The following is a 137545-nucleotide window of genomic DNA, read 5'->3' as shown; positions in this document are numbered from 1 at the left end:
GTATGTAATTTGAACTCTGGATATATTGTTGTAAAACACTACTTTAAATTTGAAGTCTCCAAAAATTTGACGTGTTGTATAACATTCATCTTTAGTGATTCATAAGGTTTTCAGTATAACGAGTTATATATTGTTAATTCGTAAATGGTTGTTCATTCGATGATACAACGTTTGGAATTCGTCAATCATCGAGCAATAGTTTATGTGAAATTGTTGTATGCATGCATCTTTAATAAATTTTATACGTATACTATTAAATTTTGTTATCAAAATAAATAGTGTGTTGTTATTCGGATTATATTTTGCTATCAAAATCTGTAACGTTCAAATCTATGTTGAAAATTTTAGTAGGTCAATTGTATTAAATAGAACTATGCAGAGATTACTGTAAACATTCGGATCCTAAATAGTCAACTACGTTCGTTTTCGTGAGCGTAGAATTGTATTCGAATGAGAGATATTAAATGCATTGTCATCTTTTTCATTGTCAAAAAAAAAAAATTTCATTGTCAACATATATTTTACTAAACGAACCAATGGTGTCACCGATTCACCGGACGTGATAATCAAGTGATTGAGCGCATATGTTCTGCTGTATTTTTAATTCAAAATCCCTTAGAAAAATACTTTACAACGTGTCACTAGTATCAACTAACTTTGGCTCCAAACTAAGGAAAATATGAGAACCAGAAACTCAAACTCCTTTTAGTTATAAAAGAGAAAAACAAACCAACGGTTCAGAAATCATTTTCTATTTTACTTTCAAATTTATGTTATGGTCAATGTGGAGTGCATTCAAACAAAGATCAACCACCAAGTTAGAAATCCCGCAAAATATTAAAACAAGCATGTATAGTTCATCTCTCATGCATGCATGCATAGTTAAAAACGAATTCGAGGCTAATGGTTTTATTAATCAGCTGGTATATAAACCCGGTTCGACTGGTAGACCATCTACAACGTACACAAAAATTTACTCTATATTTTATATTAAAATAGATTAACTATATTATATAGTTGAATTTGCTCAAATGGTTCACTCTATAATATAGTTACTCTATAATAGAGTGAAATATATAGTAATGTTGTTTTTTCAACTCTTTAATAAAGTTATTTTATTTTAGTGTGAAATATAGAAAAAAATTTTGTGTCCCATTGGAGATGCTCTTATAGGCATAAACGGCTAAAGCATTTATATTTCTAACCTACTGATTGGTGAAAAATATGTACGTATCACGTCTCATCACGTATGCAAGTGATAATATCAATTATTACGTACGTACTTTTTTTTAAACACTTAAAAACACTACGTACCACTACAAGAAAACAGCGATATTCTGACGGACATTCCGACGGAAAATGAAATCCTCGGAATATACCGAGGAATTTCCGAGGAAATTCCGAGGAAACACAAAATTTAGTTTCCTCGGAATTTCCTCGGAATATACCGACGGAATTCCGAGGAAACTACAGTCCGTCGGAATATTCCGAGGAAATTCCGAGGAAAACTCTGTTCCTCGGAAAAAACCGATGAATTCCGAGGAAATATTATAGCCGTTGGAGAGCCGTTGGGGGATTTTACAAAATTCCGAGGAAATTCCGACGAACTTGTTTTGTCCGTCGGAATTCCGTCGGAATTTCCTCGGTATGTCGGCAGGATTTAAACTATAAATACAAGCACTCCTCTTCCTCTTCATTCACTTCATATCTTCATCCTCCCTCTTACTCTATTTACACACGAATTTGATTCATAAAAAATATGTCTTCTTCAAATTATTTTCGTTCTTGGATCGATCGACCTCATTTGGATCCGAACACGAGATTGCTTACGGAAGAATACCAACGAGGTATAACTGAATTCATGGGGTTAGTTCACCGACAACCGGAAGCAAAAACAGGTATGTTAAGATGTCCTTGCTCTAATTGTAAAAATAGAAAGGTTATTAAAAGTGGGATGTTTGGACTCATCTATATTTGAGTGGGTTTACACGAAGTTACAAAATTTGGTATCATCATGGGGAAACTGATTATGAACATGGTAGTACTAGTGAACCTCAGCCAGCGGTTAGATTAGAAGAACCAATTAGAACGGATGTAGATTATGGTGTAGGTACTGAGCAGATGGTAAATGATCATTTTAGAGGGGAAGATTTACCCAATGCAGAAGCTAGGAGATTTTATGATATGTTGGATGCTGGAAAGCAACCATTGTACGAAGGTTGCAGAGATGGTCATTCAGCTTTATCATCTGCTACAAGATTGATGGGCATTAAAACAGATTATAATTTGGCTGAAGACTGTGTGGATGCGATTGCTGATTTTGTAAAAGGTATTCTACCCGAGGATAATGTAGCTCCTGGTTCATACTACGAGGTTCAGAAACTCGTAGCTGGTCTTGGTTTATCGTATCAGGTAATAGATGTATGCAGCGACAACTGCATGATTTATTGGAGGGTGGATGAACAGCGGGTTACATGCAAATTTTGTGGAAAGCCTCGTTATAAAGATACAATTGGAAGAGTTCCAGTGCCATATAAAAGGATGTGGTATTTACCTTTGACGGAAAGGTTGCAGAGGTTGTATCTGTCTGAACGCACAGCGCAACCAATGAGATGGCATGCGGAGCACTCAACAGATGGTGAGATCAGACATCCTTCAGATGCAAAAGCGTGGAAGCATTTCCAATCAAAGTATCCCGACTTTGCGTATGAGAGAAGAAATGTCTACCTTGGATTATGTACTGATGGTTTCAGTCCGTTTGGCAAGAGTGGAAGACAGTATTCTCTATGGCCCGTCATTCTTACACCATACAACCTCCCCCCAAACTTGTGCTTGCGACGAGAGTTTTTGTTTCTCTCGATTCTCGTTCCCGGACCAGAGCATCCTAAGAGATCACTTGATGTGTTTCTTCAGCCACTAATATATGAGTTGCAACAACTATGGGCTCAAGGTGCTGAAACATACGATGTTTCGTGTAAAGAAAACTTTCAAATGCGGGCAGTACTAATGTGGACAATAAGTGATTTTCCAGCATATGGTATGTTGTCTGGATGGACAACGCATGGAAGGCTATCATGTCCATATTGTCAAGATAACACTGATGCTTTCCAACTAAAGCACGGAAGGAAAACGTGTTGGTTTGACTGTCACAGGAGATTCCTACCACCTGATCATCCATATCGTAGGAGTAGGAATTTGTTTACGAAGAACAAGAGGGTGTTTGACAGTCCACCTCCGGAAATTTGTGGGAAAGATTTGAAGATACAACTAAGAGATTTTGGTGCAGAAAGGACGCCAGAAGTCGGTGGACATGAGCGTTTTCCGGTAGATGCTGTTGGAGAACTACATAACTGGCACAAAAAAAGTATTTTCTGGGATCTGCCATACTGGGAGGATCATCTGCTAAGGCATAATTTAGATGTCATGCATATTGAGAAGAACTTTTTTGACAATCTCATGAACACGATCCTTAATGTTCAAGGTAAAACAAAGGATAATTTGAAGTCAAGACTGGATTTAGTCGATATATGTGCTCGTTCAGAACTTCATGTTGATGAGAATGGTAGGGCTCCTTTTCCCATATACCGACTTGATGCAGCGGGAAAAGATGCGTTCTTTGATTGGATTTCAAACGATGTGGAATTTCCAGACGGTTACGCATCAAATTTGCGTAACTGTATCGACAGAAAGGAAGGAAAGTTTACTGGCTTGAAAAGCCACGATTGCCATGTAATGATGCAGCGCCTCCTTCCGTTCGCCTTCAAGGAAATATTACCACGAAATGTTCATGAAGCAATTGCAGGGATAAGTGGTTTCTTCCGCGATTTATGCACGAGATCAGTGACTCTTGAAGGTATTGAAAATTTGAAGACTAACATAGCCGTGATTCAGTGCAACCTTGAGAAGATATTTCCTCCCTCATTTTTTGATGTTATGGAGCATCTTGTTATTCACCTGGCAAGAGAATTGGAACTTGGTGGTCCTGTGCAGTATAGATGGATGTATCTGTATGAGCGGTATATGTTCCATTTGAAGAAGATGGTGAAAAATTTAAGTAGGGTGGAAGGTTCTATAGTCGCACAGATGATCAATGAAGAAACTTCAAACTTTGCCGAGTACTACTTTCCAGCAGAAGTTCAGACCAAAAACAGAAGACCTGCTCGGCATGATGATAGAGGCGAACGGGCAACATATCATGTTACGGTTCCAGACATTTTCACAGACGTTGGACGACTTAGCGGAAAACCAAAGGACCGTCGACTTACTGAGCAGGAGCGCAGTCATTTGCAAACATATTTGCTCACCAACTGCGAAGACGTTCTTCAATATGAGAGGTAAATAAATGAGCTTACAAATTTTTATTTTAACAAGTTGAAATTTAAATCTTAATTAATTACATTATTGTCATCATATACAGGATTTTCATGGCAGAAAAGCGGTTCGAGTATAGATACGCCACAGAGGACGAACTAGAAGAAATGAAGCAGAGAGAATTTACTGGATGGATGTTTACTTATGTGAGTGCTTTAAACAAATTAAAATATATTTTATCACATATTTATACTAATTCACATTTATTGATATAATATATATATATGTGCTATTAATAGGTGTCTGCTGGTTTGGCCAGAGGTGAAACATTTGACGATTGGATACGTGAGATGGTCGTTGGACCAAACTTTGTTGTGAAGTCATATCCGAGATTTTGTACTCGAGGATATGCATTCACAACTCAGAAGAGGAGACGTTCGAGTACGACTTATGATGCTGGCGTTTGTTCTGCATCAGGAGATGATGTATACTACGGACACATACATGAGATTTTGGAAATCAAGTATTTGGGCATGGTTGGATTGCGCTGTACTGTTTTCTATTGTGATTGGCACGACAACACCCCAGATCGAGGTGTGAGAACAGATGCATTTGGTGTTATATCAGTAAATTCGAGGCGAAAGCTGCAATATTATGATCCTTTCATTCTTGCTTCCCAGGCCGATCAGGTAATTAAATGTTAATTATTCAGAATGATTCATCATCATGTGTATTAATTTATAATTTTTCTAAATGTTACAGGTTTGTTATATCAAGTACCCCCGGGTAAGGAACAGAGATGATCCATGGGTTACTGTTACAAGACTCAACCCGAGAGGCCGAGTTCAGGGAAGTTCTGAGCTGGAAGACCCACTACAACCAAGCACATCCGGCAACTGTAGTGCAGCAGAAGATTTAGCTGGAGTTGGCCTTGTAGTCGATTTAACCGACTTTGGAGAGGAAGCCGTCGTTCACGTAGAGGATGAACCAGTAATTGGAGAGTTTCACCAAGATCCAGATTCAGATTCATCTGGTGATGATGACTCGGAAACAGACTACCATTGAACTTATTTTTTTTTTTTTTTTAGAAATACCGAGGAAATTCCGAGGAACACTTGATATAACCTCTTTCCTCGGATAATAGTTATTTGGTTTATCTAGCAAGGCAAAGCTGAATACGAATTAAAAGCTACACAAAACACAACCAAATAAAACAAAGAAACCATGTAAAAGAAATACGAACTCATAATTAAGAAACCTAAAAAAAAACTCAGTTCAAAATTAACAGAAAATAAGACCATAAAACGTTAGAATAGAAAAGAAAATAAAATAGCCGGTGATAGCTCCTACTCCTCGTCTCCTGCTCCAGATGTTCCTGCATCGTTGGGTCTCTTGGACCTCTTTCTTACCATGTGTGTACCACTCGAACCCGAACCAGAGCTGGATGGAGAGTTGTCCCGATGAACTACATCATCCTTTTGGCAACGACACGGCCTGATACGTGAAATGGCAGCCCAGATCTTGTGTAGCATGTCGTTGTTTGTCTTTATGCTCTGATCTCTCCAATGTTGTTGCTGGCGCGAAGTGGCGTTCGGTGGAAGCTCTTGCAGCTTGTACTGGCTGGAGTCTGATGGGAGTAGCTGATGGGGTTGTGAATCATCTGGAATGGCTTGTGCAGCCTCATCTTGTCCTTCTTCATCAACCACGCCCTTGCCTTTGGTCTGATATTTTGGCGTGAAGAAGGATGGCTTGTCTACTAGTGCGGTAGCAGGGGGTAGAAACTCAACTGCAGCCTCTGAAAGTAGAGCAGTCAGGCCGATCTGAGGCAGGTGGCAGTAGAGTGTTTTCTTCGCTCGGTCCTGGAATACGTAGACGTAAGGACCATCCCGATCGATCCTCGAGTGGGGACCAGCTATGAACTCCTTACTTACTAGAGAAATGACATCCAGGTAGTTCCAAGCAATGTTGTTCGATCTGTCCAGTGCTACCTGGTGGTTCTCACAGTCTACACCCACATGTCTAAGGATCCGAGTAATCACTGCACCAAATCCACATGCATTGCTCTTGGATTTGGTTACTTTCCCCTTGTATCCTGCTAAGTTTGCGGCCAGCACCGCTCCCATGTTGAAGGCAGTAGCAGGTGGGAATGTAGAGTTTCCAAATGCCGGTAGCAAATGCCTCACACCTTGGTACAGGAGGCACAACTCCCATTGCGTGACTGATGCGGCTGTGGTTGTCCCGTATAGCAATGAGCCAATGAGGCGTGTCGCATATCTCAGTACTGGGCTCCGGATAAGTGACTCCTTTGCCTGAGAAGATCTATAAACCCCTGTGCCAATCGTTTCCCAGAAGTTCAACAGCTCTGAAGTCCAATAAAGACCATATGTCCTCTCCCCCGCACTCAATCCAAATAGTCCGCAGAGGTCTGTGAAAGATACCTCATAGTATACTTTCTGCACTACGAATGCCAGAAAACCTTCCTGATGGCTATCATCGGGACGGGTGACGTATGCGGATGCTATGAACTGGCGTACCAACTCCGGATAAGTGGGTTCCTTGAGGTTGCATAGTTGGCCTAGACCCATGTTCTGGAACAGTCCTTCAATGTCTGCTTTGATTCCCAATATTGTCATCGTCTCAGGACATGCTAGTTGTGTAGCCGGAACGGCTACCTTCTTCATGTTGTTGTAGTGGGTGGTATCAGACTTATCCCACTTCTTTGGCCTTTGCTTCTCCAGCTGTGACGAACCCGCTTCTTGTGTGTTTTTCTTTGCTGATGTTTTCGTGCGCTTCATTCTCTACAAAATAGAATCATTGCTCTCAACATGGTTATAATCAATTAAGAAGGCAAAGCTGAACATGAAAATGAAAAGCAAAATCGAGTTGTGATAAAAAAAAACGAAATTGAAAAAAATTCTCTATCCCTAAATCATCTCAAATCATGTTCCAAACTCGTTGATCACAGACAATTGTGTTCTATTCCATGTTTAAACATCTGTTTCATGCATATTTGATCAAGGAATCAACACGGAAATAAGAAATTCACAAAACCCAAAAAATTGCTCAAGAACACGATTTCAGAATGTGGAGATTCGCGGAGTATACCTGTCTTAGGGTGAAGACGAGTGTAGGAATCAGGTAGAGCTCGAAAAATCAAGTGGAATAGAGCCCAAAATTGTTCAAATCGGATGATTATAGAGAGAGAAAGGGGGGGGCGAATTATAGGGGAAATCGGAGGGGATGAGAGTTCTAAGGTTTAGATCCAAAAAAGGTCGGGTTTTGCCTTATAATTCTGTTTTCCGAACACGCATCGATCGATGCGTTTTGTTTCTATAACGCATCGATCGATCACATTCTTACGGCCCGGGCCATCTTGGTAATCGATCGATGCGTTTTTGTTCTATAACGCATCGATCGATGCGTTTTTAAAAAAACATACAAGATTTTCCGAGGAAATTCCGAGGAACAATTCAGATTGTCGATCGATCGATGGGATACTCTCATCGATCGATCACAATCTTACGGCCCGGTCCATCCTAGTAATCGATCGATGCGTTTGTGTTCTATAACGCATCGATCGATGCATTTTTAAAAAAACATACAAGATTTTCCGACGAAATTCCGAGGAACAATTCAGATTGTCGATAGATCGATGGGTTACTCTCATCGATCGATCACAATCTTACGGCCCCGTAAATCCTAGTAATCGATCGATGCGTTTTTGTTCTATAACGCATCGATCGATGCATTTTTAAAAAACATACAAGATTTTCCGATGAAATTCCGAGGAACAATTCAGATTGTCGATAGATCGATGGGTTAATCTCATCGATCGATCACAATCTTACGGCCCGGTCCATCCTAGTAATCGATCGATGCGTTTTTGTTCTATAACGCATCGATCGATGCATTTTTAAAAAAACATACAAGATTTTCCGAGGAAATTCCGAGGAACAATTCAGATTGTCGATAGATCGATGGGATACTCTCATCGATCGATCACAATCTTACGGCCCGGGCCATCTTAGTAATCGATCGATTTGTTTTTGTTCAAAAACGCATCGATCGATGCGTTTTTTTAAAAAAATTACGTTTTGAAACCCCAAACACTAGTTCGTCGGAATTTCCTCGGAATATTCCGAGGAAATTTCGAGGAAGAAGAGGGTTTCGTCGGAGTTCCCTCGGAATAATCCGAGGAAATTCCGAGGAAATAGGGTTTTTAAACCGAAAACAACGTTTTGCCGTTTGAATAACACCTATATAACCCTTATTAAGTGTCTTACGTTCATTATGAAGTCAAAAATTTGTTCCTTACCGTATAATTAACACTTTTCCGATTGTATGAACGAAATCTCGCAACATAAGAGAAACACTTATACCTTTTAACGAACGGTAAAGGGAATACTTTCAATTAGTTTTGAAATTTGTTATTTCATGGTTTATGCTCATGTATACAAAGAATCCTCAATGGTATGCATTACAATTGTATAAGAAATGAAATACGGCAAAAAAAATTGATGTTTTGAAACCCCAAACACTAGTTCCTCGGTATTTCCTCGGAATATTCCGAGGAAATTCCGACGGATATTTTACTATCTGTCGGAATTTCCTCGGAATATTTTCATTTTACCGGGCAAATATTTCGCGAAAATTGAAATTAGAATTCCGACGGAATTCCGACGGATAATGTCCGTCGGACCCTAGGTTTTATAACCACGAGCCCCTTCTTCTTCCCCATTTCTCTCTTCTTCCTCTGCGCCTCCTCTCCCTCCTCTCCGGCGATTTCCCCCTGAAATCCGACGATATCTCCGGCGATCTCCCTCTTCTCTTACACAAATCATGTAAGGACCCTATCCCACTCTCTTAGGTTCTATTTGTTAGGTTTTTGTGTAGTTTTGATAGATTTTTGTTAGGGTGATTGGTTAGGATTGTGATTTGGTTGTATAATAGGTTTAGAATTGTGATTTGGTTGAATAATTTGTTTTGTTGAATTGATTTAGAATTTTTTTATAATTTTTTTATTTTTTGTATTTATAAAATCAATTTTTGTATATAAAATCGATTTTTGTATTTTACAAAACGATTTTTCTATATAAATTCGATTTTTTGGATTTTACAAAAAAAAATTTCTATATAAATTCGATTTTTTGGATTTTACAAAACATTTTAATTATTAAACAATTTTTATTTATTAAAACTATTTTTGTTTATTAGAACTATTTTTATATATTTATTAAAAAAATTTAATATATATAAATCTTTTTCTGTGATTAAATTATTTGGGATTTTTTTTTAATAAAAAAAATTAATTTATATATTTCTGTATTTATTAAATATATTTTTTTAATTTACAGGTCTCATGATGATCAGACCCGGCCTCGACAGCGTCGTGGTCGTGGTGGTACGGGGAGCCAGTCTCGGGATTCCAGCCATTTTCAGGATTCCCCTTCGCCCCACAGCTCCAACCATACATCTCCCTCTGCTGCACCCGCTCATGCTCCTCTCGCTCCCGCTGCTGCATCCGCTCCTGTTCCTCCGGGTCCTCCGGGAGTGATGAGGGTTGCGGAGTTGGTTCAACAGCCCGGTCGTGACCATCTTCCGTATCTCACTCCGTATCCACATGGACGGGGTCAAACATGGTAATTAAACATTTTTTTTTCTTTAAATTTGGATTCATTATTAACCGTTTGTTCTTTTAATAAGGTTCAACCGATCCGGGAACGGGATCAGCGCATGGATCAACCGTATGATGTACTCGGCCCTCGACAGTGGACATCCGACTTTCACTCACTTCCCAACCGACAAGCAGGTTCTGTGGTTTCGTCAGTTTGCGGTAAGTATTCTAATTTTTTACTTATATTTTTAATCTTTAATATAAATTTTCTACTAATTGTGTTTTTTTTTCAGCAAGAGTTCAACTGGAATTCCGATGAGACGCTCTTTATCTATCACCACTTCGTCCATAAAGTAATGGACAACTATGGGAAGCAGATCCACGAGTGGAAGAAGAAGTGGGAAATCAATAAGGTTCGATTTAATTTATTAAACAATTTTTTAATTTATTAAACTATTTTTTAATTTATTAAACTTTTCTTTTTTTTTTAATTAAAAGGTCCCAAAGTCGATGAACGATACGGTCTGGAAGGAGTTGTGTGCGCATTGGGATAAGGAGGAGACGAAAGAAACTTCTTCCACCAACTCCACCAACCGCAGGAGCGACCGTAAAGGGAAGGGCATCTACAAGCATAACTTGGGTGCTCAATCTATTGCCACTCTCGGAGATCGCATGGTAAGTTCAACCGCTTTTTCTTCAATTATTTGAGTTTCAGAATTTAAATTTATTGTGCATTTCTTCTAATTTCTAATGTTTCTTTAATTTTATGTTTTTTTTCAAGGCGGAAGAAAATGATGGCGAGCCGGTCGATGATCTCGCCCTAATGAGGAGGGCGTATACCAACAAGAAGACCGGCCAGATTGATGACGGTCTTGTGAGGGACGTGGTCGACCTGGTCCAAACTCAGGTGGTAGACGAAGTGTCTCAGCTTCAAACCGAGGATGACGCTTCGACGGCTTCGACCAACTTGTCCCGGTTTCGAATCAACGAAATCGTTGAATCCGTAAGTTTTTTTTTTTTTAAGTTCAATTCATTTATTTCTTGGTTTAAATTTCTAAATTTGGCTTTTTTCTATTCAGTCGGTTCCAAAGAAGAAGGGACGTTTGTTCGGTTTGGGTCGTCGCACCCGGTCGGTTCCTCCTTCTTCTGCACCACCGCCCTTTGTTGATCCAGAAGTACTTACGGCTCAGTTGAAGGACAAAGATGATCGAATATCTTTGTTGGAGACCCAGATGGCGGCTCAACAGGCGGGCTATGAGGCACAGAGGAGGCTGAACCAGCAAATGATGGAGATGATGCAGAGGATGTACCCGAACGAGGTGTTCCCGGACGTGCCAGACCCGTAGTTTTTTTTTCCCCAATCTCGGAATGTTTTATTTTTATTTGTGAAACTTTGAATATTAATTAGTATGATTTCAATTTTACTTTTAATTTCATATTTTCGAATTTAAATTTCAGAAATTTTATTTTTTCAAAAAAATTAATATTTTTTACATTTCGAGGAAATTAATTATATTTTTCACTACATCGATCGATGCGTTTTTGAACAAAAACGCATCGATCGATCCGTTTTTTTTTAAAAACATAGCGAGGGACATTTCCCTCGGAATTTTCCGAGGGACAACTCCCTCGGAAAATTCCGAGGAACGGATCCCTCGGAATATACCGAGGGAACAGTTCCTCGGAATAAACCGAGGAAAAAGTCCGTCGGTATACTCCTATCGATCGATGTATATATGTCCAAACACGCATCGATCGATGAACTTCCGAGGAATTATCCCGACGAAGTTCTACCTCGGTATATTCCGAGGACTTTTCCGACAAACAAGGGATCCTCGGAATTTCCTCGGAAATTTATTTCCTCGGAATTCCGTCGGAAAATTCCGAGGGATTTCAGAGGAAAAAAGAAATTCCGAGGAATTATTTCCGACGACGTATTTCGTCGGAATTGCGTCGGAATAACGATATTCCGACGAAATTCCGACGATTTTTTCCCTCAGAATCCTTGATGTTTTCTTGTAGTGTACGTACTATTATACTACGATGTTTACCATTACCGATCATTTTATTTCCAAATTGCAATCGCATTATTTCAACCATAATGATCACAGTAACGCACCAATTACGTTTGAACCGCAGTGATTACACGAATGGAATCAAAATAATTAAACTGGTTAAAACTGGGATCTGTAAAAGTGTACGGCGCCGATAACACGCTAATACAGCCGTGTACTGCAGAGCACGGGGCACATGCTCCAGTGCTAATAAGGGAAGTTTCTTGCGAGCTTCATACTTTTGTCACGCGATCATAATAATTTAACTTGTGATTGAAGTATATTCCAAAGTATGCTTCAGAAAAGAAAAACGGAGATGGGATTCGGTCAGAATTCAATTGTTTATTTAGCGAACGCAAATTGTCTATTAGCCTATTAAGAAAAAGAGTAATTGAGTGAACCAAGGGAGACAGAGTAGGTATTAGAATAGAGATTAGTTCAGTGAACCAAGGGAGACCAGATGGACAGAACGATGTGATTAAAGAGATACGGTAAGAGATATTTGTTTTTAAGTACATCGTACCTACTACCTAAATTATTCTCTAATCTGTAGTACAATCAGTTTTGCTACTGTTAAACTCTACCAATCAGTTCCTTGAAAAATAAGTCAACTTATCTTGGCTATTCTTATTTTGTTGTTGGAGCATTCTTGCATTATAGCCATGGCTGAGGTTAAGACAAAATCTTTTCTTTTTTTTTTATCTGACAAAAGTTTTTTAAATCCAGGAAAAGGATATTAGATTATCTTACAATTTTATTTAGTAAATTTGTAATTTTTTTGTTCATTTTATTCCGATATTTTCGTGATTCGGCTAGTTCATTATTATGCTATTCAGCTGATGTACTGGTTAAATTCATAGTCTTTAATACATGCGAGTCATATATTCTATTTACTGCCTTATAATGGAGGTTCCAAAAATAGCTTAAAATCTTATTTAGCTATAACATTATTCCAGGTTCAGTGTATGTTTTGAGACCATTCATACGAATGTGTTCATCCATGCATTATTGGGTCCATTTTATCAGAAAATTTAGTGATCCAAAATTAAGGATTTGTTGAAACGATATTGTCTGGAATATCTCGTAATTATGACCTAACCAACACGGCAACACCGATTCACGAGTTCCTTAAAGAAATGGAATATATCAGGTGACCACTTTACACTAAGATTCCTGTAATTTAAAGATTCAAGGGAGAAAAATCGAATAATATCCACCGATTTATTCCGCAAATTTTGTCATTGAACGAGAGAACATTTTACATATGTATATATAAGACTTCAAGAACAAGGCTACAACAACACACACACTCAATGTATAATGCATTTTATAGTGTATATACAATGTTAAATAACACACATACGCAATGTAAAGAGATAATAATATTTACTCGTACAATACATTCACAAAACACCAACTAATATTTAAAAATCCAACAGATACTAATACTTCTTGTTTGTTGGTATACGTCGATAGAGGAAGTTATTGTAATGAATTGCCATTAAACATTTACAGTAATTTGAGTAAGCTATATAACAAGTTTCAAAAAAAAAAAGGAGTAAGCTATATAAAATCATTTTTAAAAGAGGAAAATCATTTTATTGACAAAAAATAAATTAGAAAAAAAAAGGGAATACTTTTTCAGTCATCGACGGAAGACAGTTATCAGTATTCCTCCGTTGAATCATTGTTTGCTTCGTAGCATATTATATTCCAAAACACATTAAAACAAACTTATCATCAACTTTCAACCGCAGAACGCACGTATGAGAAACGATATATCACGTGACGGTGGCGACGCGGCTTAAGCAGACACACGTGCGACTTTGCTACCCACCGCTCCGACAAGTCAACCGAAGAGATAATTAAAATATGGACGTAAAAATTCAGCCGGACGAATTTGACCATACGAAAGTCGTATACCTTGGCCGTTTGGCGTGGTACGGAAGGGTGTAAATGTAATATTCAGCAATGAAATTTCGGAACTGTGAACTAAAAGAGATCTTCTCCTTTGATACGGTGGTTGGGTTAATTGATACGACACACGTGAAAAAGTTAATGCCCCACCCACATTTTCATTTTTATTCTCTATTACTCCGATCCCTATATGATCCAAACTTATGAATTTTGCAGGATAATACAAAATTAAACTACATTTGTGGGTTTGTGATGAATCATGGGAACTAAAAACGAAAATTATAATGAAAATTAGAAACGCGTACGTTTACTTGTAAATTACATTTGCAAATACTGCTGTCATTATTATATTTAATAGTCGTTTAACACATTTATATGCGTAAGATGAACTTTTACGTTGACTACTATATGGTCGACCAAAGTGTGGAAGCAAACGTTCACAATAGTATAAAGCAAAAAGTCAACAAGTATGTTGTGACTGTTTGGTCATCAAAACGTTGATGCTAATGCGCGAAAAATATGTGATGTAAAGTAAAGAAATACGACTATATATTATTGTGTTGTGTCTTAATAACTTAGACCATTAACCCCAATTTCTTAACTAGAGTTTTTAGCTTCGGGTAAGAAACGGTTCTTAACTTTTTTTAAATTTTAACTAAGAAAAGTTAAGAATTGTATCTTTAATAAGAAATATAAGAACCGACTCTTAGCTGAAAAATGTTAAAAAAAATAAAAAACAAAAAAATGTTAAATCATAAGTTAAGAACTCCGGCTAAGAGACCGGGGTTAATCATCCCCTTACAAGAGAGTTTTATATATACACAAGACTTAGATATAACTATGAATAGAATTTATCTAAACCATATGATATATATCTAAAAGAAGCTAACCTTTATCTCAATAGAATTTAATATAATATTCTTCAGTTTGGTTCGGGTTTCATATACTTCACAATTAAATTTCGGGTTAGCAAGATACATATCTTGCTCTCCAACATGTGACTTCTAGTTTAGGTGAGGTCAAAAGTTTATAATACATTTCGTTATATATGAGTGTAAACATTAGATCCATTGTATTGTTGTAGAAAATTGACACGTAAGTAGTCTTGAAATAACTAAAAGCTAACGATATAAGCCTCCATTCTTTATTTTTATTTGGTCAAATAAAATAGAGAAATCATCCTCGCCAGTCACCATCGGCCACTATTGTTCCCCCCCCCCCCCCCCCCCCCCCAAGGTCAGATCAGAGTGTTTGTTTTGAATTATTGATCCGTTGGCGAAAAGGCACGTGAAACACATGCCAACATGGCAACATATATTCCATCATCCTTTGACACATGTCAAACCTGTGGCTAAAGATAATATTGTTCACGAGTCCTCGTGATTGAGTCATGGCAAGAAGGGAGATTCGCCGCAGAAACCAACCAACCATTTTTTTTTAAAGTAATGGGCTTACATAACCCACAAGTAAAAATTTAGGCTTTGAACTTTTGGTCCATGAAAAGATTACGATGATTCACTGGGGAGAAAATACAAATGTATCTGAAGTTGTTGTTCCGGCGAGTTAAGTAGCTTTGATGCAACGCAGAGAGCTTCATGTCCTCTCTCGCTGACTTCTTTAGTCTTCTTCAACCTTCCTCCTCTTCCTTATCAGCTGCACAAAGATTAGTTCAGTCTCACGAACACAAGTCAGTGATGCCGTTCGTTTTCACTTGCACGCAAAGCCAGGAGCCAAGCTAGACTTATCTTTTACTGGGTGCACACAGGGCAGGCTCAACACTGTTAAGGACCCTAGGGCGAATTTTTTTTTTTTACCGTCTAAAATTTATATGTAGATAATGTTTAAAATGTTTTTAAAATTTAATCAGTAGTATTTTGTAATACATATCAAATCATTTGGACTCTTTTCAATTTTATTTATAATATTTATAATTTTTTATATATAAAAATATAGATTTATAAAAAAATTGGACCCCTTAATTAGTATTATACGAGAGGACACGGGTTTGGGTTCGGGGCGGTCGCACCGCTTGTCCCCCTAATAAGCAGGCCCTGGGTGCACAATAATTAATATTAATGATAAAAAATAGAAAAGTGGAGCATTGATCCAACGTCCTTTGAGAGATGTGGGTGCACCATAGCCAAATGAACCAATTCCAACTCAAATGTCCATTGTAATCTAAATAATTAGGGGTGCATGTGCACCCATACACATCAACTTAGCTTTGCCCATGCACAAAGCATAAACATGACAGCTCTGCCCCATCAAAGTGTCTACCGGATACACATAAAAATACACCGTCTAATTTTACTGGGCCAGAGCTGTTTATCGAGTCATGATTACAGTAGAAACCAAGACCCATGATAGGCCCATTAACATTCTTGGTTTGTTCAATGATGGTTAATAAAAACCTATAATCACTAAATAATACATGCAAATATTTTCAGTTCATGCAAGTATGGATGGATACTTCCATGTAAGAAAATCGACTTGGTATGCGGTATCCACAGTTAGTTTTCAGATATTTGTGATTAATCGAACATGATCTTTGGCTATATAGTTAAGTTTTTTTAGAAACGAGACCAAAGCTAGCTCAAACTTTTTAAAACTCGAGTGATGATCAAATCTGTTCTTGCAATATCCCAAACTCTTTTTTTACATCAATATCCCAAATTACAAATAAGTTAATGTTATTTTTATCATATGTTTAATAAGGGACATAAATATAAACTTGTTTGAAAATTCAAGCTGGAGATGGTATTGAGTTTTATATTTATATAGAGGTACAATGTAGGTGTATAATAAGTCAAATCATTTAGTTTCAATAATGCAGTTGTCGCATGTAAAAGTTAAGCAGTGAAACGCCGAATAACAAGATTTTGGACAAATATAAATGTGACTTTACCTACGATCTTTGACAAACGCAGCTCAATAATTGTTTTAAAATAGTAAGCTTTTAGGTGTATACATCCCCCTTTCGCAACTCACGATTTTCACATGTGCGCTTTGTTCTCTGCATTAGTTTTACAGTTTCATGACGTTCTTACCCTTTGCATCATTTCATGTTCCTCCTTCGGCTTTAATAAAGTCAATAGTCAAAACTTTTGATGTGCTTGGATGCTCTCCAATAAATCACTAATTAGGTTATAAACTAACTAGTAGGAGTATAATTCATAAATGAATTCTTAACTATTATCCTCTGTTAATTAAAAATGTCGAGATATTCCCGACATAGATGTCTTTAATTAGTGTTCTATCTTCTATCTTACGTTTAGTTTTGTTGTTGATAGAACTACTGTCTTATACAGTTCGATTTCAGAAGTCAATAATAAACTAAAAAAATACATTTGACGAAAAACAGAGTCTATTGTTTACACATGCGTCCAAATAACAATAGAATACGTAGGTTAATTATCATCATATAAAATATAAGGTACAATTTACGCATCCCGAAAGAGCGGACTGTATGAATGATGATGATGATACATCGACTTGTTTGCTTCTACATTCTGATTACAACATATTGTCGTTTTAGTGATTCTACATTCTGATTACAACGTATTGTCGTTTTAGACCCGGATACACAAATTAAGAAAATAATTAATTTTGTATATTTACTAGATAAAACATCATTACCAATACACCCAGAGCCGGGCTTAGAATTTTTAAGGCTAGAAGCCCAAAAAGAAAAAGTGGCCGAAAATAAAATAATGTAGGTAGGGGATTTGAACTCTGGTTCGGAGTTACTGAACTGTGGCTATTGAACTACTACACTAAAGACACACTTATTGGAATTTGTGGCCGGTTATATTAATATTATTTGGCGGCCGGAAGCCCATGCTTCTTTAGCTTGGGCCCAGAGCCGGCTCTGAATACACCTAACTATATTTCAACCAATAGAAAAATATATTGAAATACAAAATCATTAAATTTTACATTGAAATTGTAAAACGACACTTAATTTAAAACAAAAAAATTATTCTCCAAAGACAAGTAAATTGAAACGGAGAGAGTATGTTACTAAAGAGGCAATTGCCTCAGCCCCACCGTGTTAATCAAATTTAAGGTCCTCTTTCCAAATTTTAGTACTTCATTGCTCAAATTCAATTTGTTAATTTGCTTAAATATCTGTGAAATTATTTTACAATTTGAGCTATATTAATTAACTTACCATAAAATTACATGACTTATTATTGATTATGATTTTCATGACTTGTTTCTTTTGACTGCATTTCTTTATATTTTGATTATATTAATTTATTTTCATAAAATATCATATTGATTTGATTCTATTATAAATTTCTCACTTTAAAAATTTTATTTGGCAAAATAATACATCAGATATTTGCAGAATTTTAATAGCATATTTTTAATATGGAATGTTTAATATCTTATTAACTTATATAGTTAATTCCCCAAAGAATAAAATTTATATCTAGTTTTTTTATAACACTACTGAATACTATATGCAATTATTATCATCTATTTATCAGCATCATGAGTTATATAAATTTTATATTAATTATTTTTATAGTTTTATATGATAGTTATGATACATAGTTTATTTAAAATTTTGCTTTAGCCCCTAGAAAGCTAGGCAGGGCACTGCTTCCTCTATAAGAGTAATAACATAGAAGTATAACTATGATATTATAGTAACGATGATTGTGGAGACACTCACTAGTAGAAGCAGTGTATGAAATACCTGCAAGCCTTTAGGTTCATATGTAACACACTACAAGAAAACAAGTAGATACCAACTGCAGAATCGGTAGAGAAACAGTCGCAAATTACGTATTACGACTGAATAGCGACTAAACGTTATGGTCGTCAATCATCGTGTCGGTAATTAGAGCGGTCGGGAATCGGTCGCCAAATTACGACTATCTTACGACTAAATTACAACTAATTAAATCAGTCGGCAACTAGTCGGGCAACAGTCATACTATATTACGACTACACTCTGACTATTTAACGTCTAATCTACAACTACTTTCTTGGCAAGTATTTTGTTTAAATGCAGTAGTTAATCAGTCGGATATTCGAAGTCGTTAATCAATCGGGTTCTTGTAGTCGTTAATCAGTCAGTTATGTGCAGTCGTAAGTCAGTCGGTATTTTTAGTCATAAATTAGTCGGTACTCGTAGTCGTAAACTAGTTAATATATTTCTGACTGCTTAGCGACTACAGTTATTTTATGAGTCGCTATTTAGTCTTAAAATATTTCTATTTTGATGACTGTTTTACGACTGTATTCAGACTTCTTTTTTGTTATTTTAATTCCTAATTTTCTTATTTGTGCTTTCTTGTTTGTGATGCTATTATATAATAAAACAATATTTATTAAACAAATTGTGAATTAGAAAACACTAGTTAATTTTAAACCTGAAAATGTGAACCACCGAGAGTTTTACAAAAAATGTTACCTACCACTGAGAGTTTACAAAAAATGTTACCTACCACCAAGAGTTTACAGAAAATATTGACAAACAACTAAACAAAAGTCAAGTTTCATGTCCAAGAGACATAAACAAGAAAGCATGATCAGGTGGTGGAATTAGTAGATACGAACTGATCAAATCTATGATCAGTTGCAGACAGAAACTTCTTCACTACAGCAAACTCTTTGATCTGCTTTGCTTGCTCTGCAATAGTAGCACCCTGCTCTGCAATAGTAGAGCCCTGCTCAGCAATAGTAGTAGCATGTGCTGCATTAGAAGCCGCATGCTCTTCTATTTTGCGGTGAGCTTCTTCAAGCTGCTTATTCATGTCAAGGAATGCAGAAGAAGAGACCTCATTATACTTCCGTTTACCATTGACGAGAGTTTGTTGGAGGCTTCCAATGCCATAGTAATGTCCTCTTTCATCTGTGAAAGTAGACTACAACAAAAAAAAAATTGTTACTATAAAGCAGAAGAAAAGAGTATGAAGTATAAAGAGATTTTTTTTTTTGAAAGAAACAGCTTACCAAAAGGAATATCTCGGTGTCCTCCTCTATGGAGAGCTGTCGATCATTGGAAGCACCATCTGAACTCTGTGAGTTTTCAGCTTCAAGGGCAGTCAACTTGGCTTCTTTGTTCTTCTTATATATCTCTGCAACCTGCTCGGCTTTCAAATCAACATAGGTCCCATCCTTTTTTGTATGTGTCTTGATGTAAACTTCACCAAGAGAAACTGGTCTGCCCAATTCCTCAACCTAAAATGGTAAAAAAAAAAGCAAAGGTTAATGATACAGATTGTTTAACTTTTATGAAAGGAGCAAAAACAGCTTACCATTTCATATTCGATTTGTTGGAAAGACTTCTCGCCAGTGTTGTGCTTTTGTGGACCAAGTCTGTTCCGTTCAGACAAACGAGCCACTGATGCAGTTTCACTTTTTTTTTTTCGCTACAGGAGTGTCCCAATACGCTGTCATTTCTTCCCACAGAGTATCATGGATCCAGTTTGGTTGCTTTCGTTTCCTCCTACAAATGCTAACCATGTCTTTTATACGTAGCTGACATATGCTCTCAAATTTTTCCTGGACAAGACCAGTGTGTATTTGACTCCAAGTGTGAATTTTCTACAAAAAAACACAGAGAAAATTGATGTTAAAAGTCAAATTAAACAAAAGTTGAGATTTAATATAGAAGATAAAAGACTTAACTGCAAATTCTATAAATATTGTCTCTTGTTTGTCCTGAGGCACAACAGTCCAACTGTAATAAGCAGCATCAAACTTTTTTCTGAAAGTCTTTGAGATCCTTCGGGTCAGTTTCCCTTTGTCACGACCAAACCTCAAAACACATAAACAAAATAATGAATATATTAAATAGGAACAGAAGTAATAAACCAGTGACTAAGCCAACCAAAGCAAGCCAAATTTAAAGACAAAGTGAGCTTACATCAGACACTCTAAACATTCAAGTGAACTGAAAAAGGTGTGAGCTAAGCAAGCCTCGTATAGTATTCAACTAGCGAGCTAAAAAAACTGTGAGCTAAGAAGTTAACCCTCACATAAAAAAACTCAGTGAGCTATAAAACATTCACAAGTTAATATTTTCTTGTTTGCAAAGCCTCAAGTAAATTAAGTGGCATAAAAACAATCAAATATATTATTCACGACAACCATCATACAAGGGATTTTTTGCTCCTTCTAACAAATCATAAAACTTTTTTGAATGGTTGCATGCATCGTCTACTACATTCTGGTAACTACCATCCGGGTAACTACCACCCTGGTGATAATTGTCAGAACTCACATTATCACGAAAAGCATCATTTACCATATCAACATATATATCTTCAGTACCAACTTCTTCATTACCACTTAAATGTGTCGGGTCAACATGACTCGTTCCTAATGCCATATCAATTTCTTCTCCATGATTAGACCAAACATAATAATCTTGCATGAATCCTCTACTATATATATGTTTCCAAATTTTTGACCCCGGAAGAAATTTATCGTTTTTGCAAACACTACATGGACAGAAAAATTTACCCCCGTTGCTTTGCGTGAGAGGCTGACTATTGGCAAATGTCATGAATTGATCCACCCCTGCTACGAATTCTTCCGAGAAATTTCCCGTCCGTTCATCGATCCTCTTGTACATCCAATCTCGAAAATTAGCATTGTTGTTATTTCCCGACATTGTAACACTTCAAACAATCTTTCTTTTTCTTTTGTCTTTCACGATTTTGTTTTTTTGAAATTTGTTTATACGGTTTCTCGGCAGAAATGTGGGGAGACACCGTCTGTATTATATTGCAAATTGTCTGACTTATTAGCGACTAAAGACTGACCAACCAGTAAAATATTAGTTACAACGACCAAAATGTAAAAAATGTGCCATGTATCGGTTTTAACCGACTGATTAGCGACTAAATGATGACCACATACGCATAGTCGTTAATCAGTCGCTATTTACCGACTATAATGCGACTGGATATTTCCGACATGGTATTAGTCGCTAGCCAGACGTTATTTAACGACTAAACTACGACTGGTTGTTGTAGTCGTTTAATTTGCGGCTGTTGTGCGACCGTTTTTCTGCGTCGCCAATTAGTCGCCTAACAGTCGTCGCATAGTCGTTATATTTTGCGACTACCTCTTCAGTCGTAACCCGTGGTCGGAAATCACATGTTTTCTTGCAGTGACACCAAGTTACGATGATTGTGGAGCCACTCAGTAATAATACATTTTCAACCAAAAACAAGAATTCCTTTTGACGTGGCTGAAATACCTGCAAGCCTTTAGGTTCATATGTAACACCAAGTTTGATAAAATGAGTTATAGGCTGTATTTATTACGCGCGTCAGGTAAACTCGATTCAAATTGCGTAAGCATATACACAGTGGCGGATATAGAAAAAAATTTAGTCGAGCATTATCATAAAGTTTGATTTAGATGGGGGCATTTTCTTATAATGTGAGCAAATTATGTAAAGAAATTTAAGATTTTGAACTGATCAATTGAAGCAAATCAATATTTAGTCGGGGGCACATGACCCCGTTCGCCGCCGTTTACTACATCCGCCCCTGCATACATGTGTGTGTGAACTCATACAGATACATGTTCTATGTATAAAATCATTAAAATGACTCCAAGTCGAGAGAAAAGGCACGAATGTCCTTTTCACTTCCTAAGACATCACTGTAAATTGATGGATCCACACTATATATGTCTACGTCTATTACGGAATTATCATGGTTTAACAAAAAGGTACGTAAACTAAATATGTTTGTGGTCCCTTATCGATTCAAGTGTTTGCTTCTGTTGTATGTCTCCCAACAGATAAAATAAAATTTAAATTTTGGGTAACATGTGCCAACCAGTTCACAGCTAATCCCCACTGCATTATTATTTATACGATATACGCTAATTAGTATTAGCAAGAATTATGATATGAAAACAAATGTTGACTATTCACTAGCATCCAAATAAGAAAATGAAAAGTGATGTCGAGATATTAACTGCTTTGTTGTTGTGACGCTGTATTGAGTAATCAACATTAGAAACTTTGTAACCTTAGTATATTTGTAGATGAAGACATTAGCATTTTACTATATTATGCTAAGAGTGAATGTGAAACGGTTTCATGTTGGTCAAATCTGTCTTTATGGCTTTTGTATTATATCGTGGTAAAAAAACTTATCATATAAAAGTGTTTTTAGTTTTTTTGTTCGTTTAATTTTGAAGTATCAAGATTCTATAAAAAAACTCAATCTAATCTCTAAAAAGCGGTGCGATCCACGGATAGATTCTTACTCAGATTATTTAAAATGGGCCGTCTATATCCATGTAGCCACAAGTTGAAATGTAGTATAGTGTCTTCGAACCCGGATTGCTTAACAATCCTGAACCCGCCTACTACTAGACTATTACTTTGTGGTTAAAAAAGTGGTTTTAATTATAGAAAACAGTTTTGTATTCCAGGTTTTAATTATATATTTTTATCCAACAAATTATTGACTGTTGTTACAACAAAAATATTCTTCTGTGAACAGAAGTGTGTAAAGTGTGCGAAACTAATAGTATATATATATAAGTATATAGAGTGCAAGACTTAAGGACTGATACATATTTCAGTTTTTTGAATAATTTTAATATAATTGGTGAGTGATTCTGGTGAAAGATTCACCGATATAAATGTTCTAAAATATGTATTGTCTGAGTGTTACCCGATCCGTTCCATTTATAAAGATCGAAAGATCCGAAACTTTCTGTCAAACAAATAGTTTTCTACTAAAAATGTCTTGTATGAAATGCGTTTGGTTACACGTTCATATATAAAGTATAACAAATCTTAAACCATTACGATTTATGTCTGTCATGACATCAATGTCGGTCACATAATATTTATGTGCAAAATGGACCTACTTGTAGGCCTGAGCATGAATCGGATATCCGAATTTTTGAAAGTATTTGTAATTTGCTTCGTGTGTCACGTATATCTAATTTTTCGATTTGATTTACTTCGGAAAAATACGGATATTCAAAAAAACGGATATCCGGAAAATAAATAGATATTTGCGGATATTTACAAATGTATTCGCGGATATCTCATATATTTTGATTAATACAAATAATCTTAGAATTTTGATACAAATTTGTTTTGTAAAATATTTGTTTGTATGATATATATGATAAAAATTAAAAGAAGTAGTGAATCTACATATTTTGTAAATTTGAACTTAGTTAACAATTATAATAACATAAAACTTAAGAAAAAAATATAATTGTCATAAATGTGTTATCTTCCTTTAATGTAATACTTTTATATAAGTAATAATGTGAATAGAATTTATCAAATCATATGTTAGACTAATAATTATATAATTTTATACATTAAAAACTTTAAATATAATCAAGATATACATGTATTTATATATTGCCGGATCGGATCGGATATCCGCTTCCCAAAAATTTAATATTTGTGATTTGCTTCGATTTTAACGGATATTGATTTTTAGTATTTACTTTGCTTCGAAAGTTTACGGATATTCAGAATTTTCGGATCGAATCGAAACAAATAAATAATTGAATCAAATTTAACGGATAAAATGCCTAGCCCTACCTATTCTTACGTCTCTTATCAGTTACTTTCTTATTATTGGATTTTTTTGGATATGAATCCAAGCCATCCTATGACATACTCACACGTAAAACCGCTTTTGATGACGTACTGACTACAGAAATCATATAGAGAGGGGAAAATATGCTGTAAATTAACAGATTTTACCAAAAACAAAAAAAAAATACTGGAACAAGGAAAATTCTACCCGTTTACAAAATTTTTGGTTTAAAAATAAATTTGTATTTGACATCAAAATAAATATATAAATATACATTTAAACCCAACGATGCACATATTTGACTTGGAACACGTATATCTAATCAATGTATTAAAATTAAATGCTAAGATCTTGTCAGTAAAATAGAATTGGGCATTTGGTATATATGCTTTTAGATTATTCGATTTTCAGTTTTGAATAAAACTTCCAAAGTTAATCGAACTAGTAATTCAATTTGAAATTTGAACAATTTGATTCAATTTTGGATGTTATTATTTCTTTCAGATTAAACCGAAATCAATTTTGGTATATATTTTGATTTATTTGGTTAATATGGTTGATACGTCTTAAGCATAACGGTTTTTGTTTGCCAACCCGAACCAAATTGACAACCGGTTAATTATATAAAATTTGTTTTTCTTAAGCTGGTATTAGTTATTTAAAATTTGTTGATCAGTTTATAGTTTCGACCGGATGTCAAACCAAAAGCCAAAACTCCCGTTCAGCCTGCACAACACTACAGTAAACGATTGAATTGGCACACAGAAATAACAACTAATATAACACGCAAAGTCACATGGTTCCAATCGAAAAGTCGATCTTCAACGCATTCAAGTTTTCAAAAATATGAATTGTGATTGTGACTATATTTTATTAGTTTGGTGCTATAACGTTCAGGCTTAGAATATAATTGTTCTTAATGTGTGGTGTGGCTCAGGCATTGGACACCAAGGATTAAGACATTACTCACTTTTTCTAAATACTCTATTTCTTTAAAATATACTTTCTCTATTTCAAAATATATGAAATTTTAAAACAATGTTTAACTATTAAAAAACTTGTCGTCTACATAAAAACATTATTAAAATATTAATTAAAAATTATTCAATCAGTTACAAAATAGACTATAAAATATTATTGATTACACGTTTTTGATAAAGTTAAAAGTTCCATTAGAATATAAAAATATCATCTATATTTAAACACCAAAAACTTTTTAAAATTATATTTTGAAACCTAAAGAATATAATGTTTTAGCTAAAAAGATTTAAAAATCTACTTTATCTTAAATATTATTAAAATATAATTTTTAAATAATTATACTAATTATAAAATATACTATAAAAATATTATTGGTCATATAGTTTCACCGTTTTAACTGTTTCCATTTGAGATTATCACAAAACTAGCCTTACAATGCTGTGAAGTGTAAATATATGCACTGAGTGTCGATTATGGCCTTAAATCCCATCGAAGATATCTTTAGAAGGGTAGGCATTATAAAATCAAGTACATCGCTATTGCGTGGATAGAACGTCTATTTCCAAACGCCATATACAATGTCCACCGACCACCGACCTAAATTTTTGGGTATGACTGGTAAATTGTGGAGTAATTAGGAGTAATTTAAATAGAGTAACTAGGTGGAAAAGTGGCAGAGCAACAAAAAGAAGAAAAAGTGAAATCAGGTGAAATTTATTTTCCATTTCAAAATCAGTGAGGGAACAAAGTGAGAAATTGAACAAAGTGAGGGAACCTGATTGGCAAAAGTATAAGTTGAATTGGGAGAAAAAGAATTCTCGCTAAAATATTCTCGCTATTGGTGCTTTTCAGTCAGACATTTTTTATTTTGATATTTTTAGAAAAAATATTCTATCTTGTAAGAAAACTTTCTAGAGTTATTGTGACTAATGACATTTGTTGTTTGCAATAATTTAGGTAATGCTCACGATTGGGATTCATAGTACAACTTTTTCAGATGAACTATATAAGGTTGGATCCCACAGGAAATTTCAAGATTTAATCATAACCACAATTTAAGAAATTTTGGAAAAACTTAGCAAATTCCAAATGGTAACAAAAAAACAAGGAGTGGTAGAAAGTGGCTATTATATACTAGCTTTAAAAAAGTGGCTATTATATCTATAATAACTATACATAATGATTGTACATAAATCCTAAGAAAATTATATTTTTGCATAAAATATTGAAATTATAAAATAAGACAAAATTAATAGTTGACAAAAAAAAGAAGACAAAATTAATAAACATAGGAGATAAGAAAAGACAAAAAAAAAAAACACTTCAAAAATCCCACTAACTTGTCCCCCGAACAGAAGGAGACACGCGTGTCATTTACAGCCTCTTTCCCTATTAGTATTTTAATTCAAAAAATCAATTAATAAGGAAAATCGATCGTATTATTGAACACTTCTGTATAATTTTTAAAATATATTAAATTAAAACCGCCATTTATTATTGTTTCCAAAATTCCACAACAACGACCCACCTCCCTTACGTCAATACTATTCCTATTCCATGCAAGCAATAAATATCCTCTATTTACTTGTATTTTCAAATTTTCTTTTTATTTGGTTAACAGTTTTATTTTTACACTATTTGACATTTCAAATTTGAACTACATAGTCCAATATATAAGAAAGTAATTACTACTGTGTTTCCGAAAGTAATATTTTCTAGAGTGTGCACACTTATTAGAAATTTAATAAATATTTATAATTTAATTTATTTTTACTTTATTATACACTTTCCAATAACTTTTCATCAATGAAATTTAATCAATTCAAATATTTTTAATTAATGTTCCTCAAAAGTATAAAAAAATACATTAACAATATAGAAAATATATTTTTGTGGAACAAGAAAAAAATCTAAAAATTCTTACTTTCGAAAATGGAGGGAGTAATGTTTAGATACACATCTGGATATCTCATGAATATATTTGTTGTTATTTAATTACATATTAAAAAAATTAAATAATAAAATATAAGTGAACCAGTGGTAAAGTCTCTCCGATTATGTAGAGAGTGTTTGTATATCGTTTCTTTCTCTTTTTCACTTTTTTATTTTTTTAATCAGTAGAAACTTTTTTAAGACTCTACATTGTAACTTAATTTCAGTTAGAAAATGAGTATAGTTTATCAATTAGAGAGCATGATTATTAGGAGTTTTTAGAGGAGTTTTTAGCGGAATATAAGAATCCGTCTCTTAATTTCTAACTAAAAAAGCTAAGAACCGGCTCTTAAATAAGATATTTAAAAACTGATTCTTATCTTTTTTTAGTTAAAAGTTAAGAGACAAGTTCTTATATTCAGCTAAGAACTTCACCCTAAGGGCATGTACAACCCAAAAACCCATAATGGGTATCATAACTAATTTTTAATAGTAATTGTGTGCTAAGAGATTTGGCTAAGAGACGGCAGCATTTAATGTGTTTCAATGCTAGTCTCTTAATTAAGGATTCTTAGAAATTAAAAATTAATAAACTTAAAAAAATAATTCTTAAATAAAACTTATTAAAAGATAACATTTTAAACATTGATTTGTAAATAAAACATGAAATAAAGATTGGAATAATTTGAGAGAAGCATCACAACTCAGTTGTTGCCTTGATTATGTCCGAATTTTTGCCATATATGTTCAACCAAATCATCTTTCAGTTGTTGATGCAATTGTCTATCACGAATTCTTCTTCGAGCATCCATCATATTGCTGATATTTGAAGGCATATTTATAGAAGACAAGAGATCGACATGTGAACTTTCGTTGTCTTCTACTTCTTGGAACTCTGAAACGTTAAATTGAGTGTATCCATCTCGTTCGTCTTCCACTATCATATTATGGAGTATGATACAAGCTCTCATAATCTTCTCAATTTTTACTTTACCCCAAAAAAGTGCTGGATTTTTAACAATGGCAAAGCGAGCTTGCAGGACTCCAAAAGCACGTTCGACATCTTTTCGGACAGCTTCTTGTTGTTGAGCAAATAAAACTCCTTGCGGGCTTTGTGGTAATGAAATTGATTGGATAAAAGTTGACAATTTCGGATAAATACCATCGGTGAGATAGTAAGCCATACGGTACTCTCTTCCATTGACATAGTAAGTGACTTGCGAAGCTTTATGTCATCAAAAACAGGTGAGCGATCAAGAACATTGATATCATTTAAGGTACCTGGAGGTCCAAAAAATGCATGCCATATCCAGAGATCATATGAAGCAACCGCCTCTAAAACGATTGTTGGTTTACCCGAACCCCGAGAATATTGCTCTTTCCAAGCGGTGGGATAATTCTTCCACTCCCAATGCATACAATCGATGCTTCCTATCATCCCGAGAAAGCCACGATACTCAACAATATCAAGAAGACGTTGAAGATCAGCAGGTGTTGGTCTTCTTAGGTACTCTTCGCCGAATAAAGAAATTATTCCGTCCACAAAATTTTTCAAACATGACAGAGTAGTAGATGCACCGAGACGGAGGTATTCGTCGACCCCATCAGCCGTATTACCATATGCCAAGACACGAATGACTGCTGTACTCTTTTGAAGTGGAGAGAGACTACGCATGTCGAGAGCATCTCTATTTTGTTGAAAGAATTCAACTTCATTGGAGAGTCGATTAACGATACGCATGAACAATCCCTTGTTCATTCGGAAGCGTCGTCGGAATAGATTATGAGGATATGTTGGGGTTTCGCTGAAATAATCATCCCATAAACGACTATCACCTTCTTCACGATTCCTTTCGATATAAATTTTTTTTTTCTTCTTTTTTTTCTCTCTTTCTTGATTACCATGATCGCTGGAAAAAATTTCAAACGTTTGATCAAAATATTTATCAAAATGTTGATCAAAATATTGATCAAAAGTATCATCAATTGATCCATCAAATGTGTTATTAGAAGAAGATGCCATTTTTGATAATTGTTTGGTGAGAACGAGAGATTAGGAGTTGGTTTATTTTTTTTGGCAGTGAATGTGTTTGGTTTAATGAGATTGGTGAGAACGAGTGAATGTGTTTGGTTTAATGAGATTGGTAGAACGAGAGAATGTGTTTGATTTAATGAGATTGGTGAGAAACGGAGAATGAGATTGGTGAGAAACAGAGAGTGAGATTGGTTTAGAAAGAGACAGAGAATGAGATTGGTTTGTGATCTTTGGACGTTTGGTTTGTTCGAAAGTGAGACATTGAGATAGAGAGATTGTGAATAAAACATCAACGCAACATGAGTTAATATATAGAGATTGGGAACCAAAGTCTGATACAAGACCCGTGACAGAAGTACTACAAGACTACAACAACACTCCACGACTACATACCAAGACTTGTGACACAAGTACTAAAAGACTACTACACTTTTACTCCTTGACTCAAGTACTACAACACTCCACGACCACAAGACTCCAAGATAACAAGACTTCAAGACCACAAGACTCTAAGACCAGAAGTACTATTACACTTTCACTCCGTGACTCTGAAAGCTCCGTGACACAAGACGAGACCGCAAGACCATAGAGACTTCGTGATTATTCCACTCCCATTGCTCCATCTTTTCACACTGTCTTGACCTGAAACCGAGAGTTAAACAAGAACAATAATCAGACTTAACAAGAATAAACATTTCGAATCATTTCTAACAAGAACAGAAGCATTTCTAACAATAACAAGAACCATTTCTAAGAGAGTCAAGTAACAACAACTGGATCTTTGCTCGTGTTGAGCCACGAGCTGATCAGCAGAATATCATCACTGGGCGTCCACTTCCTTCGTTCCCGACGCTCACTAACATCCTTCGAGACTGGAGTTGGAACTTGAGATGAACCAAAAGAAATACTTTGTTGACTATTAAGTAGTCCAACAAAGTTTGATGACTACGTAAATGGATTGTAATCCATTTCCGTTGATCAAAGAAGAGAGAAGATAAAAGAACATAAGCAACGAATTGAGAAGAGAAGAAAAGAGGAGAAACGGAAAGAGTTTAATAGAAGAAATATGAAGATTAATGCATTGATCACAACCACCATCTATATCTATTAAACCGAATTGACATATTCCTAACATATTCATCACACTACACCATCTCTATCTATCAAACCTTAACATCAATTCATTAACTACACAAAACCATCAATTTATTACCTAAACACAACGCAAACCTAACCAAAGCATTTATCACCGAGGAGTCAATTCATTTCAATGCTTTACCTACCAATTACCTAAGACAATGTTTTACTCTATTGGACAGAGCAAAGATAAATGGTTACCTCTATCAACAAGAGTACGCCTTTGGTCTGGCGAACCCGGATCATGCGTCTTCATCCATCCATCTCCCGACTCAAAGACAGAAAGAAACAAAAAAACAAATTAGAAAATGAAAGAACAAAAGGGATCATGGATAATTGGAAGACTCAGAGACATAACCAAATGAACAAAGTATTATCGTTTCATACGCCTGAGCAACTGACGCCGTTTATCTTCGTCTTGAACCTGGATCGTGCGTCTTGATCCATCCATGTACCGACTGAAACACAGAAACAAATTAAAAAACAAATCGACAACCAAAACAAAGATTAAGACATGCTTAATTTAAGACAAAATCAAGTGAAAAGATTTTTACCTTTTGATCAACAACCAAAACAAAGATTAACACTCGGCGGCGTTAATCTGCGTCTCTGAGAGCCACCGACTCAAGCTCTCCATCCAAATCGCCGTCATCCTTCCTCGAGCAGAGCCATCGATGGAGACGTCGCTTTTTTCCTTCCTCGACGAGAGGAGGCGTCGCTGAGGAGTCGACAAGAGAAGAACCACCGAGAGCCATAGGAATCGCCCTTCTCGTCGCCGAGACGGAGAAACCGAAAGAGAGAAAAAAAAGAAGATAAAACGAAGACGCGTCTCCTAATTAATTACTGTATCATACGGTATCATACGGTATCATAGCGCCCCTAATTAAGAAATGTGGCTTCGGGTTTTGTCTTTTTATTTTATTTTTTTTTAATCACGTTTAAGCGTTAAATACGCACTTAATAGACAGCGTTGAACGTGCTCTAAGAATCTCCCGGTAATCTTGTTCTAAGGAATACTAAGCAACTGGCATAGACTTTCACAAAATAAATTGTGGAAAGAGCCGTCCAATAAATTGTGGAAAGAGCTGATAGTATATAGATTGGAGATTATACGGTGAGATCAGGGTATTGGCTCGCGAGCCATGAGAAACTAAAGGCGGTCTTCGTTGATGCGAATTCTCAGCCATCGATAAATGGACTGAAAGATAGAACATGGAATATTCAAGCTCCACAGAAGATTAAGTTGTTTATTTGGAGAGTGCTAAGTGGAGCTGTTCCTGTTGCTGAGAACCTTATCTCAAGAGGGATGAAGATTGATGAAAGATGCTGGAATTGCGGTAATGACATGGAATCTGCAAACCATGTTTTATTTACTTGCCCTCTTGCTCGTTTGATCTGGGCTCTTTCGGATTTTCTTTCACCTAGAGGTGGTTTCAGTGACGACTCTATCTTTGTAAATATCCATTATCTCTTAAGGATGAGCTTAAACATCAGAATCCTAAGTCAAATTAGGAGGTCTTTCCCTTGGATACTATGGATGCTGTGGAAGAACAGAAACAAATTAATTTTTGAAGGGAAGGAGTTTGATGCGATGGGAACAATTAGAAAGATCAAGGATGATGTTGCAGTCTGGTTTGCTGTTCAATCAATGGACCAAGGTATTGAAAGTGGTGAAAAAGAAAAAGGGATTATGGTGAGGAAAACCAAATGGAGAAAACCCAGTGAGGGGTGGCTAAAATGTAATGTTGGTGTGATGTGGTCGAAAAAGAATAGAGTTATGGGCTGTGCTTGGGTTTTAAGAGACCATAGAGGTGTGGTGTTGTTGCATAGCAGGAGATCCTTTGTGGCTTCTCATGAGAAGGAGGAAGCAATTTTAGTTGGACTGATGTGAGCGATCAAAAGCTTGCAGGACCATCAGGTAAGGAAGGTGATTATTGCAGCAGAGGCAAATCATATCCTCAACGCTCTAGAGAGACCGAAAGCGTGGCCGTCTTTTAAATTTCAGAGTGGTATGCTCAGAAAAGAAGTAAGGAATTTTGGGGAATGGAAAGTCTGTGTTGAAACAAAAGACTCGAATAGAGGTACTTTTCTTATTGCTCAATCAGCTACAAAAAGACAGTTTGCGCAATCTTATGTTGCCGCTGGTTGTCCCTCTTGGCTTTTGGAGGTTTTTGAGCATGATAAAAGTTGACCTGCTGTTTGCTTTGTGGGTTTTTTGGGGAATGTAGTTCTGTAATGTTTGAGTTCAAGCTGATGTTTTTTTAGGGGGCTGGTCAAGAATGTTGTTGTAATAATGTTGATCTAGAAAACATTGGCATGTATGATATGGTTATATATATATACTTTGATGAAAAAAAAAAGCTGATAGTATATAGAAATTAATTTTGTAACCGTCCAGTGGAAAGAGCCGTCGAACTTATTAAAAAAAGGTGCATGCGCGTATTTAACACTAATATTTAATTTCCGTCCAAACAATAAACTCATTTAGTAATAAATACTATTTTAGCTATATATATATTGTGGAAGATGAGATTGTTGTCTCTGTTAGAGAGAGAGCGAAAATAAAAGTAAAGAAAATATATATGCGAAAGTAGTTAAGAGATTAGTGTCGGTGGTTTTTTGAACTACTCTTATGCTGTTTCGTGTTCCTCTCATCTGTTCTTGGCCCACGTGTTCATCAACCTCCCTCCGCATGTAATCGCTTCGCCGTCAATATCACATCTTCTCTAAATTTTCCTGCTAGTATTTAACAAGTCTCTAGATCGGAAAGGAAGTTGATTCTTTCGGTTTTTCTTGGAATCTCCGGCGAAAACCCATATGGAGACAGCGATGGAAGGGGCGGCGGCTGTTCCTACTTCGACGGTTGCGGCGGCGGCGGCGGCGAGGAAGAGGGAGAAACCGTATAAAGGGATAAGGATGAGGAAGTGGGGGAAGTGGGTGGCGGAGATTAGAGAGCCTAACAAACGGTCTAGGATCTGGCTTGGCTCCTACTCAACTCCCGAGGCGGCGGCGAGAGCTTACGACACGGCGGTGTTCTATCTCCGAGGGCCGTCTGCTCGGCTTAACTTCCCGGAGCTTTTAGCCGGCGTTACGGTAGCGGGAGGAAACGGTGGTGGGGATATGTCGGCGGCTTACATAAGGAGAAAAGCGGCGGAGGTTGGAGCGCAAGTGGATGCGTTAGAAGCGGCGGGAGGCAATCGTCATCACCATCATCAACAGTATCAACGTGGTAATCATGATTACGTGGATGATGATCATAGTGTTAATCATAGTAATTATCGTCTTAACGATGGTCAGCATGAGTGTAGTAGTAAGGATAAGAGGTGTAACGGGTCATGGGAAGCAGTCGATTTGAACAAACTACCCGACCCGGAAACTTCAGATGACGATTAGGAAAGGAATCCACCCAAAAAACACAAAACGTTGTAGAAGTAAGATTTTTAGAGAATGTTTTGTCTTTACGATGCGCGGAGGTTGCTAACATGCACCTCTTTACCGAGTCTGTGATTAGATTTTACTACTACTAGTGTAATGGTATGTTTCTATAAATAGTTTTCACTCAATCACTCCTTTCTAAATTTAAATCATCGTACTCAAAAGTTTAAATTCAAAGTGTTAATTGTTTGGTTGTGTTCAAAACTCTTCGGTACAGTTAGTATGATGTTATGTACAGTGCAATATTTAAAATTCGGATGGCAACACGTCGGTGAGTGAGTACCAGCAGAAGGAGCAGGATGCTTAAGGAAACATAAGTGAGTGTTTCGAGTCAAGTGATGGAGCAGCAGGGACACAGAGTGTCCTACAAAGCAAATATGGTAAGGGTCCGATCTTAACAACTAAGAGCATGATTATCGGGATTCTTCACCTGGGGTTTCTAGGATAATTGGAATTAAAAATAAATCAAAATTAGCTATTATTGGAATAAACGTTCCTTAATTAAGGACAATAAAAAACGTCTCTTGAGACACGTGTCACATGTTAAAGGTTTTCCATTTTCTCCCTTTCTCTGCCTCTCGCTGGCGTCAATGCTTCGATTCTCTTCTTCCTCTTGACTTCCGTCTTTTCTTTTGGCTGCAAGAGAAAGGAAAACAAAAAGGGTCAACAAGGATTTCTGAAGTCTCGAGAAACATCTATCCCCTTTATTCTTATGGACCCAGTTTTCACAACGCCTCCGTCAAAACGGTGGTTAGAGAATGGGTTGACAGTGGACCCTTTTCTGGTCGAAGCTTTGCAGAACCCTTGCCATCGTCTAACGAGTAAGCTTCCTTCTCTGATTCATCTCACAAACCCTAATCTGGACATAATAAAGTGTTGATTTTTATTGCTCAGCTTAGCTTAAGTCCTTGTATAATTAGGTCTATTTGGGTAATATTGATTTATTGTTACTTAGATTTGAGGTTATGGAGATGCCCATGAACTTTGTACTTCTAAAACCATGGTTGGATGTTATCAAAGGAGTAAAATTTATTGTGTGGGTATGATTCATTAAGTTGATTTTTGCTCAGCTTAACTTAGATCCTTGGATAGTGAGGTCAATTTGGCTGATTTTGATTTGTTGCACTTAGATTTGAGGTTATGAAGATACCCATGAACATGGTACTAAAACTATGGTTGGCTGAACCGGTAGATTTATGAAAGTATGTTTTTTTAGAAACTTTCAAAGATGGCTCACAACATTCTCACAATTTATGTAAATGTTTGTTGCAGATTAGGAAGATTTCCGATTGTGAAGACAACACTACCCGTAGACGGAAGATTTGAACACATTGTACTTTCTTGTAACGAACATTAGACCACACCATCATTTGGATTGAACGAGAAGCTCAACGAGCTCTCAACGTAAGTTTTCCACCAACCTCTTTTAAATCTTTCACCGGTTAATGATTCTATCTATAGCTTTGCATCTGCAGCTAATGTTGGAGAAAGAGAAGAGATACCAGAGAAGCATAGGATGGAGAGACGAGAATCAGTAGCAAGAGTCCCAGCAATAATGTGCACATTTGCTATTGTCTCTTAACAATGTTTTTTACTCTAAAAATAATAATAAAAAAAACTAAGAACTCAGAATTTTGTCTCAGCAATAATGATGCTCTAAAGCTCTATCTCTATTATCAAAAAAAAAAGTCATTTTAAAATTTGTTTTAATAAATTAAATATAATTTGTAAAGCATAATTGGATGAGAATCAAATACCCGAAGAATCTGATAACCTAACCTATCAAACAAAAAGAGAAGCTGATTCCGTAAAAAAAAGAAAGTAGTGTACTTGCCACTTACCAGACAGAATTCAACAAAAGCTGAGTTCCTTGTGACCGACATAAGATGCGGAACTCCTGTAATACAAGTTACTATATTTCTAGTACTGTTGAGTACTCATTCTTATTATCTGGATAAAATTAATGTTTGATCCATGTTGATTTCCTCTCTACAACCTGTTTTCTTGGCTTAATTTGTATTCTTATTCAAGCGTTCCTATCACCAGTGCGCTTTATTTGAAGTGCGGCTCTAACCACGTTTCCTCTTGTGATAATACCAACCTTTTATTTGGAGGAATATAAAAAGGATAAGCGATGCATGAGAGAAACGATGTAATGCAAACTAAGTATGAGATATAGGTAGACCGTAGATGTTAAATCTCTCTCTTACCAATTTGCCATCAGAATCTACCACAGGGAGCCGGCGATATTTGGTCTCGAGCAAGATTCTAGTGGGAAAACGGAACAAGAAGAAGAATGTAAGATAGAAGAAAATAAATGACGGCACTGAATATAAAAGTAAAGACAGTAACTTAGCAGCATCTTCGAGGTTGGTATTTTCCTCAACAACAACTGGAGCTGGTGTCATTAAATCTCCAACAAGCTTCCCATTGGTTTTGCTTAGTAGCTTTTGCACTGCGTTGAAAGTCTGCAAATGTCTTCTTTACAAGATCAGTATGATAAAGTACAAAAAACATTACAAGATACAAAAACAAGAGACATATAGAAACAAGAGAAGTTTTATTATGTCAACATTTAATCAACTTGCACAGAGTTGTGTCTACTTAAACTAGAGAACTGAATGTAACATTGACATAACTTTGTAAAGGGAAATTAGTTAGGCAAATAGATGAAATTATGAGCAACGGTAATTGAGTCAATTAGTCAAAACAACTTCTTCGTAAAGTCCAATTCACACAATCTACTGCTGATAACGTGAGAAAAACATATGAATCGAGTGAACTGAAAATCATTCAGGGTTCAAATTGTTAATAAAGAAAAGAGAGGGCCACATACTTTCCAGGTGCTGTCAACCTCAGGGAACATGGCATTTTCTGTACTTCCACTACCTATACAGATAAGCAAGAAAAAACAGTAAATAAGATTTCAAAGGTTAGAGAAGAAGCTTTTTGATCATTTCACAATTGAGCGTGCTATCTAGCAACAAATGAGACACAAGATCATCATCATAACATTGATATTTCTATCTTATACCACCATGTGATCAAGTAGCTTTCATCTTTCTCCACCAAAATTAAAAATATCTTTAAAAACAAAAGGAAACCAAATGCATCAAGAGGGTGTTGGCTGGCCCATTTACCAGAGATGGAGTCCAAAGCCAACAAATCATAATCTGAAACAAGCCCAACCTGCAGGAACAAGGATTAGGTTTGGACTCAAGTGAACTTCCATGAGTAGAGGCATACAAAAGGGGATACTAACCAGCTTCCAGTCTTGGTCTATCACAGGAAATCCTGTAATCCTATTCTCCACAAGGATTTCTAGAGCTGTAGAGAAGGGAACAAAAGAGATGGTTACAAAATTGAATTACAAAAACAGCAAAATAAAAAAATTATGGATACAGGTGCAGCAACTACATATCTATTTATATCTATTTATATATATATATATATATATATACTAAAATTTATTTTGAATTAGTATAAGATAAATGTGACATAACAACACATCAGTTCTTGGCTACAGTAACACTCATTTTCTAATTCAGTTTTATAATTCAACATATCAGTGATACCTTCATCAACAGTGGTGGTAGGTTTGACCACATGCAAGTCATCCTTCTTGGTCATGAACTCACCAACAGTATACACTCCACTTCTTGGCTACAGTAACATTCAAAAACACATCCTATAAGCTCGAACCAAACCCACTTAGTTACTTGTACAACACTTATTCAATCCAATTATAAGATCAAATGCAACTTACACCATGTTCGATCTAAGTATACATTCAATCCTAGTGAAAAGAGACGAAGCTAATAACCTAAACAACCTGGTCTATCGAAATTCCCGAAACCCTAAGACGCACGCAAAAGAGCATACCGAAGAGGACTTCGCCATCAACGTGGCGCCGGCGGAGGAAGCTGAAGGACCTCGGGATTTGGAGAGGGAGCTGAGAGTGGGAGAGAAGGTGGAGTGGATGGAGAGGAATCTCGGAGGGATAAGAGTTGGAGAAGAAAGTGAGGGCGGTGCGCGTAGGCGCGTGATGGAGAGTGGACAAGCGTGGACGACGGCGTCCATTGAACGTCGGAGAGAGAGAGAGATCGCCGGAAGTGATAAGAGTTGGAGAGATCACGATATCTCTGCGTTTGTATTGGGAAAAGCGAAGAACCGTGACTCTCATTTTTGTTTTAACTCATTTAAACCAAACCGGTTTATATTTCAAACCGGTCAATTAAGAAATTCGAACCAAACACATCTATGTATTTTTTGTTTATTGGATCTTCAGTTTGTTGGGTTTTGGGCCAAAAGATTTAAATACTTGTTGATAGTATCTGAGAATCATATACTTGAAAGTTGAAACACAACTCAACAGTTTTTGTATATGATAGTACTTTGGATAGATTGGTGAGAATTAAAAGGCTTAGCGCCAACACGTTATGACCGATGATCCATTCTATTGAATCCGAAGAAATTATAACATCAAGAGAACATTGTTAACTAGGTTTGAGATGAGTTTTTACGCATCGACGTACAGTTTTAAGCTGGTGAAAACAAAAATAAAACTTCGATTAAAGGATCTTTTTTTTTCTGCTTAGAATGCTAATTAATATCATGTTCCTCTGTACTCCAAGGATCTTTTTGACAAAATACTCGAATGATCTTGACTTCAATAACACTCAATTTGTTGCTTTATAATCGCACGTTTACGTGGTCCATCCATCTCTTTCTGTGACATTCTGGCTTGTTAACGACTTCGCCAAGTTTAATTCTACTATTCGTTTTCTTTTCATCTACGTTAAAACTAATAAAAACACATAGATGTCATTTTGTTCATCAAGGCCCGACTGGTCCATTTAAACCTCACGCTAGCTAGGTAGAATGTTGTACTCTTTTCAATTAACCCAGCAGAGATGACATAAGCCACTAGCCCTTAAGTGTTCGTGTATACATCTATCGGTATCATTTATGCAAATAATAGTCTAGTATACGAGCTAGGGATGGAAATGTATCATTTATAGGAGACTTGCTAAATAATCCACAGCACATAGAATCACGATATACGAACTAATTGCTATACAAAGCATATAAATATTTTGATGCATATATAACGAATGCAAAACCTATATATTTTGTATTGCAAACACTTTTTAATCATTAGATTAAAGTCTCTCCTCGTCTGTTCTTTCATATATACTGCTAATCATTTACTTGCAAATCTGTTTCTTCTATAACGGAATATAAAACATGCTATTTTAGTGAAATTCAGCAAGTTATTGTATTTTAAAACTTGTCGTTTTGAAATATGTTAGTTGCCATTTGCCAACTACCCTTGATGAGATATTTTCTTCAGACTTGAAAAAAACTAAAGAATCATACTGCATGTGTTTCTCTCTGCCTTGACCTCAGTTAGGCCCTATCTACCCGTCCATCACTGATTTATTTATTTTGTCTGAAACATCGAAACAAATTAAAAGCAAAATAAAAGTGAAAAAGGAAATGATTCCCATATTGGTGAAAACTTGAAAAGTTGGAATAATTCGTTGGTCCCTCCATTAACAACGTGAATTATTGCAAATGGGACCGTACTAGTATTTGGGTGTGGTTTCAAAATACAGTACCAATTAAAAACAAAAACATAATTAAAAAGAAAGTGTTTTGTGCGTGTCGTCGGTGTCAAATGATGTTTGGGAAAACAAGTGGGGGTTAATTTCAAAGATTTACAAAAATGGAAAGTCTTTGGACCGCAAAACGTATGGACATCGTACCTAAGTTCCTGACTCCTTGCTATATTTGTACATTAACGTGTTTTCCCTTTGTCCCTTTTTTTGTCGTCTCCTTTAGATTTTTTAGTTCTCCTCACATAATTTAACCCTAACTATTAATTTGTCCCCACCCTGATTACCCTTAATTTATTTATTCTCCATTGATTACTAATAATATTTGATTTTATTGACAAAGCAGTCAAATTCTCTACATATGTCTGACATTTTTTTAACAAATACTTTCCTATTTTGACACTTCTAAAATTACATTTGTTGGTTTTGCCAACACTCCAATTTTGTCATTTGAAAGTTAGCTAATCTAACATTTCTTATACACATACATTGACTACGTAGAATTTTAGTTAGCTATCACGAGTCGCATCCAATTGTATTAAAAAGGATAAACACAAATTACAACATATAAAAAAATTACCTATCGTGAAGACATCGAGGAGTATCCACTATCAGCTCGTTCACATGGCCCCCACATTGAACGATAACAAAATATCACATTGAACGAGAATCCTACTTGAGGATATCTGGAAAGCCTATAACAAGATTTGGACAACTCACAAATCGAGATTCTATCGATACCGTCCAATGTTTTCCACGTTCGTTAATCTCGGACTCGATTGCGATTCCAAGATTTGCAAATTTAAAATTTAAGGGGTTGTAGGTGGTTTTTAAAAAATTCTATCTAAAAATATTTTTTGGTAAATTTGGAGGCCTAAAAAAAAAGTTTTGGGAGCTTTTTTCTATGTAATTTTTTTCAAAATTTTTGGGAGCGTAAAGCTAATGTTTCGTTAGACTTTGCTCACGACCGGTCCTGCTAGAACCTGAGCTCAGTTGTAAATCCTTATCTCCTAAATATATAATAACGTTGTCTATGATACTATCATATTATGTCAGTGGCTGATGAGTATATTTACCCATTACCCAACAAGATCCACAGTTTTGATATGTATGGTTCTACGTCGATATGCTAGTCGAGTAGCTGATATTTTCTGCATCATTTATGACATACTTTCGGAATAATTCTTCATACGTTTTAATTATATGAAATTCAATTATGTACTAAATTTAATTTATTGTTACTCGTCCACACTATGTGAACACGTAGGCAAGTAGAATGAGGTAGATATAGGCATTGATTCTCTTATTAATGTATTACCCATATTAACATATTCATGTGATATCACTGTGGCTTGTGTGGACGCAATTTGTATTTATTTTCCAAGGAAACAGAATAATAAAAGCCTATATTTGTTTTTGACATCAAATAAGTCTTTATAGACTGTATAAATAATTTCCTACGATATCGATTGTACTTTTACTTAAAACTTACATTCAATAATAACTCTTGTTTTAGTACGATTTTGTCGTATCATATATGTCGCATAACGAGAGAGTATAAAGGTGTAATAATATCAGCCGAAAATAAGAATTTTACTTTTGTTTTCTTTAGTTTTGTTTGATCTGGGCACATTTGTTGTAGTTTTTTACACATACAAAAATCAGGAGGTGATTGGGAATAATAATGGTTCTTTGTGGGCCTATTTTGTTGGACACTGTTATAAGAGACAGAGTATCTCGCTGAAAGGTGGGCCGTGGGCTTTAATTATTATTATCAACATAAAGCATATACATACATGTTTTGTAATATTGTATATATGTTTGTGTATATAAAGATATGATCATGTATGTATAAGACAAAGCCACAGACATATCACATCTCTAACAAATCAAGCTTTTTTTTTTTTGAGCAAAATCAAGCTTCTATGCTAATAATAATGCATTCGGGGTTTGTGTATAAATATATAGGGAGAGAGAGATAGTGGGACATTGAGAGAGAAGAGCAGTAGTTTCCACTTGAGAAAAGCAACATGTTCAATGAAAGCCATTATTGGAATGTTTGTTATCGCATCCCACTCAAAGTATGTACAACGTGTCTCATGGAAAAAGCTTGTTAGGTGCTTAGGTTAAAGATATTATCGCATGTTTCACTGGTTTTGGTTATTAGTTTTTACTATTTTTAAAATTATAGCATCAGAAACAATTTTGTAAGCTTTTAAATAAATAAATAAATCGTAGAAAATATGTGAGGTTGCCAACAAAAAAAAAATATAAACTAGGTGGCAAATTTGTTCTATTTAAAAAAAATCATAAATATTTGACAAAGTTTATGTTAATAGTCGGAAAGAAAAACAACACACTGTTGAAATTGAAAACACAAAACTCTTGGATTCCTATTCCATTCCTTAAAAAGAAGAAAATAGTCACACAGAATAATAATAACTCAATAAAAGAAAAATAATAACTCAGTGGTAATTTAACAAAGTGGGTAGTGACTTGGGAAATTTTATTTTATATTTTTGTTAGCCACAGTCTTTTCCTCTGGACCCAACTACATAAACACGAAATAAAGTTGTATGTTTCCCTTTCAGACACCAGTGCTTCTCCATCATCTCTTTTCTGTATTGTTCACTTGCATTGTTTTCTCTTAGTATAAAAATTTTTATATCCTCACTGATTATTGTGGAGGTTTCTATTTAAAAACTCATTTTTGGATTTTTAAGAATAGAAAATGATGAAGATGATGTCAAGCATGACGATTTTTCTCACAGCAAAATATACGAATCTAACAATCCAATCTTATTACAAAACCAAAGTATAGTTGGCTCCAGCATTGTGGTCAGAAGAAACTAAACGGCGTCTCGGAATCGATACGGTGGTGAGCACGCGTGGCCGGAAGGAAGGATTGATAGCACTCGCCTATGAAGAGCGCGTGTGACGAAAATACGAGGTAAGAGATGAAACGAAAGGGCATTGGTGAGGGAAAAAGTGGACCCCGCAGTTTGTCCGTACTAAGGGATATTGATCTTTTCTGGTAACATTTTCCTTTTCTTCTCATAATTCCTTTTTCCTTTTTTTGATACTTCTCTATTACCAAAAATCTCTTTGCTTTTTTTTTTTGGATACATGTATGTAACTATTCACTTTGTAAATACGTATCCCCTATATATTATTTGTGAAACATTACAACTTATTTTTGTAGCCACGTGTCATCACTATGATGATTCTTAGAATTATTAGAGAAATATGTTGGTCCATCTAATTATATAATAAGTTTTTTATTAAACTAATCATAAATTCATTATTAATGTCATTTATTATTTCTTTAAATAAAGATTACGGAATTGTCTAATGTGGCTAAAGTATATATGACAATTAATGATTTTGAATAATAAATATCTGATAAAAAAATAATGTATCTTCTATCAAATTTGTTTAATTTTAAACTATTAAAATAATTTTAAAAAATCACAATAACCATATTATAAAAATTTAGATTTTTCTTTATATGTTATATTTTGAATTTTAAAAAACGAATATAAATTACTAAAACTGTTAAAAGTCTCACATTCAAATTTTGCGATTCATGGTTTAAAATTTTTTTATGACAAAATACAAATGATTACAAAATCATATAAATAAAAGTTTAATTTAATTAATCATTAAGATTTTAAATATATATGTATATATATCATTCTAAATTAAACTATAAACCATATTGAATAAATAAATATTTTAATTTCAAAATTTACTTTGAATAAATTTTTTTTGATAAAAGTTTTGAACTAACATTGATAAATTTTTTTAAAATTATAAATTACTAAAATTATTAATCGCACAATGAAAATTTTGTTATCAGTAATTTAAAGTTTTTGCTATTAAAGATACATATGATCAAAAAAACATATGAGTAGAAAGCATCATTTAATAGACATTAATATTAAAAATATATTATGTATGTTAATATCATTTAAATTTAATTACATAACCTATCAAATTTTTTAAAAAATTGTTTGGATTAATAAAATTGATTTATATGTTCGCACCAGTTTAATTATATATGTAATAGTTACTGACTTTTAATTATTCAATATATATTTATTATTTTATAATATATAAAAATATATAATACATAAAATAATTTTTATATATAATGTTTATTCCGCGCAAGGCGCAGATCTTAATCTAGTGGTAATGTATTCTTGTATTCTCGTCGTATTTCAAGCTACCAACCCCAAGGATTGATTTGTGGCATTCGTTTTACGTAATCGAAATTATATTGGAACTGGACAATGGACCACCGATCGAGCCTACGGTGGGTTGGGGTAACTTAAAGTTTCTAAATTTCTTTTAAAATACAATAACACCGAAATATATAGAATTGTATTTCTAGCAAGTTAACATAGGTAAAGCATTAGCTATCTCATTTTTCTTTTTGGTCTATGTTATTATAATTTACAAGGATTTTTAGCTTTTATGACTATACTAAGCCAGCAAAACTGAATGCGCAATTTAAGCAAAGCAATGTAGCATTTTGCATTAAACTAATGTATGAGATCTGTAAAAGGTTACTTCTCAACAAGTTGATCTGGATATTTGCGATAAGGGCATTGCAATTTTTAAGAAGGAACTTGTTATTTGCAACTCGTCTATGTTAACTATAGTTTCCTATTAAAGGTTTTGGATATAAATTATACCGTATCAATCTTGATCAGTTTCAGTTTGCATAAATCTTTATGTCACTAAACGTTTTTATACCTAACAACAAAATAGCCTATAGCATTGAGAACTACTCGTTTGTAAATAACAATTGAATAAAAAAATGTTGCTAAACTTTTGATGAAACGAACTAGTTATAAAAAGATTATCTAGATTTGTTATAATGTGAACAAATTGTCAAATAACCAAGTAAACAATTAGCACAGCTTGATAAATGAGTTTTAGGAAACGTTGGACATAATTTTTTTTTCCTATATATTTAACAAGCCTCTGGTTGTAACAACCCATTAAGAAAACAGATAGTTAACGATCAACTGATTTATGGTCTCAGACACAGTAAAAGTTTGGGTAAAGTATTTGAACAGCAATAGAAAATTACACCGATGAGGCCTTAAGCAATATATACAAAGTGTAAATATTATTAGTACTTTTTTTATAGCTGACAACTCCTATAATCTATAGTGTGAACATATTACTTGCTTGAAATAATAGGTTGACTAAAAATAAACATATAAATAAAATATATGGTATCAAACTTAATATTTCATCTACTTTAATTTACCGGATCATGAAAACACATATTTATTGTACATAAATATACACCATTAACATCCCTTATATATTAATCGAAGATCTTTTAAATAGTTATAATCTGAATTTTGTAAAAATTAAAAAAAACTTCATCCTATGTGATAGTTGTGTATGCCTTCTAAATCATATTTCAAAAAATTATAGAACACCTTATATAAACCATTGTTCATTATATAACCCAAGCTATAAGAAGCATATATTCTCTCCTTAAATAAAAGCTACAGAATTACCTAATACGATTAACATATATATGACAATTAATGACTATGAATAATAAAGATTTGATAACAATTTTGCATTCTTCTTCATTTTTGTTTAATTTTATATTATTTAAAAAATTAAGCAATAACAGTAACCATATAATAAAAAAAATTATATTTTTTCTTATATGTTATATTTTGATTTTTTTTAAATGACTTTAAATTACAAAACTGAGGAAACCTTATATGTTATATTTTAAATTTTTTAAAACGACTTTAAATTACAAAAATGAGAAAACCTTATATGTTATATTTTTCTTATATGTTATATTTTGAATTTTTTCAAACGAGTTTAAATTACAAAAAATGTAAGTTTACCTTAACCATACGACTAAAAACATTAAAATGACATGTATCAATTTAATGGTTGAATCTGAAACCTTTCAAAACCATATGAAAGATAAATGTCAAAATAATTCAACTTTGGAACAATACTGTTTATTTTTTTCAAAAATGTGTTCGATGAAAAAAATAAGATTTTTGTGTCATAATTTGTTTAATATCAAATCCGATCAACCCATAATATATTAATTATAGTTTAGTTCCACAATTTTTAATAAAAATGATCCGGTCCATCAGAAAAAAAAATATAATAACAACGAAAAAACATTATATATATATAAATAAAATGATCAAATATATAAAAAAATTATCGATAATATATACAAATAAATTCACTCGCAACGCGCAGATCTTATCCTAGTAAATAGATTAATGCGTGATCTATTTGTCTTTGTATCCGCTAAACTTTTAGTCATACATAAAAGAAAAGAAAACAAAGAAAAAGCTTTGTGCCAAGAGCTGAAGTATACAAATTTTAGCAAACTTGTGGTGGGGTGGGTTCATTAATCTATCAAATTACTCATTTTCTTGCAAAAAATACCTTTTATAGATTGCTTGCAAAATCAACCGTGGACCTACTTTTAGTTTCTTAAAACATGAAATTACATATTAATGGAATCTTTGATTAATCAGTGATGATATTTGTATACATAGATAATAATAAAAGTGGAAATATTTTTATACGAAAATAAAGAAACTCCAATACGAGGAATTGTTTCGCATATAATCTTTTTTCCAAAGAAAGCAAGTGGTTAGAGAGAGAATAATATTATAGTAAAGTGGGGAGAGAGAGAGAGAAAGAAAGGGCGCTGGAAGTAAATATAAAGGAAGGGATAAAAAATGAAAGCTTTCGTAGAAGCAAACTCTGAAACACCTCTCTCTCTCTCTCTAGCTCTTTCTTTGGTTTCTCTCTCTTATTTAGACTACAACCTTGAGGAGAATCAGACCACAGAGAGGATTGAAGTTTGAAACCCCAAATATCAAAAACAAGAAAGAAAAGTTTTAGAACAAGAAAAAAATGTGGGATCTAAACGACTCACCACACCAGACAGTCAGACAAGAAGAATCTGAAGAGTTTTGTTATTCTTCACCGGGTAAACGGGTCGGATCTTTCTCAAACTCAAGTTCATCTGCTGTAGTCATTGAAGATGGATCCGATGATGATGAACCTAACCGGGTTAGAGCCAACAACCCTCTTATAACCCATCAGTTCTTCCCGGAGATGGAATCTAGCGTCGGAGACAACGGTGGTGGTGGTCCCGGGTCGAGCTTTCCTCGGTCTCACTGGTTTGGTGTACAGTTCTCTCAGTCGGACCTAGCTACAGGATCATCGGTAGGTAAACCCGCAACTGTTGGTGCGGTGGTGGAGCCGGCACAGCCGTTAAAAAAGAGCCGGCGTGGACCAAGGTCAAGGAGTTCTCAGTATAGAGGCGTTACGTTTTACCGGCGAACCGGAAGATGGGAGTCTCATATTTGGTAATTTAATTACAGTAAAAAAATCTCATCTTTTAATTTGATACAACCAATCATATTCAAAGATCTTAATATAAATTTTTCCATATGTTTCTCTGAAATTCAGGGACTGTGGCAAACAGGTTTACTTAGGTAATTTTACTCTCTTTTCAGATTTTTTCTTACATCTTTTTGCTGTTGAAAATGTTAAATTATTTAAATAAAATCATTTTTTCCCTGAATAGGTGGATTTGACACTGCTCATGCAGCTGCTCGGTATGTTTTCTTCTCCCATAGACTCTCTTTTTTGGACAACAGTTCTCCCATGGACTCTTTAATAAGTAAAATATGTAAGCAAGACGTATACTATAATTTTTAAATTTCACTTATTATCTTATGTAGAGCATATGATAGAGCTGCTATTAAATTCCGTGGGGTAGAAGCTGATATCAATTTTAACATCGAAGATTATGATAATGACATGAAGCAGGTAACTCCTTTATAACCAAAAAACAATGCAATCTATAATTGATTGAATGATAAGTAAAAAAAAACTTAAACCTGTTGGTAGATGACGAATTTAACGAAGGAAGAGTTCGTGCACGTACTTCGCCGACAAAGCACAGGGTTCCCTCGAGGAAGTTCGAAGTATAGAGGTGTCACTTTGCATAAGTGTGGTCGTTGGGAAGCTCGAATGGGCCAATTCTTAGGCAAAAAGTACTTTCATTAATAAAAACCCTTTGTTATTTATAATTATGCTAATAGATTTGTTATTCTAACGAGGTTGGATTCTTGAATCCTTCATATTAGGTATGTTTATTTGGGTTTGTTCGACACCGAGGTTGAGGCTGCTAGGTAAACGTCTTCATCTTTGATTCCACACCACTTTATTGTTAGAAAATTTAAATCTTATAATATATTTTTAATTTAATAACCGCAGAGCTTATGATAAAGCTGCAATCAAATGTAATGGCAAAGATGCTGTGACTAACTTTGATTCAAGCATATACGACGAAGAACTGAATGCCGGTAAAAACAGTTCTTGTGATTCAGTTTTATATTTCTTTTAGTCCTGGATTATATCTTTTGTGGGTTAGAAGAACTTGTTTTCAAGATTTTGAATTTGTGTAGAGTCATCAGGGAATCCTATTCAACATGATCATAACCTCGATTTGAGTTTGGGAAACTCGGTTAATTCGAAGCATAATGGTCAAGATATGCGGCTCAAGGTAAAGGTTTAATAATTTAATAACGATTTTAACCTCTTTTTTTTTTAATTGATTTACCATTTATTATATTCTTTTGTTAAAGACATTTTTCTTTTTATTTAGATGAACCAACAAGATTCCCTCCACTCTAATGAGATTCTCGGTTTAGGTCCCGGAATGGTTAACTATATCCCCGATTCTGTTCACCAAGTGAGTAAAAAAAGACACAACAATAAGCACCCATTTGTTTAAATTTCAGTTGGTTATGCTTTTATAACAGCAATTTTTATGTGTGGTGTAAAGTAGTTTCCGGGCAGCAGTAACATTCATGGCGGAGGAGGATTCTCGCTGTTTCCGGTGACCGAGAACCACCAGTTTGAAGGTCGGACCACCGCGAACCAAGTGTTGGCAAATGCTGCAGCATCATCAGGATTCTCTCCTCATAATCACCATCAGATTTTTAATTCTACTCCTACTTCTCATCAGAATTGGCTGCAGACCAATGGCTTCCAACCTCCTCTCATGAGACCTTGAATCTTTAACTTACGAGAAACAATTTCAGGGTAAAATGAACCTTTTAAAGTTTCATATGTTCTTGGTCATTAAATTAATTATCGGCTTTTCGTTTGTTCATTTCTCTTTCAACGTCTTTTTAAATTAGGCTAAGAAAATTTCTCAGGAACTTAATCGAATTAAATTTTACTCGATCTGGTTATGTCTTACATATATTCACATAATGCTTGGATATATGGGAATTGGATAATTGTGTTATTTAAGATGTTCTGACTAAATTGACCAAAAAAAAAAGATGTTCTGACTAAAAAGGTTGAGAAGAGTTTTGTCAATGAGTTGTCTTTTGTTGTTTCTTCTCGATACTTTTATTAAAAGAATTTAAAACGTTACTGCTTTATATGTTGCCTGCGCCTATCTACATCTTTGTTCAGTCCTAACTTGTTTTATCATTCCTCTGTCATATCAATATTCGATTTATATCTCCAGCTTTTTTGAGTCCTTTAATCTTCATCTTATTTCTTTCGTCTTTCAAACTTTTCACCCAATATCACCCAAATGTGAAATATTGTTTCACACAACATATCTATTAATTTAAATATATACTTTTCTATTCTATAGAAAACTTGTTTGGTGGGATTTCCTTTTGCTCCATCTGTTTGAGAAAGTCTGACTGAGAAGAAATCAAATCATAAAATACTTTTAAGTTCACTTTGTAACCATAAAATCCTATAAGTTGAACACATTAAATTGGGATTCAACTCACCAAGCAGCTGTAAACAATCTGTGAAAAGGTACATAATATTTAACGGTTACTCCCTCTGTATTTTTTTAACTGACGTTTTGGAAGATTTCACACAATTTAAGAAAGCTATTGAAATGTCTGTTTTATCCTTCCTTAACTGTTTTAGTGTGCACTTTACTCTTGATCATAGATCATTAATTAATCAAAGCAAGGGTACACGAAGTCTAAAGTCATTAAATTCTGCGTAGTATTTTGGAAAACATCACATATTTTGACACAAAATATAAGTTCCAAAACGTCATATATAACAGAACGGAGGGAGTATAAAAAAGTCGTAAAGAACAGTTGGGTTTAGTCAAAATATATTTTTTCACTTCCATTAGACAACATTTACATTTCATCAAGACTAGCAAATTATTATTGACAAATTTTATAATAATAAAAAATAAAAAATTTAGAAATGTACTGTATAACTTCAAGTATTATTATTGATGTTGAATATAATATATATATATACAAATTAAGAAAAGTTTAATCATCCATAAAAGTATGTTCTTCATAGTTTATTACTGTTATTAAAGTAAAGTTTTGGTTTTGTCCATTTTGTAGATATTTTACCGACAGAAAACAGTGATATTTATGTTCTCGCAGCATTAACGGTGAGGGGAGATAGGAAACAGAAGTAGATTGGTGCTAATGTTTCCCTAATGAAGTAAGAAAAAATAAAATCTTGCAGTTAATTTACGATCTCAACAAAAAGTTTAAATGAATATCAACCGTAAGATCTTTTTTTTTTTTTTGTATTCTTCCTTTTTACTAACACAAGTCATATTCCAAGCTATGAAACCGTGAGCCTGAGAACAAATAATATTCCAAGACTAAACAAATGGTTATGAAAAAAAAAAAAAAAAAAAGAAGGAAATATAAATTTAGTTTTTGATAAAAAAAAAGGAAATATAAATTTAGTTAAAGAGAAAAGAGGCAAACTAAAATTGGGGATTATTATGAGTGGTCATATTCAAGTAATGTATCCTTTGAATCAGTTTCTCTCTCCATCTCTCACAGAACCCAAAAGAAGTCAGACATTGTTATAATGGCGAGAGAGACTTCTCGGCTTCACTTCATCTATCCTCTTTTAATTAAAAAAATAGTTGGATTTTTATTAAACGTTTACTACTCTTACACTTATTTTATTTTTTTGGTAAACTACTCTTACACTTATTCATGAAATCTTTTTTAGAGTTCACTTTTACTCTCTATAACTTGCTCCTCCTTAAATATTGGTTGGTGTTACACAGTAATACTCCATAGAAAGTAAGAATTTTAAAAAAAAATTCTTGTTCCACAAAGATAGATTATCTATATTGTTAAGGTATTTTTTTTACATTTTTGAGAAACATTAATTGAGAATATTTAAATTGATTAAATTTTATTGATGAAAAGTTATTGGAAAGTGTATAATAAAGTAAAAAATAAATTAAACTATAAATATTTATTAAATTCTTAATAAGTGTGCATACTCTAAAAAATATTACTTTCAGAAATAGAGAGAGTAATTTATTGTATAAGTAAATTTGCTTTTTTTTTTATCACCACTAAAACCATCTCCAATAAATTTATTTTTTATTCTATGATAGAGTGAAAAATAAAATATCATTAGAATATTTTTATTGTAAATTCTATTTTAAAATGAAAGATATAATGGAGTAGGAAATGTCCTAAGAACCAATGTAATTTAGGTTTACAGCGATTAAAATAATCGTTTTCAATTTATAGTCGCGTGTTAAAAAAAACTTATACTTTATTGTAAGCAAGGCGAACATATAAATAATAACAATACATTATTTTATACTGGAACTGATGGGTTTATTTTATTAAAATTTGTTATATATAATTAAATCCATATTTTTGTCAAAATAAATGTCTTCTATTGGCTATGTAGTAAACTAACAAAATATCGAATAGATCGCGAGGGTTGAGTACTATGAAGCAATCACTTACGTCCTGTGTTTGTTATATCAAACTGCGTCCAATGAAGTTGTGTCATTCACGTCGTAACAACATCTTCTTCAAATGGCGCAGACTATTTGTTTTTTGTTTTTGTCAACCTATTCGTTAAACACACGATTCATCATAAGATGAGCTAAACCCAAATCTATCATTCTAAAATATATCAGTCAAAACTTATATATCGAGTAAGTAGTAACGGAAATCTTTCAAGTATCTCAAGAGACGTTTTAGAAATCGGCAACGCGTTCACATACATATTTACAATATTCATATGCACATTTTTGTATGTGTGTTTTGTTCTGGGCATGTTAAAAGAATTATCTATAGTTTTTTTTACTAAAAGAATAATCTATAGTTACAAAAAAGATTATCTAGGGTTTGAAGGCAAGTGGAGATTAGTGTACGAGGAAGCGGTACGACGGACCAATGACTGCAGACTTCCTGGGAATTTCGAAACTTTATACGGAGTAATTAGTTTAATCCCAAGTAGTATTGTTTTTAATCGTACGATAAGGAATCAGTTGGTCATGAATATAAATTGTCTGCAGAAGTTTAAATAAATAAAGTAAGTTCCTTAAGTACGATTTTATGAAGTATTAAATTTAAGATGAACCTAATTTCGTCACTGAAGTCGTCACTTCGGGAATATAATAATGGCATGAGGGCTAGTATTTAAATTGAATAGTTTTCTATAAGTGGCAAGATTTGTAGTCTCACGAGGATAATCGTATTACTCAACTTGCCAGTACACTTCTTGATTGTTCTTAGTGCTTCAATATTAAATTATCAATCGACAAAACTTTAACATACTAATTAAAAAAACAAATAATTAAATAATTAGTGGATATGCTGTTTTGCTTATAGAGTCCTCTAGAAAACAAACAACTTGCAAGTAATACCTAGAATATATAACCGATCTTCATTTTCCTATAATTCGAGATAACTTTTAACCACGATTGGTTAGTACATTAGATGGAATAAATTAAAATTCTTATGTCCTGTTCAAATATTATACTAAAATATATCATAAAGGAACAAATTTTATGTATGAGGCTGTACATATGGGTTAGATGCATTTCTGTTAATCGTTTTCATAATGTGATATTGGACTAGGTATGTCACTATACTCATTTGTTTTAAATCTTAAACAGGATCGTCTCTGATCGAACAAATTATAATAAAAGTTGGATGGATCATGTGGTGGACTTTCATAATTGTGTTGTTTGATTTTGTTCACTGTTTGGTCGAAACTTCGAGTTATTCAGATTGAAAACTTTTTATTCATCAACGTCGTGAATAATCTTTCTTTTTCTTTTTCGTTTTCTTAATTTATTCCCTATTTTTTTCGTCGATACATTTTTAGCCTAGAGTATGATTATTGAAGGGTTTTTAAGGTGGAGTTCTTAGCGAAATATAAAAACCCGTTTCTTAATTTTTAATTAAAAAAGTTAAGAACCGGTTCTTAAATAAGAGTTTTAAGAACCGGTTCTTAACTTTTTTAGTTAAAAATTAAGAGACGGGTTCTTATATTCCGTTAAGAACCCACCCTAAGAAATCCCCAATAATGATGTTTTTAGCTTAAAATGACAAATAAAAACATTCATCCACTAACTAAGCCGTGTATGCAATGGTATAATCATATATATATATATATCCACTTGGTACCGAATCACAATGAAGTATATGTTATGTCAAAATAATATAAGACCTTTTTCAAAACAAAAAAAAATATACTATAAGAAAACAAGAATAATTACTCGGAATAGGGTCAGCAATATAAATAATTCGTGAAATTAAATTAGAGGTGGTCCCAGAAACGAGGACATGTATCTCTCATGCTTTGTCTAGAAAAACTCTAAACACGAAACGACATTAGACTGTAAATGTATAGTATAATTGTTATCACAGCGATGAGTGGAACTCGTGTTCTGCAGCAACTTTAGTAAACCTAGAAAATTATAAGATCTCTTCTTTTGCATCGTATCTAAGAAACACTGTCTATTCTGCAGAGACAACGTAGACGATAGATTCGACCTCTTTTCACGAGAGTAGAAAACTCTCTGAAACAAATGACATTTCTGTTCTTGTAGAAAGTGTATTTACCCTGCAAGATAAAAATAAAACCATTACTTTTTACAGTCTGCCATTTATTTTTCTTTTCGGCTTTGTTTCTTTTAATTATGCATTGCCATTCAAGATGTCAGTTTCCATATTTAGAATATTAGTTAGATGCGTCTTATTGTCCGAAGATATCGTGAAAGGATAAAACGCAGAAAGAAATGAAATTATAATTTCACGAGAAGCAGATATAAAGGGGTATTAGTATGGAGGAATATAGTTAATTTTAACAAACTAAAGGGGTATTTAGATGTAATTATTTTTCTTTCGTCGATGATATATACTATATAGTAATCAATATTTATACATCAAATTGTATAGTAGTTAAGGTTTTAAAATTATATTTCTTGGCTTTTTTCTGCTCTGGAAGAATCTTGTTTTTTTAGGTGCAAGTGGAGAAGACTCATTTTTAACACACACATCTTGATCATATATTATCGTCCGTCACCGACAGCCTTGAGTTACCTTCCTACCTTATTCCCTTTGTTTTGTCCCATCGCTTTCAATACATTTTCTATATATAGTAAACTTCAATCTGAATTGCATTTTGTGAAATTAACATGAACCGAAATCACGTTATAATTAAGGCCCCTAAAGAAATACGGATTAGAATGACTTTATAAGGGATTTACTATTCACACTTTTTTTTCCTCAAAACGGCTATTCTATTACTCAAGCGATTTACTATTCACACTTAGTCGTAATATACTGTGTGATATAATAATAGGAAGGCTTTATGCTAACCATATAGAAAAACAGCTGGTGTAAACTTAGTTAACATACTGTTTACTCGTCTTTTTAATTAGTAGTATTGATTAGTCAATAAAGAAAACGGTTCTGATATCACCACCAAAGTCTTAACCCACGAAGAATCAAAGGTGTTTTCACATCCCAATATGTCTCAAAGACTCATTTTCGTGTCAATTAAATGGTAAAGTCTCTCACGAGTTTCTAATTTGGGTAAAGGCATTTTAATTCAAGTTCTTGCTTATTTTGACAACTTTTATAAATTTCACAGAAATAGAAAATCTCGTGGTCCATCTAAAATAGACGTGACAAGCATGGGAACCGTCCAAATTAGGGTACAAATTGTGACTCGTACCTACTTTTCTCCAATATTCAAACTCTTTCATAATTCTTCAACTCATTTTTGTGAATTCAAAAGTTGCGTTTCTTTATCATAAGAGTTATAGACTATAGTATCAAAACACTAACTACGAAGTATACAAATCAGGAAGATGATGTTGATCATGTCGTGTTACACACTTACACAAGCGATACCTATGCAACTTTCCTATAAAAAGCAAAATGCGCTGATCCTAGTCCATGTCCGGCAGTAATGTTAGAACTTCCCGATTCCAGAACCAAAGCCAAACACGATTTAATATTGAATCAAGCTACAAGATGACTTGATATAAATCAAGACAAATTTGTAGAACCCGCCATCGGGTTCTTGGGATCAATTACTGCAGGACCGTGAGAAATAAAGTGAAAGTTTCATCTTTTTTTCCTTGTTAATATTCATATTAGAAGTTCATGCTGACATTCGAGCCCAAAAGATTAATATTAAGATTAGACCTTATCAGATAATAAGCGAAAATGACCTACACGAAGAATGGGCCTATCACCTAAGGAGGCCTTTTATATTAAACAGATTATAAGGGTGTTAGGATACACAACAAATGGGCCTATCCATTTAAAAGCCCATTTGCCCAAACTTAATTCTTTCCACTTGAATCTTCACGTTGTTCGTACCTTCTTCCTTTTTTGGGTCGAAAATAAAAAAAAAGGGGTTTGAAAAATCTCTTAATAACTTTAGATTCGGGTTTGAAGAGGACTGGAGTTGAACTTGAACCCCTGGGGACAAGTTTGTCGTCATTCTCACGCTCTACTTTTGTGTTGTTACATAGAATCTATAAGAAGTAGTTGCCCTCTCACTCTTCTCCTCCTCAACACAATCACAAACTCCTAAAAAAACAAAACACAGAGTTTAAAAATGGAGAAGAAAGGGAATGACAAACCCACGAACCCGATGGTGACTCCTCTCCTCAACGATCTCTACCAATTCACCATGGCTTATGCTTACTGGAAAGCCGGCAAGCAATCAGAACGATCCGTGTCAGTCTCTCTCTCTCTCTAACAATCTCAAATCTCAATCCTTTGAATCAAAAAGTCTGAGACTTTATCATATTCTTCAGGTTTGATTTGTATTTTCGTAAGAACCCATTTGGCGGAGAGTACACTATCTTCGCTGGGTTAGAGGAATGCATCAAGTTCCTCGCTAACTTCACTTTGACCGATGCAGAGATCGATTTCGTTCGTGACTCCTTGCCTGGATGCGAGGTTACAAAGACTCACAACTTTTTTTGATGTTTTTATTACATTGGTTTTGTTTTGAATTGGGGGGGGTTTGAAAGCAGGAAGCTTTCTGTGATTACCTTCGTGGGCTTGACTGTTCCGACATTGAAGTGTACGCTGTTTCCGAAGGTTCTGTTGTGTTCCCTAAAGTGCCTTTACTCAGAATCGAAGGCCCTGTTGCTGTGAGTTTTGTCATGATTGATTGATTAGGTTTCAGCAGCTTTCTGATTTATTTGTGGTGGTTGGCTTTAAGGTTGTGCAACTGTTGGAAACTCCGTTTCTCAATCTCATCAACTACGCGTCTCTGGTTGCTACTAACGCTGCGAGGCATCGTTTTGTTGCTGGCAAATCTAAGCTTCTGCTTGAGTTTGGTGCTAGAAGAGCTCAGGTTTCCTCCCTCTAGTGATTTTAGATTTTTGCACACCGGAAACATTTAATTTTGTATATTTTCTAAATAAAAACATCATCAACTATACACCTGAACCGTTATATTTCAACAAATAGAAAAATAAACTGGATAATATAAAGAGTTAATATAGAACATATAAAAACTAATAAGTTTTGCTTTGAAATTCTAAAACGAAACTTATTTTGTAATGGAAATTTTACTCTACAACGACATTTAAATATGTTGTTGCTTAAATCTCCCTCTCTTATGTTGTTATTAGGGACCTGATGGTGCAATAAGCGCATCAAAGTATTGCTACCTTGGTGGTTTTGATGCAACAAGGCATGTCTTAGTCTTACTACGAGTGTTTGTCTTTTGTTTATATAAACAATGTTGTTTAATTGTTTTTTTTTGTTGTTGCAGCAATGTTGCAGCTGGAAGATTGTTTGGAATACCTCTCCGTGGTACACATTCACATGCCTTTGTCAGCTCATTCATGGTAAGCCAACTCTCTATAAGACTCAATCATCAGAAAGCATGAGTTAAAAAAAAGTTTATCCTTTACAGAGCCTTGATGAGATTGTTGACAAAGCGCTTCGAAGCTCTGATGGGAAAACCACTTGTGAAGATTTCGTCAGCCTGGTCCAAACATGCCTAGCCAAGATTCAGGTTTTGCTTATCTGAAAATCAAAAGCGTAGTGTTTGATTCTTTTCTTTTTTATAATCTTTCTTGTGGTGTGTGAATGAAAATAGAACTCTTCTTCGCTATCTGGGATCTTCTCGGAGACGAACAAAAGCGAGCTTGCAGCTTTCACGTCCTACGCGTTGGCTTTCCCCAGCGCCTTTCTTGCTCTTGTAGATACTTACGATGTGATGAAGAGTGGAATACCTAACTTCTGTGCTGTTGCTCTTGCACTTAATGAACTGGGGTGTGTGTTAAGAAAACTTACATTGATACTCTCTCTGTCTTTTTGTTTTCAAGATTCATGACTTTATGGATGTTATGCAGATACAAAGCAGTAGGGATTAGATTGGATTCAGGCGACTTAGCTTACCTCTCTACTGAGGCCAGGAAGTTCTTTTGCGGCGTAGAGAGAGAGCTTAATGTACCTGACTTTGGGAAGATGATCATTACCGCTAGTAATGATCTAAACGAAGAGACAGTCGATGCTCTAAACAAACAGGTCACTTCTCACTCACCTTTAACACCTTGTGAAATCTTTTACCAATTAGGCCTCACTTTGATGGAGATGTGACTTTAGGGTCATGAAGTAGATGCATTTGGAATTGGAACCAACTTAGTGACTTGCTATTCCCAAGCCGCGTTAGGCTGTGTTTTCAAACTCGTGGAGATTAATAATCAGCCTCGGATCAAACTTTCTGAAGATGTTACTAAGGTGTCGATACCATGTAAAAAGCGTACCTACAGATTGTTTGGGAAAGAGGGTTACCCTCTAGTTGATATTATGACTGGAGAGAACGAACCACCACCTAAGGTAAAAGCGAAGGCCTTATAGATTTCTTGAAAGAATTGTTGTATTAGTCTTTTAAATCTTTTGTGGATTTTCAAGGTTGGTGAGAGGTTACTTTGCCGTCATCCATTCAATGAATCGAAAAGGGCTTATGTGGTGCCACAGCGCGTGGAAGAGCTTCTGAAATGCTATTGGCGTGGCAATGCAGGTTACAACACAGTTCTCAACACACAGTTTCTGACAAATGCTTATGACTGATTATGTTGTTTTCCTGTAGATGAAGCTAGGGAAGAGCTAGAGCCATTGAAAGAGATAAGAAACCGTTGCATCAAACAGCTTGAAAACATGCGACCTGATCATATGAGAAGACTAAACCCTACTCCTTATAAGGTAAAACAAACACCATGAGAGAACCTGTTTTGTATCAACAGAGAGTTCTAAGAGAGAAAATAAAAACTAAATTGTTTTACATAAACTTTTACAGGTTAGTGTAAGTGCCAAGTTGTATGACTTCATCCACTTCCTCTGGCTCAACGAAGCTCCTGTCGGTGAACTTCATTGAGATTTTTACAAAATATAGTTTTTTATGCTTCTGTCTTTACTTATAAAATTTAAGATATAACCATAGTATATATCTATCGGCTTTGCCACTCACTGTATGAGTTCTTGATCTCAACTCTTTACAACTTTATCTATAAAAAAACTTGTATTCACCAAAACATTACTCAGAATAAAACACAGACAATCTTCTTGTTTTGAAGAGTCTTCTTATCACTCGAGGAAAATCCACAATGTGTATTTGGTTGATCCCTCTTGCTTCTTAATTTTTTAGATCTAGTGTTGTGATGATAATCCGAGTTCCAAGACCCAAACCAACAAGTTTCTAATCAACATCATCAAAGCATGAGTCATGGTGAAACTAGTTGATTTTAGTAATGGAGTCGGATTATCATCACAACACAAGATCAAAAAAACTTTTCAAAAGCAAAAGTGGGATCAACCATATATACATACTGGATTTCCCTATGTTGAGAGAGGAACGTCAAGATAGCAGAAGCTGTTCGGAGAGGATGAAGAAGCAACAATGAGGCTGTGTATATATACTAACACATAATTGTTGATTGAAATAAGCAAAGAAAGAAATCTTCGAGGAAACAGAGGTATCACTTTTCCACGAGCAAAAGTTGTGGCTTACAATATCACTGGGCCTACCTTATCATGACTACGTGACTTTGTCGTGTCATTTGTTCAATGAATCGAAAGAGCTTATGTGGTACCACCACAACGTGTTGCATTATTAGCGTATCAATGTGGGTTGAAAACAGAGTTCTTGTACATGTTACATGTAACCAATAACCATGACAACAGCTTTGCTACTTTATGAGTTCATACACTCTTTTTTACAAGACCACATTATATCAAAAGACTTCTAGCACCAACATTCATCAGTTTGTTTCACGTTACAGAAATAAAATTCATTTCATGTGGGAAAATTAAATAATTTTGTGTCCATATCAAAAACAAACATTAGCTCAATAATAAACTACCACCATAACAAGAGAGTCGCCACAGAGATCATAACGAGAGATGACAATCCAGTTGCTCTAGTAACAACGTTACCCGCCGGAAGATCACTCGGATTTCGTGTAGACTCTCCTCCTGCTGCTGGTTTTGGAACCAAAAGTTGCGTTGTACTGTACATATATAAATAACACATTCATCATTATCTCAATGTTATGTAACAAGAAGAATGTCTTGTATGGTAATGTAAACTATACCTTGCAAAGACTTAAACTGTCACAACCACATGTTAGACGACCGTTTGCTGCATCTACAGCTTCTGCAGCTCCTCCACCATCACTTCTCTGTTGTCATTAAACATTCAATCAGCACAAAGATAGGCCACCTTTTACCAGCTGCTTCATGACAAGTTGTCATCATTTTGATCAACGGCGATGAATTATCCGCGCATGCTTGCGTTGCATTCGGATTGGTTATAAAGTAGTTTTGTAGAACCAAGGAACGAGACTTTGTATCCAATGGAGGAGACTCATTTCGGTGCGTGCATGATCCATCATTCATTCCATCATTACCATCTACATACATAAAATCTTGCTAAGGCTGGTCACAAAAGAGACTTAAATGATAGGTGTCAATTTGTCATCATTATTATGACTTGCTGATTTTAAATAAGCAACAAATTAAAACAATAATGGCATGATTAGTGTACAGTTTCTGAAAGAGTCTTTCCTTAATAAAATAATGAAAACAAAAAAAATGAAAGAGAAATACGAAAAAAAAAAGAAAAAGTCAGGAGACAGTTTTATATTTAAAAAAAAAACAAAAGTCACGAGACATTTTTAGTCTGAAAACCTCAATTCTTTTTTGAGAGACTTAAATGATAGTATGTATCATCATCATTATGACTTGCTGATTTTAAATGAGCAACAAATTAAAACAGTAATAGTTTATTTTGTAAGAAACTCATGAAGATCTCTTGCGGTTAATGCTTAAGGTTCGAAAACTAAAGTAAATTAGTGTAGCAGTTTTTACGCCTATACAAAAAGAACCATTCACTCTCATGTTATCTATGTACGTACTCTTCTCGACTCTCGATGAGATCTCAAATTCATCAATAAAAAGGTCCATAACGTAGAAACAATTAGGTGTGAACGTGGAAGAAGCTTCACAACTCTTAGTTGGTACGTATTAGCATGCTTAATCAGGTGGATATAACAGCTTAAAATTGCCATAATCCTGCAAAAAATATCCAATATAAGAATAAATATATGTATAATACAAATATATCTTGACCATTTGCTGGTACTGTTAGGTATGAAAAACAAGAAAATTATTGTAGCTGCATGTTTTTTTGCGCTATATAAAAAGAACCATTGATGAGATATGAAATTCATCAATAGAAAAGAGCCATAACCTAGAAAAGCTATTTACAGATTATAGATCTTCAATCTCTCAAACATAAGTTACAGTCATTGTAAAAAGGTTCTTTAGTGAATAAATTTAACATACACACTCAAAAAAAAAGAAACAATATGTAACAAACAATTAATCATACAAATTGGTGTGGACGTAGAAGAAGCTTCACAACTCTTAGTACGTACGTATTATGCTTAATTTGGTGGATATAACAACAATATCTAATTTGACCATTTGTTGGTGCTGTTAGGTACGAGAAACAAGTAATTAAATTATTAATGTTGCAGTACCTTTTTTCCGCTATATAAAGAACCCTTCGCTCTCATATTTTCTTCACTCATGCACAAATTTGTTTCGCTGTCTCCTCTTTCCAGATAACTTAAAATTTCTTGAGCCATGGCTGCTTTTCTCGTTCCTACGATCGAAGCTGTGGTCGACGGCGTGCCTAGAAATTCGAAGGTGTACCAAGTCAGCATTACGCCGACGATCTCGTACCGTGTCACCGTCACGGGAGAGCCTGGTGTTTTTGAAGATTGGATAGCTCAATTAAAAGTAGTGGAGTGCGGCAAGTTTTTCCCTGTTGGTGTTGCTGTACACGGAACAGACCGTTACGGTAATGGATATCTTACCGTCTGCACAAGGTTACGATGTATCGTCTTTCAACTACGGTTCAGTTATGGCCTGTCTCGAGACTCGATGTTGTTCCTCAGGGATGTCTGCACCTGCTACGGTTGGCGTACGGACGGTTATAACGAGCAGCTAAGGTGGAGGAATCAAAGACTATCGCTTGGAAGACTGACGGACATCCGAGCTATTCCCCCTCCTCAACCCAATGCGGGACTAGGGTTCTTTAGCATTATGGTCTATGGGGATCCAGTCCATGAGCCGAGTGCTGATTGGACGGATCGCAGTCCTTCGGCCAGGATGCAACAGATCGGTGAAACTGTAATGGAGGCTAGTATCTGCCTAATTATGGGTGGCACGTGTCGTTATGCTGCTCCTCTTAATGAATCACTTCCTCGGGTTAATTACTATTTTGTGCTACTTTTTATTTTTATATTATATCTCTCTTTTTTTCTCTATCTTTTTTTTTTTTAATTTTGTTTTCCATATATATATATATAGGTGATTTCTTCAACCTTTCCGCAAATCAACAGAACAGAAGACATGCAAGACAAAACGATGTACCAAGTCTCTATCGACGACAATCAGAGTCTCCATGTCACGTACACTAACCGAGCTTCTGTTTTAAACGAATGGCTGAGATCTCCAGAGACGATGAGAATACACGACGATTTCATCGGGATTTACGTGACCATTGGAAGTTCAAAGCTCATGGCCTTGGCAGCCCGAGAGGACTGTCTGGTTTACAACTTGAGCAAGGGCGTAGATAGGCTCTCTCCTGAGATCTTGGCAATAGAAGAAGGAAGCATCTCTAAGCTTGTTGGTTGGCATACCGATCCCCAGAGATGCATTCTTGAGGAATTAAAATTACCACTCAGCGACGGGAGGATCTTGGACGTTGAGGATGATGGCTTCCCCGTCACACATACCTATGAGGATCTTTCAAGGCTGTATTTGGGGTATGAAATGAATCTAGTCAGGTCTTGCAGTTCACCTAATGAGAAATATATAATGGCTTTAGCGGTTCAAGCCTTTGTGTTCCTAAAGCGCGCCATGGATTTGCAAGCTAGTGTTGGAGATAATTAGTGATGCTACTAATGATTGTGATGTTGATGTTGAAGAATAAAGAAGATCGATGTCGATGTGTTTCTTATCCTCGGATAATTAAGTGCGTCTAGTTTATTTATGCTTTATAATTCCTGTGTGTTAAGTTTCTCTACCTAGTGACTTTATAAATAATGCATGTGCTCTAATAAAATTGATGTTGTTTTATGTTTATTTACATCAACAAGACTTCTGATACTAAAATCAATTAATTTGCATCACTATAACAGTTACATAGATATGTAAGTTTTATTTATAATAGATGCTATTAGATACAAAAAAAATTCTATAACGTAGAAAATATTAGATATAATAGATGTTATTAGATACAAAAAATAATCATCAAGTAGCCGTAAAAACTAGAAACTTGGTGGATTTGGCATCAATTCACTTCGTGTCATGCAAAATGCCCAATCATCACCGATCAAACGGTTAGTTGATTTTTTTTTTCTGAACAACAAATATTTTTACTAAAATTGTGAAAAGCCATTACAAATAGTTTACCAACCAAATAGGTGGTATCGAGAAATATACAACATCTTGTTGACTATCTATAGCATGTTTAGATAGCACATCAGCAGCCCTCTTTCCCTGCCTCCTCATCCCATTATCACGAATTTCACTGTCAAAGTCAGGATCATAACCACCTTCTCTATTGATCACAATCCCAAAATACCAACCGTCTTGTTGTTTTTAACAATATTATTTTTATAAATGTTGGGATGGTCGTCGTTAGTTGCTGCTAAACCATCAGACTTATTTATATGAAAGCTTATTCACATTTGGATCACGTGTAGCCTCACTTGCCACTGAATCTGTACTAGTGTCACATTCCATCTAGATAAGCCAAGCAAGCACAAAAATTTCAACAATCCTTGAGCTAAAAGTAAAAACGAAAAAGATTCAATCTTTTACACACGCAACAAACAAAATCACCAAAAGAAAAACTTATCATGACTAGGTTACTTTGTTGTCGTGCTATCCATTCAATGGATCGAAAGAGCTTATGTGGTAGTACCACAACGTGTTGCAAGAGCTTCTAAAATGTTATTAGAGAATTTTCATGTTTACCACATATTTGTACCATGTGGGTTAAAACACAGTTATACAACCAAGCGCTCGTAGCTCGGTGGTAAAGGAGGTACAGCTGTACTACCCGCCATCCGGGTTCGAGTCTTGGCCACAACGGATTTAACATCCTTTCCGTTGGGGCGCTGGACCCCTTTCGGGGATAGTTGAGAACGTGGCTGCCCAGATACCAGAGTTATCGGAAAAAAAAAAAAAAAAAAAACACAGTTATACATATGTACCCATGACTTCATGAGTCCATACACTCTTTTTACAAGACCACATTATATCAAAAGATTTCTAGTCATCAACATTCCTCAGTTTGTTTCACGTTACAAAATAAAAATTTCATTACATGTGGGAAAATTAAATAAATTGTGTCATATTAAAAAAACTTTAGCTCAATGACAAAATTACCACCACAACAAGAGAGTAGCCACAGAGATCGTAACAAGAGATGACAATCCTGTTCCTGTATGAACAGCACTACCAGCCGGAAGATCGCTAGGATTTCGTGTAGACTCTCCTCCTGGTGCTGGCTTTGGAGCTGCCTTAGGAGGAGGAGCATCACATGTTCCAAAAGTTGCATTTGTCTGTTGTATATATATACAACACATTCATCATAATTATCTCAGTATTATGTAACAAAAAAGACTAATCTAAAGGAAGAAGAATATCTTTGTATTGTAATGTAAACGATACCTTGCAAAGGCTTAAACTGTCACAACCACATGTTAGACGACCGTTTGCTGCATCTACAGCTTCTGCAGCTCCTCCACCATCACTCCTCTGCCATTAAAACATCAATTAGCACTAAGACATTCTTTAAACGAACAAAGCTTGTAGAATATTAAAGAAGCACCTGGTAATAATCAACCGCTATGAAGTTAGGCCACCTTTTACCAGCTGCTTCATGACAAGTTGTCATCATTTTTATCAACGGCGATGAATTATCCGCGCACGCTTGCGTTGCATTCGGATTGGTTATAAAGTAGTTTTGTAGAACCAATGAACGAGACTTTGTATCAAGTGGAGGAGATTCGTTTCTATTCGAGCATGATCCATCATTCATTCCATCATTACCATCTACATAAACATAAAATCTTGTTAAGCTGGTTACAAATCAAGATTTCATGTTTCATTCTCAAGAAACTCACATTGATTTTCAACCATGTAATCCCACTGGTAAGCAAAACCTTCAGAAGCTTCATTACCATTCTTGGAAGTGAAAACCACAAGCCTTTGGTTTTGCTTCACCATATCATCTACCGTAGGCCAGTCCTTACCGTCTTTAGGCATTCTCGAAACCGGAAACAGGAACTTACTCAGTCCAGATGCTTTGAACACCTTGATCACAAGAAAGAACATGATTGACTCTCGGCATTATATATATTACAAACTATAAAAACATTATGTGTCAAATGTAGTATATACCTTAGTCAAACCTCGTGAAGATGTAACATAATCTTCAAGGATGATGGTAACAATCTCAGATAAGTTTGATTCAAGAAAGTCATTGATCTCTTTGAGTGCATTCACAGCTGGTTGCTGCAACGTTAATACACGTTAAAGCCTAACTTAATCATTAAAGAAAGTCATTGATCTCTTTCAAATACAACTTACAAAGGCTGTGAAGTTAAAGCATGTCCCTCCTGCTGAATGACACAACCATATATCGTTTCTAAAGTCATATACATCCAGCATAATCCCTCTCACACCATTCTGCGACAACAAAGAACAAAAAGTCAATTATTTGAGTTGTGATCTGTTTTTTGATTCGGCTTAAAGCATCCAGCATAATCCCTCTCACACCATTGTTATTGTTGCCTCTATAATAAAATTTAGAGTTAAAGCTAGTCCTACCCATTTATATTTCTTCTTCTAAAAAATAGCAATCTTTATTTATTTATTTTCTTGTCAACGATCTTTATTTTTTATTCTATATTTTAAGAAATGCTATTTTAGACTAATACATTGGGGTAAACTCATCTCTATCTAGAAAAAGGGCAAAATACATAGGAGATAGGTGGAAAAGTATTATAAAGTTGATCTTTCATCAAAAAAGTTTCATTACAAAGCCACCAACTAATAAAGCTACATTGTCTTTTATTCAAACCTAAGCAACAACAACTTGTAAAGTAAGTCAGATTCTTAAATTAGAAAAGAATAGTTCTATTACGGAACTTGTCCAAAAGAAAATCTAAGTATGAGAATGAAAGAGAGAGACCTTAAGCTGATTAGTGATGGAGTCTTCTTGATTCCTTGGAGAAATGATAAAGGAGCCAATTGTTGATTTTGCACTCGTGATTGAGTACGAATTGTGTGTTGTTAGCCATGAGTACTTGTTAAACGGCAAACCATTCACCTACTCATCATCAAAACCACATGCGTTCCATTCATCATCACCCCCAAGAAAAATACTAAAACTGAACAAGAACAATAAAGAAGTTGAAATATCAAACTTTGGAAGTCGGGTTGAGAGGTCGGATCCGGGAACAAGTAGACCCGGTGTTACCGTTGGTCGGGCAGCTCTGGCAACTCAAACCGGCGTCGCATCGGCTGCTGGAACTACATGTTTCACCCATCTGTGAATCATAGAGTCAAAGTCAACCTCTCTGATACTAGTTCTTGATAGCCTGTTATAAGATTTCAAAGAGAAGGGCGTAGAGAGAAAGAAAAGAACCTGGAGACTGAGAACAAAAGATGATGATAAACAGAAGGCTGTGATCATGAGAAGGAAGAAGCGTTTGGTGAAGAGATCAAAGCCCTGCCATTTCAAGAAACAAATATTTTAGGGTTTATGGAAACAACAGAGAGGAACAGAGCAATCCACAAACCTCCATTTTTGCCGAGAGAGAGAGAGATGGATGCAAAGGTTTTTTTTTCAAAAGAGAAGAGGAGAGATTAATGATGATATTTAATTAAAACATGGGGTTTGGTTGAAACTTGTTACTTTTTGAATTTTCTTCAATTAAATAGTTTTCTTATTATTCGGATTCTGTTGGTCGTTTTAAAGTGATGTTTTTTTTTTAATTAGTGGTCGTCTATCGTTTGTTAGATTATGTTTATTGCTAGATTCTTAACTTGAGTTTCTTATCGTAATATAAGATACCGTCTATTATTTTTTAGCTAAAAAAACTAAGAGACTTCTCTTAAATAAATAAGAGACGTCTCTTAACTTTTTTAGTTAAAAGATAATAAATAGACCGTATCTTATATTACAATAAAAACTTTAAGTTAAAAGATCTGCAATAAACATTTTTTTAATCATGGATTTGTTGTTTAGAATATTATTCTCTATCGCCCCATGTGGATTTGTTGTTGTATTGCATAGAAAATAGATATATGTCATCTATTTAGACCGAGTCATCGTTGACGCTTCCTGTTGTCCAGACATATACACACACATATTAATACCATGTTGGATTATTATTTGTTGATCAAATTATTAGGAGAATCGGTGATATATTCATGAGAATGAGTGAGTATCCACGTACACACATATTAATACCATGTTGGATTATTATATGTTGATCAAATTATTAGGAGAATCGGTGATATATTCATAAGAATGAGTATCCACGTTGAGGTAAGCTATGAATTTTTAAAAAGAAAGTATAAACGATAGATTAATATGATTTAACCTTATTGCATTTTCTTGTGGCCACTCAACCACTCTGATCACCTAATTCAACCTTACATTTATTGGGCCAAACACAATTTGTAACCCAAAAAAAGTTTAAACTCAAAGGCCACAATAATTACAGTTTAGTTTCTATTTTCTTTTACCGTTTTGAAATCTTCAACGAATAAAGGTCAATTAATTAAAAGAGAAAAGAAATATATAGCCATTGGGGAAGAAGGAAGAGCGTAACGGCTATTTTTTTCCCTTTGGGTTTATTTATAGAGCCTTTAATCACAACGCACAAGCTTCATCACTCGTCTCTCTCTTCTCTCAAACTCTCACATTCTTCTTCACGGTAGAGAATATCAAAACGGCTCCGGGGGGGCGCGGCTCGGGGGGGCGCGGCTCGGGGGAGCGCGGTTCGGGGGAGCGCGGCTCGGGGGAGCGCGGCTCGGGGGAGCGCGGCTCGGGGGAGCGCGGCTCGGGGGAGCGCGGCTCGGGGGGGAGAGAGAGCTCGGGGGGAGAGAGAGCTCGGGGGGGGAGAGAGCTCGGGGGGAGAGAGAGAGCTCGGGGGGAGAGCTTGGGGGGGGGGAGAGAGCAGCTCCCCTCGGGGGGGGGGGGGGGGGGAAAGAGCTCGGGGGGAGAGAGAGCTCGAGGGAGAGAGAGCTCCTCGAGGAGCTCGAGGGAGGCCGCACGGCTCCTCGGGGAGTTCGAGGGACGCGCGGCTCGGGGGGAGAGAGCTCGGGGGGAGAGAGAGAGCTCGGGGGGGAGAGAGAGAGCTCGGGGGGAGAGAGCTCGGGGGAGAGAGCTCAGGAGAGAGAGCTGGGGAGATAGCTCGGGGGAGAGAGAGCTCGGGGAGCTCGGGGAGAGAGCAACTCGGGGAGAGCTTACTCGGGGGGAGAGCTTGCTCTGGGCTTGGGGAGGGAGAGCTCGGGGGAGAGCGTGGCTCGGGGTCGTGGTTCGGGGGAGATTATCATATCGTTAGAAATTATCATCTTTTGATCGTTAGAGATTTATGTTTTTGTCTTTTTGTCTTTTTGTATTATTCACATTTATGTTTATTTAGCTTTTTTTTCTAATTGATCTATCTGATTAAAAAAAATTGGGTCTCACAGCGTAATTACATAATGTAAAACTAGTTTGGAAACTATACCATGAATAGAAAAAACAGTAAATACATGTGTTTTACTATGATTTAGGGTTAGTTCAAATTGTGTGCTTTTGACATGAATATATGTTAGTCTCGTTAGAGATTATCAGTCTTTTTGTCTTTTTGTATTCACATTTATGTTTATTTAGCTTTCTACTTCATCTATAAAAAAAATTCAATATTTGTCAAAAACCTTTTTTGACTAAGAAAAAAGTCTTAGGGGCTTTATAGCGTAATTACATAATGTAGTTTGGAAGCTACAATGTGTTATTACCATGAATAGACTTTAGAAGCAGTAAATACATGTGTTTTAGTGTGATTTAGGGTTTGTTCGAAATGTATGCTTTTGACATGAATATATGTTAGTCTTGTTAGAGATTATCAGTCTTTTTGTCTTTTTGTATTCACATTTATGTTTATTTAGCTTTCTAAATGAATCAAAAATTCAATGTTTTTCCTATCAAAAACCTTTTGATTAAAAAAAATTCCTAGGGTTTTACGGTGTAATTACATAATGTAAAACTAGTTTGGAAGCTACAATGTGTTATTACCATGAATAGACTTTTGAAACAGTTAATACATGTGTTTTACTGTGATTTAGGGTTAGTTCGAAATGTATGCTTTTGACATAAATATATGTTAGTCTCGTTAGAGTTTATTAGTCTTTTTGTATTCACATTTATGTTTATTTAGCTTCTAATTGATCTATCAAAAAAATTAATGTATTTCCTGTCAAAAACCTTTTGATTAAAAAAAAATTCTTAGGGTTTTTACAGCGTAATTACATGATGTAAACAGTGAACACATGTGTTTTACTGTAATTTAGGGTTTGTTCGAAATGTAATGCATGTTAGGTGCTGTTCGTTTGGTTGCCGCAGGTACCGGCGGCAGCGGCAGCGTCAACATTCGGCGTCAATTCCTGTTCGTTTCGTTACCGCAGACAGCTGCGTCTGACGCCGCGTCCGAACGCCGCGTCTTGCGGCTGACGCCGATAAAACCTGCGGTCGCGACATAAAACCTGCGGCCAATAAGGTAATTTACTATTTTACCCTTACTATGTTTTAGTATTTACAAAAAACCTAAACCTAAACTTGACGCAGTCGGGGAAAGTGACGCAGCTCCATCTCTATCTCTCTCTCTCGATCTCCATTCCTAGAACCAGTGAAGATCTTGAGAGCTCTCTCCATCTCAAGCTCTCTCTCCATCTCGAGCTCCCTCCATCTCAACCTCTCTCTCCATCTCGAGCTCTCTCCATCTCGGGCTCTCTCTCCGTCACGAGCTGTATCCATCTCAGGCTCTCTGGCTCTCCCTCTGTCACGATCTGTCTCCATCTCGGGCTGTCTCTCTTCTCTGAAGAAAACCCATCTCCGATCTCATCTCCAAGCTCTCTTACCCATCTCCGATCTCATCTCGAAGCTCTCTTACCCATCTCTGATCTCATCTCCAAACTCTCTCTTCTCCGAGCTCATCTCATCTCCAAGCTCTCTCTTCTCCTTTTCTCGTTGAGGTACGTTTGATGCTAGTCAAATAGAGTTTCAACATTCTGATTATTTGAATCTCTGATGATTGTTTGATGCTCCCTAGTGAGTCTTTTTGTGATATATCTTTGGTTTCATTGTGAAAGAGGCCTAGCTGTAACTCCCTTTCTTTACCTTCATGGTTCCATTGCTGGTCTGTTCTTTTAATATAAACGATGGATTGTCTTCTGAGTGTAGCTTTTGGGGTTTCTAAATTTAAAGTGCAGGCTACAAAAACATCCTATTGTAGTTAGTACGTATTGGTTTACGAGTCTGCACTCATGGGGAAGCTTAAAGGGTTGCTTCTTAGTATTAAATTGTTTTAAAAAGTTAACATATGCCGAGTCAAGTAGAAGTTAAATTGTTTCTGTTTCCTGGAACATTGTTGGAACGTTGTTTGGTCTTATTTGGAGAAAGTAGACAGCTTGACTTGATTTTTCAATTTTTTAATAATTTGTGTGTGTTTAGGGAACACTCAACGTATGCTTCAAACTGTGGATTGTGAATGATTTTTATTTATGCTTTTCTTCCATATTTGTTTAAAATTTATAAAGTATTTATTGATCATAAGATCTTATGTGTTTTGATTCATTGATCATAAGCTCCATTTCTCTGCATTTTTTTGCAGGCTCTCTCATTTCAGGCTCCATTGATCTCAGGTTTGCTCAGACCTAGTGGAAAAGGTGACTAACAAGTGCAAATATATTTTACTACTTGTTCCAAAACGTGAACACATTGCTTATTCTCTTTTTTTTTTTTTTGCAGACTCAGATCTTCTCAAGCTCATTCTCTCAAGCTCAGACCCTCTCAAACTCACTCTCTACTGCTGTTCCTCTCACTTTTTAAGATGTCGACGTCAAAAGATGTAAGTTTCTCTCACACTAGTCTTAATGCTTGTATTGAACTGTCTTTAGGTTGTATGGAACTGTCTTTAGGCTGTATGGAACTGTCTTTAGGTCTTTTAGGTCGTATGCTTAAGGGTCTTGCTTTGGTGTGTTTTAGAATTGGAAACCTGAGGAAACTAGGTATTTTTTCCAACTCTACACGGAAGAGAGAAGAAAAGGAAATAAGGTTGGTCAGCAAATGAATAAAGTAGGAAAAAAGAACATCATGGATGCGTTTGAGCTGAGGTTTAAGAAGGGATTTTCCGATTGGAAGAGGGACGACAAGAACAAGTACGACAGCAGCAGAAAAAAATACATCAGGATTAGGATGCTGACTCAGAACAGGACAGGACTTGGGTATGATAACATGGGAAGGATCGACATGTCAGATGATTGGTGGAAAGAGCGCGAAAGGGTCAGTTTCTCATTTTCTCTTTTGTGAACTTAGCTGTTAAAATGTACTTGTGTTGAAATAATTGAGCTTATTAGAAGTTTGTGACTGATTCTATCACTGATTTTATCACTGACTTACTCTTTCTGTGTTATATAGGAGTGTCCAGGAATTAGAAAAGCCTTCTGCAAAGAAATTGATAACATGGATATGTTTGAAGCAGAATTTGGTGGTGTAGTAGTTACTGGAGCAGAAGGTTGGAGTGCTCAACATGGAGAAGCAAGCTTGAATTCGAGAGTTGGTGGAGATATTGCTGAGGATGAAGCTGATTCTCAGCCAGCAGCAGAGACAGAAACCCAGGGCCAAGCTCCTCGCCAAACTCAACCAGCAGCTCAGACTCATTCTGGAGGTTCAAGAGCAAAACGAAGGCGTAAGGAGAAAGATGTGGCTGTGGAGGCATGTGAAAAAAGGACAGCTGCTCTTGAAGTGAAGAATATGCTAGCAAAACAATTGATGGAGCGTGAACAACCATTCAGTGTTGAGACCGTATTGGAGATGTTGTATGCTCTCCCTGAAGTGAGAGAGTGGTCGCCTTTATATGAAGCATCGATTGAGCTTCTGATAGATAGTGAAGGGAGCCGAAGGGGATTCATAACGATGAAGACAGATGAAGCGAAGACTAAGTTTCTGGAGCTTAGGACCAAGATAAAACGTGATGAGTGACTAGTTAGTGGATTGGAACTAGTAGATTCATTAGTTTATGTTGAGTAGGAACTTAAGTTTGGTACTGCTTTATGTTATGAAACTTAAGTTTAGAGGTTTATGTTGATCCTTCCTTCCTCAAAGAGTCGTTTAAATATTGTTTCTTATTGGTTTTGGTCGGTTTGCAACAGATCACATGTCTTGTTTCTTATTTCTATCTTGAACATTTATTTACTTGAACTTGTGCATTGGCTGTTACTGAACTTATTTAGACTGATGATGATTTATTCAATATGGTTTTGTAGATGCTTGAAAGATGGATGTTGGAAGATGAAGATGGTGATTATGATGATGAACTTGGTTTGTTTGATGTGGCTATTACCGAGAGACTGAGTCATAGAACAGATCGAGGAGCAGGATGGCGTTATGTTCAACAACTTATGTACGAATCTGATCAGCAATGTTACGACATTCTGCGCATGAATCGAAGGACGTTTGAAGCTTTGTGCAAGATGCTAGCTCAGCGATATGGATTGGAAGAGTCTCACCATGTCTACCTTGAGGAATCTGTTGCGATGTTTCTCGAGACTGTTGGTCAAGATAAGACCAAGAGGGATATTGCTGCAAGGTATCAAAGATCATTGGATACAGTACAAAGAAAGTTTGATGAAGTCTTGAGTGCTCTTCTCAAGTTTGCAGAGGATACACTAAAACCAGAAGAAGGCGAGTTTGCAAGAGTGAGTCCTGTTTTGAGAAACGATGATCGGTATTGGCCTCAGTTCAGAGATTGTATTGGAGCACTTGATGGAACTCATATCCCGGTTCGTCCTCCAAGTCAGAATGCAGATGCATACAGAGGCAGAAAGCAAGATCCTACAATGAATGTTCTTGCTATATGTAACTTCGATATGAAGTTCATATATGCATATGTCGGTGTACCTGGTAGAGCACATGATACCAAGGTCTTGACTCATTGTGCGAGAAACGAGGCTTCTTTTCCACATCCTCCCCCCGGAAAGTATTATTTAGTTGACTCCGGATATCCGACCAGGACAGGGTATCTTGGTCCGCATCGTAATATGCGATATCATCTTAGTCAGTTTGCTACAGGAGGACCACCAGTTAGTGCAAGAGAGTTATTCAACCGAAAGCATTCAGGTCTGCGATCAGTGATTGAGAGAACATTTGGAGTATGGAAAGCAAAATGGAGGATTTTGGATCGTAAGCATCCAAAGTATGGTCTGGTCAAGTGGATTAAGTTGGTGACAGCGACGATGGCGCTACACAACTTCATACGTGATTCACATCGGGAAGATCATGATTTTGTACAGTGGCAAAATGGTGATGATGGAGAAGGAGAAGCTGATAGTGACGGTGATGAAGAAGAAGGTGATGATGATGATGATGATGAAAAAGATGATGGTGGTGGTGGTGGTGGTGGACGTATTGTATATGAGCCGACAGGTGATAGAGCGATGGAAGATTTGCGTGATAACATCACAAATGAATATGGTAGAGGTCGTTTACCGTATTAAATGTTTTAGTTGATGATTTAATTTTTTTGCTTATAACTTTGATTGTCATGTAAATGTGATATTTATTTAAGACTTGATGTAATATTTAGCTTTTGTTTATAATAAATATTTTGAATTATTATTTTGTTTCTAATTTAGCTTATGATGTATGAAAAAAAATTGTTACATTTGTATAATTTACATTTGTATAATTGACCAAAAAATTATTATCAAGTAAACATAATATTTTAATGGATGTAAATATGTTTAAACTACACTTGATTTATTTAAATACAATTTTATAAAAAATTTAAAATAAATCTGAAAAAATGAAAATAGCCGCTGCGTCTGTCAAACGAACAACCCAAAAATCTGCTTCCTGCGGCAGCGTCGGCGTCGACCTCAACTTCGTGCGTCTTCTAAACGAACAATAATCTGCGGCAGCGTCTGCGGCAGCGTCTGCGGCAGCGTCTGCGTCAGCGTCTGCGAAACGAACAACAACTGTTTTCATTGACGCTGCCGCCGCCGCCGACGCAGACGCTGCCGCTGACGCCGAAACGTGCAGCAACCAAACGAACAGGGCTTTAGTCTCGTTCATTAAAAAATTTCCTCATCGCAACAGATCCCTTTTTTTTGTATGCTTGACATGATTATATGTTGTCGTATTAAAAAAAGATTATATATTGACAGTTTATCCTTGTTGACCAAAAAATGTTTCTCTTAATGAGAAGAGTCTCATGATTTACGCCAAAGAAAAGACGATACGTTTGTTAATACACAACTTTCTCGACGTATTTAACATTTCAACTCTTCCAATCGCTGCCGTACGTGTCGGATAGGCATCATCTAAGAGAGAAAGAAACATAGCAGATTAAGATACATTTTACTGATGAACCTGAAACAAATACCAAATCTTGTTATTTATTTATTTTTTATTTTTTTTTGAACACACCAAATCTTGTTACCTAATCACATTATTTTTGACTTTTGAGCAAGGACATGGTTGCGTCATAATTAAATTGTGTGATAAAGAAACATTGAGGATGATCCTAAATCAAAATTTATAAAACCAGTAAACATTAAGGCCCAGTAAGAGGATGAACTAAAAGCCCAAAACATTTAAAATAACAAGAAGGGTTTGCGTGGGATACGATACACACGTGTCACCAATCGCAGAACGTTTTATCGCAATTAGTTTCAGTTTCAGTTTGGTTTCGAAAGAACCAAATCCAGACAAAAGTGGTTCTGTCTGAATTCATTCGCCAAGGGAAGGGAAGAGAGAGCGAGCGAGAGAGATTCGAAAGGTCAGTGTGTGAGTTTTCGCAAATAATCTAAGGATGATTGAGTTTAGTATCGGAGAGGATCAATCCGATGATTTAGTGTTTAATGATGTAATCAATCTTTATGTGTGAGAAAGAGATGTGGTTTGTGTGGTTTGCAGGAGGAGTGTGAGAGAGATAGTAAGAGAGGGAGGGGGGGGGGAGAGAAGAGAGAGGTTTCGTGAGTGTGTGTTAAGAAGGTTTCAAATCCAATCCAGATCTACCTCATCTCGTTACTCATCTGATGGAAAGGAAGCTTGTGGTAATTTGGTCTTTCTTAACTTTGGGGCATTGAGCTCAATTTTTTTAAGATATTTAGTGAGATTTGGATGATTGCTTGGTAGGTGTTGGGAATCCCGTGGGAAATTGATTCAGATGGGCTTAGGGATTACATGTCCAAATTTGGAGATTTGGAGGATTGTATCGTCATGAAGGTTTGTCATTTGACTCTCTTTTGTTTTTTCATCATCTGAACGACATGTATTTGTGTGTTTAGGATCGATCAACCGGAAGATCTCGTGGCTTTGGATATGTCACTTTTGCTTCTTCTCAAGATGCTAAGGTGAAAGAATTGCATTTTTTTTTTTCATTGGTCGCTGCATGCTTTTGCGATTGGTATAGCTGTCTTACTGTTTGAGTGCTTGTAGGACGCTCTGAAAGGTGAACACTTTTTAGGGAACAGGATCCTGGAAGTCAAAGTGGCTACCCCCAAGGTTAGTTTCATTGTTTTTTAATCTCTAACACAAGACAATTTTCTCATGCAATATTTGTTCAAGAGGGTTGTTGTGTATGTGATTATGACAGGAAGAGATGAGACAGCCTGCAAAGAAGGTGACGAGGATCTTTGTTGCTCGTATCCCTCCTTCAGTTTCTGAATCAGATTTCCGAAGGTATACTCCTATTTGCTTTACTGTGGTTTCTAATAATTGTGGAGAGAGAGTATAATCATCATTCCTTCCTTGTCTACTCTTTCTTATTCAGACATTTTGAGAAATATGGGGAAATCACAGATTTATACATGCCTAAGGTAATCTCATCTATAATGCATTATCTATCTCTGTGGCTGATTAGTGATAATAGCCAAGAGTTTGTGGTGCCTCCTGGAATTGATATCATTTTCCCATTTTAGGACCACAACTCCAAGCAACACCGAGGCATTGGGTTTATCACATTTGCTACTTCCGGTCAGTTTTTGCTTATATATATTCTTCAGAATTGGTTTTATTTACATTGTTTTGATCATCAAACTCATGAGAAAGAAGAAACCTTCTCTTTTTTTTTTTTTTTTGTGATTTCAGATTCAGTGGAGGATCTGATGGAAGACACACATGATCTGGGAGGCACAACAGTCGCTGTTGATCGAGCAACACCAAAGGAGGATGATCCTCCTCCTAGGCCACCTCCAGCTGCTAGAATGCAGCGCCCACCCGTGGCGGTTGCAGGTGGGTTTGGAGCTCCAGGTGGTTACGGAGCTTACGATGCTTACATCTCCGCTGCTACAAGATACGCAGCTCTCGGTGCTCCTACTCTGTATGACAACGCAGCCTCCTTCTATGGAAGTAAGACTTCACTTTATATACTAATTACAAACAAATGAATAATCTGAAAAAAATGAAATCTTCAATGTGACTTTAGGAGCTGAACCAACGAGGGGAATAGGAAACAAGATCTTCGTCGGACGCCTTCCTCAAGAAGCTTCCGTTGATGATCTCCGTGACTACTTCGGTAGATTCGGCCGTATCCAAGATGCTTACATTCCGAAGGTTAGTTATAAATTTAGAGAGAGAACTCTTTATGAAATATGTTTTGAACATTCTTTTCTTTTTTTTTTTGTTAATAGGATCCAAAGAGAAGTGGACATAGAGGTTTCGGATTCGTGACCTTTGCTGAAAACGGCGTTGCGGATCGTGTAGCCCGGAGGTCTCATGAAATCTGTGGGCAAGAGGTAGCGATAGATTCAGCAACGCCTCTTGATGAAGCAGGACCTATCGCTGGTGGAAGTTCAACGTTAAGTTCTTCTTCTTCTCGTCCTGAGTATTTTGGTGGCTATGGTGGAGGTCCAGTGCGTGCTTTTGGTCGAATGTATGGAGGAGCCATGAGCTTGGACGATGTGAGTACATACACTAATCTAAAGATTCTTTATATATTAACCAAATATGATTCTGATTTTCATTTGGTTGGTATACTAGTGGGGATATGGAGTGCCGAGCGCAAGACCATCAAGATCAGACTGGAGGTACCGGCCATACTAATATGCCCACCAGACAAGACATTATCATTAGCTCTTGCTTTGTCATTTGTATTAAGCTTCACTCATCAGATACATTTATCTATTTTTACTTTGTTATGGTGAACCTTCTTTGTGTTGGGATGAGTTTAAAACAGATAAAACCTTTACAAGAACATTTGCAGTGTACATTTTGTTGTTTCTTTTTGTTCAAATTTGTGTTTTTAGAAAGAAACAAATTTAGAGGGCAGAGGAAGATTTTCTGCAATCAACACGAGGAGCAAAGCAAGTCATGAAAGGTGACATGAAAGTATGTCTTCTTACAAGATGAGTAGTGATCTTCGCCGAGTTTCTTGATATTTGTTCATGGTCACCACTAGATACTGCAGTACCTCTCCTCATCTCTTGTGCTTTCACCTTAGCTGTTTGAAGCTTGCTCAAGATCTTATCCATTGATGCTGACTTCTTCTTCTCCAGCTTCACCTGTGTGATTCATCAAAACCAAAAACATATTCAATTACAACTGTTAATGTTTATATAGAAGTTTAAAGTAGGGACCTCTAGCTTTCTCATGGCGGCTTCTGCTTTAGCCTTCTGGAGATTCTCCCAAGCTGCTATCTTCGCTTCCTCTCTATGCAACCTGCAAAAAAAACATTCACATTAAAAAAAAAACTGACCAAAGAAGACACATGCAACAAAAAAAAAGATTGATTACTTAAAAAGAGTCATGGCTGGTTCTGAGATATCCCATGAAGCAGAGTTGGCTTCGGCCTCAGGTTGAGGATCTCTCCTGATAATCCTAGAAGAAGAAGACATGACTCTTCTCTTGGGATGCTTGATCAACCTTGCTCCTTTATCCATCTTCACTTCTCTCACTTCCCCACCACCTCTACAAGGAGGAGGCTCAATCACAGAAACAGATAGCTCTTGAGGAGAATGATGATTATTATTAGGAGTCATCTGAGTAGCTATATCTCTTCTTGTAACCACCTCTTCTTTCTCCTCTGCATAAATTTATCAAACCAAAGCTCAGATCTTTGGCCATAGTTTCACAATAATCAGAGATCTACAGATAGAGTTATTATTTATATAATTATAATTATTATTAATTACCAGTATCAGTTTTGGAGCTGAGTGATGAAGTCTCTTCACTCATCAAATCAGCACAGCTCTGGCTATGTCCATGCCCACCACCGACACTCCCTCTGAACACCCTCTCCGCCTCCAAAACACCAGTGGAGAACGGCGAGCCAACCACCATCAAACCCTTCTTAAAATTCCCCTGAGGAGGAGCTTCCACCGCCCGCATCATCACCATCCTCGGATGCGGCAGCGCGGGAGGAGGAGGAGGAGGAGCAATGGGACCGCTTTTGGACTTCTGCCGTCTCTGAGGGTTTGTTGTCACCGCGGGGCTACAAATCCACCGCTCGGCGTCTTCCCATTTCGACGGTATCGCTCTGCCGCTGTAAAACGGCGTCGTTAAAGCGGAGGCGGAGCCGATGCGGCGACGAGGGGCTTTGATTGTGGAAATGGAAGAAGAGGAAGGAGGTGGAACTCTCTCGGAGCTCCATCCTTTGTTGTTATCGGTATAGCTCGGAGGAGCTCCGGGACTTAGAAACCCACCACCGAAGCTGCTAGAATAAGATGAAACAGATGTCTTTCTCATGTTATGTTCGGTTTTCTCCAGAGACGGAACAAAAAGGTGAGAGCTTGAAGATGGTTAGTGAGAGAGTGATGTAAACTGTAAAGAGAGGATGAAGAAGATCTCCGTTCTCAAAAGGTGAGAACTTTGAGAGACGAGAGAGTTTCTTTGTTAGCATTAAGACATGTGTCGTGGCTTGTCCGATCGGAAAGAGAATAAGCCAATTTAATTTTTTTTTTTAATATTAAATTGGGAAGGAAAACAGTAAATATAGAAAAAATAACAGATTTAACTGCCGTTAAAGCTACACAAAGCCACAATTCTCCCATGTGACCATTTTTATTTGTTTGTCTTTTCGATAAATTTCAGACCTTTTTGTCTTTTCTGTTAACAAGCTTCCCGCATTTCTTTTTTTGTTATGTAGATTTGCATGTAACATTTCATGGAACCCTCTGGCTGCTCCGGAGGTTTAGAGTTTTGAAGTTTATATCAAAGATTTTATATTCTTAAGCTGGGCCGGTGCCTCCTATCTTTTGAAATGGGCCCCAAGGCTCCAGTGAAAGCCACATGATGTGTTGTAAATGGAGAATGAGAAACAACGTAAGCTTTCAAGTTCTTAAGAGCAATATTGTATTTTGCTTAATCGGGTAGTTGAAGCTTGTGATTGATCAATGGTGGTGGTGGTGGTGCCCAAACAAATTTTGGGATGATCACTTGTGTTTTGAGGTGAGTATAGTGGCAACGTATGACGTGAATCATATGGCATTGGCATACATAATAATTACATTGAATGACTGATCAGATTGCAATTTAAATCCCATTTTTTGGACCACTTTGTTTGAGAGGTTATAAGAAGAACATGTTGTATTTTTATGTTATCTATATTGCATTTTAATGTGTTCATGAATGTTGTAGACTTGTAGTGGAACTCATACATTCTAAATGCTCAACAAATGTAATCATACAATAACCAGACTTATCTTTCAAGTTCCATCAAAAAGATTCGTGGAAAATGAAAGAGTTACGTTTCAAATCGATGTTTATATAACACGTGTCAGTGTGTTTTAATTTTTCCTTTTCACTGTTGTAGTTATTAGGTAATTTTTTTTTTTTTTACACAAACTTACTTTATTCATAATCAACTTTCTTCACTACAACTACAAGAGGGAATTATCCATCTTCTTTTGCAATAAGCATAAACACAAACATGTAAATAAGCCAAATAAGATAGGTCTTCAAGGGAAGATGACAGCGAATTCGAGACGATGCTCGAATGCGTCGGGAAAGCTTTCACGTCGTACAGCTCGAGAATAGTCACATTAAGTGACGTTGGAGTCCAAACCCCATCTACGAGAACTACCAAGGTAATCTCGCTTGTATCTTCTGGTCCCGTAGAGACCGCTCCGCAAGATGACAAAACGATGAAGAAACTGAAACAAACGCTCGACAGCAAGTCCGAGGAAGCACCTCTTGCCATATGAAGAGTGTACGGTGGTAAAGGTTTTTCCTCATAAGAGGAGGATGATCGAATTAGAACAATACCCGGTGAACTCACTGAACTCTCTGAAAAACTAGCCCGAACCCAGGTGCCATAGAAAGTTGGATCACAAATTCTTCTGAAACAATTGGGTCTTGGCAGATTGCTTCTTGGGCTGACAAAAGACATCCCATACTTGGGCCAGGCCCAAACTAAAGGGGACAGTGAAGCGCTAAGCAAAATCAACACGAGCTTAGAATCGACATGTTCATCGGCGCCGTACAAGTGGTCACCGGAAGATCTTTGTCGGAGCGGAATAGTACCACCGTCGAAGAGACACCACAGTGGGGAAAAGAGCACCACTTTAGAAGGTGGGGAGGTTGAAGCGTCACTGAAAGGACTCGGATCTGAACTCGTGGTGTTTATGGATCTGTCGCCGGTTAGATGAGGAGCAGCTGAGCACAGTGGCCTATGGGACTCAAATCTCCTCAGAGACGAAGAGATAAGGTGTGTTGGTTGAAAACGAAGCTCCATACACGGTTGAAAGATTTGGACCAAGTCGACAGCTTGGCTTGACAGACGACAACCAGATGGAAGTACGACGGGATCTGAACCCGAAGACCATAGCAGAGCGGCGGCGAGAGAATCCTCTCGACTCATCGCTGGAAGAAGGACTACCCGGAGTGGAAGGACCGCCGAGAGAAGCACAATGAAGAGTCGAAGCTCTCGTCTCCATCGTAGCATCCGTCGAGATCTACTTCCTCCGACAATCCACAGAAAACGAACTGGTAACAAGCAAAGCAAGCAGTGAAACAAGAAACAAAGGATCGTGTTGAGGACCAGCACCGTCGAGGAAGCCCCGCGCCGGCGAGAAAACGCGTCGCCGGCGCCGGAGCACATGGTTCGTGGAGACGCCTTGGAGATCGTGCCTGAGAGGGTTATTAGGGAACTGGTTTATGTATATCTAGTTACTAGGTAGCTATTATAATTTATAACCATTTATTACAAAAAAACCATTTAGTCTGACTTCAGATGATTTGGCCAAGTGATCAATTTTTTCTCATGTCATTGTCACCACAACCTAGAAATGAGTTGGAACTTTCCAATTTTCCATAGAAGAGTCAAATTAAAATGTTCAAAACTACCTTAGTAGCTATTTCAACATCAAGGACTTAAACTACTAGGTAATTTAATAGTTGAAGATTTTATCAGTTGAAAATTATAACCTGTCAATTGTAATTTTTGCTGATACTCATATTTTGATTATTTTCCCTTCATCACATCCACAATATTACCAACTTGAGCCATACATTACTTAATTAGAATTTCAGTCATAATTTCTAATACGGAATCATAATTTATATTCTAGGTTCGTATTTGTGTGTCTTAATAAAGTTAGATTCATGCATTCATTAAACCATGCAGGCACGCAACTATCTCGTATCTGCCGACTACCATTCTACCTGATGTATACGATTTTTTCATCCTTGATGAGTATAATTATCTAGGCATGGTACCAATGATAAGATAAAAGCCACAAAAGTGTTGGAAATAAATCCAACAATGAAGACGTAGATGTCAATGATTTTTAAGAAATTGAATTTGTCTCGAGAAGTAAGATTTACCGTCTTTGATGAATGTTATTATCAAGCCGTGGTATCAATGATGAAGCGGATAAAAGCCAAATGTTGAAAATAAATCCAAAAACGAAGACGTAGATGGTTTTGTAAGAACTTGAAATTGTTACGACTAAGATATTTTATCCAGATTGTATAGTCTAATGATACACATTGAAAACAAAAGGTGAATGAAGCTCATTGGTATCCAAATGTGGATCGAGGGTGAAATGTGTTAGGTGAACTCATTAAAATATTCAAAAGAAATATAATAGACACAAGCAAATAAACAAAGTCGCATCTTGTTGTCTCCCGTCATATTTGTTTTTGGTGAATCTCCCGTCATGTTTGAAAAAACACACTTGCATATCTGTTAAATTATATACTTTCTAGAATTAACATATATATATATATATATATTTATTTATTCATTTATTTGTGTGTGGATGTTTTTTAATTGGCCATTCGATATATTTTATCAGTTACTAAATTATGCATAATTTCAAATAATATATCATATATATGACATCAATAACATACAAAAAATTTAACTCATATATATATATATATATATATATTTTACGGCATCATTTCCTGGAATTATGAGAGAACAAATATTCAAGGGAAAACATAATTCAAAAGATGAAAAAGAAGACTCAAAAGAAGACTTTTTGAATACTTAGATTTAAGATATTATATAAAAGAAGAGGAGAAAGAAAAGATGTGTCTGAGAATTTCTAGAACCAGCATTAGTAGGTAGGATCTATAAAGCTTTATGCGTTGTTATATAATTTACCACCCCGAAAACTTTAAGCACATATAAACTAGTTTTAAGTTACATATTAAGGGGTTTACTCCGGCAAGTTATGGTCGTCGTCTCCATCTTCCTCCTCCAAAAGATCATTCCTTAAATGGAAGAAACTAAACGAAACTCCGATCTTCTCCGTTCTCGTGTCTTTCTCTCTGGCTTTTATTGCTGGGACTGGGAATTTCTCACTGCTCTCTTGCTCTTTAGTTGCTAATACTTTGTTCCGTTCTTTTCTTTTCTTTTTCTGTGTAGATTATTTTTCTTAAGTTTTTTAAAAAAAAAAAAATTCGCCGGAGATGACGGCGGCGCAGAGAAGTGTTCCGGCGCCGTTTTTAAGCAAAACGTATCAGCTAGTGGATGATCATAGCACAGACGGCGTCGTTTCATGGAACGAAGACGGAACAGCTTTCGTCGTTTGGGAAACAGCTGAGTTTGCTAAAGACCTTCTTCCTAAATACTTCAAACATAACAACTTCTCAAGCTTCATTCGTCAGCTCAACACTTACGTGAGTTACAAAAACCAAACATATGTTCTGTCTTCTTTTTTTTTTTTGGTTTAAAATTAAGCTTCTAGAAGCCTGATGAGATTCTTTATCTTGTTGTAGGGATTCCGGAAAACTGTACCGGACAAATGGGAGTTCGCTAACGACCATTTCCGGAGAGGACAAGAGGATCTGCTGTCGGAGATACGACGGCGTAAGGCAGTGATCGCGGCGGCGGCAGAGCCAAACTCGGCGGGTGATGATGATTCCATGTCATCACCCGGGTCGAAGAATCCTGGTTCGGTGGAGAACATGGTTGCTGATCTATCCGGAGAGAACGAGAAGCTGAAACGTGAGAACGACAGTTTAAGCTCGGAGCTCGCGGCGGCGAAGAGGCTGCGCGATGAGCTGGTGACGTTCTTGACGGATCAGCTGAAGGTAGGACCGGAACAGATTGATCAGATGGTTAAAGGAGGGAAATTCAAACCGACCGTAACCGAATATTGTTCGTCGGACGAAGTGAGTGACTGCGAAGGCTGCGGCGGAGACGGGGAGGAGAAGGAGGGGGCAGGTGAAGGATTGAAATTGTTTGGGGTATGGGTGAAAGGAGAGAGAAAGAAGAGAGGCCGGGATGAGAAAAACTTTGTCGTGGGTGGGTCCCATAGGACGACGGATATAAAGAACGTGGACTTTCACGCGCCGTTGTGGAAAAGCAGCAAAGTTTGCAACTGATAAAAGACGACTGCTACTAGATACTGTCCGAACAAGCGTGTAACACGTGAAATTTTAAAGTTTCCGTAAGGTGAAAAATAAGAGACGTAACGTCGAAGTTTCAGATTTTAGGATTGGGTGTTTGTATTTCAATTTTCTCAACATTCCTAATGTAAAAAAGCATGGGATTTGATTAGGTTCAAGGTCATTACAATTATTGTTCTTAGTTGAAACTTTAGAGAGGAAAAGAAAACATTTCTTGCTTTTTTTTATTTAATTTCATAGATTAATTGCAACCCTCTTCGTCAAAATATAGGTGGTTTCCATATTTTTACGTAGTTCGTGGAATAACAAAAGAATGCTATAAAATTAAAATGAGTTTAATATAGAGAAAAATATATCAACAAACTGACAAGTTTTAATAAAGCTAAATTCTGTAAGGAAATAAGTAATCAATTTTTTGTTACTTTGATCCTTATCCATTATCTCATATTGTAATTTTATATCAAAAGGATATTTGAATAGTATGTTCGTTGATTCCGAGTTAGTTGTTCTAGACTCTTGCCTGGACTCTACATTACTCTTTACTCTTTGTCCATGATGACACCGTTACTTGGCAGAAGACCATTACTACCAACTCTCTAGCACTGCAAAAACAATCTTAAAATGTAACATATATTTTTGTTTGGCTTATGTAATTCACACACGCGTATATATCACACGATGACATTAGAAGCTGTAAATTTTTCTGTGTAATATAACAGAAGGGTGATATTAATTTAGTCATAGCCACATATAAGATTGCGGTGATAGTTTGCAACACTCTCTACTCAATTCCTGTTGATAATTCAGACACAAAAGCTTAAAGAAAAGTAGGAGATGAACGTTTGATGGATCGCAAAACCCCCTCGTTGCTGCTGGAAACCAAAATCATATAGCTGAAACACCAAAATGGGCAGACAATATTCTATTGCTGTTAAAGAGAGCAAAAAGTAGTATAATCTCCAGCTAAAATCTAAGCTTAAAAGGATATGAGATATCCAGATCCTCTTCTAGTACTGCATACTTAGTTTGCTGAAAGATCCAAGAGGACGAAATTATCTGAAACATACAACTATACAGAGAAGTAATAGAAGATTTTGTGAAATACAACTCACTTAACATTAACTGCCCTCTTCGTTAAAAAGAGAGCAAGTAAAGTGGGCTAAACCCAATGATTGATGACGTTTACATCTTGTTTCTGCTAAGTGCCACAAGAGTTCAGTTAAACAAACTTGAAAGGTATAAGACTATCTCCATGCCCAAACGTTTCTATAAGAATCATGAACAGCTGAAGTCTTTCATTAAGTGCAGAATGGTGTGGCAGCTACGTCATGATACTTTATATCACCACTCCACCACAAATGAAAAACACTTGATGGTTAGGAAAAGAAAAATATCCAAAAAAAAAATTCCATCACATACCCAAAATGTTAAGAAGAATGGGCTATTGAAAAGACCTGATAAACTAATAGAGAGAGAGAGAGAGAGAGAGAGAAACAAATCCAACAGAATAGAGTTTTTGGTCAGAGGTTGAGAGGTAGAGCATACAAAATCTTACAGCCATGCTGATGTGGAGGAGGATCGAGTGTCATGACAGCTTCGGACCAAACAATGTTTCCTCTAATCTCGCCTTTGTCCTTGCGTCTCTCCAAAGTGATCTCCGCAAACCAAATCTCCAACTTATGAGGAGCAAGCACGTCCCAAAAGATCACCATGTTGGGACCAGAGTTACTCAGTTTGTGCCCGGGAAATATTTCATCGATTTCCAGTCTCCCCAGCCCCAAGGCTAACATCAGTTCCTCTCTTCTGCATGTCTCCCACTGATCCCACAACCATCCCATCACCTATCGATGCATAAGCATAGATAGATACGTTCTTCGGTGAAGCCCAGAAGGGATCGGAAGTTGTACAACTCAGGCGAAAACAATACAGAACGGTGCCACTTGGAGACGAGAGATAAGGAAGCATGGTCCGATCTTGAGACGCGGGCCAAGCAACTTAGAACCATCTCATCCGGCAACAAAGCTAACCCACTCGGAGACGAGGTAAACAGCTTCAGTTTCTTCGTACGCGATGGCTCTTCCTCTACGTCGCATGGATTCATCATCGGCTTTTTATTTTGACTCGCTATTGTTTTATGTTTTAGATGCCCTAATTTCTTCTGACTCAAAACTCCTGTTTCTGTTTCTGATTTTGTTTATGTTTGAATGAATATAAAGAAGGGATCTCTCAGCCTCCATTTATATGAGTAAGTACTTCCTTTTTCTTTACAAATACTTTCCTTATTTTGGTTTTTCATATGTTTTCATTAAATATTTTATTTTCTCTTTATATATTCCCTTTCCAAATAGGTTTAGTAGTTTCTAAATTTTCTAGAAAATATACAAGAGGCCAGAAAACATCTGAAACCAGGAAAACGTATCTCCTCGTCGCCCTGCCCCGCCCCGCCCCATATTATTGGACCGTAGTAATGGAGGATGCAAGCATCTCTTCCCAACTCGAGCTTACAATTCTTATAAGTTATAACCAAAGATGAAGCTGAGATACTAACCGACTGTTCAAATTTTATTGGAATGGAACACAAAGCCTAATTGTATGTACGGGATCATATTCATATTCATATTCAAATATTGTTTTCCTCACAAAGTAAAGTGAATCTATGTAATCACACAAGTAGATACAAACAATGAGTTTTACAGATTATTTTTGGGTACATTTATAAAATCAAGTCTTGAGTTTAGGAGATCTTGATTCTCTGAGTTTCCTTTCTTCGGACAGAACCTTTGCAAACCTGTAACATTTTACAGATTAAAGCCAAATACATATATAAATAAAAAAATTATTAACCTTTTTTTTAATCAAGAGGAAAATTATTAACCTTTTGAGAGCTTCCTCATTGGTTACGTGATCAGAGATGGGTTCGTAATGGCCGGTTTCGAGATTGACACGAGAAACATTTTTCTTCAATAAAGCTTCACCAACTTGAACAAGACCTTCCATGTTCTCTTCTGTCGATAAGTCCACTGAAGTTAAGTCACCCTTCAACGTATCGTCCTGTAATAGAAAAACATAACAATGTAATTTGTTATTATATTTTTGGTCAATAAAATTGACCTTTCACTAACTTATTGTTAATATTTGTGGAATTAGTGTTTCGTACAAGTAAATACCATATAGACTAATCTTACAAGAAATCATTCCTTAGCATTTGCTTAAATGAAACCAAAATGTATGTATTTAATTAACTTCTTATTATATGACAAAAAAATCTGTATTTGAAATATTCAAAGTAGAAATTAAACAACAAATAATAAGTGTTGATTGTTGAAAGCCATCAAGCTTTGTATATTACATTACTGAAAAACAATAATGTACTGAAAATTATTTCATTCCTTTGTATATTCCAAGAGCGAAAGAACTAATACATATAATTTCATTTCATAATTATCATGGGAAGATACTCACATCGATACGTAAATAATTGTTCTCGGAACGAAGAGCTTGAAAGACGACAGAGCTTTGGTAATCAACCATGTCGTGAATGGCTTCACTGTAACAATCAAGAATTGGAGTCGAACCATTTCCATAGATCCAACTTAACATTCCCCATTTTGACGCCATTTTTGCATCATACTTCTCTTGGTTCCTAATCGAACCTGTCCCAAGTGATATCACCACAAATCTTGTATAATCCAATGGGCTAATCTCTCCCATTGCTGGATTCTTCTTTACTATCTGCTTTGTCACTTCCGCAATCGCACATAGCGTCTGCAAACATATATAGAAAAAAACATCACATGACCGATCTATAACTAGGGTCTCAAAAATTAGGGTTTTGTTTTTACCGGGTTATTAGCAGCGATACCACCGTCAATGAGGTTAAATTCATGTTTGTTTCCTTCATTGTCTTCGTTAGTGAATCGATGAGCTGGGAAATAAGTTGGTGCCGCTGATGTGCTTATGCATATATCTGATAGTTTTGCGTCGATAACTTGATGATTCACCGCCTATGTATTTGATACATTGAATCAATAAACGTGATGCAACTACGTACGGACGGATGTTGGTGTATATACCTGGTAAGAAGAGAAGATAACTGGTTGGAGTTTCTTGATGTCGAAGCAAGGTATGACAACGTTTGTCATAGTTTGAGTCAGTCGCGTGTCTCCCAAGTAACCTTGGATTACTTCGTGAAGGTATTTCCCGTTGTACTTTGGTCCACATACAAGTCTTCTCATGGTTTGAGCCCAACTACACATCCCTCTGCATATTTTTAGAAGTTTATCAGATTACTCTGACTCTGAATGATCAGATTAAAGGGAAACGCAAACGCTTAAGGCACGTACCGCGATTGTGGGAAGATTTTAGGAGAATGCTTGAGATAAAAAGAAACGATTTCTTTGGCTGCAAACAAAGGGCGGTTGCGGTTACGGCTGCTTTTAAATTCTTTGTCCTCTGCGGTCAACATCGCCACTATTAAACCTCCTGTACTTGTCCCGGAGATAACATCGAAATAATCCACAAGCCTTGCCTCCTCACCATCCAACTCCTGTATAAGATATATTTACAAAAAAAAACATACTCTTCTTTATAGTCATATAAACAAAGATTTCCATTTAAAGACGAAAAAAATAGAGACATATATTACAGAACATTATTTGTTTGTTACATTATATCAAATATACTTTTGATAGTGTTCCAAAAAAAAAAAAATACTTTTGATATAAAAATATTGGACATGATTCCTGATTAGCTTAAGACGATCCTAACAACACTTATTAAGTAGACATACCTGGAGTTGTGATTCGAGGTAAGCTAAGATGGTGCCGGGAATGATCCCACGGATCCCACCACCATCGATGCTAAGGATCGTCACAAGTTGTCCGTACGAAGGAGGAAGACAAGAGACTCTTCTCTCTGACGAGAAATCCATGTTTTTATCTCCTAATTTCTTTTGAAATAATCTCAAAAACTAATCTTATTATGTCTTCTCGGTAAAAGTTTAATTCTCGTTCCGTTTTCAAGACAGAGATGATCAATGTGATGAAACTCTTAGAACGACCTACCGTTACGGATAAACACAAACCCATATATATAGAACGAGATGTATGTGTTAGATTAGTACGCATCGCATTAGTATTGGACTTTTTGTGTGAATATAATGGGAGGTTTCTTGATTTGGATGTCGTGTCCATCATTCTCACAAGCCCATAAGTTACACTGTGGTTGCTTATACATGTCATGTTAGACACATACTTCTATATTGAAAAAAAGTCTAGATGACAACTACTCTTCTATAAAAAACAATTAATAGACATATATGGACACAAATTAGGAGCAAAAGTCACCTGAACATATATAGCTTAGGTTAATACCGCTACTGTAGAACATTTTCATATTTATGTTATCTTTTTATTCCTAAGTGCTAATAAATTTTGAATAGTCATCTTACTTCTCCTTGCTTATTTTATGTAAAAAGCTTAGGTTACCATCCCGGGGTTGATTTTTGTACATTTTTTTGTTTGAGGTGTGTTTTTTATATAATTTTATGAGAGATTCTACCAATAGAACAAACATAGCAGCGTTTCTGGTGGTCCAAAGTCGGAGGCGATCTCGGTTATCTGATGAACCCTCCGGCGTGAAGACAGTACGGCGATGAACGTTTGTGTACGTGCGGAGGCTCTGCAGGTTCGGAGCTCCGGCGGTAGTGGCGTCTCCTTGCGGCGCGCCTAGGGCGAACAGCCCGGTTTCTAGTTGTTTGGACCGTGTGGCCGTCTTGTATTACTTGGGCTTTGGCCCATTGTGTGTTTATGCTTTGTGGCCCGTAGTATCGTGGGCTTTTGTTTAAATCTCGTGCTGTTTGGGCTTCGGCCCTGGGCTTGGCCCATCTATCAATAAAAACAATTTGGAAAAAAAAAAAGAACAAACATAGCAGAACTGGGGAGTTTTGTTTGAATGATATTTGTCCAATAAAAGCATTTATGTATAGAGACAACGGGAACCATACTTCCAAGCAAATATAACGGTTGCTCGAAGCAATTAACGGTTAGTCTACAAGACTACAATCGTTTTAATTACCATAATTTCTTTTACCACATTTTAATCACTACAAGAATAACGCCCCAACTCCGAGAGGCATATTAATCGAAAGTTAGTCGGTAATGGGGTGTTCCCACTATTTTCCGAGAATCAAAATATAGTCGGAGTTTGGGTCTCGGAAATAAGAGGTTCTCGGAAATAAATCGGTAAATTCCGATCAGAGATATTGTCGGAAGCTTTTCTCGGAAAGTGATTGGAAAATTCCGAGAAAATTCCTATGTATATAACACCGACGAACTTCCGACAATTTAATCTTTTTAAATAAAAAAAAAACAAAATAATGAAATATATCAAATAAAAATCAAATAATATTAAAATTATCGAATGTGTATTACATTTACAAATAACCAAATTAAATATAAAAGTTTTTAAAAATAAACAATATAAAATACAATAAAACTATATTTACGAACGATCTTGCCGGTGGCCGTGTAAGGGCTCCGGGTACGATGGTCTCGGCGTAGGGTGCAACAGCGTAGATCTAAAGTGTGAATATGAAGTTGGAGATGTAGCGTATGAAGCCTTCACAGTGAAGGGAGAGTGAGCGGCAATGGCAGGGAAGGAGTTACGGCAGTGGTGGTGTGGAAGGAGTTGAGGCGGTGGCGAAGCGGTCCGAGGAGCTGCAGTAGTGGTGGTGATAGCGGTCCTTGGAGCTGGAGAGATGGCGATGGTGGTCCGAGGAGCTGAAGCGGTGGTGATTTATTTTGAAAGAATCACAGATCTAAAAGAAACAGAAGAAGTATGAGAAGAGAAAAATAAAACATGGATTAAAATTAAGGAAGAGAAGAAGAGAGATCTTCTCTGAATGAGATCTGTGGAGAATCAAGATAAGAAAGAGATATATGTTATATTAAATAAAAATTAGTTACATACATAGGCTTTCGTGAAAAAAATCATGCAATCGATATACACCACACAATTAAAAGTTAGGTATTTAAGTTTAAATATTAGAGTAATTGCATTCTATATATTATTTATATTATCAACTGTTTAATACATGTCCGTGTACATAACACAAAACATTTGAAACTATTCCGACGATGGTTTTAATGGAAGTTCATCGGAACATAGATTAACCGACGAGATATATAATCTATTTTAACACTGTTTAACTTTCCGGCAAGTATCACCGACCATTTACCGAGAAGTCTCACCTGTCGGTACCAACAGAGAATGTTCCGAGAACTTTAACGAAAAGTCTCCAAGAGAATCTTTTTGTCGGGAAAATCTTATAAATTTCCGATGAACTTAGTAAGTTGTCACTAAGCTCTCGCTCAGACGTCGGAAATTTTCCAAGAATTAAGACTATCGGAAATTTTTGTCGGAGTTGGTTACGTTTTCTTGTAGTGAATGCCTAGTATCTTTTTTCCCTTGAAACTTATATACATAATACCTGTTTTTGGTCAACAATCTCTATTGGATTTCAAATATCAAGGGAGATAATAGAGAAGAACAAAATGACTTGCTTGCATCATTTTTGAAATAGTTTTAGACTTTTAGGCATGCTTACCTTAAGACAAGAACACTAAAAATCGAGTTACATTTTAATTCCAGGCATAAAAGAAAAACAATGAAAGTAATATATGTTATATATTAATATATACTGTACTTGAAAGTATAATTTTCCTGATTATCCTTTTGAATCGATTTTCAGTATTAATTTTTCCCTGTCCATGCCGTGACAAGTAGTACAAAATTTATCCATGCCTCCTTGGTCCACGTTTGCAAGATCATTATATCCGGCCGTAAGTCAAATTTTTGTCGCGTTAAATTAGAAAAGAACTACAAGTTTAATCATCCAATTATATTATATTATCTTATCCCTTCACATCCTCTTATGCAATTCTTCACGTATCTTGTTTCTTTTGCTTGACCTGTTAAAAATTCCGTAATTAGAAACTTAATTATGTGATTAACTAATACCCTTTGGCGTATAACATACATATATGAGTTTTCTTATGAACGTTTTATTTTTGTCCACGGGTCTTGAAGGGGTCAAGTTCATCTAACATTGAACATCCTCTTTAGATAGTTATAATTTTTAATGATTAATATAAAATCATAGATTGTCCACTTAAATATTTGTTGAATAATTTGAAAGAAATCTAACTTCATTATGAAAAAAACATACATGATCAGCAGCTGCAAACTAAACTAGTCAAAAGCGTCTCGTTGGTGGTTTTTGTTGGAGAACCATAGAACTAATCAAACTCAACACAGATTCTCTCCAATTCTCACAATAATCTCTAAAGTGGTTTTTGTTGCTAGATCCATATAGAGCTTGCAGCTCCTTCTAATGTTTCATCATGTAATCAATTTCACACAAAAAACGCATAAATTATATGATTAATCACAAATCTTGATTCATGTTCATGTATTCCATTTACATCGACTCTGAGATACTTGCCCTCGGATTGTAGATCTTAACCGAGAACAGAGTTGTGGTACTTAACGTTGAATTTTGAGAGTTTGAAATAGACCAGATTTGTGTGGTAAGGCATCATTAAAAATCAGTAATTATATTTAGAGAATAACAAATATTCAATTAGTTGAAAAAGGTACACAAACAAAGAAAAAACATCAAGGCGTCAAGAGAGATAGCGGAGTAAACACACACAAATATGATATTCATAGATCTCCGTCTTCCCATATTATTGTTTTTAACGATCAGTTTGATGGATCTTTAGTCACCGTCTCGCTTCTCATTCTCCTTAACTTCCTTTCTTCAGATAAAATTTTGGCAAATCTGCATTACCAAAATGATATTAAACAGTGACATTACTTGCAATCCAAGAAACACAACAACAAAAATTTGAGACTTGTAAAGTTTTTAATTACCTTTTGAGTTCTTCCTCATTGGTGACGTTTTCAGGAATAGGTTCATATGCACCAGTGTCGATATTCATATGCACAACTCTGTTTTTCAGCACTTTTTCTCCAATCTTCACAAGATTCTCTAAGTTAGATTTTGTCGCTAGATCCGTAGAACCTGCGTCTCCGTCCAGTGTATCATCCTACAATTGAACTCATACATACAATATCACATAATTTAAACTATCTGCGACAAATTGTAATATATATGTCAATGCTCTTACGTCGATTCTGAGGTACTTGTCCTCGGATTGTAGGGCTTTGAACAAAACAGAACTATGGAAATGGATCATGTCACGGCTTGATTCCATGGTAATGTCTAGAATAGGAGTAGATCCATCGTCATATAGCCAAGATATGATTCCCCATTTCGCAGCTTTTTTTGCGCTATACTTCTCCACTTTTTTGGTAGACCCTGTCCCTATCGATATAACTAGGAACTTATCGTAACCTAACGGCTTGAGCTTACCCATATCAGGATTGTTCTTCACAATCTGCTTAGTCACAGCAGTCATGGCCACCAAAGTCTATAAACACAAAAAGCCAGACAAGAGAATTAATATACATAGTTGACATATAGATCAATTATTTATGTTTTCATTTTTGAGAAATCGGTAAGAGGATTGTGATATACCGGGTTACTAGCAGTGACCCCACCATCAACGAGGTGAAACTCACTCGTCTTGCCTTGACTATCTACATTAGAAAAGTAATGAGGAGGAAAGAAAGTAGGGGCAGCCGATGTGCCAATACATATGTCTGATAACTTGACATCCAAGCTAGGGTCAAACAACGCCTTCAAACAACACAAAAAGTGAACTAATGCTGTTAATTGAGTGGATCAGAAGATGAAACATAAACTTGAGAATTCAGTTACACTATGTGGTTTTATGAAGACAGAGATTAAGAGAAACTTACCTGGTAAGAGGAGAAGATGGCGGGTTGGAGTTTCTTCATGTCGAAGGTAGGTATGACAACGTTTGTGATTGTCTGGTGAAGTTTTGTCTCTCCGAGAAGATTACTTAGTAAACTTCGTAGATACTTTCCGTCGTACTTTGGACCAGACAGAAGCTTTGGAAGCTTAGGTAACAGAGCAGCCAAGCCCCTGCATTTAGAATGTCTTTTAATTTCGCACATATAATCAAATGGTACAAGCTATTATAATCATTAGTTATCACTTGAGTATTTGCATTGTGCATGTTGTTGACAAATTAAAAAAAAATCATTTGTCTAAAACAATATGATATACACTTAGTACTAACTTCTTCGCTAATGTTAAAGCACTCATTCATATATATTTCATTATTGGATTTTTTCTCTTATTATGTTCTGATATGATATCTATTGTTTGTTTGTCTAAGTAAGTATGATAAATCCGTGTATATCGTTAATTTATAATTTTATGTACCAAGTAATTGGTTAAAAGAATCATAGCGATTAATAATTGTCAATTTGTAACGAACTTTGTTATTTTATTTGTAACTATTATGCGTAACTATTGTTTTCTTACTCGGGCTGTGGAAATATTTTGGGACAATGTTCAAGGTAGAAAGGAACAATGTCCTTGGCCGCAAAATGAGGCCGTCCGCTCGCGTCCGGTACAGTCAACATGGCAGTAATGAGACCACCAGTACTAGTCCCAGCTACCACGTCGAAATAATCAGCTAGTCTCACGTCTTCTCCATCGATCTCCTATATATTTAATGGTTAATCAGTCCAAACATATATAGAATTAACCGCATCAAGAATTTACAGTTTAAAGCCCGGACAAAAAATATATATGCCTTATGATTTTTTTCATGAAATAAATATGCTTATATATAGAGAGTCCCGGCCTCGGGTAATATATAACCTGAAGTTGTTTCTCCAGACAAGCAAGGATGACACCGGAGATGGTTCCTCGGATTCCGCCGCCGTCTAGGCTGAGGATAGTTACGAGTGATCCACACGACGGCGGTTTGTTTCTCTTACAGGACGAGTCGTTTGCCATGATAGTTGATCGATCTCTTTTGAGTTGGAAGATTTATAAATCGGAAATTTCACCGTTAATGCTCTAGGCGATATGTTTCTCGTAAGGATATAAATACATAAATAAATAAATCATAATTTGACGCGTAGGATAATCAATAAGATATATTTGTTTGCTGAGACTTTTTCTTCGCACATTTCGTGCTAATCATGATTGTAATTTATATATTTTTCTTTTGAATTGTGTTCTTTGTTGTAGTGTACAGGCAATATCAATGTCGAGCTTGAGCTGTCATGAGCTTAATTTACGAGAAAATATTGAATAGATAATATTAAGTAAGAATGAAATGTTGTTTTCGTGGACTTTCAAATACGAAATAGCTAACGAGAGCAAAATCAAAATACTCAAAACTCAATTATTTGATTTTTAATAGTAAAGTTTGATACTATTGGATTTGTTAGGACACATCTCCCTCCCCATCTAGACTTGTTCTAGAGACATCTGTCATATAATCCGGAGTTGATTTCAGGTTGTGATTCTGATGTTTCATCTAAATTACTAATAAATGAACTTCTTTAACACACAGAAAAAAAACTAACTTGTTTAGGAGTTTATATCTCACTACTTACCACGTTTGCTTCAATCTTTGTTAGCTTTATCTATAAGTTAAGATAATTGCATCTTTCTTTATTTCTATATGAATATATCTTTTTGCAATTTCACTTTGAATTTATAGTAAGATAACACAATATATATTAATGTCCACTATTTTAACGTTTTAAATCCACTATTTTAACGTTTTAAATCCACTATTTTTGTGTTCAAAAAAAAAAATCCATAAAAAAACAAACATAGAGTAGCATACCAGAGTATATTTAAGATTTAAGAAAAGACACTGAAAATATATAGTCTGTTCTACTTTGTGTTTGTTTCTTTTGTATTTTAAAAGCAAAAAACATACATTTTTGTTTAGGAGACACTGAAGATATTCAAGGGGGAAATTTTTTTAACACATGTGAGTGTGTTCTCCATGTAACAAACACGAATTCTCTCTTGATTCATAGTGGATTAATGCGTCTTGGCAAGTATCCCCTAACATGTGAGAAGCCCAACAGTGTTGTGTATACTATCAAATGAAAACAAAATAAAACGCTAGAAGGAGGGGTCGAACCTCCGACCTTGTGGTTAACAGCCACACGCTCTAACCAACTGAGCTATTCCAGCTTTTGCTACAATTCGTGATCAAAACAATTAAGACTTTATAGGATTAGTAAATGGGCTTACTAAAATGGCCGTAACAAGAACCCAAATGAAACCCATCGTAGTGAATAAAAAAAGAGAATCGAAGTCCTCTCAGAGCCGTTAAAACCCTAGTGTGTGTCGGAGAAGACAACCCTAGAAAGCACCGGCGAAGAAGAAGGTAATAATCAGATATCTAAGATGTCGGATAACAAACACCACTATCCCGGTTCCCAGTCCTACGGTGGACCCAGGAGCAAGGTATGTGGACTAAGCTGAAACAGTAAACATCAAAATTGCATTTGCTCATCGTCTAATAGGTTTAGGGTTTAGAATTTGTTCCAGGCGAAGCCTGAAGATACAGCGTGGAGTAGAATACCGAGAAAGGATAAAGCTAAGATCGTTTGTCTTATCACCACCATATGTGTAGCTCGCAGTCTTTTTTCTGGCATGTGTCGTCGAAGACTATAAAAACGACTTCTTATGAAGCTTGTGGCGGAAGATAACTGCTCTTCACTTGATGATTACTTCCTTTGATCTTATTAGCAAAACTAGCTAAAGTAATCAATCCTTCCTTAGACATTTAGAAATTACTTGTTTTTGTTGTTTTTTATGCTACTCAAGAATTCATTGCGTGTGTGTCCTGCTCTTCGATCATAAGCGGTGAATTTTTTCATCTCATAAATCTTATTGATATAATCATCCTTCTCATGAAACATGTATCCTACCATGGTGGTGGATGTTGAAGATTATTTTTACTAATATTATGACAACAATGAGATCATTCTGAGGTTTGTTTATGCATATTTATCAGCAATCTTTAGTAAGCGATCACAAAGTTCTTGCGGCTTGGAGAACATTGGCATATGATCTGCATCTTCGATCTCCATAACTTCTTTAACCGGAAAATTCTCGATCATCCATCGCTGGTACTCTTGGCTTATACCCTTGTCCTCACCGCATACGATATACACACGAGTAACCGAGCCATATCCTTCTTCGGTCAAGCTTTTTGTTCCCGTCAGATTACTGGTCATAGCCGGTGCAACTCTCACCAGCATTTTGGCCAATTCAAAATCCTAATAATCAACCAACAAAATGTTATATTGTAATTCTCAATTGTGTATTTTGTAAAAAGCAGAGCATTTCTTGAGTCTTACTTCGATAGGAGAGAGTAGATACATGTTTTTCAAGTACTTAGGTCCAATAAAAACAGTCATTAGAGGATGATCATTAGTTCCGTAAGTCTCAAGCTTCAAATCAATTTCTTCTGAATCTGAGTGGCTTCCTATAAGCTGCAGTTCCAATCACATTATCAGAATTAAAAAAAAAACTTAAAAAGCTTCTTTTTAAAAATTCTGAAAATCTACATAATTTTGAAAACCTAAACGTCAAAACCATAAAATTAGATAGCCAAAAAAAAAAAAAAACCATAAAATTAGAGAACCCTTGTCCTAACTAAGAAAATTAAAATATTTATAAAACAAAAGTAATAATCATTTATCATCTAATAATGCACCCGACACTTTAGGCTTGATTAGTAGTGTTTTTTTATTATTATTAGTGTTGTGTACCTTTTCAAAAACGTATGAAGGTGGATTGGTCGTGTCAGGCATAAAAGATGTAACGAAGACAGCAACAGAGATCTTACGAGGAAACATGTCGGCTGCAAAAGCAGCAGATATTCCACCCATGCTATGCGCGACGAGGATCACTTTATCATCGGAGCCAAACGACTTCAGAACCTGGAGCAACGGCTTAGCGTAATCCTCCAAAGTCTGAATCTCTTCTACTTTGCTCATGTTCACACCAGACGCCGTTAGATCAACAACCGTCACATGGTGACCGGTATGTTCTAGCATCGGTTTTATTTTGTACCAGCACCATGCTCCGTGGCAACCACCGTGAACAAGCACATATTGCCTCTTCATCCTCTATTATTATTCTTCTTCTTCTTCTTTTGTGACTGTTTTAATCATGGTTTTTTTTGTGGTGATTTATATTGGCGATTGACAATTATCTTTTTGAAATGTTGCGTTAATGTCTTTGTACTATACAATTTATAAGTTGTTATGAAATACAGCTAAGACCAGCAGAATGTTGAAAAATATAAAAGATGTGGGCCCGCTGCATTATTTGCACAGTGAATTTCTTTCTATATATACGACCATTTACGTTCGTTGTATTACGCATCTCTCAACCTCGACCTTCTCTTCTCTCTCTGATAAAATCTTTCTATCAGTGTTAAAATTTCTACGGGTATAAAATTTCGCTCTTATCTAAATTCCTGCGAAACAATAAAATATCAGTTCTTTTTATAACATGTTATCAGCACGATCACTCTGCGATTCGGTAAAATTTATTTGTATCATTTATACCATGTTATAATGGTCGGTATACCGCCTCTACTATTATTTATATCATGTTATAAAGGCCGGAATACCGCCCATATTATTTACTAGTAATTTAATTTATTTATTGGTCGGCCGAGCCGCCTTATATTCTGTTTATTATTTATTGGTCGGCCGAGCCGCCTTATATCCTGTTTATTATTTATTGGTCGGCCGAGCCGCCTTATATTCTGTTAATTATTAATTGGTCGGCCGAGCCGCCGTATAATTTATTTATTACTCTGCATTGATCGGCTGAGCCGTCGCATGATTTGTTGTCATAACATAAATATTTCATTGCCACAATTTTTACTTTTATGAAATTTTATAGATTTGATTGACTGTTTAATACGATATTTTTAGTGCACTCGATTTAACCCCAACGGTCACAAAGAAAATTTTTCAAAAATTTCCCCTTTCTCCAACAGTCATGAACAGTAATTTTCATCTATAAATACAACTCATTTTCACTCCATTTCATCATTCAAAACATTTCATCTTCTCTCAAAAATTTCAAATCGCTCTCCTCCGATTTCTCATTTCAAGAAAGATGATTCTCGCACTTTTGTTTTTATGTGCCATTTTTATTTGTGTTTCTATTTATGGTTTATTCGTTGGAGAATTTACTCCGAGTGAATTTAAGATGAATATCGGTTTAATTTTCTTTACATCGCTTCTCCTTGTAATTGCTTGCATGATTAATGTAAATGGTTCCTTTTAATATTAATAATATTCTAATAATGTTTATTTATGTGCTTTAGAAATATAAATGACAAAAATCGAGAAACTTCAGTTTCCGGCATTGGAAGTAACTGGGGCAAACTACACGGCATGGGTTACAAACATGGAGCTTCATCTAGATTCCGAGGAAATACTCGGAACAATAAAAGACGGCAATATATCAACCTCTCATGAAAAGGCTAAGGCCGTGATATTTCTGAGAAGGCATCTAGATGAAAATCTTACGAATGATTATGCGAGAACCAAAGATCCCTTAGATCTTTGGAAAGCTCTGAAGGAGAGGTTTGATAACCAAAAGAAAATTACTCTCCCCCATGCACTCGAGGAGTGGAAAAATCTACGATTTCAAGATTTTGAAAAAGTGAAAACGTACAATTCCGCTATATTGAGAATAGCGGCGCAATTAGATTATTGCGGTAAGCCTGTCTCGGAAGCAGAAATGCTCGAGAAAACTTACCAAACGTTCCACAAAAATCATTATGTTCTACAAGAACAATATAGAAATTGTGGGTATATGAGGTTCTCTGAACTCGCTGTGGCGCTTATAATAGCGGAGAGAAATAATGAACTCCTCATTAAAAACCACAATGCCCGACCCACGGGAACCAAAGCATTTCCTGAGGTAAATGCAACGGATATAAAAATCCGGAAAAAGGAAATTATTCCTATCGTGGGCGTGGTCGTGGCCGTGGTCACAATCGTGGTTTTGGTTGTGGTCGTGGTTATCGATTTAACCGCAACCATGAAAGGAGTAACAACCCAAGAGGAAGGGGATCCAACACATGGAATCGATCCGATCGGGTAAAAGGGAAAGAAACCCAAGAAAACCCTACTCATAAAAATGAGAACGTCTGTTACAGATGTGGATCGAAGGGACACTGGTCTCAAGTATGTCGAACTCCTCGGCATCTATGCCAATTGTACCAAGAATCTATTAAAGGCAAGGCAAAAGAAGTAAATCTCAATGAACACCTTGTGGGTACAACATCGACATACCTCGAATCCTCTGACTTTATGGGAGATTTCGACGAGGCCACTCATCAAAATAATTGAAGTGCTTGTACTGATCAAGCTTAATAATGCCTAGTGATGCCATAAAATATTATGTATTTCACTTTCAAAATAATGTTGTATTTCAAAATATCTAATGTATAATTATTGTGTACTTGTTATTGATGCATAATATGTTTACTTATGAAAGTTTATTTTCTTTATTAATATTAACTGTGTGTTACAGAAATGGATAAGAAAGCAAATGGAACAACAACTAAACAAATTGGTAGAGAAGTTTGCATACCAGATAGTGGCACAACGCACACTATACTGAAGGATAAGAGATATTTCTCTACTTTAAAGTCAGTAAAAATGACTATAAACACAATATCAGGTCCTACAGACCTGATCGAAGGAATTGGCAAGGCGAACTTTATGTTGCCTAATGGAACAAAGTTTTCCATAGATAATGCCTTATATTCTCCAAATTCTAAGAGAAATTTGTTGAGTTTCAAAGATATATACCGTCAAGGGTATAACACTCAGTCTGCAACTGAGAATGGAAAGAAGTATTTGTATATAACTTCTGAAAAATCAGGCAAAGGCCTTGTACTGGAAAAATTTCCAGAACTTCCTTCTGGATTGCATCACACTTATATTGATGCTATAGAATCACATCTTGTGATCAAAAGAAATCCAGAAGATGTTACATTATGGCATGATCGCCTTGGTCATCCAGGCACTACAATGATGCGAAAAATCATTGAAAGCTCACATGGTCATTCAATAAAAACCCAAGATATATACCAAAGTAATAAAATGACATGTGATGCGTGTGCTCTTGGGAAATTAATCATAAGACCATCACCAACCAAAATTGACAAAGAATCACCAAAGTTTTTGGAAAGAATCCAAGGTGATATTTGTGGACCAATACATCCACCGTGTGGACCATTCTACTACTTTATGGTATTAATCGATGCATCGAGTAGATGGTCACATGTTTGTTTGTTATCATCTCGAAATATGGCATTTGCGAGATTTCTAACTCAGATAATCAAATTAAGAGCACAGTTCTCAGATTATCCAATTAAAAGAGTTAGATTAGATAACGCTGGTGAATTCACATCCCAAGCTTTTAATGATTATTGTATGGTATCAGGGATTGAAGTAGAGCATTCTGTTGCTCATGTTCATACACAAAATGGTTTGGCAGAATCATTAATTAAACGGCTGCAACTAATTGCAAGGCCATTGATCATGAGATCAAAACTCCCAACCTCTGTATGGGGACATGCTATTTTGCATGCAGAAGCACTAATTCGGATAAGACCAAGTGCATACCATAGATATTCCCCATTACAGTTAGCATTTGGAAAAGAACCAAATATCTCTCATCTAAAAATCTTTGGTTGTGCGGTTTATATTCCAATAGCACCACCGCAACGTACAAAGATGGGACCGCAAAGACGGTTGGGAATATATATTGGCTATGATTCTCCATCAATAATAAGATACCTAGAACCACAAACTGGTGATGTGTTTACGGCACGATTTGCCGATTGTCATTTCAATGAGAAAGAATTCCCAACTCTAGGGGGAGACAATAAACAAGTAGGAAAAGAGATCAAATGGAGTGTACCATCGTTATTACACCTTGATCCTCCTACGAAACAGTCAGAACTAGAAGTTCGACGTATCATGCATTTACAAAATATAGCAAATCAGCTACCTGATGCATTTGCTGATACCAAAATGGTAACTAAATCACATATACCCGCTGCAAATACTCCTGCTCGTATTGAAATACCACAAAATGGTGGAACGGCAGTTGATACACGTGAATCAGGAACACGTTTAAAGCGCGGTAGACCTATTGGTTCAAAGGATAAACTTCCTAGAAAACGTAAGGAATGTGAAAAGCATGATACTCCCAAAATAACAGAAAATATTTTGGACGAAGAAAATTGTGAATCTAACGACAATATAAAGCATCTTGAATCTGAAGGAAATCATGAGATTTCTATCAATTACATCCATAATGGAAAGATATGGAAACGAAATGAGATGGATGATATTGATGACGTTTTCTCATACCTTTTAGCAAAGGAAATAAATGAAGAAAACGAAGATCCAGAACCAAAGTCTGTATATGAATGTCAAAAGAGACATGACTGGATAAAATGGAAAGATGCAATTCAAGTCGAATTAGATTCGCTTAACAAACGAAATGTATTCGGACCTATTGTGCTCACACCCAAAGATGTAAAACCTGTTGGGTACAAATGGGTGTTTGTCCGAAAAAGAAATGAGAAAAACGAGATTACAAGATACAAAGCTCGTCTCGTAGCCCAAGGTTTCTCTCAAAGGCCAGGAATTGATTATGAGGAAACTTATTCTCCTGTTATGGACGCAATCACATTTAGATTCCTGATGAGCCTAGCGGCCAATGAAAATTTAGAAATGCGTCTCATGGATGTCGTTACGGCATATTTATATGGATCATTAGATACTGATATCTATATGAGAATCCCAGATGGATTTAAAATGCCAGAAACGTTAAGTTCCAAACCTAAAGAGTTATGTGCAATAAAATTGCAAAGATCATTATATGGGTTAAAACAATTTGGACGAATGTGGTATAATCGTCTCAGCGAACACTTAACAAAAGAAGGATACACGAATGATCCTATATGCCCTTGTGTTTTCATAAAGAAAACAACATCCGGATTTGTGATAATCGCGGTGTACGTTGATGATCTTAATATTATTGGAACTCAAAACGAAATCCAAAAGGCATCAAACTATCTGAAAGGAGAATTTGAGATGAAAGATCTCGGGCAGACAAAATATTGTCTAGGATTACAAATTGAGCATTCTCGAAAAGGTATATTTGTACACCAGTCTACATATACCAAACGAGTATTGAAACGCTTTAACATGGATAAAGCAACTCCTCTTAGCACCCCGATGGTCGTTAGATCACTTAATGTTGAAAATGATCCGTTTCGACCATCTGAGGAAAATGAAGAAATACTTGGTCCTGAAACTCCATATTTAAGTGCAATTGGAGCTCTTATGTATCTTGCAAATTGTACTCGACCTGACATATCATTTGCTGTTAATCTTTTAGCGAGATTCAGTTCGTCTCCTACACGAAGACATTGGAATGGAATTAAACATGTCTTTCGTTACCTTCAAGGAACAACTGATTTAGGCTTGTTTTATCCTAAAAGTTCAAAAGGTCAAATGATTGGTTTTGCAGATGCAGGTTATTTGTCAGATCCACACAAAGCTCGATCCCAGACAGGATATGTTTTTACAATTGGAGGCACCGCCATATCTTGGCGTTCTCAGAAGCAGACACTTGTTGCTACTTCTTCAAATCACGCTGAGATCATTGCACTCCATGAAGCAAGTAGAGAATGTGTATGGCTAAGATCAATAAGCCGACACATCTGTTCAAGCAGTGGGATTGACGAAAATGCGGAGCCAACTATTCTATATGAAGATAACGCGGCATGTGTTGCTCAAACGAAGGAAGGATATATCAAAAGCGATAGAACCAAACATATACCTCCGAAGTTCTTCTCATACACTCAAGAGCTCGAGAAGAATAAAGAGATTGAAGTAAGATATGTTCGATCATGCGACAATGCAGCCGACCTCTTCACAAAATCACTCCCTACCTCGGTATTCAGAAAACACATCCACAACATTGGAATGCGCCATCAGAAGGATATATGACTGCTTATTCGAGGGGGAGCTTACGTGGTTGTACTCTTTTTACCTTACTATGGTTTTTCCCATTGGGTTTTCCTGGAAAGGTTTTTAACGAGGCAACAAAGACGTTAAGCGAGAGTGGATAGTGACACCGGTCCCCAAGGGGGAGTGTTATGAAAGACAGCTAAGAAAGCCAGCAGCCAGCCGTTTATGTTGAAAAATATAAAAGATGTGGGGTCTGCTGCACTATTTGCACAGTGAATTTCTTTCTATATATACGAACATTTATGTTCGTTGTATTACGCATCTCTCAACCTCGACCTTCTCTTCTCTCTCTGATAAAATCTTTCTATCAGTGTTAAAATTTTTACGGGTATAAAATTTCGTCCTTATCTAAATTCCTGTGAAACAATAAAATACTAGTCTTTTTTATAACATAAATATATATATTTGAATTTAGGTTCATCGTTTTAGTGACATTTGTGGAATTTTCTGTCCTCGGGCTAGGAAAAGAAAGAAAATTCAACGAAACATTTGTCTTGTAATGAAACATGTTTTTGAATACAAAAGATTTTCTGGTCCCACTGTGGAAAGTAGAGAGAAAAATCAAAGATGGAAAATCATGTGAAATCTTGAATCAAATGAACTATCCACATCCAGACAAGACATCAAGTTTTGGAGCTATCTACGTCTAATAGATATTTATGTTAAAATTGTTATAGTTCGGTTTAGTCTTCAACCGAGCTTGTTGTCCATTAGTGTTTCTGTTATAGAACCTAGACTGTAAACAACTTACAAAGAAGGAATTATGTAAATACTTTAAAGGTTTATTCTAACACATGATTTGGTTTTAGTTTAACACAAGCATATACAAACCGCATAAATAGTTTGATTTTGTTAAGCAGAAGTTCTAGTAACAATTGTGAATACAATTATGGTTTAGATGCATGAACATTGAACACAATCCGAACACAATTCATAAGACATAAAGTTTTTTTTTGCTTTTTTTGTCTGTTTATTGAAAAATCAATGAGGTTTACGTTTGTTCCTTTTTCCTCACTCCACTTGTAAGAACAATAATATATGTGAAAAATATCTAAAGGGGACGTTTGGCTAGGCCGCAATAAAGAGCGTTGAGAGGCGGTTCAGCTTCAGTGTATAGAGACTTCTCATCGTTCCAGACACGAACATAGAGCTCTTGTCCTAAATACCTCCTCGACCATATCTGTGACCTTAGATTCCACATCCCTTTGTTGTCCAACGACACCAATATGCTTGTCCACGACAACGGATACACCTTCACACACACAATCATAGTTGATCATGTATATATTTAGATTAAATGAAGTTGTTTAAGATCTTATTTTTCTTTTTTTTTATTACCTGAAAGGTGTGCCTTGCAACAGCGTCAACCAAGTTGTAACGTGTTCTCATTGTCTCATTCCATGTCCCTGACCCAAATCTGAAAAAAAACTCCGGTTATTAATTGTTGTAAATAACCGATCCGGTTTAGATAACAGAGGGTGCATGCTTACCCAACAAGAAAGGCACTAGTACCATCCATATGCCAAGATTGAATTGATCTCTCATCGTTCTGGAAAACGATTTCCACGAACTCATGGAGCTCAATGTCGAAAACCGATGTACCAAAATGAGCTGGTCCGATTGTAGGAGTGCTAAGGATTGTTTTGAAATCAAACACGCCCGAAATGTTGTACCAATCGGCAAGTTTCAAAGGTGTTGTTGGGTTGATGTATGATATTCGGTTTACCGTGTACCGAAGCTTGCCATAGATCATCGTAGCCGCATTGGCTAGAACCAAAGTTCGGTTTATCGGTATGGTACCATAGTGATATGATCCTTGTGGGTTTGGCCTTGCAGCATTTGCCGTCAAATTCATCCTACAATACAGCATAATAAATCAAATTAAACCAAACCAATCTAAAATTGTCTGGTTCAGTTTGGTTCGTTATTATTATACCTGATGGTTCTTGCTTGTTTCATGGACCAGTGGATATGGTAAGTAGGACCAACTGGAAGGGGGCCAGAGACTGCGTTTTTGGAGCCTAGGTAACGAAGACTCGCGGTAGTGTTTAATATTGGTTTGGTAAACCGGCTCGAAGCTACAATGTAATAGTCCCTCACTGAAGCTTTTAAAGTAACCAAGACCGTCACCGATTGACCAACGTGGATGTCAAGAGACTCATAGCTCTCTTGAAGAGTGTGAGCGCCTTCAACTTCAATGAGGGTCATTGTATGATTTTGAATCCTAAAGTTTATCGATGTTGCTATCCCGACATTCGATACCCTAAACTTGTATGTTTTGCCTGATGATAGTCGAAAATAAAAGATCAAATAATAGCACTAGACTACTAACCATGGGATGTAATAAAAAAAACAAAGGGTTCTTGATGGGTTATATAATGACCTTACCTTGTTGACCGGTAAATATTAAACCTTTAGAAGCACCATTGATAAGAAGAGCATCCGGAAGTGGAAGTGCATAGCCTGCGTCAAGCCGCTTTTGCAAATCCTAGTAACCACAAATAAGAGTAAAAATAAGTATTACTAAAAAATGTAAATATTAAGCATTAGGCTGTATGTATCGTGTTATATGTACCTTGTGGCTCAATTTGAACCAGTCAGTGACGAGAAGGGTGAAATCACCATCAGGTGTGAGATAAGGAGTGGTAATAACGGATCTCTGGTTAATGTTGAGAGCACCAAAAGCACCACTAGCTCGGTGCATTGATGTGGAAGCGAAGTAAGTGAAAGTGCCGATTTGATCTTTAAGTTGAAACTGATAAGTCCAGTTCGAGTTTGGTTGGATCGGACAGTTTGTTCCCAATACTCCATCTTGCCACGATGTCCTTCTCTGTTTAATTCCATTCCTACACATAACATATCGTTAAGTATATATACACTTATACAAAATAAATACGCCAATGAGTTATGTGGTATATACCAAGTGATGAGGAAAGGTTCGTCAAGCTTGTTGATGAGATTAACAACAATGTTGTTGTTTGTGACAGCTTCAATCGCTGGACCAGGGAACTGCCCGTTGATAAGAATGACCTACGTACAACGTACCAAAACATACATCAATTAATGTTGATTTCTCATAACGAATAACTCTTAAGTAAAAAGATCATAGAGTTTACCTGTTGAGGAACACCCAAAGGAGATCTTGTTCCATAGGTAACAGTCCAAGTGTAGAATAAATAAGGATCTTCTGCTTTGACCAAAACAGAGCCCAACCAAAATAACAAGGTTCCTATGAATAGTTTACATAATAGGAGATTGGACTGTTTCATTTTTGCTAAGACAAATTAAAATCAAATCTTGATCTCCCTCAAGATTTTGATTTTATTTGTGTTGCGAGTCTATGTTTGAGGTTCGACCTAAGGACAATCTTATATACATGTATGAAGGTAGAGAGACTAATTCAGTGTTAGTATTGTATTAAGTTTTTGTCAGCGTAGATGACGTGAATCCCCATGCATCACACTCCATAAGCTCTTTTGCGGCGTACTTCATGCAAAATGCTTGCATTGAGAACTTTTACATTAAATGCACGCCTTACATACTGGAAATTTGGAAATGTATACTTTAATTTTACTAAGATTGTCAAGTTTTTTTTGTCGGCAAGAGACGAGTACATCTTCATATTTAGATTGTTTCTCTTTCCTCAAAAATAAATGTTTCTCAAATCTGAGCTATAAGTTCTCTTAAAGATATTTACGCTTAGTGAGATATTACGTATCATATCATATACAGTTCGATGTCATTTTAAAAAAAAAAGTTAACGTGAAATCAAGCTCCTTTAAGATGCGATGAGCATTTACAACTAATACTACTATTTTTGTCACAAAAATATATTTCGACGAAGAAAATGATCAAAATAAGTTTTATTAAAAGATAAAATGTATTTTTATCTAGGGTTAACTAATCTAATTTTAGGGCTTCGAGTCAGGGGGTGAGATTTTAGGAATAAAGTTTCAATTTTTAAAAAATAAAAAAATTAAAATTAAAATTTTCAAAATAAATAGAAGCTATTTTGGTCATTTTCTTCTTTGAGAGCTATTTTGTGATAACAACTTAAACATGAGTTCGTTATTCGAGGGAATTGCCCTAAAAAAAGTTAATACTACTATTTATATCAAATAAATTATCATAACCGATTCACGAATTAAAAAGTGTATGCAATGGATGCGTGTTTTGAGATTTGACTTTGGGACATTAAAACTAAAGAAGTAACTAACGAAGTGTGAAAATGTAGATCTTGATCTAAGATTAAATTATATGTTCCCTCCAGCATCAAATGCTCAAAATTAATAGGTTGACTTTTGATTTGATGTATTCGCATAGATTCTATATATAATTAAGAAAAGCAACTAATCACAATCACATAATTAAGTCCTCAAACTAATTAAAACATAAAGAGTACTGCTTCTATCTCACGAGATTCCTATATAGATTATTATTTTTTGTAAACAATAAATATAATGAAGAGTCAAACCAATTGCTAATGACTCGGAACCATGAGACATGGTGATGCATCCCTAGAAGAGAGATCAAATATAGGGAAGAGGAAGAGCTCCAGTTAATCACTCATGTGGATTCGTTACCACTAAGCTCGCTAGTACCATGTGAATCTCTATATCCTAATGTATTTATACGACACAATATGTATACATACGCTATTTTTATTTAAATTAGTAATACATGCATGTGTTTGTGTGCTTCCTCACTCCACATCTTACGAAACTTGTCTTGAGACTAACAAATGTTATTGATGGACTCGCCCTCTCTTTTTTTTTGGAATTAGGGGGTTTCATGCGTTTGTTCCTTAATCTCTTTAATGTTGATTTTATGTACATTAAGCTTCTACATAACTTTAATCCTGAACCTAATATATTGTGTACAATTTCTCTGACTAATTTACACTTGTATAGTAGATATCTTAGTGGCCTAAGATGGATTATATATCATCATCATACGTAGTTTTCTCGCTACCAATGGTCTCTACAAGAACATTGTCCATTTCAAAGCAATGAAACGAACTAAGTCTCTCACCGCTATCTTCCTCTTTGTGATCTTCAATATCAACTTAAATACTTAATAACACTATGACAATCCAAAGAAGACCTCAAGTTCTTGAACACCTTATCCTCCGTTCTTTCCTAGGTTCAACTTGAAGAAAACTTTTTCTCGTGACACCGGTTCTGGATATGAAGACTGTTTCATGAATATCAATCCACGGAAAGTAGTTATCAAAGGCGGAAGGTAATAATACCGCACTTGTGAAGTAAAGATTTGGTCACCGATAACATAACGGCTGAATAAACCTTCTGAACTGACAACATAAAAAACTTTCTTTAGAAAAACAAAAGCTCCGTTGCCGGGAATCGAGCCCGGGTCTCCTGGGTGAAAGCCAGATATCCTAACCGCTGGACGACAACGGATGTGTTGCTTTCTCCAGAAAACACAGGTATCCAAATGAAGAAATCATTATTCCATGGAATCACTTCATCTTTTCGTTGTATAAAAATGGAATCACTCTTTCTCTTTGTTCCTTGTTTTACTCGAGAAAACAGCATCTTATTGGTTATTCGTCTTTAAAAGATGAAACTAAGACCATCCAAAACATTCAGCTTTTTAGCTGTAGAGAATGAAAGAATCGTTTAAAGTACATGAAGTATCGTTTGTTTACCAATTACCAACAAAATCTTCAGATCGTATAAGTGATTAAAACATATGTGAAATCATTCATAAAGTATAATCTTATTATTTATTCATTTCCTAAGATAAACAAACATAAATTCTTAAGTTTATGAGTTCTTATAAGTCCTAACTAGTTCATGGCATTCAAGTAGTTAAGAATTCATTACTACTATGAGGTTTGAAGGATTATGGTTCTTACTTCCCTACAGCTTATTCCATTATGGTTGGTAACTAAGCTTTCTTTTTTTTTGGGTCAAAAGTAACTAAGCTTTCATAAGTCTAAAGATCAGCAAGGATTTCAGTTCAAGATCCCAATTATGTATATATGAACTTTCTTTGATGTTTGCGGGATTTTAATTTGTATGTCGTGAACAATGAGGTTTGATGTGTTATGGAAAATGTATTGTATATAGGGTGACTTTGATCAACAATCTAAAGTATTCTTTTACAAAATATAAGATATATATATATATCATATTCAATGATCGATGGGACAATGTTATAAGTTTGTATTTTCCGAGATTGGCTTAGTCAAATCAGCAGGTTCTTGCTTTTTCACCAAAGATGATATCATTGGATTCTCGCAGATAGAAACGACGAACCTTATCCTCCGAGTAGATAGACAGAGCAAAAGCTATGGTTTGCTACAACTTTGTAAGAAAATATTTTTAAAAGGAGTGGAGAAAAAAAAAAGGTTAGAGAGACACATGACGTGAACCCACAAGAGGAATCTAATCAATCAATGGTATCAATATCTGGATCTCCTTAATACAACTCCAGACGTTTCAGTTCATCTTTTAAAGAAAACGATTCTCGTGAAAAAATCTGATTTACCAAACCCCCCAAATTTACCAAAAAAATTTTTTTAGCTGAATTTTTTTAAAAACCGCCTACAGCCCCCTAAATTTCAGGGCCGGCCCTGATTGCATGTTACGATGTTCGGGAATAGTTTTTGGTTTTAGGAATCAAATGATATAAAAACTTGGTTGATATTTTTTTTTATAAAAAAAATTGGTTGATATTTGCGTATGGCTAGCAAGAAAAAGCGTCGAATAAAGCTGATTTGTGTGGTGGGATCTGCAACATTGGATTATGCGAAAAGATCCTTCATGGCTGCTCATTGCCTCTTTGGTAATTTGCTAGTGTTCTAGTTTCAAAAATATCTACATCGCCTTTTTTATTCTACAAATTTAGACTAATTAGAAATAGAGTATGAACTCACGCACGTAAATATAGTAACAAGCACAATGAATGAATAGTTAATTTTGCTAAGCCTTCTTTATTTTAATTAATAATAGATCTCGATCCGCGCAACCGCGCAGATTTTTGTTTTTATTTATTTTTATATAAATATTTTGTTTTCAATTCTAAATTGGTATATATTATAATATATATGTGTCTATTAATTTTTAAAACATAATAAGTTTACTGTATATTTTTTTCATTGAATAGACTGTTTCAAACTTTCACATGTATTTGTATCTTCTTCTATATATATTTTTTTGGATTATTATTTCATTATTAAAATCGTAACTATATATATAAAGATTAGTAAAATATTGTTTTATTGTCATATTCAAAAATATTGTAACATTCCACAAATTTAGAAAGTTTTTTAAAAATTAAATTTTTCGCTTCATAGATTTATATTATTGAGTAAATAATTGAACATTTAGTTTTTATTTAATTTTTATAATAAAATATATAATTTAAAATTTGTTTTCATTGGTTTAAGACTTTAAGGTAGTAAAGATTAATCTTTTTGTTATTTAAAAAAAATCTTTATAATTTTAAAAGTTAACATCGATAAATATTTAAATATTTAGCATATAGAGGTATAATATTACAATATTAAATTATATCTATTTAATTTATACTATATATAAATCCACAATTATTATTTAAATCCAATTATTTATAGACCAATAAAAATTTCTGGTATGCCCAAAATTTAAACGATAAGATTAGATATTAAATGTAATATGATAGGAATATGTCCATTAGGTTCATTTTTTATAAAAAATCACACATGAATCAAGGTTGTGACTTATGTTTTAATATATAAGATATTTATATAGAACTCATTGAAAAAATATTATTTTATTTTATAAGCTTAATGAACAAAAAATTACTTTATTTTCGTAAATGTTTTACTAATACAAAAATATATCTTTCTTTTTGGATTAACAATAAATATTCTCAATCTATGAAAATATTCATATTAATCTCCAAAAAGAGATACATTACATAGATGCATTATCTCTGTGGATATTCAAATGAGGTTTAAAACATATGTCCAACGAGTTTAGCGTCATGGAGTTGATTCTAAGTTCCAGGTTTTCCTAAAGTTTGTCTACCTAAACCATCCCAATCAATAAGAAAATATAATTACGTTGTTTTTACTCTTTTTTATTTTACTTTTCTAATTTATCATTTTCCAAAATAAATTATTTAAGTGTGGTGTTAGTACTAGTCATAAAGCCTATGGTTATTTGCAAACTATAAACATGCTGTTACACTATAATACAATCTGATTTGAGAAAATACATTCAAATAAAATGCTAAAGAAAAGCAACTAAACCATGAAAACATTTATTCAATGGTGTAAGGGCAACCACTGATGTGATGATGAATACGCAGTGTAATACTATACATTTTTTCACAGCCCAATTTTTTCTAATTTAGAAAAAATAAACTCAGGATGGGAGAATCTGAGAATCTTGAGTAAGGAATCAGTAATACAAAATAATAACAAGTTTACACAAAACTAGATATTGTGTATTTATATTAAGGGCAAAACAAAAGGAAGGAAATATCAAAATAAATAAATGAGTGTAAACATACTATAAGTTTAGTGTAATTGTACGGTCTTATCTGTAACATACTATAAGTTTAGTGTAATTGTACGGTCTTATGACAAACAGATTCTTATTAGTTCCATTTAAAGATAGTCTAATTAATTAAGTATTTTACAAAAGTACCCTCGTGACCTCACTTATTTACAGCGGCTACGATTCACCGCGTACTTCTTCTTAATCTATTTTCTTCCTATCATCTCACCTTCTTCCTTCATCTATATAAACGCTATTCTAGCTTCTTTGTCTTATATTGTTTCTTTCGATGGTGCAAACAGATACAGATCGAAGAATGGGTCTTAATTTGAATATCTCTCATTACTCTTTAGCAAAACCATTATCTCAATTTCTCAACGATGTATCCAAAATCAAAGACAATCATTCGAAACTGTTTGAAATCGATGGATATGTTGGAAAGTTGGAGGAAGAGAGGAAGAAGATCGATGTTTTCAAACGTGAACTCCCTCTATGCATGCTCTTGATGAACGAAGGTGTCGCTCTCTCGATTCTCAATTTTGTTTCGTGTTTAACTGTTTTGGTATTTAACGAAATGGTTTCTCTGTGTAGCGATTGAGAGGTTGAAGCAAGAGGCTTCATCAGTACAAGGGGTAGAACTGGAAACTGATAATAAGAAGAACTGGATGAGCTCTGCTCAGTTATGGATCTCGAACACTAACTCCCAGTTTCAATCGGTAAGACACGAGAAACAAAAAAAAATCAAACCTTTTAATGTATGTTTTGTCTTGTGTTTGGTTGATCTTAACCTTTGAGATCATTGTGACAGACAAACGAAGAAGAAGACCGGTGTGTGACTCATAATAACGCTAACCAACGAGGGGCAATTCTGTCATTTAACGTCCCTCCACCACCACCACCTACAGCTCCTCTGTCTCTTCCAACGTCAGAAATATTGACTGACTATAGCAGCAGAATTGAGCAGAGTCATCCAATTCAGAAGAAAGATGTGAGAAGGAAATGGTCTGAGGATCTTCACCGGAGGTTCGTTGATGCTCTTCAGAAGATTGGAGGGTCACAAGGTTAGTAACTTTTGATCTCAATTCTCCAATAGCATGTTAGTGTGTATTGATTGGTTAATACTGAGATTATGTTTGTTGTTGGTGTGACAGTGGCAACACCAAAGCAAATTAGAGATATCATGAAAGTTGATGGTTTAACCAATGATGAAATCAAGAGCCATTTACAGGTAAAAAAAGTTCTTATCTTTTTTCTTTTTTTTTACAAATGAATGAATGATTTTTTACAGTGTGTGAAATGATAACCTCTTGCAGAAATATAGAATGCATATCCGAAAGCATCCTCTGCATCCAGCAAAGATTTTGATTGCCTCTGATCAGCATGGCTTGTTAGATAGGGAAACACAGAACTTGGATTCGCCACAAGGCCCGCTTGTTGATAGAGGTTGTTGGTTCAGTAATAATGGTGGGCATAGCTCAGAGGAAGAAGAGAAATCTGATGGACGTAGCTGGAGAAGTGGATCAAGGAGGAAGAGACAAGGGTTGGGATCTTGAGCTTTGAAGATCGAATCATAATACTATGCAATAGTGATGAATGATAAAGTTACCAACTGTGCTCAAAACTTAAAAGTTGTAGATGTAAACATGAGAGGGGACATAAACAGAGGATTTTGTGCAATATAATATAGATAGAGAGAAAGAGATCAAAATCTCAGTTTGTGTTTTTTTTTTCCTAACTTCATAAGAAAGGGAAATTAATAAATCAGAGATTTTGATTTTGTTTTTGTTTTCTAATTAGTATCAGTAATTGGTAAATCTATGGTCTGTTTACTTAATAACCTTTGAAAACATAGGATGGAAAAATCACAAATTATGCAACACATCATTTTCTTCAATCTTGCATTATCTGAACGTTTGGTTGGCTTGGTATGGGTTTGATATATAATAGAGACTTGACCAAATCAAAATTAATAAATTTGACTCGGTCGATGCAGTTTATATAACTAAACCGGGATCAGAACACTATTATTCAATCTTTGGATTTGGGCCTTGTGGGCCTCATCCACCTTCACGTTTGTGTGTGTTCATTTTACAACAAGCCCATGTCGAATCATAGGGTTTAAGCACAATCAATCACAGGAGCTCTATGCTGTGGAGCTAGAAACTGGTGTGTTTGTTGTTGGGGAGAGAAGAATGAGAGAAATAGTGACGATTCAAGTCGGAGAGTTCGCGAACTTCGTCGGTTCTCATTTCTGGAACTTCCAGGTTAGAACCCATCTCTCAATTTCAATCGGTTATTCTGGGTTTCGTTTCTCTCTGTGCTTCACTACATAAAAGTCTTCACCTTTTTGATTTTCCATCGTTGGGTTTTGCTAAAGTCGAAGACTTTTTTTTTTTGCTTTGATTGCAGGATGAGTTGCTTGGGTTGGCTAGTGACCCAGAAAGCGATCCAATTTTCCGGAACAATAATCTCGACATGGACGTTCTCTACCGCTCCGGTGCTGTGTTTAAAAAGGCGATCGCCTTTTGCGCAAAGGCGCAAGGCGCAGTAAGGCGACGGTCCCACCGCCATAGACCTTTAAGGCGAGGCTAAGTCCGTAAGGCGCTCGCCATACTGCGCCTTTGGCTTAACTACAATGCGCCTTAAGCGCTTCGAAAGCGTGCTTTGTAGTTTCTATTAAAAACTACTTTCACCAAACCCTTAAAACATCTTGAAAACCATGTAACAACTACTCTGACCAACCCTTTAAAGACCCTTACAACATGAAGCTTAGATTTTTAGTTTTCAAGTTCTCTGTTTTAGTTATTGGATTTTATCAATGAGTATATAGGTGACTGTATTAGTGTGTATATGACTAACTGGTATAGCTGACTATATTAGATTGTACACGACTCTAACTGTCTGAACTACTCTATAACTATCTTTTGTACATAACCATACAGTTATAGTGTGTAGAGCTACCACGTACACATGCTTCTAACCTAGGAAAACTATCAATGCATTTCTAAGTTCCTCTGTAGCTCTATACTACTATTATATGTTTGAATGTGTACTATCTATAAGGCGAGCGCCTTGGACCGCCATGGCGCAAGGCGCATGGCTCCAACCTCATCGCCTTAGAGCGCCATGCGCCTTTTAAAACACAGCTCCGGTGAGACCCAGCAGGTGAGGCTTGAGAGAGTCTTCTTTTGACTTTTGTCATTTCCCTTTTTTTTTTTTTAAAGTGGTGATGTTTTGTGCAGGGGGTTTCTACATACACTCCTCGTCTGCTTTCAATCAACTTCAAAGGTACTTTTCAAAGTTGCTTAGCTCTTTAAAATTATATTGAATAACTTTAAGATCTTGTTTTTTTTTTACGGTTATTGAATGAACAACACCAATGTTAAGAGAGTCACTCACAAGCAAGGTTCAAGATTAATTATTTAATTTATGGTAATTTATAACCTTTCAGGGTCACTAGGCTCCATGAGCTCACACGGTACCCTCTACAACCAAGCTTCTTCATCAAGATCAGATTCTTCCCAAACCTGGTCAGATAATGCAAAGATTCAATCTCAGTGGTTTAGATCTTAGTTGGAATATTCAGTTTCACATCATTTGAATATATCCACTTTGTGTCCTGTATAGGTTTGGAGATGTTGATACTCAGAGATCTGAACCTCGAAAGAGAAACTTGTTTCAACAAAGTTTATACGAGGAAGAAGCTACAGCAACAGAGATTGAAGACAAAGACATTGTTGGATCCTTGGATGAAACCGTTGAATGCTGGACAGACTTCTCCAAATCCCACTACCACCCTCAAAGTCTCTACGAGCTAAACGGCTTATGGATGGACTCTCACGACTTCAACAACTACGGAGCCGGCAAAGACCTTTTCTCCGAGGCCTCACGCGGAGATGAGATATGCGACAAACTCCGCTTCTTCGTGGAAGAGTGTGATCACATCCAGGGCGTCAACTTCCTCGTGGACGACTCAGGAGGCTTCTCTCCTCTCGCAGGTGACTTCCTGGAGACGATGGCTGATGACTACACCAACGTTCCTGTCCTGCTTTACTCCCTGAGGAGTCCAGTGTCTCAGAAGAAGACGGTTATAAACAAGCTTCACGACGCTGTATCGTTCTCAAGACTCTCCTCCTTTTGTAAACTCTTCACTCCGATTGGTTTACCTTCCTTGACCGGGATGAAGTATCTTAGCCTCGGAGATGAGAAGCCTTATCGAAGCAGCGCGGTGTACGCAGCTGCTCTGCATTCAAGCACACTCCCTTTCAGAATGCAGCACACAAGCTCAGATTCAAGTGAAGTGTCTAACGCTATGGACGTTAATACACTTGTGCAGCTTTTAACTAACCGTGGTAGACAGAACATAGTGGCGATTCTTGATTCCGCAATGCCGTTAGAGAAGACTCTTCTAACAAATCTGCAGACTCTAACCCCTGAAGTGACTGAAGATGTTGAAGACAATCAATCAGTTGAGTCGATGTGTATACTTGGAGCTCTTGGATCAGAAGATCAAGAAGCAACGGTTTCAGAAGTGAGGAATGCTGTTGATGCATCTTATGATGAACAGAGACCGTTGTTTTGCAATCTATCTGTCTCGCGTGTTCCTCTCCCTGTGCCTCTACCGTTTCCTTCTATCTTTGGGAACCTTGTTGGGAGGAAAGGCGAGATCCTGAGCAGTCCGGCATCGGATTTGATGTGCAGAGGGTCGTTGGATGTGCACTCTGTGCCAGTAGCAACGAGATGGAGATCTTCGAGCGCGGTTTTGCCGTTCTTGGAGAGTAGGATGGTGAATTTGGAGAAGCTTGGGATACAATGGGGAGCTGTGGGGTCAGATGTGGTGAGGGCGTGGGGGTTTGGGAGAGAGGAGTTGCAGGAGATGAGGGAGAATCTGGCAAAAATGGTGTCTGAGCTGAGTCCTCATCAGTTTTCAGAATCTGAAGATTCAGATTAGAGTTTTTTAAAGTTGTGTGTTTAAAACGAAACTGTTGTAACTTGTAACATCTCTTCTCTGTTGTTTTCTTGAAATCGAACTGCTTGCCGTTTTTTGTTTTAAGAAGTGTAATACATGACGTTAACAACTTGCCGTTTTTTTGTTTTAAGAAAGTGTTATTTATACACAGATTTCATGTCCTTTGATAGCTAACAAAGCTTGTTCTTCTCAAATGCATTTAACAGTACGGTGAACAGCAGTCTCAACTATTCTGTTTCCTTATATTGACTTCACTCATCTCCATGTCTCCATGATGATCCTTTAGCATTTGGTACTTTACTAGTTTATAGAGCTAACTAGTGTTACACTGTTACTCCTGTGCTATACACACGGGGCAAATCTCTTATGATTTTAATTATTTTATAATATTTTAAATCTTACTGAATTAGTAATTTTTTACACATATATAGTCTATAACAATGGATAATATTAGAGCAAATAAAGCTGAATCTGTTTTACAGAATATTTGATATTATTTTTAAAATAGATATGTGATATCTTTAAACAGACGATGATTAAAACGCGGTGTTATCTTGTGTTGATAATAATAATGGCTGCACATGGGCGAAGGACCTCTGAGTGCCATGCTTCTTCTTCTTCATCTCCTTTCATTTGTTGCTTATTTAATCTGTGGACCTTACTGAAGCTGTTTTTTTTTTCAGGCTTGAAATAATTTAAAGAGAACAGATGTTTGTGCCTGATGTTTGTGTTCTCTGTTCCGGGCATAGTGAATCACATCAACATCTGTTTTTGGTTGTTCCTTTAGCATTTGGTAGTTTACCACAATTGCTTGTTGTTTATAGAGCCAATTATCATCCTACCATAATCAGAATTGTTTTTGTTTATTCACTTTAAGGTGATAAAGATTTGGTTGTTAAATTTTCTATTTTATTTGAGGGAAAAATTACTCAAAAACAAATCAAAAATTTAAACAAAAACCAAAAAGAAAAGAAAACACACTAAAATCATCCATAAGTCTTCTTCCATGAAGATGAAAAACACAAGCGGCAAACTCCACTCTCAGTTTTGAAACATTGTAACTGTTATGATACCTCCGTACCGGTGAACAATATCCCTGCAACTGTAACGACCCGTATTAGTCATGAGTTGGTTTGTTTCAAATATTTGGTTTAACTAAACCGGCAGCGTTGGTATAATTAATTAGTGGACCAACCAAGTGTGCTTACCTAATCTTCTTCCTTGGGGGCCGTCAAACATCGTGGAGAGTGTGAGGGCTCATGATGCATCGTCATTCTCCTCCCCCATGTCTTATGTCGATGTGGAGATTTGTTTTCACCACCACCACTCGTCGTTCTTTACAGAACCGGGACCATCGCCGTCATACCGCATCACCAGTTCACCACTCCAACGACACCATCCATGCCGCTGTCGTTAGCCGGAGCCACAGCCGTAACTGTCAACCACTGTTATGTGCCACCATGGGCCGCGGGTCATCGGAGGGGCACTTGTCACCGGAGTCATCGCAAGTCTCATTAAGTCTCCATCAGTTTTCGGGTGTAGTCATCTCGTACGTACCAGTTCCGTAATATAAATTAAGAACGTGACCGAGCCGAAAGGGAGAGAAGGCACATGGAACTGGATCCATCGTCTCACCACCACCTGGCTCCAACCACCATCATCACTTGTTATCTAAAAGCCGTGTAGCTAAGTGTTCTTCCTTCTTACTTGAGCTACAAGCAACCTTCATGGCATATAATTAACTTTAATCGTGCCATGCCATGCGCAGGAAGAAACATGGAACTTTAGGTGTGAATTATTGATAAATAATTCATGCTAATATAATGCCTAGACCGAGAGACATATTAGTTTTGGGTATTTCCTGATCCATTTCCAATATTGGCTAAGGTGAGGGTCTTTTCTCGAATTCCTCTTACACGGCTTAGGACCTTGAATAAGTATAATTTATTTCTAATGTGTTTCCGTCTGTGTGAAATCGAGTCTGTTATTGCTTGTTTAGTTTTTAGGTTTTTTGCTTAAACCGGAACTAGGGTGTTAGCTTGGTTCGAAAAAGCGAGAGTTTTTGTCGCCATGGCGCTAAGGCGCCCAAGGCGATGCCCTCAACGCTTAGGGACACCCTTGCCAGGCGAGGTACATAGATCCCTAGCTTTTCTCGCTTTTTCCTCGCTTTTGCAATATCCATAGAGCGCTAAAAGCGGCATTTAGTTGTCCCTACACAAAAAAAGAAGATTTGCTTAAAAATGTACACTTAACAAAACGGTTTTGTCAGAATATTTAGTATATCTAAAAGTATATACTCTTCCCACGTATTAGGCGTGTAGAGGAGGGTATCCACAACCCCACTAACCTAGGATGCAATCCCACTAACCCTAATGTCTTCTCCTATATAAGAACCATACAAACCTGAAAGTAAAACTCATTAGCTTTTCCTCTCTACAACTTACGGCAGTAGCTTATCATTTGCAAGGAAGATGGTAGCTTCTGGAAGGATTTGGAATTGGAGTATGAGGAGAGTGGTTCTGAATCTGAGTAGAGATTCTACTTGGATTGGTGTTTTTATTTGCTTTTGATTTGGTGTTTTATTTGCTTTTGAATTTGGTGTTTGCATTTGGTATTTTCAGTGTTTTGCTATTTGAACCTTTCTGTTTTATTATATGAAGTTGGTGTTTTTTATTTCTTACTTGTCTTTCTTAAGTTTTACGTAATATACTAATATATATATAAAAAAGTGGTTTTGCAGGTTACCTTGTTCTGTTGCAGGTAGACAAAGCGCTCGCTTTGTACCGCCATGGCGCTAGGCGCTAAGCTCCCACCTCCTCGCTTCTTGTCGCCACCCGCAATTTCGAACCAAGGGTGTTAGAGGATTCAACAATGATTGTTTCATTTAAAATTGGTAAATAAAAATAGTTCTTTTATTAAGAGTTATGTGATTGTTTGAGACGGATACAGAGACGGACTTCTGTATGCCGGATTGTGTGGAGGTTACGGTCAGCTATAGTCGACCGGTTGACGCGTAACCCAGGAGGTCGATAAATCATCTACGGACGTGTGTTACCGAGCACTTGTTCGGTGTGTGTATGAACCGAGCACCTTTTCGGTAGTGTTTTGGCATGTTAGTGGGCAGCGAGTGTGCACCTCGCTAGGACTGTTGTGTGATCTTTGGGTACTTTAGGTACCGTGTTTGCAATGTGTTAGGATTAAATTATATTTATTCGGAGTGCTCTGTCCGGGTCCATGGACTTCGGGTTTAGTATCCCATACCTCACTGAGTGACTTCCCCGTTACTCACCCCTCATTTGCCCCTTGCAGGTGAGACAGATGAGTATATGATATTTGGACGGATTTAGTGTTACTGAGCTTTTTATTCAGATTTTTATTTGGGCTTTGGGTGAGTGTAATTGGGTATATGGGCTTTTATTATACGAGATATTATTGGTGGCCCGCTGTTCTCCGGATTGGAGGTGACGGGTGTCACAGCAACATTAACACAGATACCTATGTTCAGCATTCGCTGCAGCTTGTTTAGATGTTGCTTGCGTTGATTCAAATAGTCTTCTATGTCCTCGTAAATAAGCTGCCCCCTCTCCTGCAATTTTGTTTTGTTATTTTAATTTTGTGATAAGACTAATTACACAAACCAATAACAATCAAGAGAATAAAAACCTCTATTTTACACGAAACATAGACCTCATCAGATATGTTTGGGGGGGTTAACCTAAGATAACTCACCTTAACCCCAAGAGCATCAAAAACTCCTATAAAACTCAGGAAACAAAGATTCAGTTTGATAAAAAAAAAGCCTGGCGTAGCTTCCAATGAAGGAATTAAACAAAGATGAAATATATCAAACTTTCCTCAGATAATAAAGGGGTAAATCCACTTACCGTTAATCACAAAGTTGCTGAAAATCCCAATATTAAGAGTGTCTTCTGAAATAGATTGTAATGTGTTGATGTTATTGATGTACATAGCTCGGTATATATACACGAGATAGATCCTAATTACAAGGGGAACTACCTAAGAAGATAATGACTAAGTAGTATTTATCTATATCTCTTAAAGTATATATCATTATCTCTATATCTTCTTAGCTGAAAACAATATATTTTTTTAAAAAAAATAGGAATAACTTCACGAATTATATAGCAGCAGAATATTAACAGAGACAACAAAATCACATAATAGTGTACAAGAAGATTAGGGTTTTTGAAGAAACTAGTCTCTCGCCTCTAGAGTTTTAGTTTTCTTTTGCGTGTAATTTATATACGTACATATATGTCTGCAAACGTCACTGTTTGGGCCTACGTAACACCATACTGGGCCCCATAGCAAATATCGTAAAGGAAATGTTTTTTTAAATCAACCTTTCGTAAAGATGAAGAGATATGTAACGCCATTAACCAAAATCATCATCGAATATCATAAGTGCATGAAGAGGAAACCTGGTGAGAAGGAGAGAAGTTGGTGAAGTGGCATGTTTGAACATGGACCGCCAAGAGCTTCCTCACACCTAAGATTATGTCCGTAGAGATTCCCTTTACCAAAAACATCCTCAACTTGAGAGAACTGTATTCACTGGTTTTCAAAACATTACCTTATATCAAATGAAAAGTGTGTAAGGCTCTCTGACAACCTTGAGAGCCACTCGGGATTCATCTGGTGTTTTAGCACTTATATCTATGGCAATGGGCAACACTGCCCAACCACAATATTAACTATTTTGTTATAGAGAAAGAAAAAGAGGTAAAGAAAGCAAAAATTGACTTGTCATTCTTGAATAACAATGAGAATCTTTCTCCTCATTCTTCTTCTTTGCTCCTTTACTCTTGTGTGGCTTTATTTCCCAGCTTTAGGAGCTATTACCAATGGACACAATCCTTTTAATGTTAGGTTACAAAACCGGAACTGAATTACATATACCAAAGACTTTTCAGTGGAAGAGTGTATATGAATGAATAGTGATGAAAAGAAGGAAGAGGAAGAAGAGAGAAGGTGTGTGTGTGTTTTATAAGAATTACTTTGTGGTGGTTAGTGGCAATGAGAAAGGAAGTAAAAGTAAGTGAGAGAGAGAGAGAGAGAGAGAGAGAGGGTAGTAGAATAAGGTGCGAGAGAGCTCTTTTTCTCTAAGACTGTTTTGAGGCTAAGTAAAATTGAGGCCTCATCACTGGCACCAACTTCATCTTTTTCCTTCCATATCCCTATCTCTATTTTTGTTTTTAAACCAATTATACATCATCTAATTGAGATTTCACTCATGACTTCCCATCATCTAATTAATCAAAGAAAGAGAAAAAATAAGAATAAAAAATAAACGAGAGAGTGGGCTGGCTCAAAATTAGTGTGGATCCTCATGTATGTAAAACTAATACATGATGTTAACTACTTGCCGTTTATTGTTTTAAGAAGTGTAATACATGACGTTTTCAAAGCGCACGTCTTGTTGTACTAATATTCATTCAAGATGCCAAATCTTTTGGTGACCAACAATCATCAGACACGTAACATAAGACTGAACCTGATAATCCTTTGACACTAAGGAGACACATCAGAGAGCTTTTTTTTTGTCTGATCAGACAAGGAACTCTGCGGCTGACAATGGCTGCCGTTACCACCGTGGCTCTGCAGTCTCTCACAGCCGCAAAACTCCACCCTCCTTCTCAGAGCGTCTCTAAATCCTTCAAGCCGGTGACGAGGCGTGTCTCCTGCTCCCTCCACGACGATCTTAAGAACTTGAGTCTGAACTGCGTTGAGGCTACCAAGATCGCTGGTTTTGCACTAGCCACCTCTGCTCTTGTAGTCTCGGTACGGTTCTTGATCAATCTCTATCTTTGATGCTAAAGACTCAGTGTGATTCCTATGATCTTGATTACTAGAGTTAAGGTTTATTATATTTTGTATGAATAAGGGTGCAAGTGCAGAAGGAGTGCCGAAGAGGCTAACATACGAGGAGATACAGAGCAAGACATACATGGAAGTGAAAGGAACTGGAACCGCTAATCAGTGTCCAACCATTGAAGGTGGCTTGGAGTCATTCGCCATTAAGCCAGGCAAATACTACGCCAAGAAAGTCTGCTTGGAGCCAACTTCATTCACCGTCAAAGCAGAAGGTGTTAGCAAGAACGCCAAACCGGTTTTTCAAAACACCAAGCTCATGACCCGTCTTACCTACACACTCGACGAAATCGAAGGCCCTTTTGATGTAAACATGATCCTTACGAGACTTTTTAATCAATGTTCAAGAAATCGTTAGGTGTTAATTAAGTGTTTTATATGGAATTATTGACTAGACCAGCACTAGACCGATTTTTTGAACGCTTAGACCGATTGAAAAAAATAATATTTAAGAAAAAATGTTTCGTTTAATTCTGATTTGCCGACTAGACGTACTAGGCGTCGCCTTTATATATTATCTTAACTAACTTTACTGATTCAATAGGTAGCATCTGATGGAACGGTGAGGTTTCTTGAGAAAGACGGTATAGATTACGCTGCAGTGACAGTACAACTTCCAGGTGGTGAGCGCGTACCGTTCTTGTTCACCATCAAGCAGCTCGTGGCATCGGGTAAACCAGAGAGCTTTGGAGGAGATTTCTTGGTGCCATCTTATAGAGGCTCGTCTTTCTTGGACCCAAAAGGCCGAGGTGGCTCTACAGGGTATGATAATGCAGTTGCATTACCAGCTAGAGGGGACGATGAAGAGTTGGATAAGGAGAATAACAAGAACACAGCTGCTTCTGTTGGTGAGATAACATTCAGTGTAACAAAGAGTAAACCCGAGAGCGGTGAAGTGATAGGTTTGTTTGAGAGTATTCAGCCTTCGGATACTGACTTGGGTGCTAAAACTCCTAAGGATGTCAAGATCCAGGGTATCTGGTATGCTAAACTTGAGCAATAGAACATGCATTATGTAGAGTATCTGTTTGTTTAGTCTGATTAGTAGATGTTAATTATTCTGGTTAAACAAAAGGTTTGCTTAATTGCTTTGAAACAAGCATTAATATTCTTGTATGTTAATCTCATTTTATAAATACTAAACCATAAACTCTAATCACTAAAAACAAATTCAATTATAAAATTAAAATATTTTTTAACTTTTAATTAAGGCCTGTTTTGGAAAAGAAAATCTCTTGTGTGCTACTTTTAGAACAAAAAATGTTTTAACATAATGTGAGACCATTTTTCTAAGTTGAAAGTAAATATTATTTTAGCTATTGGATTTCATTGTTTCTCTTGTCTATTCTACTATTATTTAAAACCACCGTTTATCAATGACAAGTCACTACTGAACTTGTCATCTATGGAAGATTAAACAACACCAATTTCAAAAAGAGATTAAATAACTTCAAAATGTATATAAAATGAATAAAGCATAAACACACTACTATAAAAAAAAGCGCATGCTACATATTGAAGGATCCGACAGCTTCTTGGGCAATCAAAATCATAGATTTAAAAGTGACTAGAAAGCTCATAATTATTCATATACTACAAAAATGGGAACCATTATACCTTTTTTTTTTTATCAGAAGGGAACCATTATACATTAAAAAATTTAACCTACTCGTAAAGGGCAGCAATTACAATGGACCCTATTGTGATTTGAAGTTGTTTTATATCATTTAGATCATTCAAGCTATTTTATTCTTAAACCCACCGTGCTACCCCACGAGCATTATACTATCAATTTGGTAAATTGATAATCTATCTGCCACACAATACACTCATAATATTTACTAAACAAGTGTGTTCATATTCATTCGTATTCACTAGTTTGAAAGGTAAACGAAGAAGAAAGAAATGATGAATAATACAACGTTTACTGCTTATTTTTCAAGTTCAAAGAAAAATATTAAACAACGTCAACTTTTTATATCAATATTATGCTTCACTAACTACATTTGTTTAAAAATAGACCACCAGTAAAATCATAAGCGTAAATATCGAAATAGTTAATGTTATGAACTAACTTTGAAATCTATATATAAATGATAAATGAATAAAGAATAAACACACTACTGAAAAAGTACATGTTACATATCTAGTGAAATTAAATTACATTGAAGGATCCGACAGCTTCTTGGCCAATCAAAATCACAGATTTAAAAGTGACAAGAAAGTTCATAATTATCCATATACCACTAAAAAGTGGGAATCGATATTAGATTTAAATTTGTAACCTAGCCATAGAGGGCATCAATTATAATGGACCCTATTGTGGTTTGAAGTTGTTTTATATCATTTAGATCTTTCAAGTTGTTAAATTCGTAAACCCACCACGCTACCCCACGAGCATTATATCAATTTAGTAAATTGTTCATTTATCTCAATACACTCGTAATAATCACTAAAGCAAGTGTGTTCATATTTTTTTAAAAAAAATAATTAAGAGGTTCTAGAGATATAATAGACTCATATATCTTCTTATGGCTAGATTTTTTAAATTCATGACCTTTAAACACTTAGATAATCTAAAAGTTTTATCCATTATATTATTCCTAGATTCATATTCATTAATAATGCACTCATGATAATTAAGCTCAGTCCCTAACATGGTGATTATAGCTAATAACATAGGTTAAGCTATCTAATTACACACAAAGCTGGCATCCTCCCCACCACTTATACAGCCTGTACTCTACTATTGGTTTACAAAACGACAAAGTCCTACGTGGCATTCAGTTTTTTTTTTTTACAAACACAAACTCAAACTCTTCTTGTCTATTTATTACACAAGTCTTCCCTTTCTCTTTCACATTATCATCACTTCCTCTTACAAGTTACAAATCCTTCAATAAGCTTCTTTCACCTGAGAACGAGTCACGACTTTCGAGTCAACTCAGCGAGATGGGTATATGCAGTTCGAGCGAGTCGACTCAAGTGGCGACGGCGAAACTGATTTTGCAAGACGGGAGGATGATAGAGTTTACGAGCCCCGTGAAAGTAGGATACGTTTTGCAAAAGTATCCCATGTGTTTTATCTGCAACTCAGACGATATGGACTTCGACGACGCCGTTTCAGCTATTAGCGCCGACGAGGAGCTTCAGCTAGGTCAGATATACTTCGCGCTTCCTCTTCGTTGGCTTCGTGAGCCGCTTAGAGCGGATGAGATGGCTACATTGGCCGTTAAAGCTAGCGCTGCGCTCATGCAAAGCGGTGGCGGTGGAGGAAGTTGTCGCCGGAAACGTGTAGATCCTATTGTCGCTGGTGAGTCTCTGAAGAGATTTGGCTCCGGTGATGATACAGTGGGATCCGGCGGTGGTAGAAGGAAAGGCAGAGACGGTGACGGTGGTGCTAGTAGCAGTAGTAGTGGCCGGAGGAGGAAGTGTTACGCGGCGGAGCTGAGTGCGATAGAAGAGTGAAGGGTAGTTTTAGAGCTTGTGGATAGTTGTAATTATGTTGGGGCACTTTAGTCATTCAACGAAGAATCAAGTTGCAAATTAGCAATATTCGAAAAGTTATCTTTTGGGATTTTAGCAGCAATAGTACTTATCATTGATTTGTGACATTTGTCGACTTAAATTCTTACGGACTATTGAGAGATGAATTTGTGTAGAGTTTGTGAATTTTGAGAGTTGATTAATTTTTAAAAGTTACGTGAATTGTAAAAATTTATATACATTGACTTATAAAATTTGATCATAACTTTTTTAAATTGATATAGATTTTCATGAATTTATATTACCTCTTTTCTTTCTTTTTTTTGTAGAATAAATATATAATTTATTTATTTTATAAATCATATAGCATGATTATTTATTTTTTGCTTTCAAATTAAAAAGAAAGTAATATTGATACATACAAAATTGAACAAATTTCTTAAATAGCCATTTAAAAAAAAATTTGTCACAAAAATGACCAAAATAAGTTTCATTAAAAAGGTAAAAGACTATTTTACCCCTTGCTATATAGATGTACAAGTAAAAAAATAAAAAGTTGTTTTATATAATTTGGAATTATATGTTTTCAAATTCGAACATTTTTATAATTTATCTATATTTTTAATGTTATTGGGATTGGAAATGTTTTTTGAAACTATTTAAAAAATATTTTAAAATTATTAAGATTTTTGTAAATGTAATTATTAATATTTATATTAAAAAATATAATATTTTAAAAAATACTTATATATGCAAAAAATGTAAAAATATATAAATGTAATGAATTATAGTTTTGAATTTTTACTTTGGATTTGAGGTGCAATAGATATTTGGTAAGAATAATTATTTTGTTTTCTAGTTTTTTATCATATGGATTTTGAAAATCACATTGATACATATGATATTTTGAAAGTTGTGTCTTATGAGTAAAAATGAATAGAATTCATCTCCCAATAACACTAAATTTAGGTAGAATTAGAGAATCAATACTAACTAAACTTTTTGAATAACAAATGATTTGAATGGATTTTAAAAATTCTTAAACCAATAACAATAAATTCTCTTAAGATTTTTGAAATCCAAAAACCAATAACAATGGATTCTTAAAATTTTCAAAGTTCATGAGAATTCTCTTCCCAATAACTTCTCCTTATTCTTCTTGCACTTTCCCTTTTCCCATGAATACTAAAATCTCCATTGTGAGACAATTTTATAGTTTAATCTATATCTTGGTCATATTAGATTAGCATAACTAATCATGTTAGATTTCATCTTTTGAATAGACAAATACAAAACACTATTTCATTGTTGTTATAATGATAAGAAAAGAACATGGGATTGGTCCCGAAAACCCTGTAACGCGGTATTGGATTGCAAGATAAATTAAAATACAATGTTTAACAAAATCGTCAAAATACGTACATCCATACCTGATGTTATGTGGTTTTCACGTTGACAAAGAAAAACAGATGTGCTTTCACATGTTTAAATGTTCAATAATATTAGTTACACAGTTCTTTAATCGGTCTGTTTTTGTGTTCACTAGAGAAAGCTGAGTTCTAATTTATAGTTGCTATTTTTCTAAGTATATCATGTCAATTTCTATCACGTTACAATGTTTATCATTTAAGACATCCCGTCTCGGTATTATAAGTATGATCATAAGATCCTTTTTTTTTTTTGAACAAAGTATGATCATAAGATCAAACTTGGATATAAGTATGTTTAACGAAGCATCATTTTTAAATGACTAGATAGATTGATATCAAGAACGAATAGAAAACGGAGTAACATGATTAGTTTGTGACCATTTTAATTATTTGCCTTTTGTAGGTATAAATATTCCAATACTCGTATAGATGACCTTGGCATTCGTCTTTTGTATCTTTACTCTATAAGTTGTTAATTTTCGTTGGTTTCTAAATTAAAATTAATTAGCGGTAAATAAAATAGGTTAAATTTTTTATATATTACTCATGTTTCATTAAAACTCTCGATGTGGAGCATATATATTCACACACTCTGTAGATTAAGGCTTATGGCCTATTAATTTCCATATATACTTTCAATATTTTCCCTCGAAATAATAGTTTTTCTACCATTATTTTTGAATACTAACACTATCGAGTCCGAGAGCACAAACTACTTTTGGACCAAATTATAAATCATAAGAATGTGTGAATCCACTCTAAACATCTTTATTAGTTAGATTTAGTGCTTCTGATACTATATTAAATTTTATGGACTTCAAATTTAAAATTAATTGGCAGGTTTTTTTAACAAAGGATATTATAGCCTTGGTTACAATTCATGACCAGGTTTTACAGATGTTATCAAATACTTATATTCGAGACTCTAGATTCTAAAAAGTCCAGCTGTTTGTTCAAGGTTCCAGTCATCAACGATGTAACCATTGGCCAATCCATTTATGGTTTACACGAAAGTATTAAGTTTATTAATGCGAATGTCCTCAACATTTATTACTAATTATAAAGACTCTTTGAATGACTAAAACAAAACACTCTTGGATTCGTTCTACAAACCACCAGCTATTGTATGTGTATTGTTTCTTTTTAAGAAAGAATTTAAGCTTAATGTAGTAGTATTGTCTTCTTGTCTTTACCCCGTAAATTTTAGCTTCTTAAATTCTTTGTCTCTACCATTTTCCCAAGATCTAGAATTAGTTTTAAAATTGATATTGTACATGATACTATTATTTAACTATTTCAAGTAAAGTACATGATAAAAATCATATTATGTCATTTCTTTTATATTTCTAACTATTAAACACGTTTATCGATCTCAATAGTGATAGCATTGCATGCAAAAGATTTGATCAAACGAACAAAAAATATCACTACAAAAGAATATACGACGATCTTTATTGTTGTTCATCAACTATTGTTAGTTTGTAAGAAAGTATATGTAAAATTCTACAACTACACTACAAACCAAAAGGAAAAAGTTGTTTAAAACATACATACGGTTTATAAGTGACTATTAATAATCCTTTCATTAAGAGAATCACTTGATTCCTTATCAAAGATTGATCCATTACATTCCATGAGTAGTTCCTTTTTTAAAATATCTATTTCACTACATACATATATGAATGCACTATGTAATGACGATGCTCTATGTGCATTGGTCCAACTTGAAAAGAGTAGGGTTGAAACCAAATTTGTCCACCACGAGACCTAGACATAATCATTTTGCTTTGCTAATATCTCTTAATACAAAACCATATAAGACCAAAGACAAAAAGGAAAAGGTCGACATAAAAAGCTTTCTACCATCCCACTTTTTTAAAAAGAAAAATCTTTTCGTAATACAAGTGTGGTTATTATTTGAACTCCTATTTATTTTCTTATTTTCTTAAAATCTTTTGTATTTAAGTTACTATATATTTTTATGCTTTTTTGTGTGCAAACTTTTAGTGAATATCTCCAAATGTTAATAGGTCCGTCTTTAGCCATCACCCAACGTCCTAACTAGGGGTGGGCGTTCGGGTACCCATTCGGGTTCGGTTCGGGTCTATTCGGGTTTCGGGTTTTCGGGTTCAAAGATTTCAGCCCCATTCGGGTATTTCTAAATTTCGGTTCGGGTTCGGTTCGGATCTTTGCGGGTTCGGTTCGGGTTCGGATAACCCATTTAAATTATTTTAAAATTTTTAAAATTCATTATATACTTTAAATTTCTCAAAATCTATAAACAAAACAATATATTACTTATAAATTTGAATAGCATATGTCAAAGTACCTAAAATTAACATATAAATTGGTTTGGTTTGAATATTTGGATTGAGAATCAATAAGTATTGTTGGTGTTTTGAGTATACTTTAGCTATTTTTGACATGTTACTTTTGACTATTTGTATATATTTATAAGTATTTTGGATAAGTTAAAAGTATCTTATATATTTTGATGTTCTTAATATATATTAAATCTAAAAATAATTAATATATATAGGTATATAAATCAATTTCGGATATAATCGGGTACCCGAAATACTTCGGTTCGGATCGGGTTCGGTTTCGGTTCTCTAAATACCAAAATTTTGAACCCATTCGGATATTTAATCAATTTCGGTTCGGGTTCGATACTACTTTTTCGGATCGGGTTCGGTTCGGTTTTTCGGATCCGGGTTTTTTGCCCAGCCCTAGTCCTAACAAAGACGAGTGGACAAAGAGAATGCAACAATCACTACCTTCGAGAATATCTCAAGTCAATCAGTATTCTACAACAATAAATATTTCATAAAGGCAGAAGAACATCATCCCGGTATAGGACGAAAAAACGACATGCAGTGTTCTATAAAACTGGACAAAAGCCCACATCATATTATTGGGCCTATTAAATATATTTGGGCTTCTAATATCTTCTCTACCAACATGTTTTGTTCCTCCCTAAGGTTTTTGTTTTGGTTCCCCCCTCACCATCAAATAATAAGGAGAGTGTCAGAGTGTATGCTTCAAGTGTAAAAGCAATGAGCCTATGACATTCGGGACGGTGGCTCGGATGACTAAGATTCTGCGCCGATTGTTTCAGGAGTAACGTCTTTGGAAAGTTCCGTCTCGCTGTCACTTAACACGCCATGATCACTGACAACGTCCTTGTTGCTTTCTCTGGTGGATCCTATTCCAGGTTTAATCCTCTGTATATCTCTTCCTCTGTTATGTTGGTTTTGATGATTCTCGTCTGAAATTAGCAGAGTGTGGTGTGTGTTTAGGGTTGTTCTTCAGTTTGTGCACGAGTGGCAAGTCAAGGTTTTGAAGAATTATGAGGCGAGTCGAGATAGATCTTTGCCTGTGTTTGGTGTTGGTGTTGCGTTTGTCGATGAAAGTACAGCTCTTTCCACTAAAACGTCTGATGCGGTTGCGTTGATTCAATCCACTGTGTTGAGCTTGTCTCCGCCTGCAAAGGATCTCCATGTTGTGCCAATAGAAAGCGTGTTTGGTTCAGACTCACTTGAAGAAAGGGATAGGCTAGTGAAGCTGTTGGACTCTGTTAGTGATGAAACTGGGAAAGAAGACCTTTTGCTGCATCTCAAAATGTTGTCTTTGCAGAAGGTTTGTCTGGCTATTATATCGATCTTGTCTCTACAGCCTTGGAAGTGTCTTTTTATTTGATGCTGATTGATAATATATTTTTCAGATTGTCTCTGAGAATGGATATAACAGGTTAGTGCTAGGAACATGCACGTCTAGACTCGCTTCCCATGTTCTTACGGCCACTGTCAAGGTGTGTTGCTTACTCTGTCCTCATTGAAATCTCTTTTCTCTAGTTACTTTTCTATGGATTGCATTTTAGAGTGAGTTTTTCGTGCTTCAAAGCGAAAAATCAATATTCGAGAAATCACTAGGCGGTAGAACCAAAATTAGGCTCTTTGTACTAGGTGAATATTCGGCTCCGTTAGAAATATTGATTTTTTTATAATATTTACATTAGATATTTTAGTTTTTGAGGTTAATTATAAACTTATTTTGATAAATTATAAAAATTACATATACAAAAACTAACATTATTGCTTGATTAAAAAATTTAGATCGATTTAGACAAATTTTTAAGACAATCTTTTCGGTTATGGTTTATTTGCCGCTTAGGTGCTGCCTAAACCGATTTAAAACTTCTTCGACTGTGAGTTCGGTTGCTATGGCCTTGAGAAAGTTGCAGTGGAGAGTGTTTGCGTCAAGTGTAAATGCAAAGCGCCTATAACATTCGGAGATGGTGGCTCGGACAATGGAATTGAAGAGGTCTATCTGCTTCTCCGAGAAAGTGTCTTTGTATTCTTTTTCCCATGCCCTCTATTATTGAAAAAAAAGTACTTGGATTGAGTTTATAAGATACATAAAATAATAAGTTAAAGAGAAGGGTTATACAAAGTTTAATTTTGCAGATTATGAAATGTTGACTATCCCCATCCCTTTCCATCTGTCCTTCCACACAAAAGACTCATTCTTTTTGAAGAAAATCTACAAGGAGGTTGATGTATACATTTATGTATCTCGAAACTTTCCACACCTTCCTCCCACCATCTTACGTAACTGCCACATACCTGAATTGGTTATGAAAGATACCTGGCGCTCAACCTTCACCATCAGTTATCTTAATCACGTTTAATAAACAAACTAGAGATATGATTACAAGTAAATTATTGTAAATGACTATTTATAGTCGTTTCATTAAGAGAATCACATGATTTCTAATCAAGGTTGAATCATTACTTTTATATCAGTAGTTTTTATAATATTTTGTTCATAAAATACCTATATGTATGCACTAGAAATGCTCTATCTGGAATAGTCCATTTTGAAAAGAGAAGGATTTGTAAACAAATCAGTCATCCACAAGACTTCGACACAATCATTTAGCTTTGCTAATATCTCCAAACAAAACCATATAAGACCAACAACAAAAATAGAGAAAAAGACGGATGCAAATTAAACTATTTTCTATGTCAGTTTTTAAATCACCTTCAATTAGACAAATAAACCAGAGATTATACCATGCAAGAGTCTCACTGCAAGAGTCTCACTGCAGCTGATATTAGACATGGAAGATTTTGGAGTTGCATGGGTGGTGTTTGGCATCCTGAATTTTATGCATGTGATAAACTCATCATAGATTATGAGGTCTCAAAAATTTTCATCAGGTAGTATTAAATTATCACGAATTTGAAGATTGTGTGTTTCTAACCTAACTTTAAAGTTTTGTTTACAGTTCTCGGTGTCAGTGGGGAAATATTTCAAATGTCTTTCTTCAAGCTGCTTATTACAAGTTATGTTACAAGGAACAACATCCTGAACGTGAATTTATGATATTTGCCATAACATTTACCGCGTGAACATATGTCATCAGAAAGTTTACTTATCATTCTTAATTAAACTAATGTTTATTTTGCCTCGACCGCTTAATTTATTATTTTAATTGCTTTTCAAAACTCTTACATTACGATATTATTTAACTATTTCAAGTAAAGTACTACTACACTAAACATATATTAAGTTTATATCCAACATATATATCTAACAAAGTAAATTCAGCCAGTTGAACCAAACCATATGTCGATCTATTCCATAGTTTCATTACTTTAAAGATTTGTTAATATTCCATTTTGTAAGAGAAAAAAAAAATTATGCTGGTCAACAAAAAATACGACATTTCTTATGTATTATATATGTACATCTCAGATATTTGTTATCTCTGTAATGTTAGTGATAACATTGCATGGACAAGATATGATCAGACGATCTTTATGTTCATTAAGAAAATATATGTACAAATCTACATCCAATTTATAAACCAAATATAAAAGGTTGTTTGAACCATACTATAATAAATATGATTATAAGTGCATTATTAATGGTTTCATTCTTATAAATGATTCCTAGTTAAGTTTGTATCCATTACTAATGAGTAGTTGCTCGAACAAAATTCATCCACTACATTCATATATGTATGCATTGTAAACGAACGATGTGCATTAATGTAATTTGGAAAGAGTAAGGTTGTAACATGTCTTTTATATTTTTGTACTATTAATATAAAAAGAAAATATACTTATTTAATTAAATACAATCTATAATAGAATTGAGAATATATATATATATATATTTAACATTTGCAACAACGACTTATCACATTCCCAGTAGGTTTTATTTTGATACTTTAATTCAGACTCATTAGAAATGTTCCAACACATCTCACCAAATCCCCTGTATATTATTTGTGAAACATTACATCTTTTTTTTGTAGTCACATGTCATTATTAGGATGATTCTTATAATTATTAGAGAAATAGGTTGGTCCATCTAATTATATAATAAGTTTTTTATTAAACTAACCATAAATTCATTATTAATGTCATTTATTATTTCCATAAATAAAGATTACGGAATTGCCTAATGTGGGTAAAATATATATGACAATTAATGATTTTGAATAATAAAGATCTGATAAAAAAATGTATTTTCTATCAAATTTGTTTAATTTAAAACTATTAAAATAATTTTTTAAAAACACAATAACCATATTATAAAAATTTAGATTTTTTTGTATATTTTATATTTTGAATTTTAAAAAATGACTATAAATTACTAAAACTGTTAAAAATCTCACATTAAAATTTTGCGATCCATGGTTTAAAATTTTTGTTATGACAAAATACAAATGATTACAAAATCATATAAGTAAAAGTTTAATTTAATTAATCATTAAGATTTAAAATATATATGTATATATATCATTCTAAATTAAACTATACACCATATTGAATAAATAAATATTTTAGTTTCAAAATTTACTTTGAATAATTTTTTTGATAAAAGTTTTGAACTAACATTGATAAATTTTTTTAAATTATCAATTACTAAAATTATTAATCCCACAACGAAAATTTTGTTATCAGTAATTTAAAGTTTTTGCTATTAAAAATATACATGATAAAAAAAACATATGAGTAGAAAGCATCATTTTAAAAAGATAAAAAAATAAAATAGACATTAATATTAAAAATATACTATGTATGTTAATATCATTTAAATTTAATTACATATCCTATCAAATTTTTTTTTAAAAATGTTTGGATTAATAAAATTTATTTATACGTTCGCACCAATTTAATTATATGTAATAGTTACTGACTTTTAATTATTCAATATATATTTATTATTTCATAATATGTAAGAACATATAATATATAAAATAATTTATATATATAATATTTTTTGCGCGGATCTTAATCTAGCAGCAAATATTACTGGATTTTTGTCACTTGTTTATTTATTGATATAAACTTTTATCGCTGCATTATATTACTCTATGAATACGTTTACTACCAGCCTAAAATCGTCAATCTATGCGTAGAGACCAGCCTCTAGAGTCGAGTATTTATGAAAATAGATCATTCTTCCTTTGTTGCCCAACAAAAAAAAACTTGCCCAAAAAAAAGATCATCCTTCCTTTTTTTTTCTTGTTTTTTTGGTAAAAAAATAGATCATCCTTCCTGAGTTATGAAACTATCATTGATGCAAGATATGATTTACAAAACAACAACTTTTATGTATATCTTACAAATACATTTAACAAAATAAGTTATGTATGTATGTAGTTTACAAAAAAAAAAAAAGTTATGTAACAACTATGAAAGATGTCAATGTTTTAAAAATAGCTAAGCGGTGGTTAGATGATTATTTTTTAAATATTGTGGTAAAGTGTTGGCAATTAACGCTAGATTAGCAAGAAGGAGAGAGTTACAAAGTTTTTTATAAGTGATTAAGGTTAATATTTGTCTTATTGAGAAGAAGAAAAAAGGATCAACCCAAGAACCACCCTAATCCTCGAAAGTTAATTCTTTTGCATTACTAGGTTCAAGTTCCGGCGAAGTGTTGATAAAATGACGTCGCATCGGCGAATGCATTCTCATGTAAAAATTAAGAAAAAGCAACAAACTCGCACCGTTGAGGACAGAGTTTAAACCCCACGCGCCGATCCCATTGCATCCGCCTTTAATGAGGTGCATCGCAAGAACCCCAGCGTGGGACACGAGATTACAAACCACGAGAACCAGCTGACAATTCACCACGAACGAAGGAAATGTCGAACCGGGTAAACCAAACCCGGTCCAGAATCTGTAACCGTAAACGACAGAGTAAACCAGCGTCGTCGACAGAATGGCCAGAACCTGGTACGACTGCGAGAACTCGAGCCAGAGGAAAGACGTGAACGCCATGGCGGAGTTGCAGAAGAGCTGAGACACGGCGAGCCTCCGGCGACAGAAGACGGCGAAGATCGTTCGGAGCATGTGGAGGAACCGCGTGAGGTAAAACACGTAGGACCAGAAGAAGACGCGACCGGAGGCGCGCGTGCCGAGCGGGAAGCAGAGGAGCCACTGGAGAGGAGTGGCGGTTTTGCTCCGGCGCCAGAACCACCGTGTGTCGCGTATTTCCGCGGCGGTGGAGAGGAGGATTCCGGCGAAAATGGTGGCGGAGAGGATTGACATGAGGAGGCTATGGATATCTGGGATGTGGCCTAAAGAAACGGAGCGGTTACGGGGGAGGAAGGCGGAGAGGATGATGTGGAGGGAGGAGGAGACGGCGATGTAGAGAAATATCGAGGTGATGAGAAATGACCACGTGGAGCCCCATGATTGGCTGTGGCCCCAGCGGAAACCGACGATGTATGGATGTTCGGAGAGGTAGTAGGTGAGAGAGCTAATAAGAGCCGTAGACATGATCGGACGGTGGCGGTGATCGTCGGTGACTCTTCTTCTTGTTTACTCCCTCTAGTGTCTTTACTTGTGTGCGTGTGTCTTTTTCATATGTAAAGCTATGTTTTTTTCATTTTCATTTTCAAATAATTGAAAAGAAACAATATATGTCACAAAATGGCCGGTTTTGTCATGAAAGCAAGTTGATATGGACCAATATTATTTGTCACACATGTGCTCGGTACGTGACAAATTAAATTAGGTAATATATCTATATTGAAATCATATTTTGCAAAAACGTTTCTAAAAATTAAGATTTTGGTCTAAATTGGATTTTATTATATCTTCGGAACAGGAAACAATATTTGGATATCTGTGGGATCAAAAAGGAATCAAGAATATCTACATTGAAATCATATTTTGCAAAACGTTTCTATAAATTTAAGATTTTGGTCTAAATTGGATTTTATTATTTATTTTTATTTTGTTCAATTTTTTTATTATATCTTCGGAATAGGAAACAATATTTGGATATCTGCGGAATCAAAAAGGAATCAAGAATATAACTGGTACGCGATAAGTTGGTGGTCATTGCTCATTACCCATAATACTCGCATTCAAAAGTATTTTTAACGTTAAAAAACCTCGACTAAGTTTATTTTGGTAAAAATCCTCAGACTAAGTATTTAATGAAAAGATCTCTAAACTAATTTTATTTAATGAATTAAATCTTAACAGGTCATAATTACCACTACTACCGGTAAATCTTTAATTTAGGGGTTTATACACAAAGTAAACATAGTTGAGA

General features: G+C 35.6%; 20 protein-coding genes and 2 non-coding genes across 29 annotated transcripts; 11 read left to right on the top strand and 11 right to left on the bottom strand.

Annotated features, from left to right (window-relative positions):
• Positions 1-18408: 18408 nt before the first annotated feature.
• Positions 18409-21804, bottom strand: LOC125590188. Its single transcript, XM_048763428.1, has 4 exons — positions 20542-21804; positions 20169-20457; positions 19864-20091; positions 18409-19775 (listed from the first exon to the last, which is right to left on the bottom strand). Exons 2-4 carry the CDS (start codon positions 20169-20171, stop codon positions 19440-19442), a joined length of 567 nt encoding a protein of 188 aa, XP_048619385.1. The 5' UTR covers positions 20172-20457; positions 20542-21804; the 3' UTR covers positions 18409-19439.
• An 11275-nt stretch (positions 21805-33079) lies between these two features.
• LOC106407657 (ethylene-responsive transcription factor RAP2-10) lies at positions 33080-34100 on the top strand. The gene has a single exon (XM_013848529.3). It carries the CDS (start codon positions 33355-33357, stop codon positions 33928-33930), a length of 576 nt encoding a protein of 191 aa, XP_013703983.1. The 5' UTR covers positions 33080-33354; the 3' UTR covers positions 33931-34100.
• Positions 34101-35775: 1675 nt separating this feature from the next.
• On the bottom strand, positions 35776-38153 carry LOC106407321 (CBS domain-containing protein CBSX1, chloroplastic). Its single transcript, XM_013848162.3, has 8 exons — positions 37855-38153; positions 37548-37635; positions 37235-37299; positions 37113-37161; positions 36809-36861; positions 36325-36440; positions 36183-36240; positions 35776-36073 (listed from the first exon to the last, which is right to left on the bottom strand). The coding sequence occupies exons 1-8, from the start codon at positions 38050-38052 to the stop codon at positions 35999-36001; spliced, it is 702 nt and encodes a 233-aa protein (XP_013703616.1). The 5' UTR covers positions 38053-38153; the 3' UTR covers positions 35776-35998.
• Positions 38154-46340: 8187 nt separating this feature from the next.
• On the top strand, positions 46341-50258 carry LOC106411443 (floral homeotic protein APETALA 2). 4 transcript variants are annotated; one of them, XM_048763426.1, is made up of 11 exons: positions 46342-46978; positions 47082-47107; positions 47200-47230; positions 47357-47444; positions 47526-47671; positions 47765-47809; positions 47895-47983; positions 48086-48183; positions 48286-48372; positions 48469-48725; positions 50027-50258. In XM_048763426.1, exons 1-10 carry the CDS (start codon positions 46521-46523, stop codon positions 48694-48696), a joined length of 1296 nt encoding a protein of 431 aa, XP_048619383.1. In that variant the 5' UTR covers positions 46342-46520; the 3' UTR covers positions 48697-48725; positions 50027-50258. The 4 variants fall into 4 exon arrangements, with proteins under 4 accessions (XP_022563013.1, XP_048619383.1, XP_013707660.1 ...); XM_022707292.2 differs by lacking the exon at positions 50027-50258 and having other exon boundaries at positions 46341-46978; positions 48443-48661; XM_013852206.3 differs by lacking the exon at positions 50027-50258 and having other exon boundaries at positions 48469-48869.
• A 5098-nt stretch (positions 50259-55356) lies between these two features.
• Positions 55357-58537, top strand: LOC106411400 (nicotinate phosphoribosyltransferase 1). Its single transcript, XM_013852155.3, has 13 exons — positions 55357-55663; positions 55744-55888; positions 55966-56085; positions 56157-56291; positions 56572-56633; positions 56715-56790; positions 56859-56960; positions 57045-57220; positions 57301-57475; positions 57554-57787; positions 57863-57971; positions 58041-58153; positions 58248-58537. Exons 1-13 carry the CDS (start codon positions 55542-55544, stop codon positions 58323-58325), a joined length of 1647 nt encoding a protein of 548 aa, XP_013707609.1. The 5' UTR covers positions 55357-55541; the 3' UTR covers positions 58326-58537.
• Positions 58538-61035: 2498 nt separating this feature from the next.
• On the top strand, positions 61036-62606 carry BNAC07G51200D. The gene is made up of 2 exons (XM_013849358.2): positions 61036-61723; positions 61826-62606. The coding sequence occupies exons 1-2, from the start codon at positions 61097-61099 to the stop codon at positions 62408-62410; spliced, it is 1212 nt and encodes a 403-aa protein (XP_013704812.1). The 5' UTR covers positions 61036-61096; the 3' UTR covers positions 62411-62606.
• A 1174-nt stretch (positions 62607-63780) lies between these two features.
• Positions 63781-66479, bottom strand: LOC106407529 (PI-PLC X domain-containing protein At5g67130). Its single transcript, XM_048763427.1, has 10 exons — positions 66334-66479; positions 66180-66263; positions 65959-66081; positions 65724-65861; positions 65120-65218; positions 64931-65044; positions 64654-64843; positions 64359-64582; positions 64199-64285; positions 63781-64089 (listed from the first exon to the last, which is right to left on the bottom strand). Exons 1-10 carry the CDS (start codon positions 66337-66339, stop codon positions 63910-63912), a joined length of 1245 nt encoding a protein of 414 aa, XP_048619384.1. The 5' UTR covers positions 66340-66479; the 3' UTR covers positions 63781-63909.
• Positions 66480-68966: 2487 nt separating this feature from the next.
• LOC111207539 (protein ANTAGONIST OF LIKE HETEROCHROMATIN PROTEIN 1-like) lies at positions 68967-73418 on the top strand. 4 transcript variants are annotated; one of them, XM_048763422.1, is made up of 4 exons: positions 68967-69778; positions 70417-70471; positions 70554-70653; positions 72071-73418. In XM_048763422.1, the coding sequence occupies exons 3-4, from the start codon at positions 70636-70638 to the stop codon at positions 73298-73300; spliced, it is 1248 nt and encodes a 415-aa protein (XP_048619379.1). In that variant the 5' UTR covers positions 68967-69778; positions 70417-70471; positions 70554-70635; the 3' UTR covers positions 73301-73418. The 4 variants fall into 4 exon arrangements, with proteins under 4 accessions (XP_048619379.1, XP_048619380.1, XP_048619381.1 ...); XM_048763425.1 differs by lacking the exon at positions 68967-69778 and having other exon boundaries at positions 70554-71087; positions 71223-73418; XM_048763423.1 differs by lacking the exon at positions 68967-69778 and having other exon boundaries at positions 70028-70653.
• Positions 73419-74433: 1015 nt separating this feature from the next.
• LOC106410704 (RNA-binding protein Musashi homolog 2) lies at positions 74434-77003 on the top strand. 2 transcript variants are annotated; one of them, XM_048763421.1, is made up of 12 exons: positions 74434-74583; positions 74721-74860; positions 74943-75032; positions 75095-75160; positions 75246-75311; positions 75403-75488; positions 75580-75625; positions 75728-75782; positions 75897-76157; positions 76234-76361; positions 76439-76708; positions 76788-77003. In XM_048763421.1, the coding sequence occupies exons 2-12, from the start codon at positions 74843-74845 to the stop codon at positions 76848-76850; spliced, it is 1149 nt and encodes a 382-aa protein (XP_048619378.1). In that variant the 5' UTR covers positions 74434-74583; positions 74721-74842; the 3' UTR covers positions 76851-77003. The 2 variants fall into 2 exon arrangements, with proteins under 2 accessions (XP_048619378.1, XP_048619377.1); XM_048763420.1 differs by having other exon boundaries at positions 74502-74860.
• Positions 76970-78684, bottom strand: LOC106410703. The gene is made up of 4 exons (XM_013851266.3): positions 77939-78684; positions 77541-77829; positions 77384-77465; positions 76970-77308 (listed from the first exon to the last, which is right to left on the bottom strand). Exons 1-4 carry the CDS (start codon positions 78489-78491, stop codon positions 77066-77068), a joined length of 1167 nt encoding a protein of 388 aa, XP_013706720.1. The 5' UTR covers positions 78492-78684; the 3' UTR covers positions 76970-77065.
• A 3532-nt stretch (positions 78685-82216) lies between these two features.
• Positions 82217-83872, top strand: LOC106407137 (heat stress transcription factor B-1). Its single transcript, XM_013847937.3, has 2 exons — positions 82217-82874; positions 82974-83872. The coding sequence occupies exons 1-2, from the start codon at positions 82665-82667 to the stop codon at positions 83580-83582; spliced, it is 819 nt and encodes a 272-aa protein (XP_013703391.1). The 5' UTR covers positions 82217-82664; the 3' UTR covers positions 83583-83872.
• Positions 83873-86199: 2327 nt separating this feature from the next.
• Positions 86200-88743, bottom strand: LOC106409641 (patatin-like protein 3). The gene is made up of 7 exons (XM_013850235.3): positions 88396-88743; positions 87950-88152; positions 87680-87866; positions 87449-87610; positions 87069-87371; positions 86482-86657; positions 86200-86394 (listed from the first exon to the last, which is right to left on the bottom strand). Exons 1-7 carry the CDS (start codon positions 88534-88536, stop codon positions 86328-86330), a joined length of 1239 nt encoding a protein of 412 aa, XP_013705689.1. The 5' UTR covers positions 88537-88743; the 3' UTR covers positions 86200-86327.
• Positions 88744-92205: 3462 nt separating this feature from the next.
• Positions 92206-94644, bottom strand: LOC106409534 (patatin-like protein 1). Its single transcript, XM_013850154.3, has 7 exons — positions 94426-94644; positions 94084-94265; positions 93492-93678; positions 93208-93369; positions 92798-93100; positions 92541-92716; positions 92206-92448 (listed from the first exon to the last, which is right to left on the bottom strand). Exons 1-7 carry the CDS (start codon positions 94561-94563, stop codon positions 92370-92372), a joined length of 1227 nt encoding a protein of 408 aa, XP_013705608.1. The 5' UTR covers positions 94564-94644; the 3' UTR covers positions 92206-92369.
• A 1048-nt stretch (positions 94645-95692) lies between these two features.
• Positions 95693-95766, bottom strand: TRNAN-GUU. The gene has a single exon. It is a non-coding gene; the product is annotated as a tRNA-Asn (tRNA).
• A 672-nt stretch (positions 95767-96438) lies between these two features.
• On the bottom strand, positions 96439-97817 carry LOC106408992 (methylesterase 9). Its single transcript, XM_013849684.3, has 3 exons — positions 97356-97817; positions 96942-97076; positions 96439-96860 (listed from the first exon to the last, which is right to left on the bottom strand). Exons 1-3 carry the CDS (start codon positions 97710-97712, stop codon positions 96579-96581), a joined length of 774 nt encoding a protein of 257 aa, XP_013705138.1. The 5' UTR covers positions 97713-97817; the 3' UTR covers positions 96439-96578.
• Positions 97818-104542: 6725 nt separating this feature from the next.
• On the bottom strand, positions 104543-107059 carry LOC106409571 (L-ascorbate oxidase homolog). The gene is made up of 8 exons (XM_013850181.3): positions 106790-107059; positions 106594-106703; positions 106249-106519; positions 106062-106161; positions 105610-105955; positions 105164-105529; positions 105012-105090; positions 104543-104925 (listed from the first exon to the last, which is right to left on the bottom strand). The coding sequence occupies exons 1-8, from the start codon at positions 106940-106942 to the stop codon at positions 104725-104727; spliced, it is 1626 nt and encodes a 541-aa protein (XP_013705635.1). The 5' UTR covers positions 106943-107059; the 3' UTR covers positions 104543-104724.
• Positions 107060-109021: 1962 nt separating this feature from the next.
• On the bottom strand, positions 109022-109093 carry TRNAE-UUC. The gene has a single exon. It is a non-coding gene; the product is annotated as a tRNA-Glu (tRNA).
• Positions 109094-112423: 3330 nt separating this feature from the next.
• Positions 112424-115120, top strand: LOC106409188 (transcription factor HHO5-like). The gene is made up of 6 exons (XM_048763419.1): positions 112424-112698; positions 112775-112899; positions 112992-113244; positions 113335-113411; positions 113497-114447; positions 114593-115120. The coding sequence occupies exons 1-5, from the start codon at positions 112473-112475 to the stop codon at positions 113734-113736; spliced, it is 921 nt and encodes a 306-aa protein (XP_048619376.1). The 5' UTR covers positions 112424-112472; the 3' UTR covers positions 113737-114447; positions 114593-115120.
• Positions 114312-117302, top strand: LOC106407207 (protein misato homolog 1). The gene is made up of 6 exons (XM_048763418.1): positions 114312-114447; positions 114593-114674; positions 115329-115348; positions 115426-115471; positions 115635-115713; positions 115811-117302. The coding sequence occupies exons 1-6, from the start codon at positions 114376-114378 to the stop codon at positions 117132-117134; spliced, it is 1623 nt and encodes a 540-aa protein (XP_048619375.1). The 5' UTR covers positions 114312-114375; the 3' UTR covers positions 117135-117302.
• A 5336-nt stretch (positions 117303-122638) lies between these two features.
• Positions 122639-124160, top strand: LOC106409758 (oxygen-evolving enhancer protein 1, chloroplastic). The gene is made up of 3 exons (XM_013850330.3): positions 122639-122954; positions 123058-123351; positions 123589-124160. The coding sequence occupies exons 1-3, from the start codon at positions 122748-122750 to the stop codon at positions 124045-124047; spliced, it is 960 nt and encodes a 319-aa protein (XP_013705784.1). The 5' UTR covers positions 122639-122747; the 3' UTR covers positions 124048-124160.
• Positions 124161-125553: 1393 nt separating this feature from the next.
• Positions 125554-126746, top strand: BNAC07G46340D. Its single transcript, XM_013849730.3, has one exon. The coding sequence runs from the start codon at positions 125997-125999 to the stop codon at positions 126510-126512; it is 516 nt and encodes a 171-aa protein (XP_013705184.1). The 5' UTR covers positions 125554-125996; the 3' UTR covers positions 126513-126746.
• An 8983-nt stretch (positions 126747-135729) lies between these two features.
• Positions 135730-137021, bottom strand: LOC106409284 (elongation of fatty acids protein 3-like). Its single transcript, XM_013849942.3, has one exon. It carries the CDS (start codon positions 136759-136761, stop codon positions 135862-135864), a length of 900 nt encoding a protein of 299 aa, XP_013705396.1. The 5' UTR covers positions 136762-137021; the 3' UTR covers positions 135730-135861.
• Positions 137022-137545: the final 524 nt, after the last annotated feature.

This window comes from Brassica napus, chromosome C7 (genome assembly GCF_020379485.1).
Source record: "Brassica napus cultivar Da-Ae chromosome C7, Da-Ae, whole genome shotgun sequence".
NCBI classification, from domain to species: domain Eukaryota; kingdom Viridiplantae; phylum Streptophyta; class Magnoliopsida; order Brassicales; family Brassicaceae; genus Brassica; species Brassica napus.
The sequence above is the reverse complement of the archived record's forward strand: the minus strand, read 5'-3'. Positions and strand labels throughout refer to the sequence as shown.

Excerpts from the sequence above, each read along its gene's own strand:
- LOC125590188 (XM_048763428.1), bottom strand. Across the intron at positions 19,776-19,863 it reads ACACCGAGATATTCCTTTTG|TCTACTTTCACAGATGAAAG; the intron begins GTAAGCTGTTTC and ends TTTTTGTTGTAG.
- LOC106407657 (XM_013848529.3), top strand. The coding sequence starts at position 33,355 with ATGGAGACAGCGATGGAAGGGGCGGCGGCTGTTCCTACTTCGACGGTT.
- LOC106407321 (XM_013848162.3), bottom strand. The coding sequence starts at position 38,052 with ATGGACGCCGTCGTCCACGCTTGTCCACTCTCCATCACGCGCCTACGC. Across the intron at positions 37,636-37,854 it reads TGATGGCGAAGTCCTCTTCG|CCAAGAAGTGGAGTGTATAC; the intron begins GTATGCTCTTTT and ends ATGTTACTGTAG. Across the intron at positions 36,441-36,808 it reads AGGTTGACAGCACCTGGAAA|ACTTTCAACGCAGTGCAAAA; the intron begins GTATGTGGCCCT and ends AGACATTTGCAG.
- LOC106411443 (XM_048763426.1), top strand. The coding sequence starts at position 46,521 with ATGTGGGATCTAAACGACTCACCACACCAGACAGTCAGACAAGAAGAA. Across the intron at positions 46,979-47,081 it reads AGATGGGAGTCTCATATTTG|GGACTGTGGCAAACAGGTTT; the intron begins GTAATTTAATTA and ends TCTGAAATTCAG. Across the intron at positions 47,231-47,356 it reads ACTGCTCATGCAGCTGCTCG|AGCATATGATAGAGCTGCTA; the intron begins GTATGTTTTCTT and ends TATCTTATGTAG.
- LOC106411400 (XM_013852155.3), top strand. The coding sequence starts at position 55,542 with ATGGAGAAGAAAGGGAATGACAAACCCACGAACCCGATGGTGACTCCT. Across the intron at positions 56,086-56,156 it reads GAATCGAAGGCCCTGTTGCT|GTTGTGCAACTGTTGGAAAC; the intron begins GTGAGTTTTGTC and ends GTTGGCTTTAAG. Across the intron at positions 57,972-58,040 it reads CTATTGGCGTGGCAATGCAG|ATGAAGCTAGGGAAGAGCTA; the intron begins GTTACAACACAG and ends GTTTTCCTGTAG.
- BNAC07G51200D (XM_013849358.2), top strand. The coding sequence starts at position 61,097 with ATGGCTGCTTTTCTCGTTCCTACGATCGAAGCTGTGGTCGACGGCGTG. Across the intron at positions 61,724-61,825 it reads TTAATGAATCACTTCCTCGG|GTGATTTCTTCAACCTTTCC; the intron begins GTTAATTACTAT and ends ATATATATATAG.
- LOC106407529 (XM_048763427.1), bottom strand. Across the intron at positions 65,219-65,723 it reads CCATCACTAATCAGCTTAAG|AATGGTGTGAGAGGGATTAT; the intron begins GTCTCTCTCTTT and ends TTGTTGTCGCAG. Across the intron at positions 64,583-64,653 it reads TTACATGGTTGAAAATCAAT|ATGGTAATGATGGAATGAAT; the intron begins GTGAGTTTCTTG and ends ATGTTTATGTAG.
- LOC106410704 (XM_048763421.1), top strand. Across the intron at positions 75,033-75,094 it reads AGGATTGTATCGTCATGAAG|GATCGATCAACCGGAAGATC; the intron begins GTTTGTCATTTG and ends TTGTGTGTTTAG. Across the intron at positions 75,626-75,727 it reads CAGATTTATACATGCCTAAG|GACCACAACTCCAAGCAACA; the intron begins GTAATCTCATCT and ends TTCCCATTTTAG.
- LOC106410703 (XM_013851266.3), bottom strand. The coding sequence starts at position 78,491 with ATGAGAAAGACATCTGTTTCATCTTATTCTAGCAGCTTCGGTGGTGGG. Across the intron at positions 77,466-77,540 it reads CCAGCCATGACTCTTTTTAA|GTTGCATAGAGAGGAAGCGA; the intron begins GTAATCAATCTT and ends TTTTTTTTGCAG. Across the intron at positions 77,309-77,383 it reads CCGCCATGAGAAAGCTAGAG|GTGAAGCTGGAGAAGAAGAA; the intron begins GTCCCTACTTTA and ends TGAATCACACAG.
- LOC106407137 (XM_013847937.3), top strand. The coding sequence starts at position 82,665 with ATGACGGCGGCGCAGAGAAGTGTTCCGGCGCCGTTTTTAAGCAAAACG. Across the intron at positions 82,875-82,973 it reads TTCGTCAGCTCAACACTTAC|GGATTCCGGAAAACTGTACC; the intron begins GTGAGTTACAAA and ends ATCTTGTTGTAG.
- LOC106409641 (XM_013850235.3), bottom strand. The coding sequence starts at position 88,536 with ATGGATTTCTCGTCAGAGAGAAGAGTCTCTTGTCTTCCTCCTTCGTAC. Across the intron at positions 87,372-87,448 it reads GTATCGCTGCTAATAACCCG|ACGCTATGTGCGATTGCGGA; the intron begins GTAAAAACAAAA and ends ATATGTTTGCAG. Across the intron at positions 86,658-87,068 it reads ACAATTATTTACGTATCGAT|GACGATACGTTGAAGGGTGA; the intron begins GTGAGTATCTTC and ends TTTCTATTACAG.
- LOC106409534 (XM_013850154.3), bottom strand. The coding sequence starts at position 94,563 with ATGGCAAACGACTCGTCCTGTAAGAGAAACAAACCGCCGTCGTGTGGA. Across the intron at positions 94,266-94,425 it reads GTCTGGAGAAACAACTTCAG|GAGATCGATGGAGAAGACGT; the intron begins GTTATATATTAC and ends TTAAATATATAG. Across the intron at positions 93,370-93,491 it reads CCATCTTCTCCTCTTACCAG|GCGTTGTTTGACCCTAGCTT; the intron begins GTAAGTTTCTCT and ends TGTTGTTTGAAG.
- LOC106408992 (XM_013849684.3), bottom strand. The coding sequence starts at position 97,712 with ATGAAGAGGCAATATGTGCTTGTTCACGGTGGTTGCCACGGAGCATGG. Across the intron at positions 97,077-97,355 it reads CTTCATACGTTTTTGAAAAG|CTTATAGGAAGCCACTCAGA; the intron begins GTACACAACACT and ends TTGGAACTGCAG. Across the intron at positions 96,861-96,941 it reads ATCTACTCTCTCCTATCGAA|GATTTTGAATTGGCCAAAAT; the intron begins GTAAGACTCAAG and ends GTTGATTATTAG.
- LOC106409571 (XM_013850181.3), bottom strand. The coding sequence starts at position 106,942 with ATGAAACAGTCCAATCTCCTATTATGTAAACTATTCATAGGAACCTTG. Across the intron at positions 106,704-106,789 it reads CTTTGGGTGTTCCTCAACAG|GTCATTCTTATCAACGGGCA; the intron begins GTAAACTCTATG and ends CGTTGTACGTAG. Across the intron at positions 105,530-105,609 it reads AAACAAGCAAGAACCATCAG|GATGAATTTGACGGCAAATG; the intron begins GTATAATAATAA and ends GCTGTATTGTAG.
- LOC106409188 (XM_048763419.1), top strand. The coding sequence starts at position 112,473 with ATGGTGCAAACAGATACAGATCGAAGAATGGGTCTTAATTTGAATATC. Across the intron at positions 113,245-113,334 it reads GAAGATTGGAGGGTCACAAG|TGGCAACACCAAAGCAAATT; the intron begins GTTAGTAACTTT and ends TTGGTGTGACAG. Across the intron at positions 113,412-113,496 it reads AAATCAAGAGCCATTTACAG|AAATATAGAATGCATATCCG; the intron begins GTAAAAAAAGTT and ends AACCTCTTGCAG.
- LOC106407207 (XM_048763418.1), top strand. The coding sequence starts at position 114,376 with ATGAGAGAAATAGTGACGATTCAAGTCGGAGAGTTCGCGAACTTCGTC. Across the intron at positions 114,448-114,592 it reads CTCATTTCTGGAACTTCCAG|GATGAGTTGCTTGGGTTGGC; the intron begins GTTAGAACCCAT and ends CTTTGATTGCAG. Across the intron at positions 115,714-115,810 it reads TCAGATTCTTCCCAAACCTG|GTTTGGAGATGTTGATACTC; the intron begins GTCAGATAATGC and ends TGTCCTGTATAG.
- LOC106409758 (XM_013850330.3), top strand. The coding sequence starts at position 122,748 with ATGGCTGCCGTTACCACCGTGGCTCTGCAGTCTCTCACAGCCGCAAAA. Across the intron at positions 122,955-123,057 it reads CCTCTGCTCTTGTAGTCTCG|GGTGCAAGTGCAGAAGGAGT; the intron begins GTACGGTTCTTG and ends TGTATGAATAAG. Across the intron at positions 123,352-123,588 it reads AAATCGAAGGCCCTTTTGAT|GTAGCATCTGATGGAACGGT; the intron begins GTAAACATGATC and ends CTGATTCAATAG.
- BNAC07G46340D (XM_013849730.3), top strand. The coding sequence starts at position 125,997 with ATGGGTATATGCAGTTCGAGCGAGTCGACTCAAGTGGCGACGGCGAAA.
- LOC106409284 (XM_013849942.3), bottom strand. The coding sequence starts at position 136,761 with ATGTCTACGGCTCTTATTAGCTCTCTCACCTACTACCTCTCCGAACAT.